Raw genomic sequence first — 134,111 nt, forward strand, 5'->3', positions numbered from 1 at the left:
CATAATTTTTAAAACTCAAAGGCTAGAATGGTAGAGCCTCAAGACTCTGCCTCAAATAAAATAAAATATTCAGAGTTAGTTTGAGACCCAAGTTTATTAAGCAGATGAGGCTGAAAGATACGTGATTAATTGAAATATGTTATAGGCACCCCTCACTTTGCACTGTTCCAACATGTATAAATTTCATTTACCATGCTTTAAACCATTCAACAAAACAGTTGAACACCATTCAACAAAACAGTTCAAATTTTAGTTAACACCGTATATTAATTGTGAGTAATCACATAAAGTGCAAACTTTGCTACTAACCTTCAGCCCACAAATCACTATATAACAGATGGGTATCATGATCAGTGACCGGTGACATCACTTCTTTCCAGGTCTGTCAGTGACCACTACACCTTTGTTATTCATTTCTTGCACAGACAGTAAAGAGTACAGTTGTGGTGCCTCCTTGTCTCCCTGTGATAAATTCACACAGTATTTTATAACAAGGATTAAAGTGCAACAAAGAGACAAAAAGTGATAATGCTAGAAGTGAAGGCTGGATGCAATTAGATCTGAAAAAATGGCAACAGAGAAGCAAAGATAAGATGAGATCTAGGCTTTCATGAAGCTATGATATAAACTATGTTGACAAAATTCAATGAATATAAAAAACAGCTTACAGTTGCTCCAACACATTTCAGTTTAAATGGTGGTAGAAGCAGAAAGCCAATCGCGGTTGAAATGGAGCATGTCTACTTTGGATTGCAGGCTGCAATCAAAGATAATCCAGATCGGTTCGGATCACATTCAAGCCAAAGTGTTAAAGTTAGCTGCCAGATTGAAAGAAAAATGTAATTACAGGGAGACCGAAAAAGAACCTTTTACTGCCAGTAAAGGTTTTTGTCATTGTTTCAGATGTTGGCATAAATTGATTAATGTTAAACTATCTGATGAAGCGGCTAGTACAGATAAGGATGCTGCTGTGAAATTTGGACCCAGATTGAAAGGATTAGTTAAGGCAGGTAGTTAAGATGCTCTCACATATGAAAGTGGCTGTGACAAAAGCATGAGGAGGTACCAGAGGAAGTGACATCAGCAAAAGACACCCTCAAGTTAAAGGAACTCTCAAAGATATTTCACAACATTGAAAACAAAAAGAATAAAATATTGAAAGCTGATTCAAACTTGGAAAGGATTATGACCATTTGCAGGCGTAATATACTGATACATGCTACAACATGAATATACCTTGAAACATTATGCTAAGTGAAAGAAGCCAGTCACAGAAGACTACATACTTTATGATTCCATTAATATGAAATGTCTAGAATAAACAAATCTATAGATACAAAAAGTAGGGGCACCTGGGTGACTCAATCAGTTGAACGCCCCACTTCAGCTCAGGTCAGCTCAGGGGTGGTGAGTTGGAGCCCACATCAGACTCTCTGCTGTGAGGTGGGAGCCCTTTTCAGCTTCAGATTCTCTGTCCCCCCCCCTTTCTCTGTTCCCCTGCCCCCTCTCTCGGCTCCCCCCCACCTCCCCTCCAGTGTACGTGCACTCTTTCTCTCAAAAATAAGTAAACATTTAAAGGGCCAAGTTCCAAAGAAAAGGAACCCTTAATAAAGTGAGTCTAGTATTCTGTTTATCTCTTTCCCCCTCAAGCAAACGATGATTCTTAGCATGGTAGGGGTTATAGTGGGTCGGGGAGTGGGAATGCTGAGAAGTCAGGCCAAGAACACATACTACAGGCAGAGAAGCCAGTACTCATGGAGATAGAGAGGAAACACAGGAGTCAGGGCCTGCAGAAGAAATCAGGCCTTAAATAGCCAAGACCCTTAAGTGGGGAGGCCTAGGAAAGAAAGCCTGAAATTCAGGAATTTCTCTTCAAGACTAATAAAACTGAAGATACTTTATATTTAGCAAGACTAATCAAGAAAAATGAGAAAAGGCACAGATTACCAATAACAAAAATTAAAATGGAGACCTCACCACAGAAGCTGCAGACCTCAAAGAGATACCAATGGAATATTAGAACAACTCTGTGCCATAAATTGGAAAGTTTAGATGAAATGGACGAATCCCTAAAAAAATAAGACTGACTACAACTGATGCAGGAAGAAACATAAAATCCAAATAAAGCTGTAGCTATTAAAGACACTAAATCAATCATTTAAAAATCTTTCCACAGAAAAATCTCCAGATACAGCTGGCTTCACTGATGAATTCTCCCATTTAAGGAAAAACAAACACCAGTACTAAGAAAACCTATCTCAGAGAAAACAATCTATAAATAAGAGAATGTGTCAAATTTACCAGTAAACAAGGTCAATATACAACAAAAATAAAATACCAAAATAAACTATTAGAAAATGAGAGTTGAAAAAGGATACAGTAGGAATTCCCACCTCTCCCTTCCCTAGTGGAGCTCAGACTTTATTTACTTATTTATACATACATAATAATCTGATGCTGAATTTAACACTTCGAAGGAAGTCATAAGAGAAATCTGTACGTAAATGGTTGGACTTTAGTTTATCCAACAAACACGAATATATACATGTTTTCCATTTACAGAGGCCTTCAGAACTACTCTCCAGGCCTTCAACTGCAAGGAAACACATCTCAGGTGCTACAATAGTTCCAGATATGTCTGCCTGAGCTCTAGGGGAGGAAAAAGGAAGTTAAATCATACAGCTAATACGATTCACAGGCTCATCCTCACTTTATTTTCAAGGGGAACCCTTGTTTTAAAGGGGCACTGATTCTGTAAGGAGACCTTTGTGAGGCCCAGGTGGACAACTCCCCAAAAATGTAGATGAAAGAGTAAAGGCCAGAGGCCAAGAAGCCAGGCTGGTAAGCCTCTGAATTTGGTGGAAAGCCTGTTTTAAAAACGGTTAACATTTTCCTCCCACCACTGCGTCAATGACTGGAAAAATGATTATTGACAAAAATAACAAAAGGTTATTAATGCCATTAATATATAAGGAATATACAAATATCAATTCAAGACCTCTAAGACCCAAAATACAAATGGACATCAATCCTTAACAAAATTTAATGAAAAAAAAATATTAACACACATGTCCAATAACCATCTCAAAAGTGTTTCCCTGGGGTAGAAATCAAAATTAAATTAAAACGAGTTACCTACCTATGTGGAATTTAAGATACAAAACAGATGAACATAAGGGAAAGGAAGCAAAAATAAGATAAAAACAGAGAGGGAGACAAACCATAAGAGACTCCTAAATACAGAGAACAAACTGAGGGGTGCTGGTGGGATGTTGGCAGGGGGAAGGGCTAATGGGAAGACGGGCATTAGCAAGGACACTGGTTGGGATGAGCACTGGGTGTTATATGTAAGTGATGAATCACTAAATTCTATTCCTAAAAAAAAAAAAATACTTTTCAAGTAAATCAAAAATTTGTAAAGTACATTACCCAAACTATTTACAATTCCATGTAGTGTAGGTTAGGGGAAAATCATGTGCATTTCTCTATTTCTTCTGTACATCTATACAAACTTGGAACTGAATAGCACAAGCCTACTCCTTATGTGCCTCTCTCATGATGTAAGAGCAATAATGACAAATTTCTCTTCCATGAATATAGAATTTCCATGGAATGTTCCAACAGTTGGGCTGCCTCACAATGTAAGTCACAGGACTCATTTTTATCAAACCTGACTGTAGCAAATTTCTGGCAGATTTAGCTGGTATATCATATTATTTAAAATGTATAGCATGTATTTATACATATACATATATTCCATGTCAGTCCCTGATTTGTCATCTTTTTACCACTTTAGTTTTGCAGTATAAGGATGTTGGTAACATTTCACATTTTCATCTTCATGTAAATCAAGTTTCTCTGGTATTATGTGAACCAATGTATTTACCACTTTTGTGTTTGTCTGTTACAAATATTTCATAAAATAGAATATAAATTATAAATATAAATATAAATTATAAATATAAATATAAATATAAATATAAATATAAATATATAAATAAATAAATTGGGGTGCCTGGATGGCTCAGTCCGTTAAATGTCCAGCTTCAGCTCATATCATGATCTCACAGTTAGTGAGTTCAAGCCCTGCATTGTGCTCTGTGCTGACAGCTCATAGCCTGGAGCCTGCTTCAGATTCTGTGTCTCCCTCTCTCTGCCACTCCCCTGCTCGTGCTCTCTCTAAGAATAAACATTAAAAAAAATTTAAATTAAATTAAATGAATAAATAAGTAAAACGAGTTACCTGTTTTGCCAAACATATTAGTAGAGATTTTTTTTAACAATGTCTTTTAAATTTTTTTTAAATAAGAGGAGCACTGTCATGTCTACTGGTGGGTGGACTGATGTAGCTTCAAAATCTGTAGAAACTTAACACAAAAGAGACAATTCTATAACAAGGCTAATTCTAATCTAAATGCTATAAAGAAATAAATGCTGTGGGGATGGGTGGTTAATATGTCCTAGCCAACCTCATGTCTAAATAAGTTAAAATACCTGTTTCTTGAAATAAGTACTGCCCTCCCGATAGCAAATACTATCTTCCTTATGTTGTTGACCTACCTGGCTTTTCTATCATGATTCAGGGATGACCTTAAGAGAGAGCTAAATCTGGCAAACTGCAGTTAATCCTTGAATAACACAGGTTTAAACTGCATGGGTCCAGAACTACTGGGACCTTATGAAGATAAAAAGCTTCTGCACAGCAAAGGAAACAACCAACAAAACTAAAAGGCAACCAATGGAATGGGAAAAGATATTTGCAAATGACATATCAGGCAAAGGGCTAGTATCCAAAATCTATAAAGAGCTCACCAAACTCCACACCCAAAAAACAAATAACCCAGTGAAGAAGTGGGCAGAAAACATGAATAGACACTTCTCTAAAGAAGACATCCGGATGGCCAACAGGCACATGAAAAGATGCTCAACGTCACTCCTCATCAGGGAAATACAAATCAAAACCACACTCAGATATCACCTCACGCCAGTCAGAGTGGCCAAAATGAACAAATCAGGAGACTATAGATGCTAGAGAGGATGTGGAGAAACGGGAACCCTCTTGCACTGTTGGTGGGAATGCAAATTGGTGTAGCCACTCTGGAAAACAGTGTGGAGGTTCCTCAAAAAATGAAAAATAGACCTACCCTATGACCCAGCAGTAGCACTGCTAGGAATTTACCCAAGGGATACAGGACTACTGATGCATAGGGGCACTTGTACCCCAATGTTTATAGCAGCACTCTCAACAATAGCCAAATTGTGGAAACAGCCTAAATGTCCATCAACTGATGAATGGATAAAGAAATTGTGGTTTATATACACAATGGAGTACTACGTGGCAATGAGAAAGAATGAAATATGGCCCTTTGTAGCAACGTGGATGGAACTGGAGAGTGTTATGCTAAGTGAAATAAGCCATACAGAGAAAGACAGATCCCATATGTTTTCACTCTTATGTGGATCCTGAGAAACTCAACAGAAACCCATGGGGGAGGGGAAGGAAAAAAAAAGGGGGGCGGTTAGAGTGGGAGAGAGCCAAAGCATAAGAGACTCTTAAAAACTGAGAACAAACTGAGGGTTGATGGGAGGTGGGAGGGAGGGGAAGGTGGGTGATGGGCATTGAGGAGGGCACCTTTTGGGATGAGCACTGGGTGTTGTATGGAAACCAATTTGACAATAAATTTCATATATTGAAAAGAATAAAAAATAAAAAAAATAAACTGCATGGGTCCACTTATTTATGGATTTTTTTTCAGTAAACACCATACAGTACTGTAAATGTATTTTCCTTATGGTTTTCTTTACAATTTCTTTTCTCTAGCTTATTTTTATTGTAAGAATACAGTATATAATATATATAACATATAAAATATGTGTTAATAGACTGTTCATGTTGTCATTAAGGCTTATAATCAACAGTAGGCTATTAGCAAAGTTTGGGGGGAGTCAAAATTTATATGCAGATTTTTCGGCTGCACAGAAGATTGGTGCCATTGTTCAAGAGTCAACTGTATATTAAAGAAGAGTTTTGGCAGAACATATTTCAGCATTTAGTCTGACAACATGGTCCCAAGATGCCCCTCCAACACACACACACACACACACACACACACACACACACACACACACACGTATACACATATACACATACTTCCTAAAACTCTTTCCTTTATTTTCAAAACTTTTCAAAACATACTTCCTGTGAATCCTCCAACTTCTTTTCAACTACTTTCTCTCTCTGCCAAATAGTTTTCCTCTGTCTGTCCTTTAAATACACCAAAAGGTTTGCATGCTTGGCTTTTTTCTATTTAAGGTTTGTATCTTCTTGATAAGTAGGCTCAGATTCTACTTTTGCTTTAAGAACTATCTCTACACTAACAACTTCCAAATCCATATCTCCAAAACTGCATGAGCTTTCTTCACCAATACTAGATCAGTACTTCTCGTATTAACTTCAAATATAACATCTAAAATGCAATTTTCGGGGTGCCTGGGTGGCTCAGTCAGTTAAGGGTCCAACTTCAGCTCAGGTCATGGTCTCGCAGTCCGTGAGTTCGAGCCCCGCATTGGGCTCTGTGCTGACAGCTCAGAGCCTGGAGCTTGTTTCCGATTCTGTGTCTCCCTCCCTCTCTGACCCTCCCCCGTTCACGCTCTGTCTCTGTCTCAAAAATAAATAAACGTTAAAAAAAATTTTTTTTAAATAAAATGCAATTTTCCTTTCTGACTCCATCTCACCTACTTTTCCCATATTTATTCACCCATTCATTCAACACATAGTTACCAAGTGCCAGCCATTATTGATGACACATTCTTCCAAGGTAGACACTTGGGAACCAACATTCATTCTTCTCAGCCCTTCTTCTGCTCAGGTCAACTGTGAATCGTAACTCAGAGAGGTCTCTTAGATTCAGCCCATTTCTTCATCCCTACTAACATTTTAGCCCCAGTCATCATAATCTCTCACCAGGATGCCGGCTGCTGCAACTTCCTATACATTTTTCCCTGCCAGTGAAGTCAGTCTGTTTTCCACACAGTTGGCAGAATTATCTTCCTAAAAATAAATCAGGTCATGTCACTCCCTTTTCTGAAAAGCTTTCACAGCACATAGTGGTGGTAGGGTCTTTGAACCAACTGCATTGGAATCAGCTGGGGAGCTCATTAAGCTGTCACTTCCTGAGCCCCAGACATACTGCATCCATCTCCTTAGAGAGAAGGCCTAGGAATCCCCATTTTTAACAAGTTCCCAGGTGATTCTTGTTTCTACTAAAGGTAGAGGAGACCTACTGGCCTGCAGGAGAGAACCCAAACTCCTTAGGCAGAAATACAAGGTACTGCACCCTCTGGGCCCAAATGGTCTCAGTTCCCTCCACTCAATACCATGCATCCTACACATCTCTCCTATCCAGACACCTCAGGCCCTCCCATACCTCCACACCATTCTCTATACACAACTCCTCTGCCTCCTTCTTCACCTAGCAAAACCCTGGTCAACCTTCTTCAGTGAATCTTTCCCTAACCACCAACTCTTTCTCCATTAGTATTGTCTCTTCCTCCTTTGTTCTTCTTTCTTCATACCTTCATTGTGGCCAGGCACTAGCCCCACTGAAACATAATTTACCTGTTCATGTGGTGGCCTCCCAAATAGACTGTGACCTAATGGTATTATCCGGCAAGTTAAAAAATCTTTATAAATGTTTAATGGGTTAATTAATTACTTGATTCACTGGGTCAACCAATTTATTTATCTAGTATTCATTTTGGGTCTATAAGAAAAAGCTAAAATTCTTGCACAATAAGGAAAAACAACCATTGCCATGCAAGCCAGGCCTGCCTCTGGAATTTACAGGTTCTAACCTTATAAAAAGTTAGATCATCAAGAAACTCCCTGTTTTAGCTGCACACACTCCTCATAGAATTATAATTTCATGTAATGCTCTATTGTAATGATTAATTTTATGTGTCAACTTACCTGGGCCATGGGGTACCCAGACCTTTGGACAAACATCATTTTCGGTATATCTTAGTGTTTCTGGATGAGATTAACATTTGAATTAGAAGACTGAGTAAAGTAGATTGCCCTCCTTGGGGTGGGTGGGTCTCACTCAATCTACTGAAGAACAGAGTAGAACAAGAAGACTGAATAAGAGGAAACTCCTCTTTATACCATCAGCTTCCCTGATTCTCAGGCCTTTAGACTCAGACTGGAACTACATACATATTGGCTCTCCTGGGTCTCCAGCTTGCCAAATTGCAGATTTTGGGACCCCTCAGCCTCCATAATCACTTGACCCAATTCCTTGTAATAAATCTTATTTGTTTATTTCTTTAAATACACATCCTATTCTGTTTCTCTGGAGAACCATGGCCAATATAGTCACGAACTGGCCATTTGAAAACTATTTCTATATCAATCCCCATTGAAAACCTTGTCTATTAATTTAAGTGCTCCATTGAAATAGTAATAGATACAACTTGAGTGTGCTGCTGATGCCCAAATGTATATCACATCCCTGAGTTCCATACTTACGGATTCAAGTGTCCACTTTACATCTCAACTGAATTATCTCATAAGTAACTCAATTTGACCATGTCCAAAATAAAACTCCTGATCTTGCTCTCCAAACCAGCTTATGCCCAGTCTTTGCTATCTTAAAAGATGGATCATCATTCATCCATTTGTTCAAACCAAAAACCTAGAACAATCTCAATTCTCTCTTGTTCTCTTCATGCAGCTAATCAGCAAGTCATATTGATTCTGCTTCAGTCCAAACACTTAATCCCACCTCCACCAACTTCATCCTGGACCAAGTCAGCATTTTCTGTCACTCAGACTATTGCAATAGTCCCAATAGGGACTCCAGTAGAAGACCCAATTGTTCTCCCTGCTTCCACTTTTGCCTCCTGCTGGCTGTTTTCTGTATAATAGCTAGTGGGAATCAGAATTAGACACTACAAAAGATAACAAAACTTTGCCTCTTCAAAATTTCCAAAAGCTCCCCAATCACACTTGGGGAAAACAATCCAAATCTCTACAAAGCCAAACATGGCTACCTTCTCTAGCTTCATCTCCTACCAGTCTCCTGCCACTCACACAACTGCTATATCCCTCTCCAAGTTTCCTCCAGTCTTACTGGTTGATTCTCAAATATATGAAGTTTTTTCCTATCCCTGGTCCTTGGAACTTGCTGTTTCCTTACCTGAAATACTCTTTGCATGGCTCTTCTTATCATTCATGGTAAGTGCTCATATGTCACCTCCCCAGAGAGACCTTCCCCCTGCCTCCCCAGTACTCTCTATCCCATTAATCCACTTTGCCTTCAGAGCACTCATCACTATCTAATGAGTTCTTGACTCTCTCTCTTCACCAAAAACCTCATGAAGAGAGAGAATCTGTTTTTCTTATACACTTCATATCCATGGTCTGGAACACAGCACTTGCACAATAAGTAACTGAATGGACAGATTCTTCTAGTATGTAATATCTTAAAAAATTCAATGTTTGCAAACTGATATGTATCCTATGATGAGACATGGAAATTATATAATTCATCATGTTTCTCTTTTTTCTTAACTTCTAGGAAGCCCAATTCCAAATTTTGTATTTAACAAAATTTTAATTAAGTAAAAAATTTTAATTTAAGTAAGAAAGCAAGAGTTATCTACATAAAAAAGAGAAATTGATTTGGTGAGCTGGACACGGAGGACCCACAGGCAGAGCTAAGCTTGACATAAAACTTAGTGGAGAGAAAATCTAGAAGGGATGAAATGTTGTCCAAGAAAATTCTCCTGGAAAAACTGGTAGAGAGAAAGTAACTCAAGAAGAAAATAATTTTAGGATGTCTGAGGAGGGCCTAGAAGAAAGGTTAAGGTATGGATTTAAATCTTGCTGGAGAAATAATGAAGAACCCTTGGCAAGGTGGATGGGATTGAGGGGAGGTGGGATAAACTTGGGATTAAAGGGATGGGTGCAATAGATGACTTTGTCATTAACAATGACTGAGGACTGGAGGTGGGGATGCTAAAGACATCCCTTCCATCTGCCTGTGGGCCCCAGACTGAGGGGAGAGACACAAGACAGGGGAAAAGACGGGGAGAGCTAAGTTCTGATAGAAACCTGGCAGGACTGCCCTTCTCTGTTAGTTCCTGACACTCAGCCTAATGTCCAGCAGACATGTTAAAGACCAGCACTAACTGTGAAGGCCAGGGGCAGGAGTAGATACTGGCATGGTGGATATAGCGGTTGTCCGCAGGGGCATCTTTCCAGCTGGCTGGGTACTTCACAAAACTCTTTGGCAGTGGCTACAGTACTAGACAAGTGCAAGGTTTTGGATTTCTGTAGGTATTTCCCCATCCCCACATGCCCCTTGATTCCACAATTTGCCTCCCTCACACCAAGAGAGGGCCTTGAGATCCTCCTTATTAAACAAAATGGACAAGCACAATCGAAGGAACACAGTAGACATCCCACATCCAGAGCCTGTTTCAGCACCCAGAGCCTTCTAATGGACACTTTACTCAGACATTACCGTCTATACAGGAGCCCAGAAATAGCAAGGACAAAATGTGAAGTTTCCCCTGAAAATTCTGCCAAATGACTGCATGTTAGTCAGAGTGACTCATATAATATGTTAGGGTCTTTGTAGGGGTTTTTTATGCTGAGTACAGTTTTCCATCACTGAGACATTTACCTATTCTAGAGCAGGGAATAGATAGATGGTAGAGCCAGTTTTTCAACATGCAAGGGAGAGCACTTTTGCTCAAATGACTTTTGTCCTATTTGGGGCCAGACCTAGAACCACTGACATGTCATTTAAAACCCCTCATAAGCATTCTTTAAGAGACACATTATTAACCCTACCAAGAAATCAGGCTACACTGATGCAAGACCTAAGAGGTCATTCATAAATCTAATTGGTATAGGCAAACCAAATGGAATACATTCATGGTAAATCTTGGAAAAAATGATCCACTAACAGCTTCCATTACCTTCCATATGGCACGGCCATATGCATGGATGGAGGATCCCCTCCATCCTCAACGCACGTGCTCATTCTATACTTACCACACATACATACATTACATTTCATACTTACTATCTTCCAAGCACCATGTTTACAGCACCATCTCAAAAAAGCCTCCCAACAACCCTGTGAGGCAAATACCACTATTACCCCATTTCACAGATGAGGTAACTCATCAAGGTTAAGCCCTCACCTGGTTGGTAGAGCCAGCATTCAGATCCAAGTGTTCGGACTCAGGAGTTCCCATTCTCAGTCTCTAGGCCATGCTGTCTCCCATCGGATGGCATAGGGCCATTAGTAGAAATGCCAACATGCAACTGCCTCTGAAGAGAAAGAAATGTTCCAACTGACCAGGATGGATTATGCGTCAGAGGCAGAGGAGATGGGTCATCTTGAAGCTCTGAGTATACTAACTCTGTATACAAGTGGTTTTGTTTGCTAAATTAAATCATATTGTCAGCTAAACTTACAGTAATGCAGCAATCACTTTCACTTTCTTCTAGTTTATAATATTTGAAGTTTCCTCCTAAAAAACAACCACTTAAGCTTAAGAAAACACCTTCTAAATGATTTCTGAAGAGATGAAACAATTGTAAAGACTTTGCTAACTGATCCCAATGCAGAGAGACTCTTAAACCAAAAACATTTTTTAATAATTTTTTATTTATTTTTGAGAGAGAGAGAGCCCATGAGCAGAGAAGGGAGGGGGCAGAGAGAGAGGAAGACAGAGAATTCAAAGCAGGGACCATGCTGTCAGCACAAAGCAGGGACCATGCTGTGGGAACTCAAACCCACAAACTGTGAGATCATGACCTGAGCCGAAGTTGGATACTCAACCAATTGAGCCACCCAGGTGCCCCTTAAACCAAAAAGCTTAAGCTCTGGGTCTCAAATCCCTGCAGAACACCACACACAGACACACACAGACATGCACACATACACACCCCACATATTCATCACACAAACATAAAACGCACATACTACACAAACAACACACACCACAAGCAAACACACCACACACATACCACACACTCCACTCACACACCACAGCACACATTTATTCGTCACAAAAAATATACCATAAATAGCACAATACACCAAACACATGTACATAACACATATATGCCCAACACACAAACCACACACCCATCATATATACACACATATACCACACACACAACACACACTCAGCATGTACACACGGCACACATACACGCTAACAGTAGAGTTGCACCTGCTGCCTATGCTTGTGATACTTAATTGTGGTGTAATATTTATGATGGAATTCATTTTCAATTTGAAGAGTACAGCTCCATAGGGGCAATTGTTTAAACTTGAGAATAAATTAAATGACAATTTTAGTTAATTTTTACAGTCAAAAATGCAGTTTATATTAAAAAAAAAAGTATGAGGCTTCAAAAATCATACTCTTAAGCCTACTGAATCACTGTAATTTTAAAATCTTGAATCTGCTATTAGTGGGGGGAAGGAAATCTATTTTGCAATCTGGCACATTCTTATGATGAGTTTCTTACTGTGACTCATGCCATAGATACCTTGTGCAAATGTATAAGAAAATAACCAGACTGGTATGTGAGGAGAATTTCAATGATGAGAGAAAAGCTGTTTGGGTGCATCAAGCCCTTCCCAGCCTTCCCAGCCTTCCCAGCCTTGGGGCTACTAAGGCTGCACACATCATGCCAAAAAAAAAAGTATTCTCACAGAGTGGGGAAGAACTTCATAGGACACCAGTAGGGAAAAAAAGGGGGAAGAATTTTTAAACTTGCCCTATGTCCACTAAAAACCACTCTTAAATCTAATAGCTTATATTCTAGCTCTTTTCTTCTCCTAATTCAAAATCTTTTAGCTAAATAGAGCCCCTCAACTGTCTTCAAGCTTAGAGCTAGGGAGAGTGAATGGAGGTGACGCAAAAGAAGGAAGTTGAGGAAGTTAATGGGAGATTAGGCTTAGTGGCTTCCTCCATGAGTGGGCTTCTCAAGAGGGAGAAAAGAAAGGTTGAAGCGCACAGGGCTGAGGAAAGTGCAAGATGCACATAACTCAGAAGTTCTTGCCTAATTCTTGACATAGTATGTGCCAAAGAAGTTTATTAAATCCATGATGTACATTCCTTAGTGATTTGGGGTTACACTGCAATTTGGGGCTATCCGTGACCATGTAACTATCTCACCCTATTACTTACTACATTGTGTTTAAGTTTCAGGGGGCAAACTGTCAAGAATTCTTTTATCTTTTTAAATCTACTATATTGAAGAAATCAGGTGTATTTTTTTTTTAGTTTTTTTAATGTTTATTTTTGAGAGAGAGAGAGACGGAGACAGAAGCAAGTGGCGAAAGGGCAGAGAGAGAGGGAGACACAGAAACCAAAGCAGGCTCCAGGCTCTGAGCTGTCAGCACAGAGCATAATGCAGGGCTCGAACCCATGAACTGCAAGATCACGACCTGAGCCGAAATCCAAAGCCTAACCGACTGAGCCACCCAGGCACCCCTCGGGTGCGTATTTTTATATAAATGTTGCTTACAACCAGTCTTTAAAGAAGATCCTAGAAGTTTACTGTGAATCATTTACAACAAACAACATTTGAGACATTCATTATTCTCTTTAATAAAAACCACTATTAAAATAATACAATTTGTTTAAATAATATTTCAGAAGTGTTAGAGACAGCAAATTAAACAATGGGTTTATTATGTGCTACAGGAAAGGAACAGATTTTTTAGTACTAGAAAAATTCTTATCTTCTCCTTGGGTGTCAGGAGCTTCAAAACAGTTACTTCAATGAAAGGAAATGCATTTGTCTTAGATACTTTTCTTGAACCTTCAAAATCCAACTAACAAGTACTTTACTGATAAGTTGATCTTCTGTTCTTAAAGTGAAAAATCATATTTCTGTTCGTATAATTTTCTTTCTTTCTAAAGAAGGATTTATGTGATTTTCTTCCATACCCCAGTTGACATAATTTGAAAACACATTTTCATGGTCCAGGTAATTTTCATGTTCTAATAATCCATTACAGAGCATTAAACTTAGGGAACAATTCCCTTCATTTAATAAATTATACATATGCCTCGGGCACCTGGCTGATTCAGTCAGTGGAGCTTTGTGACTCTTGATCTTGGGGTTGTGGGTTCAAGCCCATGTTGGGTGTAGAGATTACTTAAAAATAAAAATCTGTAAAGTATACACAGAGATACATATACATATACCTGAATCGAAAAACAGAAAATGAGAAACCAAGCCCCTTAAAACATAGACATAAGTTTTAGGATCAAAACTGAAATATCCAATATTACAGCTATATTTAAAAGTTCCTTGAATATTTTGGCAAATGGGGGTAGGGAGAAGGCAATAAAAAAAAAGTATAACTATCAGAAGAGAGAAAGAATTCTCACATGAGGGTCTATTTAAAAGCTTCAGGATATCAACTAATCATAACTCATCAGAATATTCACTGAGGGGCTAGTTATGAAACAAATTATCCAAATTACTAACTTTCCTATATATTAGCAAAACCCAAAAACGCGATGAAAAATTTAACTCCAAAAGCAAAACTCTTTACATGTAAAGAATAACCACTATCAATAAACTCAAGAAATGTGGAGGATATACTTTGAGAGAAAATTACAAAACTATGCCATAAGACATAAAGGACGATTTGCACCAGGTCCAGGAATGTTCAAGAGTTGTACAACTGAAGTCCTCCCAGGTCCACTGAGGCCCCACTGAAGGCCAAAATCAGTGACTCTGTGATGCCCAAACCCAGAGAAATGGGCTTCCTTCAGGACCCTTCAGGTCATCCATCAGTGGACAACAGGTAAGAGACCATGCCAAAAGGCATGACCTGGGCCATTTGCCCATGTTAGTTCACACACACACACACACACACACACACACACGTGGAGTTGAACTATTTCCACAGGCTGCCAGGTTTCCTGGGGTGGGACTATGCTACTTTATATTAGTGAAAGCAATGCTTGCCACTGTGAAGATCAACCCCATTTTCTTTTCTTTTTTTTTTTTTTTCTTTTTTAGAGAGAGAGAGAGAGCACAAGCGGAAGAGAAGGGAGAGGGTGAGAGTAAGAGACAGAGAGAGGGAGAAAGACAGAGAGAGAGAGAGAGAGAGAGAGAGAGAGAGAGAGGGAATCTTAAGTAGGCCCCATGATCAGCATGGAGCCCGCTGTGGGGCTCAACCCCAGAACCCTGGGATCATGAGCTAAGCCAAAATCAAGAGTCAGACACTCAGCTAAGCCACCCAGGCACCCCCAAACCCCATTTTCTCAATAGCTGAAGAAATGGAAATTACTTTTTTGCATATTTATAAGTCCAATCAGCCTGGGATAAGGAGAAAGGACAGGAACCAGGTTGATGGGGACCCTGCCATCAACAATACAAATAAGAAGACTCTTATTTAATAAGAGTTAATAAAATAAAAACTGATTTTTTTATAGACAAAAAAAAAAAAAAAACAACTAGAGTTTTGAACTCAATCTCATAAACAGAACAACTTCCAGGAATATGTTGATGACTTTCTCCTTGGAAGACTTCTGCCTAGAAATCTGCTGGATACCATTTTTTTTTCTTTTTGGATACCATATTAAACAGAGTTTCAAGAGCCATCAAAGTTCTGGCAAGTTTATAATAACCAGAGCCACAGTCTAACCTATACTAGAACTATGAAGAAAATGCACTTAGCTGGGAAAGAATTCTGGATAACTATACTGTGTTATAAAGGCTTTTCAGAATCCACTTCACTTTTCTAACAAAAACAGTGATCATTAAGTGTGTGAAACCAATATTTATTTAGTAGGTTTTTTCCTCCTGGTATATACTAAGGGGATTCCACAAGACAGCTTCTGCCTAGCATTTTCTCCCTATCATGCATGAATCTCTATAAACATGCAAATGGATTAAGGCATGAACTCCACAATACTCTTGTTTAAATGAATACATTCACTGGAAGAGTAATGTATCAGTTAAATACTACCACAAAAAAATGCTGCTTAGCAGATTACCCCAAAACCAAGGAACATGCTACAAGTATTTACTCTCATGTTCGTAAATCTGCAGGTCTGCTGAGACAGCTCAGCCTCACACTGTGGGTATGTGAGTCGGTTGGGGCAGCTCTGCTCCACGTCATCATTCTTCTGGGTCTAGGGGAGAACTTAGGATATGTTTATGGCAACACAGAAGCACAGGAGGGCAAGCCAAAACACATCAACATATTTGAAGCCTTTGTTGTCATCATGTTCACTAATATCTCATTGGCCAAAAGAAATCACATGGCCCATCCCAACATCAGTAGGACAGAAAAATATACTACACCTCTGGTAAGAAGAACCACAAAGTCACCTGGCAAAGGGTGGCTTAGTCAGTTAAGCATCTGACTTCGGCTCAGGTCATGATCTCATGGTTCATGAGTCTAGCCCCTAAGCCTGCACTGTCAGTGTAGAGCCTGCTTAGGACTCTCTCTGCAGCCCTCTCAAAATAAAGAAATAAACTTAAAAAAAAAAAATAATAATCTCTCTGCAATGCCATCAGCAAGAGCCAAATTATGGAAAGAGCCCAAATGTCTATTGACTGATGAATGGGCAAAGAAGAATTCCACACACAATGGAATACTAGTTGGCAATCAAAAAGAATGAAATCTTGTCATTTGCAAAAATGTGGATGGAACTAGAGTGTATTATGCTAGGCAAACTAAGTCAGGCAGAGAAAGATTTCACTCATATGTGGAATATAAGAAACACAACAGATGAACATAGGGGAAGGGAAGAAAAATACGATAAAAACAGGGAGGCAAACCATAACAGATTCTTTAATACAGAGAACAAACTGGGGGTTGCTAGAGGGGAGTCAGTGGGAAGATGGGCTAAATGGGTGATGGGCATTAAGAAGGGCACTCATTGGATGAGCACTGGGTGTTATATGTAAGTGATGAGTCACTGGGTTGTATTCCTGAAACCAATACCACACTGTATGTTAACTAACCTGAATTTAAATAAATTAAAAAAGAAGAATCATCTCTCTGCAACAATCCTCTCTATAAAAATGTGTGTGTATGTGCACGCGCACACGTGTGTGTGTACAAAATTTTTCTTTCAAACCAGGTAGATCAGAAACTTCCTAGAATTTAAACCTTGAACATAGTGACACAAAACTGAAAATGGTAAGAGTTCACTCATTCTTCTGGTTGCCCTGAAGATGCCATTTTGTGATTACTGCTTTCCAGATTCTCAGAGTTGCTCTATACTTCTGACCCCTCTGAGTCCCCCTCTTCACATTTCCTTCGACTCTGTGAACCACCCTTTCATCCTACCAATAAATATATTTTTGGGTAAATATATTTACCCAATGAGTAAAATTTATTTCTGTTGCTTTCAAAGAATTCTATCAGGTGCAGATCCCTTTCCATTTTCTAACCTCCAAGGAGATGAGAGAGAGAGAGAGAGAGAGAGAGAGAGAAAGCAAGTGCAGTAAAGATGTCTTAAAGCAAATAATAAGGCATGCCTTCACTCAAGAATCTAGTATCTAAAATCATTTCATGAAAATGACTGTTGCCGTGGCAACCTTTCAGTGTGCATTCAGTGACTTTATGTGCATTGATTAACATTTTAATGTAAACCAAACTGTATTGGCTTATTTGGCCTTGATTCCTTTTTAAATATAGATTGTTCTGTCTCATAAAAGTAATCAGAGCTTCTATTCAAGATGGCTGACTAAACAAGTAAATTCACTTTCCCCCTACAGTTCCTATTGGAATGACACTGTAAAGGAAAGCCCTCCATGTTTATCTCCCACCCACCATTCTATACACCTACATACGCACGTACACACACATACACACACACTCATGAAAACCACTAAAGTCCCAAGTCCTGTCATCAGAATCTGTTCTGATGATCCAACATGGTCAATAAGGTTAATATCCCTCCCATTAGTTGGTAAATTAAATACAGTCAAAGTCAAAATTCTGAGACTTTTTTATTAGATTCTGACAAGTTGAATAGGAAATTCATCTGGAAAAGAAACTGTAGACAAGACAATAAAATGTTAAAGAAGAACACTGATCAGACAGGCCATGACCATAGAGAAAGTCAAAGTGGATAGCAGAAAAGTGGCCCAAAGAGTCTAGAGAGATAAAGCTCTAGGGAGAGGTGTGCCTATTTCTCATCCTACTGAACCACCCACAAGCACTCCCTTATTATCTGCATCCAGGACAAGTTCAGCCAGAACTTTAGGTAGCAAATTGTTTCCAAGGCCGTATAAACCACTGAGCACCATGTAACATTCATGTGCTACCTGATTCTGAGATTCAGCAGCTCATTGACTCAGAAAACAATTTCATCCTTCCTGAAGAAACAAGTCAGGCAGTCAAAAAAGATAAATAAAAGGAAATAAAGAGGTGGATTCACATGTATTGATGTCAACAATTGATTTTACATCTTCAGAGAACTTAGGGAAAATGTTTAAATATAGTCATAAAAAGAAATAGATTTTATACACACACAAAGGATCAAAAGGATGAAGCACAAAGAACAAGTCAACTATAAGCAGCAATCCATCCAATGGCAGCATCTCACACAATGCAAGACCCAGAAAGGTGACATTAGGCAGCAAAGAAACGCAAAGGTGCTGAGTACGAGAGGCACAAAGATTCTACAGTGAAGAAAACAGAGATGGAAGCTTGTGCCAGTTTGTCTCACCCTCATAGGAGTGTCCTACAAGCTCAGCTAGGTGAAATGAAAGTAAGAGTAGAGAAAGGAGGAGGAGTGGGGAGGAAAAGAAGAAAAAGAGTGAAGAATAAAGAAATTCTACAAAACCATGGTAACAAAAATTGAGAGTTTAGTAATAGCTCAATATAACTGAAATAGGGAGCCCATAACAGACTTGTGTATGTATTAAAATTTAGTTCACCATAAATGTGGCATTTCAAATGAATGAGAATGAAGGCTAGTTTAAAACGAGTTGGAGTTAGATAAAAATTGAAAAAATAAAGATGGATCCCTATGTCACACTACCAAAATTTAAATGCCACATATAATGAAGATCTAAAGTAAAAAAAAACAAAAGTATAAAAGTACCAAAAGAAAATATGAGAACATATGGATAAGGAAGGCCTACTTGAGCAAAATATAAAATCCAGAAACAAGAAATTAGTTTTATAAAATGGAATGCCTGGGGTACCTGGGTGGCTCAGTCGGTTGAGCGTCCCACTCTTGATTTTGGCTTGGGTCATGGTCCCAGGGTCATGGGATCAAGTTCCGCATCAAGCCCACATTGGGCTCTGTGCTGAGCATGGAGCCTGCTGGGGATTCCCTCTCTATGCCTCTGCCCTTCTCCCCCCTTCATGTTCCCTCCTCTGTATGATGAGAGCATAAAAAAATTAAAGATTATAAAATTAAAAGGTAATATTTGTAAAATATTTGCAATATAAGTAAAAAATTTACTTTCCCCCTACAGTTCCTATTGGAATGACACTGTAAAGGAAAGCCCTCCATGTTAAAAGAGGGAACTCAAATTTTTTTTCATGTGCAAAGGAATACTGGTAGACACTGTTCAATGTCTCTAATTTACATTCTATGCTGCTTCTGTAATAATAAAAATTTTAGCTGAGCATGGATTTACCAAAAATAAAGGTTATATTTCACAGCTGCCCTTAAAGCTTGGTCACCTTTGGCTTGTGGCTGAATTCTGGCCATGGTAATACAAAAAGTAGAATCATGGAGGAGATTCCAGGAAACTTCCTCAAAGAGTATGTGTGAATCCTTGATCCCCTTCTTCATCTTTTCTTCCATCCTCCTGCCCAGAACACAAATGCTTCCATCTTGGACTTGTGGTCAAGGTGAGGAGTTGGATTTGTATAGGAAGGAGTTCCCCTTATCCTGTGGAAGACAGTCAAGAATGGTATGCATGTAGATGAGTGGCAGCAAAGGGATGGAAAGTTGAGCAAGATAATACTTACTGGCCTCAATGTGCTTCATGAAGCAAGAGAAAACCTAGCTAAGAGTAAGGGAAGTGACAACTTAAGGACAATGGTACCGACATGGCACTGTTCTTGAAAACAATGAAGAAAGAACCTGAAAACAGCAATGCCACAGAATGAAAGGAGAACCTAGCAAGAATTTAAGGCCATAAATGTGTAGTGGTACCAATCTGCAAGGTTTATTACAAGATCTACTGATACTTGTCTCTAACATCGACTGGCTTATCTGAAGATAGAAGCAAAGGAAGCAAATTGAGGCATCAATCCATGGTTGGGATATAATAGAGTGGGTTTAGCAATAGAATAGAAGTAAAAGGAGTATTTATGGGAGAACATTTTTTTAAGATTTTATTTTTAAATAATCTCTACACCCAACATGGGGCTAGAACTCACAACCCCGAGATCAAGAGTCACACACTCTGGGGCACCTGGGTGACTCAGTCAGTTGGGCGTCCAACTCTTGATTTCGGCTCAGGTCATGATCTCACAATCGCGAGATTGAGCCCCACATCAGGCTCCATGTTCAGCACGGAGAGATTCTCTCTCTCCCTCTGCGCCTCTCCCCACTCACATGCTCTCTCTTTCTCTAAAATAAATAAATAAATAAATAAATAAATAAATAAATAAATAAATAAATAAATAATAAAAAGAGTCACATACTCTACCAACTAAGCCAGTGAGGCCTCCTTATGGGAGAATATTTTAGATGATCAAACATGAGGCTCATAGAGAAGAAAGAAAGCCTAAGATGGGTTTACTAAACTGGGAGGAAGTGGCAGGACCAAGAAATTGAAGATTTTGACAATGGTGAAAAACAGAGTGGAAATGAAGCTATAGAAAAGCTAAGGGCTGGACCCAAGGATCAGGATACTTGAATTTTACTCAAAAAAATGTAATGAAAATTTTCTTCTAAACATTTCTTCTGAGGTGCCTGGGGGGCTCAGTTGGTTAAGCATCCGACTTCAGCTCAGGTCAGGATCTCGTGGTTCACGAGTTTGAGCCCCACGTTGGGCTCTGTGCTGACAGCTCAGAGACTGGAACCTGCTTCAGATTCTGTGTCTCCCTCTCTCTCTGCCCCTCTCCCACTCACACTCTGTCTCTTTCTCTCAAAAATAATTAAAAACATTTTTTAAAATGTTTAAATATTTCTTCTAAAAGGAAGATGTTCTAGAAGAAGGCCAGTTCCAGAATATGACCATGGAAGAGACAGGAAAAGTGTAGCACAGTGGTTAAAAGCACAGACTTTGAGCCAGGAAGAATTTCTGTTACTAGTTTTGTTATTTATCTTCACCATGCCTGTTTATAAGATTGTTGTGAGGAATAAAAGAAATAAGTTGCTTAAAGAGCTTTGTTCAGTGTCCAGCACATAATAAGCTTTCAATAATTGATAGATTTAAAAAAACAAAAAGGAGAAAAAACATAGACATGCCCTATTATTCTGTCTACTATTAATTAAGATACACAACACATTATGAAGTGGGAAAATGTAATACCTTTAACACTGATGGTAATTTTGCCTATGGGCAGCAAACATTTCCAAATTGTAATCAAATATCTAATAAGAAACAAGTGAAAAGCCTAATCCAATCATGAGCTCTTCTTTTACTCTGATTGAAAAATGTCTAAGAAAATGAATATGCACTATAGTTCAGAAGGAATGCCTATTACAATGAACAAAGTCAGCAATTACAGCAAAAACTCAACCCCCTCAACTGAGCCAACATTTTGAAAAGAGGAAAGAAGTATTTTTAAATGAAAGATATTTTTAATGAAAAATATTTTAAATGAAAAAGAACCGATTTCCAGATAACAAGTAAAAAATAATCGTAAGTAAACAACCATGGAGCCAGTAGGCTTAGAGATAGCAGAATTATTCTTGGTAAAGCTGGAAAGGATGTCAGAGTTACCTAGTGCAGTCAGCATGATCGGTGTCAGAAAGCTTTCCCTAGTCCATATGCCCTTATCACTCCTCCTTCACTCTTTAAATTATCACCTGAAGTATGGGAAATGTGTACTGCACAACAAAAGTATTAAATAAACCAATTCAGCAGAAGCCCTTACAATGCAGCTGGAGAAAAGGTATGGCCCCTGTTATGGGCTAAAAGAATGACTGCACACTTGTTATCTGCTAGTTAGGTTTTAGGGCACATGGTTTGTTTGTTCTGTGATATACCAAAATCCATTTAACTCAAGTGGCTTTAGACCACACGACTATTAGGCAATACCTGCTGTTCAGTGCCTGGCACATAGCAGGTACTCAACAAAAGTTATTAAAATCCATTTGTTTACTTATGTACCCAACATTTAGTGAGTGCCTAATATGTGCCAAACATTATTCTAAACATTAGAAATACAGCAAACCCATTTTTAAATTTTGTCTTTATTTTGGTGCTATTTGCATTATGAAAGTAATCCATGATTATTGCTCAAAGTGAAATACAAAGACATATCAAAATTTTCTTTGTGGTCAAACATGGGATCAGCTGTTTTAAATGTTCCATGAACATATGGGGAGAAAAGTGTTTCTTCTCTATTCAAAGGATGAAAGGTCTTTTTCCTATATTTATGAGTGCATGTGCACATGTGGGTGCTTGCATACACATGCAAAAAGTTTACTTATTCTACTGTTCAAGTCCTACATGTCCTTATTTTTTTACCCCCTGGAGATGTCCAGTTTTGATATGCACACACCAAAATCTCTTACGATAATTATTTTATCTCACCAGTCAATGAAAATGGAGATTGAAGAATCATACAACAATGAATTGAGATGCAAGAGCTAAAGTAATCCCTTTGTTAAGCACCAAATGAATCAGAAAAACATTAAATGAGTTGTTAATAGAACTGTCTATAGCCAGACTTCAAGCTGTATTACAAAGCTAATATCAGCAAGACAGTATGGTACTGGCACAAAAACAGACACTCAGATCAATGGAACAGAATAAAGAACCCAGAAATGGACCCACAAATGTATGGCCAACTAATCTTTGACAAAGCAGGAAAGAATATCCAATGGAATAAAGACAGTCTCTTCAGCAAGTGGTGCTGGGAAAACTGGACAGCGACATGCAGGAGAATGAACCTGGACCACTTTCTTACATCACACACAAAATTAAATTAAAAATGGATGAAAGACTTAAATACAAGACAGGAAGCCATCAAAATCCTCGAGAAGAAAGCAGGCAAAAACCTCTTTGATCCTGGCCGCAGCAACTTCTTACTCAACACATCTCTGGAGACAAAGGAAACAAAAGCAAAAATGAACTATTGGGACCTCATCAAAATAAAAAGCTTCTGCACAGTGAAGGAAACAATCAACAAAACTAAAAGGCAACTGACAGAATGGGAGAAGATATTTGCAAACAACATATCAGATAAATGGTTCGTATCTAAAATCTATAAAGAAGTTATCAAACTCAACACCCAAAAAACAAATAATCCAGTGAAGAAATGAGCAAAAGACATGAACAGACACTTCTCCAAAGAAGACATCCAGATGACCGACACATGAAAAAATGCTCAACATCACTCATCATCAGGGAAATACAAATCAAAACCACAATGAGATACCACTTCACGCCTGTCAGAATGGCTAACATTAACAACTCAGGCAACAACAGATGTTGACAAGGATACAGAGAAAGAGGATCTCTTTTGCACTGCTGGTGGGAATGCAAACTGGTGCAGCCACTCTGGAAAACAGTGTGGAGGTTCCTCAAAAAATTAAAAATAGAACTACTCTATGACCCAGCAATTGCACTACTAGGTATTTATCCAAGGGATACAGGTATGCTGTTTTGAAGGGGCACATGCACCGCAATGTTTATAGCAGCACTATCAACAATAGCCAAAGTATGGCAAGAGCCCAAATGCCCACCGATGGATTAATGGATAAAGATGTTGTATATACATATACAATGGAGTATTACTCGGCAATCAAAAAGAAGGAAATCTCACCATTTGCAACTACATGGATGGAACTAGAAGGTATTATGCTAAGTGAAATTAGTCAGAGAAAGACAAGTATCATATGACTTCACTCATATGAGGACTTAAAGACACAGAAGAGATAACCCAAGGGTAGGGAAGCAAAAATAATATAAAAACAGGGAAGGGGACAAAACATAAGAGACCCTTAAATGTGGAGAACAGAGGGTTACTGGAGGGGTTGTAGGAGGAAGGATGGGCTAAATGGGTAAGGGGCATTAAGGAATCTAACCCTGAAATCATTGTTGCACTATATGCTAACTAACTTGGATGTAAATTTAAAAAATAAAAATAAAATTGTATACTGTAAAAAAAAAAGAACTGTCTATAGCTAAATACATTGTGGATTAAATGATAAAATGTTTTTTTCTTCAGAAAAATCCTTTTTCTGTTGATGTCAAATTAAATCCCTCAAAACACAACAACTACATATCAGATCATTTACTTCTTCTATGAGTCATAATTATTCCTGTTGGCTCATTTTTAATGTGGGCTTTTGTATGGTTGAAAATGACTGTGCAATTAGGTAATTCTGTTAAAAAGACAAAAATTAGGTTTTTCTCTCCAGAAACAGAAGCCATATGAATACAGTGATGAGAAACTAAAAAGCAGTTCAGAAACACTTTTAACTATAATACAAAGTCCTGTTTGGCTAGCCTACAAACATGATTGTGAGCAAATAATCTGCCTGCATTGTTCATCTTTAAAGGTCCTTCGCTTTCCTTTTAGACAACTCCCCTTCAGGTTTCAAATAAGGAGCAAATAATGTGCAAAACACAATTATGTTACGTGTATACAGTAGCCCAATCCAGAAAGAAATGAGCCACAGAAGGAGATGCCCTGCTGATCATCTTTGCTATTAGTCACATTGTTTAAAGCTTCATAGGTTTTGTATGGATAGAACACAGAGAAAACCTTTCCATAACAAAGGGCCCAGAGGATGGATACTATGGTAAGGACAGGTGTTTATAGTTCTACAAAATGTTTACTTTTCATACAGTACAACAAATGAGTTCATCCACACCTGGCCAAATGACAGGGAGTTTAATCTTGAAGTTGACCACAGCTCCAAACACTTGTGAAGTAAATTCGCTTAAAATCTTCACTCATCAGATTATTTTCCCACTTCGAAAACTTAATACTTTATTAAGTAATGTAGAAACTAGTGCTGCAAGCCCTTATCTTTAGAGGAGGGACTAAAGATTATTTAGTTTTTCCTGAAATTCTTTTACATTAAAATGACTTGTTTTGTCAAGAACACTTTATTTGGTCTGAGGGTATATTTGGCACCTACCAAAATGAATCTAAAAACTATTCATTTCTGCATCATTCCTTATGTGAGCAAAAAAAAAAAAAAAAAACAAAAACAAAAACAAAACAAATAAGAATTCCTATGAATAGATTGAACCAATTCTACCATTAAGTTTCCTCTGAAAACAATTCTTTGCCATAATCATCATAGTTATTTAGTGACCATCTACCCAGTGCTTTACCCTCATTATTTCATTTAATACTCTCAATCATCCCACAAGGAGTGCCTGGGAGGCTCAGTAGGTTAAGCATATGACTCTTAATTTCGGCTCAGGTCATGATCTCATGGTTTGTGAGTTCGAGACCGACATCAGGCTCTGTGCTGACAGTGCAGAGCCTGCTTAGGATTCTCTCTCTCCCTCTCTCACTGCCTCTCTCTCTCTCTCTCAAAAATAAATAAACATTTTTTTAAAATATTCTCAGTAATCCTTAAGGGTAGACAATATTACAGGTGACCTTATGAAGAGGACTAAGGAAAGTATAACATAACAAGGCCATCCAAGTTACTGCCTTCTCCTCAGCCAGGTTTAGTCATTCTCAACTTGTCTGCTAACATACCGTGACATAAATTCAAGGCTCAGTAATCAGTTTAAGGGAGATGTTATGTGTGGATGCAGAAGGGGGCACCTAGACGTAAGGAAAGAGTTCTAACTTCGGATTATCCAATCCACCACTCCCTACCTTAGACTGGGTCATTACCACACTGGGCTGTAAATTCCTCAAGCAAAGTGAAACTAAAGCCATCTTCCCCGTGGCATTGCTACCAAGGCTGGTGACTGGCACAAATGGAGCCTCAGTACTGTTTATCTAGTGCCTCTATTCCCAGCAGACCGTATTACCTAGTTCTTAGCAGGAGAGGGAAGAAATCTCATCTTGAAGGGACCAATTTCTATTTCTCATGGCAAACATAGCATGGCAATTCCTTTTGTCCCCAAAGACCTCCCTGTCCTCACTGCCCACCTCCATGCCTGGGCAGCCTAACGCTCTCTGTGCCCATCTTGCTCTTATGAATGAGTTCCCATCTCTTTCTCAAAAAGTAATGCCACTCTGGTGTCCCTGCCACCACCAGTAACTAAAAAACAAACTCTGCCTTTATAGAACACTGTGCTCAGCAGGTCAGTCAGGCTCCTGGAAATGCAAACTGGAGTTTCAAAAGGATGAAAAGATTCCTGGAGGATTTTGTGGTGTTTTGGAGAGTGCCTCTGGGCAGATCACACACTGTGACAAGTTCTTTCCAAATTGTAACAATTCAGTCACACCTTCTACAAAGAACTGATTTTTTCACAGTTACCATGGTGGTAGCTGCCCTTGCTCATTTTCCCCCAAATCTTGAAGTGACTTGGGATTATGATACTGACGCAAACGCATGGTTTTCTAAACACTGCTCCCATTCCAAGGTGCCTATGAACTGGCAAATAAGAACAGGCAGGAGGTGAGGGAACCGTACTGATGGCCACAATGGAGTTGGAAACAGTTTGGCACATCAGGCCCAGGGAAGGCGTCCCACTCCCTACTCCCACTGTTGTCAGAGGAAGAAAAACCAGCTGGACGGGAAGTGGAGGCCTCACACTCTAGTCTAAGTTGCATGGCCTTCTGCTGGCAGTTTTACGTTTCTCCCTTGAAATTCTTCTCTTTAATCACAGATTCTCATTACAGGGAAGAAAACATTGGGAGGGAAGGAAGAAACAGACACTTCATATAAAAAATTTTCCCCATTAGATAATGCTTAAAAATTCTTTAACTAGACATTCACAGGCAAAGAAATAAATGAATCTAGACACAGACTTTATACCTTTCACAAAAAATTAACTCAAAAAGATCACAGACCAAAATGTAAAATACGAAACTATAAAACTCCTAGAAGACTACATGAGATAAAATCCAGGTGACCCTGGGTTTAGTGATAACTTTACAATACCAAAAGCACAATCCATAAAAAATAATAATAATAATAAGTTGTAAAATAAATAAATAAATACATACATAGTACTTCATTAAAATTAAAATCCCTCAACCGGGACAAAATTTTTTCTTGTACAAAAAAAGCTGAAATGCGAACTCCAATCTTGAAAAGATAATGTTGAGGTTTAAAATCATACTAAATATAAAAGACTAACATCAGATCCTTGTCCAGGCCATACTGTTTCATTGTTGTGGTGAAGGTAAGGAGAAAAGAGATGAGACTACCCTAACACAATTATTTATAAGAAAACAGGAAAGAAAAATATTTGTGAAACACACAAGGAACAAAACCTTATCCTAGGGAGGGATAACATGATATTTTCATTTTACCACCTTGAACATATGACTTCTCTGACAGACACGAGGAAACCTGATGGCTCAGGTGCTGAAATCAGATTAAACATTTCCTTGCTATCAACAGCCAAGGCCATCTCCGTAAGTCTCAGTCCAACCCAGCATTCAATTCACAGTCTTAAATATTTTCACTATTTTAAAAATTCTGATAAAAAGAGATGTCTTAATACTAATGTATATGAACCCGGTATTTGACTCAAAAAATATAGACAAAATAATAAAGACTAAAGAATTAGGGCAAAATCAAATTATAAAGACAGTCATGAAAGTAACAAATCCAAGAGTTACTTTTCTGAAAAGTGACACTTTAATTTTTTTTTTTAATGTTTATTTATTTTTGAGAGACAGAGTGTGAGCACGGCAGGGGCAGAGAGAGAAAGACACAGAATCTGAAGAGGCTCCAGGCTCTGAGCTGTCAGCACAGAGCCTGACACGAGGCTTGAACTCACAAGCCATGAGATCATGACCTGAGCCGAAGTCAGACGCTTAACCGACTGAGCCACCCAGGCGCCCCTGAAAAGTGACACTTTATAATAAAGTGTCAAGAAACACATAATAAAGATACGAGAAATAAGAACAACAGAGACCAAAATTTCAAAAAAAAAAAAAAAAGAATATATAATCTTTGCTAACATCTATCAAAAACCATTGAAGAGATCCAATTTCTACCCAGGGGGAAAAAACCTCCAAATTCCCCTCCTATATTCTGTAGTTTTCTAGACCTCTCCAAAGTTCCCACTTCCCAAAGGCCTCAAAGTCTTCCCCAAATGTTCACCTCATGTATCTCTTTTCATCCTTCTCCTCCCTCCCTCTTTATCATGTAGGGTTGGTTATCATGTAGAAGTCAGATCTCCATCTCTCCCATTACTGGAATTCTCTACCACAAAGGATACCCTAGAACTAATCCAGCAAGCCAAACTCCTAACCATTCTCCTCCTGATTTTCAGGTCCCATTTGCTCCTCCTCTTCTCCTCATGCTTTACATCAGAAGTCTGGGTTCCAGGCCACAAAGCTCTCACACATGAACTAATATATAGAATTCACCCCCCCATCCCCATCCATCAAAAATACATCCTCACGTCCAAGCAACATTGAAAGAGTAGCCCTCAGGAACCAAGAGGGTCATCCCCAGAACTCAACGATGGTCCAAAATTGGAACTTAATATAGCATGCCACATCAACATAATACTCAAGATAAATTATGGGACCTTAATGGCTGCTGAAAGACATTTATAAATACAAATAGGAAGTTGCTAGGACAAGAATTTTGAACAAAATATAGTTGATATCTCTGTGAAAGAGACAGAGATTAAGGTTGGGGGCAGACAAATCTACTTTTCTAGATCTAGTAACAAGGAAATCGGATCCCAAACTTGAATTTACCTTCACTTGTGTCCTCCTCAGGCCCAACTGAATCTGTTATAGCCTGAAATTTGGCCTTGCAGGATGTCTTTCTGCCTCTAGAGGTCTGGAGAACTTATCTTATTAAAATTATTAGCCATTTTTTGTTTTATTGGCTATTAATATAAGTAACTGAACGTGGATTACATTCTGTGATCTATTTTTTAAAAAATAAAATCTAGGGGCGCCTGGGTGGCTCAGTCGGTTGGGCGGCCGACTTCAGCTCAGGTCATGATCTCGTGGTCCGTGAGTTCGAGCCCCGCGTCGGGCTCTGTGCTGACAGCTCAGAGCCTGGAGCCTGTTTCGGATTCTGTGTCTCCCTCTCTCTGACCCTCCCCCATTCATGCTCTGTCTCTCTCTATCTCAAAAATAAATAAACGCTAAAAAAAAATTTAAAAAAATAAATAAATAAAATAAAATAAAATAAAATCTAGGTTTTCTCACATTCACAAATACATATTCATTGTACCTGATTAGAAATCTGTGTAATAGGGGAGCCTGGGTGGCTCAGTCAGTTAAGTGTCTGACTACTGATTTCAGCTCAGGTCACAATCTCAGTCACAGACTCACAGTAGTGAGATTGAGCCTCTCTTTCTCTCTCTCTCTCTCTCTCTCTCTCTCTAAAAAAAAAAAAAAAAAAAAAAAAGAAAGAAAGAAAGAAAGAAAGAAAAAGAAATCTGTACAATATAACAAAATTTAAATTACCTACATTCTCACCATCCAAAAATGACTACTAATTAACATTTTAGTGTATTTTCTCCCAGCATGAATTTGGGAATATAAGCACTCTTAGTGTTTAATAAGGACATAAGTTTGTCACTGGAGTTATAACAATCATTCTGTCTCAAACCATTCAATGGGACATCAGAGGCTACTAGATTAAAGAGTTTTAACAGAGTCTCAAGGCAAGAGATTAAACATTTGTCTACCCAAAGCACCAAGGGCATTAGATGCCCTTCCATGGTATTCACAGAGTGAATTTCTGTGTGTGGTTTGGAAAAAAAGCCCTACCAGATGGTTCAAAATAATTAGGGCCTACCTATGTGACTTACACATCTCCACATACACACAGGGACACACATACCAGTTGAGGAACTTTGCCCTAGGAATTCATCGATGACTGATTTGTTTGAAAATGTATGGAGAGGGTCCATAGCTTTCACCAAATTCCCTGAACCCGTGACTACTTCAAAATGTCAGGAGTCCTAGTTTGTAGAATTCTTTCCAGCTCTAATATTCTGACACTGTTTCAGGCTGGGGCATTTTTCTGCCTGCTTAGATGACAAAACTCTTAGAAAAGCTGGAGGATATAAATGAAGCTGAGCTCTTATATCAGAAGGAGATTTTGCGGGAAGCTAACCCATGGAAAATGCACACATACCCCTTTACCTTCCCTGTATATCATTTGTCTCACTTTGACAGTGCTTCTTCTAATATCAAAACACCAGAGACTTAACAACAATTACGTCAATGTAAAAATAACCCCACTTTTCAAGGATATGCCCAGAAGTGTCTGCTCCCAGCACTACTGCTCCCAGTTATACTTTGTGATGAGAATAAGAGTTACTAATCCTGGGGTCAAATTAAGAAATGGGAGGAAATAAGCTATCATATTTTCAAGGCCTACCATGCATTTGACATGCCTTAAAACCTTCATCTGATAAATTCCAGAATCAGGCCTCAGCCGTGGCTCTAGTTAATGTTAGAGTCTAACCTCCAAGCCAAACCTTCTCCCCTCATCATCAATCATGCATGTTTTACATTCTTACCAACACCTTGGTTGTCTCTCAAACTTCTATCTTAATTAGGAGATCAGTTAAACACACACAAGCCTTATTAAAAAAAAAAAAAAACTTACATATTTTACTTTGAAGCATTGATTCTGAAACATAAAAGAATTTTGTAAAACCATTTTGAATTATAAAGCAGATTAAGAATTTATTGTTCAAATACTGCCATCTGGTGGCCAAAGATAGTAACCCAAAAAACAGATTTCTCCTAGAAAAGATATGGAAAACCCCAATAGCCCTGATCACCTGGTTTGTTAGCAAAGATTGAAATCTGGAACGTTACATAGGAAAATATTATCTGGAACATTATATGAGAAAATCTTAACATGTTTATGTTCCACTAATTCTGATCCATAAGAGATACGCTGTCCATAAACAATGGCAACAGGATGTTTATCAAAATGTTTCTGAAAGTCAAAGATACAGCCTCACAACACATTTGACAGTTAAATTAGCTGTAACAGAAAGAGTTCTGTTTTCTTTTTGCTTTCAAAGCATGACATGAGGTTTCATTCACTCAACAAAATTTTATTGGGATATCGTTGTGTTCTACGTTCACTGAATTTCATTGGTACTTGATGGAACATCAGTAACATGTTGTAGAGAACATCATGGCCTGGTGAAGAATAACATTCCCACCCTATACGATTGGGCATTTGTGCCATACCTGGGCCTCTGCTTCAGGGGTGAGTGTGGGCTAAAAGCTCCCGCCTGCAGGGGCCACCTTCTTGTCATTCACATTAAGGGGACATATGGTCTATCAGTTTCTCAGGTAGGTAATTCAGATAGGTGTGCCTAATGGGGACTCTCCAAAACCTTGGGTCTCCTACCTAATGCCTGACCAGCCAGATGGATCACATTTTAGTATTTGACCTACTTCCTACCCTTGCTCTGTCATGAACATTTTCCCTTTTCTGGGTTCTTGAAAGCAAAAATAAGTTTCTGTTCCCTAGTCACTGGGCAATTCTCTAGGTACTTAGTAACCTAGAGAATATTTATGATAATGGAAATGCTGTCCATAGTGGATAAGAATCCAGCTGCTCAACTGGCTTTTTAAGCACCGCTGAAAGCCTCCTTCTCTGCCCTGGCCCTAGGCTCCTATCTCCAGAATGCAGCCAATGAAAGAGCAGCAAAGGCTGATGGTCTGCTGGTGAACCAGGACATAGAGATGCCCAAGGACCCTGGCAACTCCAACCAGCGTTGTAAGAGTACACCCTATAGTTTCTGGAGAAATTTCTGCAAAAGGTCCTTGGCCAGTAGCTAGTCATTAAATCTGAAAATATGATATAGTTTTTCTTCCAATCAAAGCAAACAATACAGGACAATAGTGGGGGCAGTGGATTGTGTCAACTTTTCAACTTGGAGCTGCCAGAAGTCCAGAACTGTTTGCCTCCTTTTCAGTCTTAGATTCCATGGCAACAGTGCAGAACCAAAGAGCTACCAGCACATGGGGATGATGTGTGCAGTCCACATGAGTGGTAAACAACTATTGTTTTTGCAAACTGCTTCTCCCTCGTCCATGAAATTCTAGTGGGGCCAACAGTCTTGTGGCCCTCCACCCCTCACCTCAAGATAGTCCTGTTACTTGAGATGGCCAGAGTATGCCACCCACCTAAGAGACACAGTAATTAGTCTAGAGATGAGTATGTGACCTAAGCAAAGAAGTCAGGGTCCTTTCTGTGCTTTGGCAGAAATGTGGAGGGGTAAGGGATGGAGAGGATTGAGCTCTCTCACTCTGAGGCCCACAACTGTTCTTACTGCTCCCTAGACAGTCAACCCAAAAAAGCAGAACTAAGAAATGAAAAGGGAGCCTAATGATGTCATTTAAACCCCTAGAGATTCAGCCATGCTCTTTGCCTCCCTGATAGGTCCAGAACCAGCACAAAGTGGGACAAATGAAGACTTCTTTAAAAACTTACTTTATAGATTAAGGCAGGAGTGCAAAGAATTTCTTGTGCTTTAGAAAGCTCATTGGCTAATTTCAGTCTTAGAAAAAAAAGAAAAAAGACCCAGAGGACAGAGCAATGGGAGCTAACAGGCTGAAAGCTGAGGACTTGTATCTTACAGGGAGGGACTTTAAGTATAATCTAATCCAAGGCCCTGGTTTTAAATATGAGAAACCAAGGGGCACCTGGGTTGTTCAGACGGTTAAGCATGACTTGTGATTTCAACTCAGGTCTTGATCTCAGGGTTGTGAGTTGAAGCCCCGCATTGAGCTCCGTGATGGGCATGAAGCCTACTTAAAATACATACATATATACATACATACATACATACATATGAGAAGTTGGAAGGTTCGAAGTGCAAAAGAGCTTGCTTGAGAGAATATTCACTGAGGGTTCACAGATCAGATGGGTTTAGTTTGGGAGAGGTGTTGCGACCGGCGCAACAAACACCGAGATCAGGGTCCTGAGGGTAGGGGAATGTAAGAAAAAAAAAGAGAAGAGAAGCCAGTTTGGGAACAGGAGGGTCCCCTGGGCTGATGGCCCAAGTGACGGCTTTATTGTTGCTGTACACAATCTTTTATATCAAGACTCTTATGGATCAGGTCATTCTAAGAATAAACAGGTTTCACATGATCGCTGCCAGCCAAAACATTTAATTCTGTGTACCTTATGAACTTTCTAAACGGTCACAAGACCTTGTTGATAGATTGCTAGCAAAACACAGTTCCCCTGTTTGTTTCTCTTTGACCCAGGGTAGAAAAGGGGGGTAACATTACTGCCAACACCCACAGACCACAGGCTTCAGGAATTAGCTTTCTCAGCCTTGACAAGGCTTTCGTATCCCTTTGCAAGTGGGGGAATGGGAGGGGGAACCACCGGGTTGGCTGAGTCAACAGGGAGCCATTGCTCGACCCGGTCTCAGCCTGGCACCGGGGTCCGGCCTCCCAGAGAGGAGACTAGGACTGAATGCTGGACCATCCCACTACCAGGTCCTTTCCACGTTCATGCTTGTTTAATCCTCAGTCAACATGAGAGGTACATATTTTAGTTCCATTTCACAGATGGTGAAATTGATGCCAGAGAGGTTAAATGACTAACCCAGTGCCACACAGCCAACATAGAACAGAGCTGAGCCTCGAATACAAGCTTAAGGTGATTTTTTTTTTCTACTCTGCATTTACATGAAAAAAATATTATGAGGCAGGACAGAAGTGAGTGGGACTTAGGAGAGTAGCTGATCCTTATTCTCAAATAAGATATCAGTGTCTATGCTGCCTGGCTGGCTCAGTCAGTACAGCATGCAACTCTTGATCTTGGGGTCGTGAGTTCAAGCCCCACATTGGGGGCAGAGTTTACTTAAAAAAAAAAAAAAAAAATCTCAGTGTCTGAGAGGATCCGGGAACAAAGAGATGAGTACAATAAAGGCCAAGATCTGGTTTAAATTGTTAAATGAGCCCCTTAAATCTCCAAGTCCCAGCTGCCTTCTAAAAATTGAGGAAGTTGAAATAGATGGTCTCAAAATAAATTTGCAAAATGGAACAGGCAAAGAGTTGAACAGTGAGTGGCCCAGAATCCTAGAGGTCTAAACTCCTTTCCCACTGCCCCACATCCTGGCCACTCCCTTCCCTAAAGTTTGGGTAGACAGCAGCTGCTGACAAAGGAACACTCAGGCACTTGAGTGTATCTCTGATTTGATGAGTCATTCAACAATGGCCTAAATAATGCTAATAACACATGAGAACACTAATCATTAGTAGACTCTAAAACTCAAAACCCATTCCTTTATGGTAGAGTTTGTTTGTTAAAAATTTTTAAAAAGAAAGGAAGAAGAAAAGACAAAGTTAAGAAATTAAGATATTAAGAGTAGATTACTCCCATTCAGAGATTCTAATGGAATTTGAGAGCCCTTTTCCCCAGCTCTGACTTAAGATTTGTCATAAACTATTTAAGGTCTACTCTTCATGTTCTCATATAAAGCATTCACTTGTTCAGTTTCAGGTTTCCAGTTCAGCTCTGTCATCATATCTACCTTCTCTTTAAGCAACAAAGGAACTCCATTTTAAATCTGGTTTCTTGGCTAGAGTTGAAGTAACCATATTCAACCATTTTATTTTAATAAAACAGCTGCCTTGCCTAGGTATGACGGGGCTAAGGTAAGAGGATAGTCCCTAATGGAGGAAATACAACTTAGAGTCACAAATGTGAGTCATGTGCATTTGTCCTATTTTTTCATGCCACTATTCCCTGTTCCTTGAGAAGACTCCACCCAACTACAACACAGTAATAAGTCTGGGATAAATAGGCAAAGTAAGACCATTTTTTCTAGTGATCATGTAACAATAGCCCACTTGGGAGAGGGGGTGGCATGGGACCTATATACCTCAATATTTCATGTCCTTTTTCTGACTCCTCATTTTCTCATTTGTTCTTCTAAAACTTCTGTTGTTCAAGGTCATAGGGTAGCCTGGCTAAACAAAGAATGTAAAGGTGGTCACCTCACTCTTCAACATTTCCCTCATTATATCTCACATGTATCACATATATCATCATATATCACATACACTGTGATATAGTCTCTCCTTGGTTGCAGTTTCTTACCATTCTCATTGTGATTTTAATATCAACATGCTAAACTATATAACATTGTTGATTAGGTAGAAAATTAACTGTTTTGGCAATACCTATTTTTAAAAAGTTCACTGGGCACCTTATCTGAAGTTCAGTTAAATGTTCTGCAATTCCCAAGTACATTGGCTGAGGCCTCATCGAAATCTCTGCCTTAGTCAGAGATTACTTACTGAATCCAGCACAGTCTGTACTGTTAACATACTGTACCCAAGAGATACTGCCATTCCCACTATCCTGGGATACATTCATGATATAGCTGATCTATTTATGCAGATGACTGGTTTTAGTAATGTAGATTCACTGCCTTTTAGATAGCTCATGATAAGTCGGCCAGTCAGGGTTCCTGAACCCCTCAGACCTGCTGAAGATTTCTCCATTTCCCAAGATTCCTGCCTGAATGTGGTGGCTAAACTAGAGCGAGCAGCTCCTGGGCCTGAATTCCATCTCTAGTCAGAAGACCCCAGGATGTGCATGCACCAAAGGGCTGAGGAAGGAGCAATGACACCAAAGGAGAGCATCTCAGGGATATCCTGGAGATAAGGTCTCTCCCCCTAGTCCTCCATAGGAGGTGTCTGGGATCTCCAGACACCTCCATAGGAGGGGATCCCAGATACCTCCTAAGCTCCCATGCAAAGTGGTGACTTTTTCCTTCAGAGCAGAGGTTAAGTTGGGGTTCACAGACCCCTTAGGGAGTCCATGGAAGCACTTTAAGGGTACATAAAATGTGTACACATTATTCTAGGGAGTGAGCTTCATGGCCTTCATCATATTTTTTTTTTTTAATCTAGTCTATGGAAGAATCTTCAGAGCTCTGTGGAGATCTCCAAGTTGTAGCTACTGGGACAGAGAGAGGCAGTTAGGCCAATTCTGACAGAGATCAATGCTGAATCTCTGACATCCAGCCATATCCAGTGTATGTGACTGATTACCAGATGCCAGACTCCAGGAAGCATCCCTGAACCTGCAAGGACTCTTAGTGGACCATCTCAAGTATGGTCCGGTCCTGGAAAGGACCATTTGTACCTAGATATCTCAGACAGACCCAGAAGAGGAAAAATATATAGGCTCTGAGCCTAAGGTTAGCTGAGTTCATCACAGGTCCCAGACCAAGCCTTTGTGACTGATGTCTGAGCAGGAAGGGATGGGAGCCATTGAAAAGAAACAGTTGGGGTGCATAGGTGGCTTAGTTGGTTAAGCACCCAACTCTTGATTTTGGGTCAGGTCATGATCTCATGATTGGGTCTCATGATCTCATGCATGGGCTTCTCTCTCTCCTTCTCTCTCTGCCCTTCCCCCCTCATGTGAGCACATGATCTTTCCCTCTCTCTCTCAAAATAAATAAATATTTTAAAAAAGAAAAAAGAAAAGGAAGTCATCAGCACCAGGCCTGGTCCCAAAAAGCTTGGAGCCAGGGGCGCCTGAGTGGCTTGATTTCACTTCAGGTCATGAACTCAGGTTCATGAGTTTGAGCCTCAAATCGAGCTCCACACTGTCAGTGCAGCCCTGCTTGGGATTCTTTCTCTCTCCCTCTCCCTCTATACCTGCCCTGCTCTCTCTCTAAATAAATTTTAAAAATTAAAAAAAAAAAACAAACAAAAACAAAACATGGGGCCAGGGGGCCTCCCCCAAATCCTGCAGAAACAAAGGGCTGGTCCCTATAAGTAGTCATTCTCCCTTATCTAATGCCCAAAGTCTCCCTAGGTCCTGAAATAAAATTGACCATGCAGAGGGAAGGAAGGCCTGCAACTAGCCCAGAAAACCAACCAGGAAACTGTGTGTGTATCCTGGCAGGGGACAGTCTAATCTGGAACTTTCAGAAATGCAAAGTGCTTTGAAGCCCAGACTTCATTTATATTGTGGTTCTCAGACTTTAGTATGAAAACGGTCATCCTGAATGTTTTATAATACAGATTCCTAGGCCCAAAGGATTGTGATTCAGTGGTTTTGAGATAAAGCCCAAGTGTTTACATGTTGTAGAAGGACACTAGCAATTCTGATCTCAGGTATCCATGGAGTGTACCTTTAGAAACAGTTTCTAGGGGCTTTAAGGCATCAGATGTGGAAAAGGGGCTTTAGAGGAACTGACTGTCCTCAGAGAAATCAATGATAAAATGCCACGAAGAGCTTTTGGTCAGCACAGACCCAATGCCCCTATGAGTCTATGGTCCCTACTGGTTAGTAATACATTTATATTCTTCAACTAATAGGGAAAATGAGTTTGATGCCCCAGAACCAAAACCAACTTTGAAGCCCAGGGTCCTTTACAGATTATTAAATTCTTCCCCTTTAAAGGGTCATAACAAGAATACCTACCCCACAGAATTACATACAGTGAGAAATGGGATAATCTGAAAAAAGTATTAGAATAATGCCTAGATGCACAGGAGTTGAACAAATGTTAGCTGCTATAATCATTAATTACTACTATTTAGGACTATATGACTATACCCATGCTCAACCAAAAAACCACTGTAGCATTCTGTTTGTTTATGAAAGATTGAGGTCAGATACGGTCTCCACAAATTGGTTTTCTCCAGAGAGAAGTTATTATTAAGGGTATTCTTTTATTTTTTTAACAAACTCAAGAGCAAAAAGAGCCACATCCTCAAACGGATCACAAATGCAATCAAAAGCAACATTTTAGATTTCCTTTTACCTTTAGTTCTGACATTATCCAAAAACAGATTTGCTCCAACAGTGACATCCAAATTTGTTCTGAGTAAAAAATGAAGCTATGGGGTTCTATGCAACTTTTCAGTTAACGATGATCTCTACATGCATCAGAACGGAGTTTGTGACTATTACCTGAACTCCCAATAATTTTCAACTACCTAAGAGAGCTGCCCCAAACAAATAACTTTATTTTCAGACAAAAGATCCAAGCAGGCCAGCAAGAAGGCTTGACAGCTGAACCCTGATGAACAAACATTTGGCCGAGTATTTCCTCATCAGCCAGGAACCCCTGATATTAGGGGAAAAAACCCATCTCTCCACCCCCTCACCAAGCCTATTTGCTCAGAGTGAATAAGTACTGGTGAGACACTTTCTGAGAAGGAAGCATGGATGGTTTTGGATAGAAAGGAATGAAAGGAACAGAAGAAACTAATTTCTCCATGAAGAAAGGAAAGAGTCAGAGAAAGACAAATATCATAGGACTTCACTCATATGAGGACTTTAAGACACAGATGAACATAAGGGAAAGAAAGCAAAAATAACATAAAAACAGGGAGGGGGACAAAACATAAGAGACTCTTAAATATGGAGAACAGAGGGTTACTGGAGGAGTTGTGGGAGGGAGGATGAGCTAAATGTGTAAGGGGCACTAAGGGGCACTACTCCTGAAATCATTGTTGCACTATATGCTAACTAATTTGGATGAAAATTTAAAAAAAAAAAGAAAAAACCCTGAAGATTTAAAACCAAATAAATAAGCAAATAAATAAGTAAATTAAATTAAGTTAAAAAAGAAAGGTAAGAGAAAGAATATTACAGAACAGATTAAGATCAGAGAACAAGACCAATTAGTACCTTTAAGCTAAATACCAGACCTCTTGAGCTGCTCTTCCTCTGGGGAGGAAGGATTAAATGTACAGAACAGAAATATATAGCCTGCTCTCTGATTCCATATCTTGCATTAGGTCAGTGTGAACATGGCTTTGCTCCCCGTGAGTCAGACCTGACATGGATCCTGGAGATCAGGGCTCAGGCCTGTCCCAGCCACCATCACCAGAGAACACATCCAAAACAACCCCAAATTCCTAATTCTTGAACTATTTCAGGTCATCCCATATTGGAGCCACTCAGGAACAGAAGAAGCTTTGTTTGGGGGGGGGAAGCTGCATGTTTTAATTCAAGAAATAAAAGTTCACAAGCAATCCAGAACAGGTGCCAGAAATTTGCTCTAAACAATCAGCCACACCTGCTGCAAAAGTTCAGGCTCCACAGAATCACTTTGGCCAGTGTCTCCTGAGATGCTCTTTCAGCTGAGGAATGGAAGGCAGCAGCTGCTGGCACTCGTGACAACGGAGGGGCAGCTTCAAGAGCTCAGGCATCCCATCTCGGACACTCACTCTGCCAGCGGTCTGTACCATCTCTATCACAGCTGCAGGCAAAGGAAAAAAGTTCAGAGCCCAGCTACTCTAGAAATCCAATACAAGATACCCCCCCAGAAAAGAAACTCTGACTCCACATAAAAATATGCCAGGTATCCTAAAGCTAGTAAACTTGAGGTTAAACTCACTGCTGGGAATCAGATTCTAAATCTGAGCAATCTGTTTTTGAGGTAATTACATTCCTTCAGGACACACTGTAAGGAATCCATATTATTACATCAAAAGCTTGTATCATAGTGCTTTACCCTTGGTTAGCCCTTGGTCAGTGGTAGCTGCCATCATTAACATCCCAGCATACTGAAGTTCCACAGTACATACCCTGGGAAATGCTTCCTTCTATATATACACAGCCTTCCCCTGTTAATCAACCACTCCTCACATGAGGCAGCCCCCAAGCCCCTACCCAGCTGATGGCAGAAGAGACAACTGTTAAGAGCTTTCATGTCTATGAACTCCAATAATTCTCAGGACAACCTTTAAGGCCCCTGTTGTTAGAACAAAACGTACCTTTCTGACTCTGACATAACAGCTTTCTAGATCTCTACCCTCTAACCCCACCAAGAAGGCTGCTCACAGCAAAGTGGCAATCCTACTGAACCCAAATAATCCAGTTTATTTTAATGGGTGAATCTTTAGAGGGAACACAAAGCTGTACATGGGCTTTCGAGGCCAGGTTATTATCTAGGAAAACAACTAAAGCAAATATAAGAACAGGTGAGAAAATGAAACAAACGTGAAAACTAAACAACACTGTTTACCTTGCGATTCTATGAAGTATTCTGTATTGAAAGAATTCCAATGTTTTTTGTTTTTGAGGCAAGGAGAATCAAAATCCTGGCTGATCACATGAAGATGTACATGGCTAGGTGAGAGGGGGGGAAAAAAAAAGACCATTAAATCCATTAAAAACTATGGCTTAATCAAAATGACAAACAGTAAAAGTACAGGTATATAAAATATTGCTAGTGTTTCCATTTAATCCAATTCATTCACCCATTCACTGAAGAATATGTAATGCTTGTTAAAGGGCCAAGGATTATTCTAGCACTGGGAATTTATCAGTGAACAAAATGAGAAAGGCCTCTGCCCTTACAGAAATTATATTCTAATAATGAAGACAAATAAAAAATAAGTAAACACATAAACAAGGAAAATTCAAACCATTAACACTAAGAAAAAAATAAGCCAGGGAAATGGGACACAGAGTGCTCAGGGAGTAGAGGTTACCGCTTCATCTAGCCAAGAGTGTTCAGGGAAGGCCCCTCCCAGGCAGTGATTTGGTCTGAGAAAGCAATTAGGCAAGCAAAGATCTGGGGAAAGAGTGTTTCAGGGAGTGGGGAGGCCAAGTGCAGAGGCCCTGAGATGAGAAAGAACTTCGTGCAACTGAGGAACAGAAAGGTGATAAATACATCTGGAATGGCTGGAGCCAGGGAGGTAGGGGCCAGAACATAAAGAGTCTTATAGGTTGACAAGGGGTCTGCACTGTATTCTGCTTACATGGTCTCTGATTTGCACTTTTAAAAGATCACTCTGGCTGGCCTGCAGAGAAGGAACTATAAAGAGGATAACGATGGATACAGAGACAAGTTAGCAAGCTACTGCAGAAGTCGAAGCTAGAAATAAACACACCTTAGATTAGAGCTGTAGTATTAGGAATACATTTTGCACTCGAACCAGTAGGACTCCCTAATGTGGAAGGATTGGATATGGTTTGGGGGAGGTGCCACTTACAGAGATGGGAAAGCTTAAAAGAAAAGCAGGTTTGAGGAAGAAAATCAAGAGTTCTCTTTTGGACTTATTAAACCAAGTAAGATGCCTTTTTGTATAGCTTTGACTCTTAGAATCAGTAATATTCCTATCCCCGCAATAAATAATCAAAACCAACCAATACATGCAGGAATTCAAAATGGAATATAGGCAGTAACAAACCTAACAGTATTACAAACAAATAAGGGAACCACACTGAAGGGGGTCAGGAAAAAAATAACTTGCCAAGTGAACTTTGAACAACAGTAGTTTGGATACCGTAAAGATAAAAAAAAGCTGTATACAAATACTGTGCCCTAATGAGTAAATGTGTTTCTCACAGGGGTGTGGGTTAGCAATTCTGTAACTATTTTATGTGTACACTAAGATCGAACAGGTAAGCGAATTTATGATATCTAATGAGAGCCAGATTTTTCACTGTTGGACAAAGAAATTACAACAAAAGAAAGGGGGAGACAAGAATGAACCTTGCAGAGTTGAACTAGAGCGAGAGGTATTAGTATAAATTTTTGCTTTTCCATACACATACACAAGTAGAGAAAGAAAGAAAGAAAGAAAGAAAGAAAGAAAGAAAGAAAGAAAGAAAGAAAGAGAGGAAGGAAGAAAGAGAATGTCTGTGTGGGTTAGGATTCATGCATGTATTTCCAGGCTCTATCTGCTTAGAGGACCTAGGAGCAAAGGCACTCTGGAATCAACCACTTCTCTCAATATAGAAACTTAGTATGCATGTCTTGGTTTATAAATATCATTATCCAATAAAAGAACTAAATAAAATAAAAGGTTCCTTCCAGGGCTAGAACAGAAAAAAATATAAGATGAACCTGGAACATCTTGCTCCAGAAAATAAAGAAGTGCTCAAAAAATGTTAGGGCCATATCAAAATGATACAGGACCCAACGTAAAGGAGCTTCCAAGGACCAAAGCCAGAACAATTTGAGAAATAAAATGAGTGACAAATTAAAACCTATAGAATAAAATAAACATCCATGAGTCCTTACTGATAAATAACTGAATAGATACATAATGGGGGAGAAAGGACAGCTCTTCCATACAGAAGAATTCTAATAAATAAATTAAAGAGAATGACGGAAACATAAAAGCACCATTAGGTAATGTGGGAAATCAAATAGCTCTGTCCTGGTTAAGGAGATTATAGGGAATGCATTACACTGCTTTCTGGCTCTGCTGAAAACAGCTGACCAGTATCTAGTTAACGTGTATTTAGGGTTGCGTGTGCTCATGAATTCCTTAGACCATGTTATCTACGGAATATCTTATCTTGTTCACCACCCTGCTTTCCGGCATCTGCTCTTTTGCAGTCTGGGGAATACCTTGTTTTTTTGCACGCTTTTCTAGACATTCTTACTGGCACCTACGTGCCAATTTTCATATTGCACAGTGATTTCCCTATAATGTATGCCTAATAAATACGGGAGCTTGAGAGCAGCTTGGGGTGCCTTCCCTTAGCCTCCCTTTCACGTCTCTTGACTTTTGGAGTCTTAAGTAATCCTTTCTGCTGTCCTCAGCTTTGCTGGACAAAGCCAAAAGCCAAACCCACAACTGGTGACCCCGACATGATAAGCTAAATCAGCAAGATAAACACCACAGTAATAACTGTTGCAGGCAGGACCTACCAATAAATCCTAAAACCACTGGGTAAAAGTTTGAGGACAAACAGGATAGCAGCACAGTTCCAAACTATTCAGGATATTCATCAATTACAAAGGGAAAACAGTAACTCAAGAGAGAACCCTGGCAGACATCACCATAACAAAGTGATCAAGGTTAATATCATGAGTAAAAAGCCATCTCAGCATTATGCACTCCTTGATATGATACACTTAGAGGGACCCAACATCATCTCTGGTGTTTTGAAAGGAGGAGAAAAAAAAAGAAGAAAAAAAGTATAACCTCAACCTAAACAGGAAAAAGTAACAGACAAGCCCAAAATGAGAGACATGCTATAAAACCAACCAGTATTCATCAAAAGTGTCAGGGTCATGAAAACCAGGAAAGGAGGAGGAAGTGTCACAGATTAGGCGAAACTAAGGAAAGACAATAAATAAATAAATGCAACACAGGATCCTGGACTGCATCCTGGAGCAGAAAAACATAAAAAAAAAAAAGTGAAATTCAAGTAAGGTCTAGGGCTCAATTAGTGGTGATGTTATGGAAGATCTTTGTTCTGCTTCATACTTTATTTTTTATATTTTCTAAATTTTTTACAATAAAAAAATTTGTTACCTTTTCCTTTCCACAGTGTTTATTCAAAATTACAGGGATCTTAAAAGGATATGTAAGCAGCAACTTTACTTACTGCTCATTTTGCTTCCCACCCACACCTGCCATAGCTTTTTTTAGCATTCTTAGCACAACAGCATTTGTTATATGATGAAGGTATGGACACCATGATTACTATGTGAAAAGTGCTCTACAGTCAAGGGCTCTGTTAGCCACAGGCTGCACAGCACTGGAGAAACAGAATTATGATTATGGGTGACTTTTGTCCTAAATTTTTTAGTAAGGTTCTAACAATAAACCTTATTAAACATATACAGTTGATCCTTGAACTGACCCCCCACACTATCAAAAATCCAAAAGTGTAACATTTGGCTTCCCAAAAACTACTAATATCCTACTGTTGACCAGAAGCCTCACCAATAACATAAACAGTCCATTAACACATTATTTTGTATGTTGTATTATATACTGAAGTCTTACACTAAAGCAAGCCAGAGAAAAGAAGCTATTAAACTCACAACAAAAAGAAATACTTTTATAGTATTTTACTATACTAAAAAAAAAATCTGCATATAGGTAGACCTGCACAATTCGAATCTATGTTGTTCAAGGGTCAACTGCATTTTTAAAAACATTTTTTTAATGTTTATTTATTTTTGAGAGAGAGAGAGAGAGAGAGAGAGTATAAGCAGGGGAGGAGCAGAGAGGGAGAGGGAGACACAGAACCTGAAGCAGGCTCCAGGCTCAGCACAGAGCCTGTCATGGGGCTCGAACTCACTGACCGCAAGATCATGACCTGAGCCAAAGTCCGACACTTAACTGACTGAGCCACCCAGGCGCCTCAAGGGTCAACTGCATTTTTTTAACTGAGTACAACATACATCTACCCTTAGACCTAGCAACTTCACTTGTAGGTATTTACCCAAGAGCAAAAACATGAAGTATGTCCATGATATACAAGACAATATACATGAATCTCAAAATCACAATGCTGACTAAAAAAGGTCAGACACATTATATGATTCCATTTATATGAAGTTCTAGAACAAGCAAAACTAACCTATGTGGAAAGAAATCAGAACAACACGAGGGTTGAGGAAAGGACTAACTGGAAAGGAGCACAAGGGAACTTTCTGGGATATGACAGAAATGTTCTGTATCTTAATCAGAGTGATAGTTACAGGACGTATATGTTTGTCAAAACTGACCAAACTATAAATCTGATGCAGTTTGTTGCATGTAAGCTAAGCCTCAACTTTAAAGAAAGAGTACTGGGACGCCTGGGTGGCTCAGTTGGTTGAGTGTCTAACTCTTGGTTTTGACTCAGGCCATGATATTGTGGTTCATGTCCTGGCAGTGCAGAGCCTGCTTGGGCTGCTTAGGATTCTCTCTCTCTGTCTATCTCTCTCTACCCCTCCTTCGCTCATGTGCTCTCTCACCGTCTCTCAAAATAAATGAATAAACTTAAAAAAAAAAAAAAAAAAAAAAAGGAAGAGTACTGATGGGGAAAAAATATGGCACAAAAATTTCATTTGGTTAAAGTCACCCATAATTTAAGTCATAATTATCTAAATAAAATGTGAAGAATGTTGTTGGGTAGTTAAAAAAAAAAAAAATAACCAAAACAAATTCTGATACACGCTACCACATACATGAACTTTGAAGACATTATTCTAAGTGAAATAAGCTAATCACAAAAAGAGTTTCTGTAGGATTCCACTTCCATGAATCACCTAGAGCAGTCAAATTATTAGAAACCGAAAGCAGAATGGTAACTACCAGGGACTGTAGAGGGGAATGGGAGGTAGTTTGGGAAGATGAAAAAGGTCCTAGAAAAATGATGGTGATGACTGCACAACAATGTAAATATACTTAATGCCAATAAACTGTACACTTAAAAATGGTTAAAATCCTACTCCTGAAGTCATTATTACACTGTGCTAACTTGGATTTAAATAAAGTTTTTTATTTTTTTTATTTTTATTTTTTTAACGTTTATTTATTTTTGAGAGAGAGAGAGACAGAGCATGAACGGGGGAGGGTCAGAGAGAGAGGGAGACACAGAATCCGAAACAGGCTCCAGGCTCTGCGCGGTCAGCACAGAGCCCGACGCGGGGCTCGAACTCATGGACAGCGAGATCATGACCTGAGCTGAAGTCGGCCGCCCAACCGACTGAGCCACCCAGGCACCCCTAAATAAAGTTTTTTAAAAAAATGGTTAAAGTGGTAAACTTTGTTACGTGTATTTTATCACGAAAAAACAAATGAACAAATACAAGATAAAAACTGCGAAATCCAATTAATCTGCTTATCTTGTTGCTTAGCTCAGAAGAACTGGAGGGGTGCCTGGGTGGCTCAGGTTGGTTAAGTCCGACTTCAACTCAGATCACGATCTTTGAATTCATGAGTTTGAGCTCCATGTTGGGCTCTGTGCTTACAGCTCAGAGCCTAGAGCCTGATTCAGATTCTGTATCTCCCTCTCTCTCTGCCCCTCCCTGCTCACACTCAGTCTCTCTCAAAAATAAATATTTAAAAAAAAACAACAACAACAACAACAACTATGGAGATCTGCCTTGGTTGAGTTCTTTGAACAGGTTCTGCATTTTTCTCTCATTTTATTTTAAATCTTAGATCTACTGAGCTATCATGACAAAAGTCAGTGATGTTTGTCTCCTCCAGAGCAATGGTCCTTAATCACTAAGGAGTTATAGATGCTTCTGAAAAATCTAATAAAAGTCACAGGCAAATCAGGGAGAAGGGTGGAAGTTTCAGCCCACCTTCCTTGGAAACATCCCACCCTACTCCCCTTGGCCTTGAGACTATCAGCACACCCAAGCTGAATCCATCTGTCCACTTAGAACCAGAATACACTAGCACTACCCACAACACTTACCTCATGCTGGGAATGGCATGGTAACCCAATCGGAAGCGGAGTTTGCTGGACCCAGCAAAATCTGTAATCATCTTTTCCCCCACAGTGTGCATGTGTTTAAGGAGCTCAAGATGTTCCCTGGTCACAGCCTTCAGACTGGAAATGGAAGCCCATGGTAAGACCAGCCAGTGGTGACGAGCCTTGGGGTATTTATCCTTAATCACCACCACCTGCTCATCTTTGTAAACCTAGGATGGGGCACAAGAGAAGGAAACAGATATCTACCACACATGTTCTGTGTGTCAGGTACTGTCATATTCACTAACTCACTTCATTCCCAACACAATCTTACGCAAAAGGTGTCAGTATCCCAATTTTGTCAGATGACAGCAGAGACTCAGATGAGTGTCTTGCACAAAGTCACATCATTACTAAGTGGGAAGTCTAGGATTTCAAACCAGATCTAGTTGACTCCAGAGCCTGTGTTTTCAAGCACTACACTACAGAGAATACGCAGGAAATTCACAGTACAAAATAGTTCCTATGGATTGGATGTAAAATCCCTGCAGGCATAAATTCAAAGGCACCCTTCTCCACTCTAACACAGCAGACCATGTGACACAATCATGTGTTCCAAGACGCCCTATCAGATCTGGCCCCTTGTCACCCCAGAATGTAACTTAAGAACTCACAGACTCCTCCCAGGATGACACCTGACTATTAATCCCGGGGCAGCCCAGCAACTGCAGTCACAATACATTACCTGACACTCCCGTGAAAAAAACCCCACAAAGGTTAACTCAACTTCCCTTAATAGCACCCAGAAGTTTAGGAGGAATAAGGAAGAGGAGATCTTCAGTTGAAGAACTTAGCTTCTCTCCAAAGAATTCCAGTTGCTAACTTACTGACGATGGGAAAAGCCACTTGTTCTCACCAAGTAGACCAATAAAACAAACCTCATTCAGAAGGATTGATCTCCTTTGCTTTCATTTATCCTCACTCTGTGGAGTAGTCACTTAAAAGACATGTAATACATTTCAATGCCAAAATTTTATTCTGACCTGCATTTTGGGATCCTGCATAGAAATTTTTAAGCCTTGACTCCAGTGGCCCAATGATTCCTGAAACAAAAAGGGGCAATGTAAATTGCAAATGTCAGTAGCTGTATTTGGCATTAGTTAATATTGTATGTGTCAGCAAAGTGCAACCAAACTTAGTAATGATTCATTTTTTTTAACCCTCTCTCAAAAGGTTACTGAATTTATTTATTTAATGTTTATTTATTTTTGAGACAGAGCACGAGTGGGGGAGGGGCAGAGAGAGAGGGAGACACAGAACCAAAACAGGCTCCAGGCTCTGAGCCTGACTGACTGAGCCACTCAGGCATCCCAAGTAATAAAATTCATTTTTAAGATTTAAACTATATCTGGGGCACCTAGGTAGCTCAGTCGGTCAAGTGTCCAACTTCAGCTCAGGTCATAATCTCGTGGTTCGTGAATTCAAGCCCCACATCGGGCTCTCTGCTATCAGCACAGAGCCCATTTTGGATCCTCTGTCCTCTCTCTGCCCCTCCCCTGCCCGCGCCTGCTCACTCTTACTCTCTCTCAAAAATAAACATTCAAAAAAAAAAAAAAAAAAAAAAAGAACTCAACTATATCCCCTTTACTCAATCTTTTCCCTTTATAACCATAAACCATTTCCATTTCTTCCTATACAGTAGTGAGAGCTGTGTGTCTAGATGAAAGCTGGAAATGCCAGAGTGTGAACTGCATCTTCTTTGCCCTCTCGCACCCCATCTACAGCCTAACTACATTTCCACTTTGACATCAGGATGTGAATCAGATGATCTATGAACAGCGTTCCAATGCTAACCCTCTGCAGATACACATATGACTGACCCACTTTAGCAGTACACCGCCATTACCTCCCTACCTTCGGGTGGCTTACCTCAGGACTTCAAGAAAAATGTACATAAAGGGACATTCACCCAAGTGATTGGTGACACAAACAAGTGACTCTTTCATCATGGTTAATAACCCTTGTCATGGTTAATAACCCCTTACGAGTATTTGAGCTTTACAGTGTACAAAACAATCAAGCAGTCATTATATCTCATTTAATCTCCATGTCATCTATCAGGCACACCACCCTCACCTTTTTGGTAGATGCATCTTTCTCCTTCTTTGAGGGCACAGAGCATTGGCCAGGGTCACTCCCAGGTTCCAGTCCTGTATGGGAGTCAGCTTCCTGGGCAGCACCCCTTTCTATAGAATCATTGTTGCCTGACCTCTTTCTCTTCCTGTGTGTTTCCAGGCCAGGGCTCTCTGCCTCTTCCTCAAATTCTACAATATATGGATAAAGTTCATTCACCATGTGGAGAACCTGGCCAGGCTGCAGCTTCACCTCTTGGTCCTTCCCAATTATGACTGAATCAATGCTGGTGGGATTGACCCCTACCTATAGAAAAATCAGAAAATAATTACAATGCTAGCAATAATACCATAGCCACTGCTATGCTAACCACTTACTGTGTGCCAGATACCATGCTTAAGGTTCACTTCTATTACCCCATCACTTCCACACATGACAGAGAAGCTTTCACAGGTTGGTACAGACAGCATAAGAAAATCATCAAGTATAAAATGGAAATCCAAATTAGAAACACACATACCTGCTTTACCTTGACATATCCTTTGTTACACTCTGCTTTCAACTGTACTGAAAGAGATTGAAAAAAGTTCAATCTAAAGGCCACCAAGAAGCAAGCACATGCTCCTGTTCTTCCTACAGGACAATGAAGCCTCATTCCAGGAGGCAACTTGACAGGGGTTTCCTCAAAGGCCCATGAGCAAAATCACCTATTATGGAAGTGGCTGGGCTCCAAATCCTTCCATAAAATTTCCAACAGCATACATACTCCTTTAGCTACTGCTAACATTCCTATGAGGCAGGTTTACAGAATCCCCACAATCCCTATTCCAGAGTCCTTGGCCCACTCAGGATCACAGACTCTGCAGTCAGGGAAGGGACCCAGTTGTTTCATAAGCTCTTGGATCATTGTTAAATCAGGCTTCCATTATTTAATAAAACTATCAGATGCCTTCAATAAAGAAAGGTAAAAGATACATTATTGGAAAACAGAAGTTCAGCTGGCCTTGGGTAGGCAGAGTGCAGAGAATATTCTAGAAAGAGGACTGCAGGGACAGAACAGTCTGAGCATATGTGGGAAGAAGTAACATCAAACACTTGTGAGTGAGACAAGGTGCAGAGACACCACAGCTGCTCTTCAGGGAGGACAGGCAGTAGACAGGCTAACATATACATTGCTCCAGTTGCTGTTGTAAGAAGGGGACAGAGAGTGAGAAGCAGTGTCTCCTTCTGTCTTGGACCCAGCCAGCTCAAGCATGGCTTTCCCCCCACCCCTCACTTAGATTAACTCTTGTGGGAAAAACCAAAATCACTATTGCAGACTCCAAGCACTGAGAAACCCTGTTCTGAGGAACACACTGCAGGCGGAAGGCCTGGTTGCAGTGAACAGATCAAGAGTTTACATGGAACAAATAAGTACACGGTACAGCTTTTTCCTAAGGACCTTCATTTCATTAAATCCTAGGAAAGACATCTCAAGAGCTGGATGCCATAGTCTTATAAAGACGACACCCTCCGTGTGAGGCATTATATAAAGGATGGAAGTATCCCATCACTTCTCAGACATGGTTTCAGGCTGGAGATCCCAGAATGCAACTGTCTCACTGCCCAATGGGAATCTCCCCAGGCAAAGTAGGGTGCGGGATTCAGTTCCACCATACTAACAGGATGGAACCTGCCTGCTCCCAACACTGAATATTAACCGCTTCCAGAGGGTGGAATCAGGGGTGAATGGGGCCCTGATGTTGGCTAAGAGAGCTCAGTTCCTGAGTTTTGTTTATGGCAGACAAAAGGTTTCTATCAATAGCTTCCAGGAAATGTGCATCCTTGGTTATCATTATCCTAAGGAACAAAACACAGTACTGCACATTGCTATGACCAATTACCTTGCTGTCGAGAACATTTCTTGTCAATGATCTTGGTCTCTGGGCCACGCCCAACCACCACTGCCTCCAAATGTGGAAGTCTGATTCGCTGGTGCCGGCTATCCTGTCTCACCAACCAGCACACCCGCATCATTACTCTGAGAAACAAAACAGAAGAGAATCACTGGAAAAATTAGCACACCCCAGCACCACCACACATGCCAGCTACCAGCTATTCATCTTGAGGCCAGTGACTTCACCTAGGTCTCAATTTTCTCACTTGTAAAACGTGATAATGACAGGACTCATGAGGCTGTCGTGAGAATTAAATAAGATAATGTATGTACTTCCCTCTGTGCCTAAATCATGCGAAGCAATCAAATATTTATGTTTACTGATATACTCTATGTGCTGGCCATTAGGCTACATGGTGAGGATAAAAGAATAATTAAACATTGTCTCTATCCTTGAGAGGCCTGGAGTATAGTGGGGTAGATAGACTCATATGTCAATTATTACAATATGATGTGATAAGCATTATAAGGGAGTAACCAAATATGGCATTTGCCCAGGGAAAGAAACAACCAACTCTTGTGGAGAGTATCAAAAATGGCTTAACGAGGAAAGGATATTTATGCTGAGTTTTCAAGGCATGAGAAGGAGTTTGCCTGGCAGAGAATTAAGGACATCAGAACAGAGGATGTTCTTCAGTCCAGAGGCATCTTTATGCGGATTAGAAGGTTTCCTTTCCTTGGGGTACCTGGGTGGCTCCGTCAGTTAAGCATCTGACTTTGGCCTGAGCCCTTGTGGGTTCATAAGTTCGAGCCCTACATCTGGATCTCCACTATCAGCACACACACCCAGAGAGCCTGCTTTGGAGCCCCTCTGCCCTCTCTCTCTGCCCTCTCTCAAAAATAAATAAAACATTTAAAAAAATTTTTTTCCTTTCCTTAATCGTCGTAACATACCAATATTAGAACAATACATTTTACTGCCATCTACCAGAAGATTGTCATAATAAATACACAAACCTACGTCTAAAGAGTGAATGTGGCACCTTTGTGCTATACACAACCTGCACAATAGAGAAGGTGCCGGTTTTCTTTTGAAAACAACCTGTATGGCCATGGAGAGTATCAGTAGAAGGGAAAGAGCCAAGAAATTTGGGAGAGAGATGAGGCCTGAACAAAGGCCTGAACAAAGACAATGGAGAGGAAGAAGATCCAGAAGAAACTGTGAAGGTAGATTTAACTACTGAGTGTATTTGGGGAATGACAAAGGAGTAGAGGGAGACACAAACCAAGACTTTGAATTTGGAAATAGCCATTGACTAAAATGAGCAATACACAAGGAGACATAATTTGAAGTTAAATGGCAGACGAAGAAGGGATGCTTTCAGACTGAAACACAATTAGATTACATTGCCTGTGAAAGATCCACAGGTCAAGGTAGGATATATGGGTAGAAAGCTCAGGGAAGGAATGGACTGACTGTATGTATTTGAGAAGCATCAACATGTCAGAGAAGGTGAGGCAAAGAGAGCATGAGATCACCCAGAGAGGTAGAGCAGGGAACTATGGATAGGGACAGGACTAGGATCTTTGGGATACCTCCCCCGACTCCAGAAGCTTACTGCTCAAGCCTCTAATACCCTCTCTTTGAGAAATGTGCCCTGCAGGCAAGGCAGCACTTATCAGGCACTCTGCACAAGCTTTGTGTCCGAAGGGAAGAGAAAAGAAACAAGATTTTTGAAAGTCAAAGTTTCATTACCATCTGCAAAGGATAATGCAAAGCAGGGCGAACAAATGATTGCTGAGGAGGTGCAAAGTCACAGATATTGGATCAGTCAAAAAAGGTTTTGGAAACCACCCAAATGAAAAGGCCAAGAAGACTGATAAGGAAAATAAGTGAGAGGGTATATTCCATTTTTAAAGGCACAAGTGACAAGGCAAATTTCAGCAATAAGCCATGGGTGAGGGGTGGAAAGCAGACCCTGTTGGCTGACCCAGGGGAGCTGCTCCAGAGTCATCAAAAATGGCAAAGGTATTGAACACTATGCTGAAAAGTTTAGATCTGACAATCAAGAAGAGACAACTGCCAGGTTAATGAGCTGCATGGCAAAGTGAAACGACAGCTGGGCGTGGGCAGGCTGGAGTGGAGAAGTCGAGAGTCTGAGATTAGTCAGGAGGCAGTCAACATAATGTGGACAAAAGTGAAGTCCAAAAGTTCAGCAGGTCTTCGTGAAGGGGTGGATGCAAGGCATGAAGAGTCAGTTGTAAACCTAAAATCCTCAACCTGGAGCCTCAAGTGATGATGGTGCTATAGGCACGTTCCATTTTTAAATGATATGTATTCAGAGGCACATCTGTTTGCACTTACTGGAAACTGATGAATGAGCAGGAAGTGGACTGAGAAATGAAGTATGTCTTCATCAGGCTTTGAGAAAGTAGTCACGTGGTGACTGACAACTCACAGTAATAACAAAAGAAATGTGAAGAGAGCACAGTTTGAGAGCAGGGACAGGAAAGAATCTGATGGGCAGCTGAGAGCATGGCTGGCTGTTGCAGGATAATAGAAACTACCCCTCCTGCCCTCCACACACACTCATTCTTGTCAAAGTTCTCAAGTTATGATGTTTCTATTTACAAATTCTTGAGAAGCTAAAGCAGTGACTCCACAATGCTTATGCAACTAACCTTGACCAACTTTTTAGCCCATTTTAGTCTTAGGATCCATTTTCTAGGAATGAAGCATTTTAGAATATGGGGAATGCATGATAGGCGCTCCTGAATCTCAATATAGTCCATACATTAAAACTCCATAAAGTGCAAGCTCTAAAACAGCAGAAGTCCATTTTTTGCTTACCAATATGTCCCCAGCACTTAATACTTGACATACAAGAACACAGTACATACTTGCAAGTAAATGACCAGACAATAATCCTATCCAGGTTCTCTCGCCTTCCTTCTCTTTCCTCTGCTCTGGCTCCTCTTAAGCCATCCTTTGCTCCTCTCCTTGGGCAATCCCATCCTCACATCTATGTGGATAAATCCTAATTCTCTATTTTCCAACTCCCTACTTTTCATTCCAGAGTTGTCGGGACTAGTCAGGAAAAAAAAAATCTAGTTATATCTTAAGGAACCAAGTGATCTGATAGGCCATGCAAGCCCAGCAATCTGAGAGTGTAGAACAGTGATGTCCAGTAGAATTTTTTACAATGATGGAAGGGTTGTACACCTATGTTGTCCAATAATGTAGCCACCATGTGACAATCAAGCATCCAAAATGTAGCTAGTGTGACAGAAAACCTCAATTTCTTAGATTCTTTTTTAACTTACATTTAAATAGCTACATGTGGCTGAGGGCTATCATGATATTCAACCCAACTTGCCCAACCCTGATCAGTCCCAAATTCCTCAAGCCTGAGGTTAAGACCCTCGTACTCTAACCCCACAAAGGTTACTTATGTCACCTCCTACTTCCTTTCATAGAACTAGCCCCACCTTTCCTTTCCCCCAGACTCACATACATTCATTCTTACACACAAATACATCCCTCAGGTATGATATACTGAATCATGTCTCCCGAATAAGTCATTCTCAATATGATCTCCAGGCATTCGATCATACTCTTTCCTCCCCTCCAGAATCCCAAATCCTTCTCAACTTCCAAGCCCCACCTCCCCCCAGAGGTCTTCTCTGATTATCTTCTCTTCCCTACCCCTACATCTTGCTATTGGGTGTGGTTAATTTACCTTCACAGTTCTCTGAAAATTAAATGTGGATGTAATTCCACTCTCCAAATGAGATTATAATCTCCTTGTAAACAGACTGCATCACTGCCCATCCATACAAAAACTCAGAGGAAGGGTCTCTTAAAGATCACTGCCCTGGGCTAGGCCTGGCCTTATACTTCTGGATCCCCTGGAGTTCAGCATGCCTTTATCAAGTGCATACTAAGTGCTAGGCACTTGTTAAATGTCTTGCTTATATCATCTCATTTAATTTTCACAACTCTCATCCTAAGAAAGAAAAATTTAAGGCTTAAGAAAAAATAGGCAACATGTACAAGCCACATAGCTAATACGTGCCAGAGTTAGGATTTGAATCAATTCTAAAGAATGGATTCTTGGGGTGCCTGGGTGGCTCAGTCGGTTAAGCATCTGACTCTTGCTTTCAGCTCAGGTCATGATCTCACGGTTCTTGAGTTCAAGAATTCTGTGCTGAACTTGAATTCGGGCTCTGTGCTGGACCCTGCTTGGGATTCTCTCTCTCCCTCTCTCTCTCTCTCTCTCTCTCCTCCTCCTCCTCCTCCTCCTCCCCCTTCCTCTGCTCCTGCTCTTGTGCACTCTGTCTCTCAAAATAAATAAATAGACTTAAAAAGGGGGGAGGAGGCAGAGGCGCCTGGGTGGCTCAGTTAAATGTCCGACTTCAGCTCAGGTCATGATCTCATAGTTCACTTCAGGCTCTGTGCTGACAGCTCAGCGCCTGGAGCCTGCTTCGGGTTCTGTGTCTCCCTCTCTCTCTGCCCCTCCCTCGCTCACACTATGTCTCTCTCTCTCTCTCTCTCTCTCTCAAAAACAAATAAACATTAAAAAAATTAAAAAAAAAAAAGAATGGTTTCTTAATCACTACACCACATACCTTTTGTCTTCACTCTTTTGATCAATCAAAATTACTGCATGCCTACTATGTGCCTTGTGGTATTCTAGTACTGTGAATAAAGAAATAATGTATCTCACTCCTATGATGCAAGTATATCATTCCTGTCTTCAAAAGGCTCAGAGTCTTGTGAGGGAGAGAAACACAAAAACACTTACAACAATTGTAGTAAGTATAATGATTGGTCTGTGCAGAGTATTATGGGAGCAAAAGGTTGGAATACCCAACACAGACTTGGAGAAAGGAGACGTCAAGGAAGATTTCCTATAGGAGGCAGACCTAAAATGAGTCCTATATATAAACGAAGTTAACTGGTGAAAGGGTCATTCTAATTAGGGGAGAAGGAAGTGGATAGAGAAATGGAGAAGATTCAAGTCAAAGGGAACAGCAAGGGTAATGCATTAAGAAACAGCATAGTGCACATGAAAAGGAGTTCAGTGTTGCTGCAATCTAAAGCATGAAGCAGAAAAGAGGCTAGAGACACAGGCAGGTCCAGAATAAGCAGAGCCCTGGGTGACTGGTGAGTTAAAACTTTAGAACTTCCACTGGATTTTGCAATTCAGTAAACAATAAATATTTGCTAAATGAATGAGAAAAAAGATCAGATGAATGAACAGACAGATCTTTAAAGATTATGAAGCAGGGCTTTGTCACAGATTTGTTTTCAAGGACTGGAGGTGGGGAAATCAGTCAGAAGGCCATCATATTTCAGGTGAAAGATAATGGTACCTAAAGTAGTACAATAATAGGGATGAAGAAGAGAGCACAGATTTGAGAAATACTTAGGGAATAAAATCCTCAGGACTTAGGGATGGATGTGATAAGAGCAAGTTCAGGGAAGACACTGAGTTCAGTTTCAGGCCTGTGAATTTGAACTGTCTGTGGAACTGGTAGGCAGAGCTGTCCAGCAGTGCGGTGAGAAGTGAGCAGTGTGGTAAGAAGTGAGAGGGAAAGTTAGAAAAGAGGTTTAAGCTGACAACTTTGATTTGGGAGCATGTAGAAGGCAGTTAAAACCAACCTAGTTGATGTGCTCACTCAAACAGTGTGTACAGAATGAAAAGAGAAGTGGGCCAAAGTCACAAGCCTTGGAAGCACCTAAAATTTTAGGGAAGGAATTAAAAAGACTAGCCCACAGGAGAAATGGCTCATGAGAGAAGCATATGGAGAAATAGCTAGAATGAAAGCTCCTAATGGGGAGGCACTTTGTCTTCCTCATCTCTGCATCATAATAAATCTGTTGAATAAGTCAGGTCATAATCTCACAGTGAGTTCGAGCCCTGCGTCCAGTTCTGTGCTGGACAGCTCAAAGCCTGGAGCTTGCTTCGGATTCTGTGTCTCCCTCTCTCTCCCCGCCCCTCCTCCGCTCATGCTCTGTCTCTCTCAAAACTAAAACACATTAAAAAAAAAAAAAAAAAAAAGGCAACAAAGGGATCCAGTAGTGACTGAAAAATATCTATCTGATTTGATAATCACTGTGACCTTAAGGTTAAAATTTCAGGAGAATGATAGGTCTGAAAGCTAGACTGGAGAAAGGAGTGAAAGGTAAGAAAATGGAGGCAGAATTTAGAACACTCTTTAAAAAAGAAGGGGAATAGACTTACTGGATGAGAGCTAAAGGAAGACGGATCACTAAGAACTTTTCCTTCTTTCTAGTTTTGGAGGGTAGAAGCCAGGTGACCAGGGATCTCAGAAACCTATGTTCACATATGACTAGGACATAGTCAGGGGCAGAAAAGACAAATAAAAACAAGGTCTCATAGATGAAAACATAAACGAAAGGTGAGAAGCAAAGATGATGGGATTCACTTTGATCAGAAGAGACAGCTTATCCTCTGAGAGTAAAAGAAAGGTAAGAATGGGTGTTAAATGAGATGACTTTTCAAGAAGGGAAAGCAGGGGCAGAAATTTGAGGGAAAGCATATCCGATGACCTCAATTTTCTCCATAAAATAGCAGACAACAGAGTGAGGTGTTCGGGAGCTTAATGAACAGTTAAAAAAAAATCAATATAACATAGTGGAGAACATCCAGCCTCTTATGTGCAACTGCCTGAGTTGCAGCATCTAGTCACTGTGTGACTTGACGCCAATTATTTAACCTAAGCCTTTATTTCTCCAGCTGTAAAACATTAAGACTTGCTGTACAACAGAGAGGTAGCATTAAGACTGAACGAGGAAGTACGTAAAGCTCAGTGTCTGGAGTTCAACACTCCTGTCACTGGTGAACACTGAAGACAGGATAAAAGCAGAGGCTAAGGACGTATACAAAGATCGGCCGACAGCAGTGACTGTGCAACTAAGGTGGAAGGGCACAAATCCGTATTGTCTCTCCGTAAAGTACAGTCCTGTCTCAAGTATTCTAACGATTCCCAATGTAAGTTAGATTCTCTAAAGGCTCTAAACCTGGACCACATTGATTCCATGTAGAAATTATACCCCTGCTTTGTTGAACCACTACCACTGTCCCTCCTATTGGATCTGTTGAGGACGCTGTGAAGGCCCCTCAAGTTCCTTTCACGGAGAGTTTCTGGAGAAAACCATGTCCTTCCTAACAAGCCGAGCCGCCTCCGTGGGCTAGACAGTACCCACTCTCTAATCTTTTCTCTGCTTGTGTAGTGACCAAGCCAGTACAGGTGTCCGGGGTACAGGTTGGTGGGGGGACGACCAACGACGGGGTCGCCGAAAAACGGCCCAAGGGAGTTTGAGCAAAGTGAGAAGCCTAGAGCCCGAGGATGTAGCAAAGCCTGCCGGGAAAGAAGCCATAAAAGCGTTATTCAAAGAACATCATTCAAGGGTAGTAATGGCCCCGACCCAGGGCCCACACCCACGAATTTCAACCGGGTCAGTAGAGGAGGTAGGCCGACGACTGCCTTACCTCGAAACAGCGGACACAGACAACCTCACGTTTCTCTTCCGGGACGCGCCACTTCCGGCGCCGTGGGATGACGTCACGAGACAAGCCTAAGAGCAACGAGTGACGTCACCAGTGCCTGTACAAAGATTGGCTGAAAGGGTCTTGCCCAAAACGCAGATCCGGAAGCGTCCGCTCCGATCGGCCCCTCTGGGACCGAGGCCACAGTGCGGTTCCTAGCAATAATCCGTCTGCGGACGACCACCGCCAGCCTCTCTCCATCCGGGAATCTCTTCCCTGTCACCATCTCTCAGTCTCTGAGTCCGGGGAGACTTTAAGCAACTATTCCCTCTGTGGCCGTTTCTAGCCAGCTGATGCAGTATCTTGACACTCCCTTCGTTAGCAGAAGCTCACTACCCTTAAGGCCATCTTTCCTGCTGTAGACAGTACCTGCTGTGACATTGTTTTTCTGCCCCCTTTCAAAACTGCAACCGGCTTTCTCCCTTTTCTGGAGAGAAAGGGCTGGAGGAACTAGCGGTGCGGAAACCTGATTGTTTTAACGCTGGCTTCACTAAATGAACTAGCTGACAGCCAATTAGGAGACAAGAAGCAGGATGCTGGGATGAGATGGGTTTACTGATTTTGATAGCAATTCCAGGATGTTCCCTAAGAGTCATGTATTGCAATTATTCGAAGTCATTTTGGCAGATGGAAAAATTCCTATCTTATGAGTGAAGGCATAGTTTATAATTTTTCTCAACCTCAATAAAAACCGAGGCTTAAGGAGTCACATTTCTTGATCAAGATTGTTTCCTTCCATAGAAAAGCAGAGTCAATAGTATGATAAAGATACCAAAACTATCAAAACAGGATGGGAGAGTCTTCCAGGAAACACAGAAAAGAGACTTCCTCTTTTTTAGCAGAGAAGATGCAGGTTTATATTAAGGTCACACCAGGAAGTGGGCGAGCACAAGAAGCATCTTGGCCACACAGCCCCCATGGTGGTGGAATGTGATTCACACTGCTCCAGGTAAAATGAGGTGGCTCTTGTCACCCGACCAGTTCCCTCAGAATTAAGCTTCTCTTAGCTTCAGCTTCTACCTGACCTGCCTTAGTGTGTCTTGCATTCAAAATGGGATTGGATTATTCTAATTGGATTATATACCATATATTGTGCAAAACGGGGCAGTTTCCATGCCCAGTATATTAGGTCTAGCCCTTCATCTATAGCATATTACTGGCCAGAGAAGCAGGGTCACATGGCACAAGGACATGGCAAACAGAACTTTCACAGACCCCAGAACCAAAGATGTATCACAAACTGATACATAGAAATTAACAGAGAGTTGTAGTCTGTGGCACTATCTATCTAATGTAGTGGCCATCAAAGTGTAATCCTTGGATCAGTAGCAGTAGCCTCACAACACCAGGGAACTTGTTAGAAATGCAAATTCTCAGGCTTTCACCCCAGGCTTACTGATTCAGAAACTTTAGGGGTGTGGCCCAGCAATCTGTTTTAACAAGCCCACCAGGTTATCCTGATGCATGATCAAGTTAGAGATTCACTGTCAGAAGGCAAACACTTCAAAGTGCATATCATGATAAATTTTGTGAGCCTGCTTAGGGCTTTGCTTTTTTTTTTTTTTTTTTTTTTTTCTTTTTCAAATTCAAAAAAAAAAATTCTTAATTGTGGCAAAATACACATAACATAAAACTTACCATCTAAGCCATTTTTAAGTATACAGCTCAGTAGTGTTAACTATATTCACATTGTACTAAATGTATCTCCAGAACTTTTTAATCTTGCAAAACCAAAACTACATGTTAAACAACTATTTCCCCTCTTCCAGTCCTTGCCAACCACCAATTTACTTTTGGTTTCCATGAGTGTGACCATTCTAGATACTGCACATAAGTGAAATCATGTGGTATTTGTCTTTCTGTGACAGACTTATTTCACTTAGCATAATGTCCTCAAATTTCATTACTTGTAATGTGTCAAAATTTCCATTTTAAGGCTAAATAACACTCTGTTACATGTATACACCACACTTTGTTTACAATCTATTTGTCTATCATTGGGTGTTTGGATTGTTCCCATCTTATGGCCATTATGAATAATGTTGCTATGAACATGATTGTATAAATATTTCCCCAAGATCCTCCCTTCATTTCTTTTGGATATACACCCTAAAGTGGGATTGCTGTGTTGTAAGATAATTCTGTTTTTGATTTGAGGAACAAAATACTGTTTTCCACAACAGTTGCATCATTTTACATTGGACACAGGGTTCCAAATTCTCTACATCCTTTACAACACTTGTTATTTTCTGGTTTGTTTTGTTTTTTTAATAGCAGTCATCCTAATGGGTGGGAGGGGCTATCTCATTGTGGCTTTGATTTGTATTTCTCTAATGATTAATAACGTTGAGCACCTTTTTGGTTTGTTGGTCATTTATGTATCTTCTTTGGAGAAATGTCTATTCAAGTCAATTTGCCCATTTTTTTCTTCTTTTTTGGGCCCCCATTTTTAAATCAAGTTATTTTGTTGTTGTTGCATGGTAGGAGTTCTTTTTATAGTCTAGATATTAATCCATTGTCAGATATATTATTTGCAGATATTTTCCCCATTTCATAGACTGCCTTTTCACTCCATTGATTATGTCCTTTGATGCACGGAAATATTGTATTTTGATGTTGTCCAAGTTATCTATTTTTACTTTTGCTGCCTGTGCTTTTGGTATCATATCCAGAATCATTCAAAGATTTTCCCCTGTTTTATAGTTTTAGGTCTTATATTTGGATCTTTGATCCATTTTGAGATCACTTTTTACATGGTGTAAGGTAAGGCTCCAACTTCATCCTTTTGCATGTGGATAACCAGTTTTCCTAACACCATCTGTTGAAAAAACTGTCTTTTCCCCATTGCACGGTCTTGAAACCTTTACTGAAAATCATTTGACCATATATGTAAGAGTTTACTTCTGGCTTCTCTATGCTATTCCATTATGCTATATGTCTGTCTTTATACCAGTACCACCTGTTTTGATTACTGTGGCTTCATAATAACTTCTGAAATCAGGAGTGTGAGACTTCCAACTTTGTTCTTCTTCAAGATCATTTTGGCTATTCTGCTCAGGGGTTTTAATTATTTTTTAATTCCAACAGTTAGAAATTGAAAGATCTTGCATGAAAATCAGGATTCTTGGTCTTTTGGGGAAAAAAATTTTTTTTAATCCAGCAAATTACAGTAAAAAGTAGCCAGAACTGTTAGTGACCACCATGTGCTCCCCAGTTTGCCACTGTCTCCACCCACACATTTATATAACCTGTCTGGTCCCTGAGGGCCCTTCTTTCTTTGAGAATCCTAGTCTCACGGAAAGGCAGTTGGAGCCAGAGGACCAACCTGGGGAGATTGCAGTGGTCTGCTCCAGAGATCTGCTCAGAAGGAAAAGTACAGAATCCTGGGAGAGGATATAGCTAGGAAACTTCATTCTGTTTTTAGGGGTTTTTTTGGGGGGGGTGGGTAGTGTAGGAGGAGATTGGGAGGGGTGTCAGAAAAGACCAATCTGAGGAAAGGAAAATAAACCAAGCTCAGAAAGATGAAAAGAAAACAGACAAGTGAAGACCTGATAGAAGAATATTCCAAGTCTATGATCTAGACTGAAAAAAAGAGCAATATACAAAAGCCCTATAGCAGTCCTTAAGCACATTCTTTCAGACATGACAGAAGTCCAGTGGAGCTGAAGAGTAGACAGTGAAAGGAAATGGTGAGATCTGAGCCAGGGTCAGATAGTAAACCATTTAGGAACTGTATGTGGATTCGTCCTATATTCAATGAAAAACCCCTGAAGAGTTGGCCTGGGGAATAATATTATTTGATTTTTGTTTTATTGGATGTTGTGGCTGCTGTGAGGAAGAATGGATGGGGTGGGGGTAGGGCAAGAACAGAAAGGCTGACAGCAGTTAGGAATATAGTGATGTAGTGCAAAGGATGTTCACAGCCTGGACATGAGGAAAAAGGTATACTGATTCAAGAGATATTTTGGAGGCAGCATCATCTGGACAAGACATTTTCTTCTCTGGGGGCAGGCCTAGGTCAGATGCCAAATAAGAAGACACTTAGTGGGGGATAGGAACAAGACCTAGTGAGCTACAGAAACTTAGCTGCATGTTTCATATATCCAAAAACTTCTCACTACAAGCATCCACAACTCTGCCTGCAGGATTCCTCTAGCCCCAAGAGCCTTTCCTAACTGCAGATAGGCCAGAAATGAGGGGATCTATGCCCCTGCGAGCACTTGTGAATAATGTAAGGAAGTGGGTGGGTAAACTTGTTTCCTCACCTCAGGATGAAACAACTTTGAAGTATGTACAGCACTGTCTCCCAGAGGCTCTCCAGCAAGACTAAACCCCAGATGCCCTGAGGCGCAGCCTGCACACTGGCTTACTTCCCACCCCAGCCTTGCTTCTCCACTCCCCTACTGGTACTTCTTGGGATCAAATCCTAAATGACATACTCAAATCCTTGCCTTAATGCCTGTTTCTCGGGGAATCCAACCTAACAAACTCCTCCTATTTTCTAAGATAACATTTTATTTCCCTTTTTATTTAAAAAAAAATGTTTAATGTTTATTATTTATTTTTGAGAAAGAAACAAGAGCGTGAGCGGGGGAGGGTTAGAGAGAGAGACACAGAACCTGAAGCAGGCTTTAGGCTCTGAGCTAACAGCACAGAACCCATGAACCATGAGATCATGACCTGACCCAAAGTCAGATGCTTAACCAACTGAGCCACCCAGGCACCCCTTATTTCCTTTTTTAGATAAGCTAGTAATTCCCACTGGTTCCCAACTTTTTTTTTTTTTAACATTTATTTAGTTTTGAGACAGAGAGAGACAGAGCATGAAAGGGGGAGGGTCAGAGAGAGGGAGATACAGAATCCGAAACAGGCTCCAGGCTCTGAGCTGTCAGCACAGAGCCCGACACGGGGCTCGAACCCACGGACCGCGAGATCATGACCTGAGCCGAAGTCGGCCGCTTAACCGACTGAGCCACCCAAGTGCCCCGGTTCCCAACTTTTTAATATCACAGCACAAAGATTAAGTCACATTCACAGAATACACTAGGGTAAACTTATGAGAAACTAGGTAAAAATAAATGACTACATTTTATTTATAATTAACTATGATAAAAAAAATTAAAAATTTCCAAATACTACTTGGAAAAGTAGTATTTATTTTGACTAAATATTCAAATAAAATATTTTTAATGTTTTTTTTAATGTTTATTTTTGAGAGAGAGAGAGAGAGACAGAGCTCTAGTGGGGGAGGGGAGGGGGAGGGGGGGCGGGGAGACACAGAATCCAAAGCAGGCTCCAGGCTCTGAGCTGTCAGCACAGAGCCCAACACAGGGCTCAAACCCACGAACCATGAGATCATGACCTGAGTTGAAGTCAGACACTTAACTGACTGAGCCACCCAGGAGCCCCAAAAATGTTTATTTATTTTTGAGAGAGAGAGACAGAGACAGAGCATGAGCGGGGGAGGGGCAGAGAGAGAGGGAGACACAGAACTCCAGAGACACAGGCTCCAGGCTCTGAGCTGTCAGCATGGAGCCCGATACAAGGCTTGAACTCACGAACTGCGAGATCATGACCTGAGCTGAAGTTGGACACTTACCCGACTGAGCCATCCAGGCGCCCCTCAAATAAAATATTTTTAAATTTTTCATAAGAAACTTTAGCATGTTTCTGAAAATAGCATTTTTTTTGACATTGGGTTTCATGATGAAATAAAATACATATTTTCTGATTAAAATTTTTAATGATAATTTTTTCAAATTCTTTGTAGTCACACCTATAATTGACACACTAGTAGAGAGGTTCTGTCCCATACATTGCAGTGTAAATGTGCTAATGTATCCATAAACTATACCCTACAATTTAAATTTTTTTTAATGTTTATTTTTGAGAGAGACAGAGACAGGATGCGAGTGGGTTAGGGGCAGAGAGAGAAAGGGAGACACAGAATCTGAGAGATTCTGAGAGAAAGGGAGACACAGAGCCTGACACAGAGCTTGAACTCACGAGCTGTGAGATCATGACCTGAGCTAAAGTTGGATGCTCAACTGACTGAGCCACCCAGGCACACTTATACCCTACAATTTATTTTAAGATCTTCCACCTACAATTTATGCCTTATTGTTTTCAACTCCTGCTTTTGGGACTAGGTTAACATCCTACTATGGGTTGATTTCATAGCTTAACTCCCCCAAGGTTCTAAATTTCCGAGAGTTCAGGAAATAGTCACCATAATCCCAAGTAGTGACATTCATACCATTGATGGTTCATGTTGGAACTTTTATTTCAATTCAGCAATTCTTATTTGTATAAATCACAGATGTTGTGCTGGTCTCTCCTTAAATTTCTTACAAGCATACTAAGAAGAAAGTCACAAGAAGTTTTTCTAACTTATCCTGCCTTACCTCCCACCATTTCTTCATTGCCAGCCTTGTACCAGTAATACTGAACTTCTTACCGTTCAACCCCTTTCTCCCCAATACTCTGAGATATATAAGCTGTCTCTCCTTTTTTTCCCACCTAAATAAACAAATATTTATTGAGTATCTGCTACAAGCACAGTTTCAGGCATGAGGAATACAGAAATGGACAAAATAAAGTCCCCCCTTCAGTCTAGTGGAGAAAGAGCTGACAATAACACACAAACGTATGTCACAAGGTGATTTAAGTGTTATAAAGAGAAATAATACATATTATACCATGATGATTAAAAGAACCCTACTCAAGGGACCCCTGGTGACTCAGTCAGTTAAGCGTCCAACTTCAGCTCAGGTCATGATCTCAGGGTTCATGGGTTCAAGCCCCACATCAGGCTTTGCACTGACAGCTCAGAGCCTGGAGCCTGCTTCAGATTCTGTGTCTTCTTCTGTTTCTAACCCTCCTCCACTATGCTTTCTCTCTCTCTCAAAAATAAATAGGGGTGCCTGGGTGGCTCACTTGGTTAAGCATCTGACTTCGGCTCAGGTCATGATCTTACTGCTCATTAGTTTGAGCCCTGAGTCAGGCTCTGTGCTGACAGCTCAGAGTTTAGAGCCTGTTGCAGATTCTGTGTCTCCCTCCCGTCTCTGCCCCTTCTTATGTTCTGTCTCTGTCTCTCAAAAATAAATAAATTAAAAAAAATTTTTAATAATAAATAATCATTTAAAAAAAAAGAACCCTACTTAAAAGCATTCATACTGATGCCATTTATATTAGGATCTAGAACAGGGAAAACTAATCTAAAATTATAGTAGAAAAAAAATCAGAACAGCTATTGCCTCTCTAAAAGTAGGGACGGGGATTGACCGAAAAAGGCACTTGAGAGAACTTTCTTGGTGATGGTGATATTCTGTATCTTGATAAGGGTTTGGCTTAACCCATATGTACATTTGTTGAAACTCATCAAAACGATACAGTTAAGACTTGTGCATTTCTTTCTATGTAAACTTTACCTTAAAAAACCTTAAACAAATATCTAACTCTAGTTAATGATATGCAAGCTGAAGTGTTGAAAAGCAAAATATACTGATATCTTCAATTTATTGAATTGTATTTAAAAAGCAGATGAATAGAGAGAGATGAAGAGAAATGAGATAGAGCATGCACAGTAAAATACCAATTATAGAATCTAATGGTGGTTATATGAGATGAGCTAAGCTCTGGCCCAACTGCAATGCCCAAATGTATTCCTTGATGTTGATGCTATTTTCTGGAATGTTCTTTTCTCCCTAACTCACCCTTGCCCCCTCTAATCCATTCACACTGCAGCTATAGAAAATATTTCAAAACACAATCTGACCATGTCACTCCCTTACTTAAATCCTTTCTGTGGCCCTCCGCTGCCCATCCAATTAAGACTAAACTCATTGTTCATTCTTACTTTTACAGAAGGCCAAAACCCATCTACCACTCTCCCCTTGCCTGTCCTCATACCCAAACACAGGGCCTTTCTTTCAGTTTCTTGAACCCATACAGTCAAGGTTCTTGAAAACTACTCTAGCTAACTTAAAGATGATGGGGCTGCCATTGGTACAATTCCCAAACCATGAGTCCTCTACTATCCAGACCCTCAACCTCATAATTACAGATGGTTAACAATAACTCCCAGAACAGAACGGCCTAAGATCTTAGAATTGTCAAGATCAGCTCTTCCCACTAGTAAAGGGACGTGACTGTAGGAACCCACATGGACACCTGCATCCCACATTCTCCAGTGTCTTACCTCTAGCCGGATGAAATCAGAGAGTTCTAGTTCTCCATTGGCTGGTACACTTGTTTACTCATTCAACAAATATTTCTGAGCACCTTCTACTTGTCAGGCATTGTTTTAGATATATGGCTACCACCATGAACAAAACGTTCCTGCCTTCAAAGAGCTTACAATCTATTGGAGATGGACAGACCATAAACAAAGAAATATACATGTCATGTGGGGATAAATGCTATAAAGAAAAAGCAGGACAGAAAATTATGAGGATATTCTGTGTATTATGAAAGGGCTTTTTTGAGTACAGACCTAAAAGAAGCCATGTGGATATCTAGATGAGATGGCAAATCATCAAAGGATTTTAATCAGAGGAGTGACCTTTTTTTTGAGCTCCACCACCACCAACCACCCCACAGTGACATATTTTTAAAGGATTATTCTAATTTTTTCATGGCACGAGGATCTTAAAATGAGAGAATGGTTTGCAACTCTGTAGTTTCTTCAACCCCTAATGTCTACATGCATTCGCCACTTAGAGTGCCTCCTCTGTATTAGGCAGGGAGCTAAGTGTTGAAGATGGAGAAGTCAAGTGAGACACAGCTCCTCCCTTTAAGGGACTTTCAGTCTGGTGAGCACAGGGCCAGCATATACCCACCATTCACAGACTTACCTCTGAGCTATTCTACTCTCCTGAGCCTGTTGGTATCCTTCCTTCCTTCCAATCCTTCAGACACTGATCTAGCTGCTCTTATACTTCAGATTGGATGCCCAGTGGCATTTTGCTGACCATGGTTTGGCTCCTCTTGGCAACAGATTTGTATGTCTACACTTTTACACTATTCAGACAACCCCAGGACACTCCTGCCTTGTCATTCTTTTCACCAGCAAAGCTCCATCTCTGCATGTCAAAACAACATAGTTTAATGAAATTTAATCTTTCTTTCTATACACATAGAATAACATAACTCTAAATTATATCATTTGTAACAAAAGTTTTTAACCACTCTCCAGATGGCTTTTGATACAGAAGAGACCTCACCTCCCACCTATGTGACTTCTTCCTGATGTCTTAGAGATAGCGAATATGGCAAACTGATTGAAGAGAAAAAAGAACAAAAACATTTTTTGGAAAATGTAGATTTACCCTGTCTGTGGTAATCTATTACTTTATTAGACCCCATTGATTCTCATCGTGCAGAATTTTTTCCCTTATACAGTCCCTCCCCACACTGACTCTGTACTTGGCCAAAGGACTGGCTTTAGCCAGTGGGACGTTAACAAGTACAAACCTTGATAAGTGCTTGCACATTATGGCCTATCCTCTTGGGGTACTCCTCTTCAGAACCTAGCTGCCATGCTGTGAAAAGCTCAACTTAGCATGCGAAGAGATCATGTGAAGGAAAACTGGGGTCCTAGCCAACAATCCCAGCTGAGCTCCTGGCTAACAGACAGCCTGTGAATAATCCAGCGTGGAAGGCCCCTCCAGCCCTAGTTAACCCTTCCCAGCAGTCACCACACAGAACAAAGATGAGCTATCCCTGCTAAGCCTTGCTCTGATTACAGAATTTTGAGAAAATAAATGACTGTTGTTACATTTTGAGGGCAGTTTGTCCCATGGTATTAGATAACCAGAACACCCTTTTCTTAAAAAAATAAAAACAAAAGGGCACCGTTTCTACTGTATGCTGGAATTCTTAAGACTGAAATGTATGAATTTCAGGTCAAGGTTCAACTTCCTTAATAAGAGAACTGCCTTATATACTTGCGTAGCTGTTAGCTTAATGTCTGTGCCCCCATTCATCTGTAACCTCCACTAGGGAAGGGATTTGTGTGCCATGGTGAACATTGACTCCTTGACCTAGAAAAGACCCTAGCACATAGTAGGCACTTAATGAATAATTTAGTAAATCAATATCACGTTGACTCACTTACCTATATTAGTTCCTATGTTTAAATAAAATAGTAATTCTTTGACCATTATTATTATTAGCCAAACATTTGTTCACTACCTGTAGACACTGTTCTAAGCATTTTATATTACCTCATTATCTATTTAGTCTTCACAATAACCCTATGAACTAGGTACTCTTATCATCCCCTTTTACAGATGAGGAAACTGAGGCACAGAAAGGATAAATAACTTGCTTGTTGCAGGGCCAGGGTTCTAACCCAGGGAGTCAGTTTCCGGAATCCATATTGTTAGCCACTACATCACCTCCCCCAGTTTCTTGTCCTAAGTCTGGCAGTGCCATTGCTGTAAAAGCAAGAATAAGGTAAGGTTACACACTAGAAGATAAGAGCGTCATTGTGATGAAGATATCACTGTAGTGAGTCTGTAGACAAAAACCTACACATAGAGACTCAGTTCTTCTCTGAAACACTTCACAATGTCAATGACATTAGGAATGAGAGATGGTGACATCCTCCAGGAAGACCCTTATGCCAGGCCCTACCCCCAAGCCTCCAATTCTGCCAGCTAAAATGACCTGGAGTGCCTGGGTGGCTCAGTCAGTTAAGCATCCTACTTAAGCTCAGGTCATGATCTCACAGTTTGTGAGTTCAAGCCCTGCATTGGGCTCTCTGCTGTCAGCATCAGCAAAGGGTCTGCTTCAGATCCTCTCTCTCCCTCTCTCTATGCTCCCCCCCTGGCCTGCCTCTCGCTCTCTCAAAAAGAAACATTTAAAAAATTAATAATAAAATAAAATGACCTGTGAACTCAGCTCAACCCCATTCTCCCTACAGGGCTGTGAAGAGCCCTGAAACAGTGTCTGCTTGTTCAGCACTCTTTTTTTTTTTTTAAGTAAGCTCCACACCCAGAGTAGGGCTTGAACTCTTGATGAGATCAAGAGTCGGATGCTCTACCTACTGAGCCACCCAGGTGTCCCAGCACTGGGTCTCTTTTCATGCCCTACTGAACCTGCAACTGGGTCCTCCTGGTGCTCAGCACAGAAACCAATGACAAAGGTGCACCCTGGCATCATCGCAGGCCCTACCTCTACTCTAAAGGAAAGCCTGGACTTGGGAGTCTGGATTTAAGCCAGTAGCACTCGCAAGGTCACCTGCAAACTGAGTTCCAAGCTTGATGCGTACAGTACTTTCTAAACCTAACACCACCACTAGCACCACCAGCAGGCATACATATACACAGATGCCTCTGGCTTCACTCCTATATTTGGGGAAAACATAAGAAATTTAACATGAAAATACTGAAATGGCAGTTTAACCCAAGAGTAGAAGGATTCTTTCATAACTGTATTGCTAGATAGCTACAAAAGGGGTGCAGAGTTGGGGAGCAGGATGTTAGGTCTTAGAAATTAGAGGGGCCTTTCTAGAGAGAGTCTTCAACCTGGGCCTTCTCCATTTGACATTCACTCAACAAATACTTTTTGACACCTGCTATATGCCAGAAACTGGGGTAGGTGCAGGACATAAAAATGTTGCGGAGCCATGATCACTGAGATAGCCCTCCACCTCAATTTAACCCATTGAATCTCTTTTTGGTGTGTTGCCATACGGCTGTAATAGGCATCCTTGTGAATTGGCCACCCTGTCAGGGATGCTGTCAAGGACACTGCTCCTGATATAACACAATGTTCTCTTTATGAGCATCCCTGGGAGACAGTCCAACCTGATCTCAGTTCAAGGAAAAGTGTTACTTCTCCAGAGTAATGGGTTTGTTCATTATCAATGGACATCATGAACTGTGGGACCAATGAGGCTTGAGAGTTTAGAGATAAATTCATGTGCCAGCTGTAGCAAATGTGAAGGTCATTCCTACTCCCATTTTTAGCTTTGTCCCTGACTCTGTTTTGTCTCTACCCGTGTTTTTATTTCTTCATTCTTTGCACTTTTAATTTATGGCATCTTGGTGTGTGGGGGCGTGTGTGTGTGTGTGTGTGTGTGTGTGTGTGTGATTTTTTGTTTGTTTGGTTTTTTGGCTTCTTCTTGTATCCCTAGAAATGGCTATGAACTCTTCTGGAAGTAGACATCACCATCAATGTTTATAATATACTATACACATTTACATTTATACTATGTTAGAGGTATGTCCACAGCATGATGTGGCAACACAAGAGGGCTTATAAATCTGTCAAGAGCATTACAGAAGACTTTGCATAAGGATCATTACTTGAGTTGAGTCTTTTGTTTGTTCTGTCAAAGATGTTATAGAGTTTATTCACAATGTGACAAGTGTTAAACAAAATTAAGTTGCTGCCAAGTGCAAAATACTGAAAAAAAAATCTTGCAGACTAGATTTTTATGTCATTTCAGAGGTTCATGGGACACCACAGAAATTGTTTACAACAAATTGAGGCTACTTCCACAAGTTTCCTCTCACCAAATTTTTTTCTGACGAAAAGATCATGAGGACAAACAATTCATATCTACATCAGAATTTATGTGCAGACAAGGAAATTCAGATGGAACATCAAAATTAAATTGGAAAATGCTTGATAGCAAAGTGAGATGAAGAATTAAAATATTTACCTACAAGATATATATATATATATATACACATGTATATATATATATGTGTGTGTGTGTGTATATACATATATATATACATACACACATATATATATACAAAATGTTATCAACTAGATTATTCAAATAAAGGAGGACAAACAAAATTTAGGAATTCGAATTATGTAGATCAAGAGTCTCAGTTTGGAAAGGATATTAAGAATCATTTAGGGGCACCTGGGTGGCTCAGTGAGTTGAGTGTCTGACTTTGGCTCAGGTCATGATCTCACAGTTCATGGGTTCAAGCCCCACATCAGGCTCTGTGCTGACAGCTCAGAGCCTGGAACCTGCTTCAGATTCTGTGTCTCCCTCTCTCTCTGCTCCTCTCCTGCTCATGCTCTCTCAAAAACAAATAAATGTTTAAAAAAATTTTTTAATCATTTAGTTCAGTTGCATACCTGTACAGCAGTATTCTTCCTTAATTCTTCATTCCATCTTGCAGGTAGACCCCAGCCTTGGACTTTCCCTGGATTGTGTGGCTGCCTGTGTGAGAACAGGATGAGAAAAAGAATAGTTGCTGACACATTGTTTTAAGTGTGCTGGATCAGCAGATTATCTTTAAATACATGCAATTTGAGCTCCTTTTTTTTTCTTTTCTTAAAAAAGAGGTCTAGCAATATAAAAATTCATATTGACCAACTGCATAGAGAGGACCTCAAAAAAGAAATGTCAGGATCTCATGTTTTCTACAATTTACAAAAAGACAGCAAAAAACATGTTTACATCCTCTCATTCTCCAACAGTATGAAAAATTGCAACCATCTTCATTCACATTAGAAAAAGAAAAAGAAAAAGAAAAAGAAAAAGTAAGCCAGCTATACTTCATGATGCCTTTCGGTTATCAACCAGGCCTGGCACTTTAAAGGGGATACTATTCTGTCTTTGCATTGGGAAAAATTGTTGACTTTTAACTTAGAGAGACTAAGAGAATGCATTATTCTTTTTGCCCTGCTTCCTTTCTATTAGAATAAAAAAAAAAAACTTAAAACTATCAGAAAACTGCTCACTGCTAAGAGGAAAGGCTACTCTGAACCCAGCAATTAGTCATGCTGACGTTTCCTGGAAGAGGGCAGCCCAGGCCCACAGGAAAGCCACTCTTGTGCTAAACTAGACACTTCACAAGGGCAGGAACCAACTCTGCTTCTGCACGACTATAGATACTCAGCACCTAGCTTAAAGTCTGGCACAATTCATATTCATTTATTCATTCAATGAACATTTATTGAGTACCTACTCTGTACCAGGCAATGTTCTAGATGCCTGGGATGCATCATAAAACAAAACAAAGATGCCTGCCCAAGTGAAATTTTAGTTCTATTGGGAAAGGGGTATAGAGAGAAGAGACAACAGGTAAATAATGTGCTATGTCATGAGTGCAATGGAAAAAAAAAAAGTAGAGCAGGCTAAGGAGGATTTGGAGAGCTGAGGAGGAATAGGAGATCACAACTTTGATTAGGGTAGACATTGTAGGTCTCATTGAGGTGACATTTAAACAAAGCCTTGAGGGAGGTAAGGTGCTCAGTAAATGTTGATGAAATAAATGAATTAGAGAAAAATTAAGAAAGCAGAAAAGTGTTAAGGCATGTTCAGGGGATGATGAGGAAGCCACTTTGGGAAAGGTAGGTTACTGGAGATGAATCTGGGAAGGAGGTGGAGCCTGATTTCAAGAAGTGCCCTGGGTACAAAGCTAAAGGGTATGGATTTACGAAATTTAAAGCTTACAAAGATCTTTCACTTATAGTTATATCTCCAGCAAAGTAAATTTCATCTCCATTTTGCCAATAAGCAAACTATGTTCAGATAAGTTTAGTAATTTTCCTGAGATCACGTAGCCAATAAGATGCAAAGCCAGAACTTAAACCTGACTTCCAACTTCAGACTGTCCCTACTGCCCTGTAACCTCCCCCCAGAAAATGTACACAAGTAATAGAAAGAAAAGAGAGTTATAAAATATACTATGAAAATATAAAAATGATTACATGTCAGTTATCAAAAACAGAGATATGTAAAAATAAAAATTTAATGTAAGCCTTAATTTAAATTTTTTTTAATTTAAGCTTTTAAAATTATACATTCTATAGAGCAACAGATAGATTGTGGGAGCTCAACAAAAAATCAAAAGACAGTAAACTATGAGCCTATTTTGAATAATGTACTATGGTATTGGCAACAGAAAATATGTGGCTACAAATCTATTTCTACCATAAATGCCTTTCTTTTACTACAAACTTTTGCAAACTTTTACTTTCAGATTGAATATATGTCTCTTATAAACACAGTAATACTTTGTAACTTGTTTTTCATCAATACAAATATTATTTCTCAATTATACAGAAAATACATGAATACTTTCTTTAAACGGTTAAAGTCTTCAGTACTATCAGATTGGAACACTCTAATTCTCCAGCTCTTTTTCTCTGTATATTTGTAGATCCAAGTGTTCCTGACTACTTGTGGATACTAATGTGTTTAAAACTGAACTTACGGGGCACCTGGTTGGCTCAGTTGGTTAAGCATGCTACTCTTGATTTCAGCTTAGGTCATGATCTCATGGTTTGTGGGATCGAGCCCCAAGTTGGGCCCTACACCAACAGCACAGTCTGCTTGGGATTCTCTCTCCCTCTTTCTGCCTCTCTCACTCTCCAAATAAATAAATCAATAAACATTTTTTAAAAAAAAAACAATGCACTTACCACTTTCCCCTCAGAGCTAACCAGGTCCTCTGATTTCCAGTGTCAGTAAAAGGCATCACCATCAGAAACCTTACATTCCATATTTTATCTGCCCACTCATCTATCATATCTGATCATCAACCCAGTCCTGTAAGTTTATCTCTGTAATATCTTGTGTTACCACCCTCTCTTCTCCATTCTCACTTCCACTTCTTTCATACTGACTCTCTTTACCTACTAGTTCTACTACTACAGGGCTAGGTTCATGGGTGTGTGTCCTATGGAGTCACACAGGGTCTCACACTTAGAAGGGCCCCATGTTTGGTTTAATGCTCTGCTGTCACTGTCTTGAATTTATTAATAATTTTTTTAATAAGGAAGGGTCCTGCATTTTCATTTTGCACTGAGCCTCACAAATTATGTAGCCAGTCTTATACTATTGTAATAGTATCCTAACTGGTACCCATTTTCCCATTAAGGCCCTGATACAACCCACTCTCCACAACTCTGCAGGGAATTAAAAAGAAGATTTTCCATTGGAATTAGATCAAGCAATACATGGCACAGAAGTCTGCCAAATTTGAGGCGGAGAGGTTTGAAGTATAACTTTAAATTGAAAAGATGAATTATTGAAGAATTAAGTTTCCATGTAACCAAAGAACTAACCGCATAATCTATGGACACTTTTGTATTACAAGTACTTAGGGAAAATGGCCAACGTAAACACAACCCTCTATGAAGCCAGAGCGGTATGGGGAAAGAACACAGGCTTTGCATTCAGAGAGACTGAGTTCAAATTCCAAACTTGACCACTTACTGTCTGACTTTGGGTAAGTTACTCAAATTTTCAAATTTTTACTTTCCTATTGATAAAATAGAGAACACTATCTGGCAGGACTTTTGTGAGACTCACAAAATAATAGAGACCCAGTTCAGTTCAACAAACACTTACTGAATGCCTACTTTATGCCAGACCATGTTTTTACACTAATGGCATCAAGATAAATAAGACTTCCTTCTAAAGGGTACATTATGGAAAGGGGGAGAGGACTGAGGCAAGGAATAAGTTTATAATGGAAAAACCTACCAAGTGCTACCTCACCAGGTGGGATCAGGCAAACATTGATAGTGATAGATCATGTTCATAGTATAGGCTTTGATATGATACGATGAAACTAAGCACTTTAACTCTGTGGTGTTACTCTCCCAAAGTTGTTGTAGAACCAAACTAAAATGGAGTCACTTATGTCAGGGGCAAAATGGAGATGGTTAATTCGGGCATATAAAGGAAACTTAACCCAATCTTACAGGAATTTCCAGTTCTCCTCAGAAATCAGAAAGCACACCAGCCAATCCCCAAATGCCAAGTTTGTTCATGCCATCTCTGGACTTCCTCATTCCCCTGACTCAGCTACCCTGACCCAAATAAGAAAAGACTGCTAAGAAACCAATCATCTGAAAAAACCAAACAACTTCCACATTTACTCCATGAAAAATCACTTAGACTGTGGCAACTTGAAACTCATTCCTCCAGTTGCCCTGAGTTCCCCAGCTTGTAGGTAGAAAGCCTTGCAATAAACTCATCTTTCTGGTTTATTTTCTCAGTGTGCAGAGTTTGAGTTTTGACACTATAAATCCAATCTCACCATGAGAAAAACATTAGACAAACCCAAATTGAAAGGCCTTCCACAAAATACCTAGTGAGTGCTCCTTAAAACTGCTAAGGTTGGGGAGCCTGGGTGGCTCAGTTGGTTGACAGCCAACTTCAGCTCAGGTCATGACCTCACAGTTCGTGAGTTAGAGCCTCACATCGGGCTCTATGCTGACAGCTCAGGGCCTGAAGCCTGCTTTGGATTCTGTGTCTCCCTCTCTCTCTGCCCCTCCCCCACTCATGCTCTGTCTCTCTTTCTCTCTCTCTCTCTCTCTCTGAAAAATAAACATTAAAAATAAACTGTCAAGGTCATCAAAAATAAGAAAAATAAATTTTAAAAATCTGAGAACTGGGGCACCTGGGTAGCTCAATTGGTTAGACGTCCGACTTCGGCTCAGGTCATGATCTCTCGGTTTGTGGGTTCGAGCCCTGCGTCAGGCTCTGTGCCGACAGCTTGGAGCCTGGAGCCTGTTCCGGATTCTGTCTCCCTTTCTCTCTGTCCCTCCCCTGCTCACACTCTGTATCTGTCTCTCTCAAAAATAAACATTAAAAAAAAAATCTGAGAAAGTAACAATTAAGAGGGATTTAAGGAGAGGCACCTGGGTGGCTCAGTCAGTTAAGGGTCTGACTTCAGCTCAGGTCATGATCTCAACGATTTGTGAGTTCAAGTCTCCCGTCGGTCTCTGTGCTGACAGCTTGGAGCCTAGAGCCTGCTTTGATTCTCTGTCTCCCTCTCTCTCTGCCGCTCCCCTACTTGTGCTCTCTCTCTCAAAAATAAATACTAAAAAACAAAAACAGTGACCTAAGGAGACATGATGACTAAAAGCAATGTGGTATCCTGGATGGGGTCCTGGAACAGGAAAGGGACATTTAGTAACAACTAAGGAAATTCAAAAAACAAACAAACAAATAATGAGCTTTAGTTACTAATAACGTATCAGTATTGGTTATTAGTTGTGACTACCATTTTAACATGTTGACAATAGGGAAAACTGCATGCCAGGTATAAAGGAATTCTCTGTACTATCCCTGCAACTTTTCTGAAAATCCTCAACTATTCTAAAATAAAAAGTGTATTTAAAAAATAACACATGGGGGTGGGGGTAGGGAGCACCTGGGTGGTTCAGTCAGTTCACGCATGGGTTTGAGTCCACATCAGGCTCTGTGCTGACAGCTCAGAGCCTGGAGCCTGCTTCAGATTCTGTGTCTCCCTCTCTCTCTGCCCCTCCCTGTTCGCACTCATATCTCTCTCTCTCAAAAATAAATAAACATTAAAAAAATTTTCTTAACACCTGGGGGGGCAGGTGAGGGGTTAGAAAGAAGAAGAGTTCATAAAGAAAACTAAAACTAAACCATGTATAGTCACAGAGGTAAGAGGAGAACAAGAACAAATTGGTGATCCTCAAAAAAAAAAAAAAAAATGTTTCCAGCCCCACTAGGCCCCACAGTCAATTAAAAACTAAATGTTTCTGGGCACCTGGGTGGCTCGGTTGGTTGAGTGTCCGACTTCGGCTCAGGTCATGATCTGGTGGTTAGTGACTTTCAGCCCCGTATCAGGCGCACTGCTGTCAGCCTGTCAGCACAGAGACTGCTTCAGACCCTCTGCCCCCCTCTCTCTGCCCCTCCCTGCTTGCACTCTCCCCAAAAATAAACAAAAACAAAAACTAAATGTTTCATGAAATTTTTTTTAAAGACAGTTTTTTTAACGTTTATTTTTGAGAGAGAGAGCTTGCACACAAGCACACATGTGTGCAGGGGTGGGGCTGGAAGGAAGAGCAGAGAGAGGGAGAGAATCCCAAGCAGGTTCCACACCATCAACTCAATTCAGGGCTTGAACCCATGAACCTCGAGATTCATGACCTGAACAGATATCAAGAGTGAGATGCTTAACTGACAGAGCCACCCAGGGACCCCATCAAGAAATTTAACTCTTGATTTCAGCTCAGGTCATGATCTCACAATTCTTTGTAAGATCTAGCCCTGTGTTGAGCTCCATGCAGATTTGCTCTCTCTCTGTCTCCCTCTTCCCCTCTCCCGCTCACACACACTCACTCTCTCTCTCTCTCCAAAAAAAAAAAAAAAAAAAATTTAATTTATACAAGCATAAGAAACAGCATTTTAGCTGAGATTTACTTTCTATTGTATGTTTCCAATAAAAATTTTCTTTTTTTAATCTAAAGAAAAAAGTACAGCAAGGGCACCTGCGTGGCTGAATCATTAAGCATCCAACGCTTGATTTTGGCTCAGGTCATGATCACACAGTGCACTGGCAGCATGGCGCCTGTTTGGGACTCTCTCTCTCTCTCTCTCTCTCTGCCCCTTCCCCGCTCTTGCTCTCTCCCTCTCTTAAAATAAATAAATAAACATTAAAAAAAAAAAGAGTATAGCAGTAATTCTACACATCCAAAATTGGACTCATCTTCACCCTCCCCAATTCTGACCCACCACAGCCTTCTCCTCCTCCTCTTTCTGGGCTCCCCATCACAGGAAGGGCACCCCCAACCATCCTGTTGCTCAGGCCAGAAAGTTGGAAGTCAGCCATGATTCCTTCTCCCTCATCTCTGCTTCTAGTTACCATGACCTGCAGATTCCACCTCTATGTTTCTGTTTCTAGTTGTCTCTCTCTCCATTTCTATCACTTAGGCCTCAACACTTCTCATCTTCTCTCTCACCATAAAAGTTTTCTAAGAATCCTTCTTTCACATTAGCACCCAAATGATTGTTCTAAAATGTAAATATGATCAAGTCATCTATAAAAATGGGGTTGCTGTAAGGATTAAAATATGACAACATTCGTGGAAAGTTTAGCACAGTGCCTGACAGGCACTCAGATAGATAAAAGTCAGATCTTAGACGTTATATCACCATCCTCCCTAGGATCCTCCAGTATTTTTTCAAGATGAATTTCAAACTACTAGCATAGTGCTCAAGCCCTAATGACTTGGCTTCTGCCATGCCTCTAGCTATCGCCAGCTACCTCCTTGGATACCTGTATCCTGGTCACATGGTTATGGAAAGTTATGAAGCATCCCACTGAAATAAATCATAATGGTAAAACAAGAGACCATTCATGATAACAACAAAAAGACAATGTTTAGTAACAACTTCAAGAAGAAATGATCAAGGGGTGCCTGGGTGGCTCAAGTGGTTAAGTGTCTGACTCTTGATTTTGGCTCAGGTCATGATCTCATGGTTTGTAAGATCAAGCCCCACATCGACCTCTGCACCAAAAGTGCAGAGACTACTTGGGATTGTCTCTGCCCCTCCCCCAACTTGTGCCTGCAAAAATAAACATTAAGGAAAAAAAAAAAACAGAAAAACTAGCTCACCATTTGAAGAAAAATAAAATTCAGTTACTTACAAATAAGTAATCCCCAGAATTTACACCAAAATCAATTCCAGATAGAATGAAGACTTAAGTGTAAAAACCGGAACCATGAAAGAACTAGAAGAAAACCTGGGAGAATACATTTATAATGTTGGATTGGTGAAAGCTTCCTAAACATAACAAATGAAGGAGTGGGGAGAGGGAGGGAGAAAGAAAAGAAAAGAAAGGCAAAAACCAAAAGAGGAAAAGCGTACTTACTTATTACAATTTTAAACCTGCATTTACATTGACCCACCAATTTCCATTCTAGATGTCCATCTCACAGCAATACTGGCATGAGTGTCCAAAGCTATATTTGAGAATTTCTCAGCAGCACTGTTTATAAAACACTGGAAATTGCCAAAATGTTTATCAGTAGGGGAATAGTTAAATTATAGTGCCTGCATACTATATACTAAGAAGTCATGGAAAATAACAAGGGGCGCCTGGGTGGCTCAGTCAGTTAAGCGTCCAACTTCGGCCCAGGTCACGATCTCATGATTCGTGAGTTCGAGCCCCGCATCGGGCTCTGTGCTGATAGCTCGGAGCCTGAAGCCTGCTTCGGATTCTGTGTCTCCCTCTCTCGCTGCCCCTCCCCTGTTCATGCTTGCACTCTGTCTCTGTCAAAAATAAATAAACTTAAAAAAATAAATAAACAAATAAAATAAAATAAAAATAACAAGGTAAGGGACTCCTGGGTGGCTCAGTCAGTTAGCGTCTGACTCCATTACTGCTCAGGTCATGGTCTGATGGTTGTGAGATGGAGCCCTGCATTGGGCTCCTCACTCAGCATGGAGCCTGCTTAAGACTGTCTCCCTCCTTCTCCTTCTGTCCCTCCCCCCGATTGCATGCGAATGTGTGCACACATGTTCTCTCAAAAAACAAATACATTTTAAAAAATTAATTATTTATTCTGACACGATGACAATAAATTAAGTGAAAAGTACAAGTTGCAAATAGCATGTATGATATACCATATCTTTACCAAAAAAACTCACATACTAACTTACTGCTAATCTTTTCATATTATTTTATGTAAATAAGAATGCTTAAAAGTGCTGAGTTCTTTTACTGAAAAGCTAGATTTTTCATGAAGACATATTTTTATTTTTTTATTAATTTTTTAAAGTTTATTTATTTTGAGAGAGAAAGAGAAACAGAGCACATGAGCAGGGGAGGAGCAGCGAGAGGAGACAGAGAGAACCACAAGCGGACTCCGCACTGTCAGCTCAGAACCCAATGAGGGGCTCAAACTCACAAACCTCGAGATCATGATCTGAACTGAAACCAAGAGTCAAACACTTAACCGAATGAGACACCAGATGCCGCAGGACATATTTTTAGCATCATTAAGTTTCTATGAAGGAAAAATATTAGAACACATGTGACTACAGTTTTAAGGCTACCAAGAATTACCCAACTTTGCTACTGGGGTGACAAATTACTAGTTCAAAGCTTCAGTTGACAGAAGAGAATTTTACACTTTTTAAATTTTTTTAAGTTTATTTATTTATTTTGAGAGACAAAACTCAAGCAGTGGAGGGGCAGAGAGAGAGAAAAAAAAAATAGAAAATCCCAAGCAGGCTCTGCATGGACATGGGGCTCAAACTCACAAAACTATGAGATCATGGCCTGAGCCAAAATCAAGAGTTGGATACTTAACCGACTAAGCCACCCAGGCACTCCTTAAGTTTAATTTTTTAAATAAATACTACAAATAAACATTCCAAAGTTACAAAATGATAGATTGTGAAATATCTCCCTCCCATTCTTCTCTCCCCAAAGGCAACCATATTACAAGTTTTGGGATATCCTTGAGAAATATTCTATACACATACAAGCAAACAAGCACATAGTTTTCCTTTTCTTAAAACCAACTTTTATACCCCCTTTTTTTTTTTAATTTAAATGTTTTTATTTATTTTTGAAGGAAAGAGAGACAGAGCATGAGGGGGGGGAAGAGCAGAACAGGGGCAGAGAGAGAGGGAGACACAGAATCTGAAGCAGGCTCCAGGCTCTGAGCTGTCAGCACAGAGCCTGACGTGGGGCTCAAACTCATGAACTGTGAGATCATGACCTGAGCCGAAGTCAGATGCTCAACCGACTGAGCCACCCAGGGCCCCCTATTTTATTCTTAATAAAGAATTTAGCTCACTTCGCTTGCAGGTTTTAGAAGAATTTTCAATATCATATTTTATAGCCTTACGTTGACTTCCATCTTTCTCAAAGTTGTGGGAATTTCAACCGAATTCCTGAGGCTAAAGGAAACACTAAATACAGTAATATTTAAGAAACACTAGACTTAGTACTATTTATTGGGGAAACTCAAAGTGATTTAACATATATACTCTACTTATATGCTTAACCAATGTTAGATTGACAAACGCATAGTTTATGCCATGGTAAAGTCAGAATTTTAGAACGAAAACACCTCAAAACATATGAACAAAATTTATTGTTACTGTTCTCTATTAATTGTTCATATTTTTACACTTGCTGGTCTCTTGATCTGGGATACCCATCTGCATGGTGCAAAGTTCAGCACCTCAATACTCCTTTACTGGCATTTAGAACACAATTCGTCCTTTTTTGTGTGATGAGGTTCTTGAAGGCAGGGAACAGAATTTAAATGATCTTTATATTACCAAACCCTAGTACTCTGCCTGGCAGTATTAGACTTTTAATAAGTGTTGGTTAAAATAAAAAAGTTTATACCAGAGCTGATAAGTCAAGAAGGTAATGACAAGACCTAAAGATTAGGTCTTGTCAGGGGCACCTGGGTGGCTCAGTTAAGCATCTGACATGGGCTCAGGTCATGATCTCATGGTTCGTGGGTTTGTGCCCTGCGTGGGGCTCTGTGCTGACAGCTCAGAGCCTAGAGCCTGCTTCAGATTCGGTGTCTCCCCCCCCCCCCGCCCCTCCCCCACTCATGCTCTGGGTCTCTCTCTCAAAGAGAAACATTAAAAAAAAAAAAAAAAAAAAAAAAAGATTAGGTCTTGTCAGCCAGAGCAAAAGCACAGAGAAGTAAAGCGTTTTTGGAAAACAGCAGATAGTTTGGTGTGACTGGGTGCCCAGTTTAAACAAAAGAGTTATTAAGTCTGAAAAGGTGCTTATCAGGAGGCCTCCAGAGTCAAGTTCAAAATCCTCAGCTTAGCAAGATACATCAAAAGGGTGTTCCCCCAAATAGCTCTGAAGACTAGCCTCCGGCCACCAGCAACCTTAGCTCTGGCAGTATCCAATTACTTGCAATTTCCAAGAAGCATCACATTCTTTCACCCCTTAGCCTTCCCTTGTGCTTTGTCCTTTGCTGGGAAAGCTCTTCTCCCTTCTTTAAAACTCAGCTCAACTGCTACTTTCCCATGGACGCTTTCCCTGTTCCATCAGATTTGATATAGGAGTCTCTCCCCTGCTGACCTCTATTTTGTGGTTCCCTTAAGTCCATTGACATGTCCGGTTCCCCACTAAAGTCTACGCAACATGAACCAGGTTTCATCTTTGCATCTCCATCTTCTTTGGTTGTAGATACTCCGATGTTTGGGATTACTGAATATAACAGACTCCGTTTTCCATTATGCCCCCGGACTCATTTGAAAGCGCATATACTCACTCTACAGACTGTAAACGCAAGTTTACAGACTGGTAGGGCTTAAAATTTAGGTCAATTAAAACGACTTGTTAGCCACGCTTGCTGCCCCTCTCTAGCCAACAGGGTGAATGCCAGGCCAGGAGTCCAAGGCCCTAAGTTTGCACCAAGGCATTTCCAACATTTCCCTTTGTCCAACGTGTAGGACACAGCCAGGGCCAAGGCAAATAACATGTGTACAGGAGACAGGACTTTCACAAAGAACTCCTCCCACTTGCAACTTGATGGATTACAAGGCCACGGGCTACGCGTAAAAAGGAGCAAGATCCAAGGCCTGTGAGGTTGCCCAGAACAAGCCCAAACCCCTTTGCTCGGCATTTCTTCCCCAGCGGGCTTCCAGAATCTCAAGGCTGAGGAACAAAGCCAGTTAGAGACGCCCAAAGAGGCAAAAGAGGGGCCGGCGGAGAGGAGGAAGGGAGGGCTTTGTTCCGAGAGGTTCTCGTTCCGAACTCCGCTCCCTCACGGGGCTCTGTTCCCAAGCCCTCCACGCCATCACAGGCCGCAGCCACGGCCCCGCGCATTTGGGATTCCGGAATTGGCCGGGTACTGCACCGCTCCTAAGCAATCCCCGCTCCCGCCCAAGACTTCCGCGCTCCCCGGCCCACTGGGTGGAGGAAGGAACTCCAGAAAGTTCCACGAGCGCCAGGAACCAAGGCTTGCGCCCACCCCCACAAGGCCCTTCGGCACAGCTCCTCCCAGTCCGAGCGCCCCCGCGCCGTTGCCTAGGTAACCGCGGGGCGGTGGCAGCGGCGAAAGGGGCGGGACTTCCGTCGAGTGACGCGCCAGGACTCGGCTACAAAAGACGACGGCTGCGGCGCGCCGGGCGGAACTTTCCAGAACGCTCGCTGAAAAGCGGAGGAGCGGCGGCTGCCCGAGCTGCGCCCAGCAACGCGCTCCTTCCCGCTCCCCCACACCGGCCTCGGCCCCCTCACCGGTGAGTTTCAGCTCTCGCGCTTCCTCTCGTCCCAAGGCCGGCGCCATTGTCGGCACGGGGAAGCCGGATGGAGCCGCGGTCGGAGGCGGTTGACTCCGCGTGGGCGGGAGGGTTGTCGGTTCCTGTATTCACGATTTTCTTTTTGGGAGGGCTGGTGTGTTGCCGCAGCAGTCCTCCGCACGCGGTGAGTGGGCTCGAGATGTTTCCTGAAGCATTTTCCACTCTATTTAGCCCGAGGTCCCCAAGGACTTGGAGCCCTCAGCTTTCCAATCGACCCCCCTTCCGTGCGCGCCCCCGCGTCCCCTCTGCTCCGGCTTGCTGGGGGTGGGCGACCATTCGCGCACGCGCGGAAGGAGCCAGGGGGCGAGGGGCTGCGGAGGGAGCGGGGCGGAGGCTGCGGTGGCTTCTCCGAGCTCCTCTTTGTTGAGGGCTGGCTGGGGTTCTCCCACCCCTTCGGTCCCAGGTGGGAGGAAGAAAACCGTAACGGTCTGCACCTAACGTAGGGGGCAACCTAACACCATGGAAACTACGCTGACTCGTGGGGGCGAGAGGTGTTCGGTAGTGAAAGTAGAGATGCTATAAGTTCTTTGATTGAGAAACACCCTTAAGGTTGCCGGGGGGAGAGCTTGCTTTGTGGTGGCTTAAAATCAGTTTCATAAACCACTCCTTTCCCTCCTCCCCCGTGTCCAAATGTTTTTTTATCTAGGGAGTGTAGGGCTTATCCGATTTACCGGAAGATAAGGATAACGTAAGAACTGAGCCTATTGGTGCTCTTTTTGATTACTGCTGTCATACTGGGAAAGAGAAACAGGAAGAATCCGGATAATAGTGGCGTTAAGTATGGAGCTTTCCTGTGGGAGAGTGGGGACCAGCTGCTACAGAGAAAGGCCTGTGAATTATTCCCTGATAATTACTAGCCGACATTTAGTAAGAATTTATCGCTGAATTACCAAAGGATTTGTTACCTTCTCTGAAGTTTAGGGAAGGTAGTGTTCTATCAGATTTGGGAAAGGGAAGATTTCTCTGCCTTAATTCTGACTTTTCCTAATTAAAATTAATAGTTGAAAGTTAAAATCGCATTTTATTTCAGGCTGTAGAAAATGGTGAAAGAAACTACTTACTATGATGTTTTGGGGGTCAAACCCAATGCCACCCAGGAAGAATTGAAAAAGGCTTACAGGAAATTGGCTTTGAAGTACCACCCTGACAAGAATCCAAATGAAGGAGAGAAGGCAAGTGATGTACTCCTACTTTTTTTTTTCTTACGTGTTCAGTCTTAAATGTAGCTGTGTAATTCTTTGCCAGGTATATACTATTTCCATTGCAGTCTGACAATGAGTATGTGTAATACAGTGATTGTTTTTGCAACACTTTTTTTCTGAAGGGAAATTTTCTTTCTCAAACAGTTTAAACAGATTTCTCAAGCTTATGAAGTGCTCTCTGATGCGAAGAAAAGGGAATTATATGACAAAGGAGGAGAACAGGCAATTAAAGAAGGTGGAGCAGGTGGTGGTTTTGGCTCCCCCATGGACATCTTTGATATGTTTTTTGGAGGAGGAGGAAGGATGCAGAGAGAGAGGAGAGGTAAGAATAACCTAGTCCACATGCAGCAAATTAAAGTAGCCCTTTGTGAAAGTAAATTGTTGAGAAATCACCTGTTTGAAATGCTTGTTTACATGTTGGTATAAAGTTGCAAACTGACAAAGTGCCACTTTGATGTAATTTTTTAAAGTGAGATGTAACCAAAAACAGCTAAGTCAATCAAGTTCTAACAAGTGCTTGTAAAGTTCTCCAATATGTATGACATTTGGGAGGTTATCAACCCTTAGGTAAAGGAATAGAGTATAGGAACATAGTATTCAAAACCCTTTTTAGAGATATTTGACCCCTCCCCCACCCTCCAGCCCAGTTGGAGGTGGTGGCCTTGTTCAAAGTGAGTTAAAATTCAGAAATTTAAAATTTCCTCAGGGTCATATGTAGCAAGGCATCAGAGTCAGGATTAGCTTTTATTATCTCCCAGTAGCTTACAGTCTGTTTAATCTCGCTTCAATTTAAAATATTTTAAAATATGTACCCCTAACATTTAACAAAAATGTAGTTAAGGAACTTAAAACAATTTGTAATCAAAGTTAATTACTTAGGATGATTTGTCCCACAGAAAAACAGCTGGGTTTTTTTTGTTTTGTTTTGATTTTTTAATTTTTTTAAGGAATGGACTAGCAAAGTCTGACTCCCATTAAAAGGTTTTTTGGTCATGAAACTGGAGGATAAGTCACACTTCAGGAATTGTTTGCTCTCCCTTCTCTGTAGTCTCAAATCTATAAAGGTAAAGAAGGGCAGTTTTTAGCATGCCAGAATCAACTACATGGACCTGTATTTGATACAGAACCAAAGGTGGAGCTAGGAGTTAAAGGATGCAGTTAATGGTGCTTCATTGGAAACTAATAATACTCTTTAGGCATGCTCTGCAGATAAGAGTGAGGGAGGTTTTTCACTGAGGCTTAAGGCAGTACTCATTCCTGGTGGATAAAAGTCATTGTGGAAGAATCATTAGCTAGGAACTTATTAACTATTGGCAAGTGACTTCTTTGTAGCCTTTGTATCCTTATGCAATCTCTATTTTCCGTTTCACATTTTGAGGTGAGATATGGCACTGCTTTATAGCCACTGGCCACATTTAAATAAATTGCTGTATAGTAGCCATTCTTAGGTGCTAAATAGCTACATGTGATTAGTGGCTACTGTATTAGATATCATGGATATAAAACGTTTCTATTGTTGTAGGTGTATTGAATAGGACTGTATGAGAAATACAGTCTTTACTGTTGCCCCAAAAGTAAATATGCCACGCTTCAGAAAGAAGTGGAAATTAATAGCCTTCTGTAGAGACTGAATAAATATGTCTGCTTTCCTGGCGAATTTTGTTTAGTTGGAACTCTGTGCTGAAGCATTTTTGGATGAAGAAATGGTTGGCCATGTTCAATACAATACTAAGTGAAAGGTTTAGAGTATATTAGGACAGAAATGCAGTTTGGATTAATTTATTGTGAAACCTATTTAAATAACATCGATTTCCCAAGTTATTTTGCAGTTGAGGTTTTTGATTAGCATGGTTTATAAGATGGCCACATATATGTCCTCGGGCAGATTATTCAATGTCACCCAGTTTTCCTCAACTGAAATTACATCATAGTTCGTGGATCACGTGTGATAATGTGGCCAACTTCTATGTATGTGATAGGTGCTCAACAGATGTGTCCTGTGAGACTAGTCTTTCATTATTCTTTACTATTTTTAAAGTGCAATTAACACAAACATAAGAAATGTCTTTGATTTTTAACGAGCTGTCATTCATTCTAGGTAAAAATGTTGTGCATCAGCTCTCTGTAACCTTAGAAGATTTATATAATGGTGCAACAAGAAAACTAGCTCTGCAAAAGAATGTGATTTGCGACAAATGTGAAGGTATGGTCTTTTCACACCTTTACTATAAGTGAAAATGAGACCAAAGCTCTTCTAGATAAATAAAACTGATAGTACTCTACCTAAATCTTGGAGAGTACGAGTATGAAGAAAACCTCCTGAATCCACCACCTTTTTCCATGTGTGTGTTTTATTCCATTTTTTTTTTTTTAACGTTTGTTTATTATGGATGGGAGGGGTGCAAGGAGAAAGGGAGACAGGATCTGAAGCAGGCTCTGCTGTGACAGCACAGAGCCTGATGTGGGGCTTGAACTCATGAAACATGAGATCATGACCTGAGCTGAAGTTGGACCTTAACCAGCTAAGCCACTCAGGGGCCCCTTGTATGTTTTAAATACAGTTGGGATCAATCTAATTTGTGGGGTCTTTTTTTTCCTCAACATTATTCAGAGTTGAACACTTCTGTTCTCTTTAAAACTCTCATGTCATTCTAATGGCTTCCCTGATTTGTAATAATGGTTTAAACAGTGTCTTCTTTTTTGGACACTTAACTGTTTAGACCAGTTTCTGGGTGAGAACATGTAATCTTAAGTTACTTGTTTGAAATAAAGGTATTTTCTAAAGAGAATACATGCTTTAAAATGTTCTCATCTCACAGATAAAGTATTCCTAAAAATTGTGCTTTGGGAGCACATGTTTAAAACAAAAATCTGGGGGCGCCTGGGTGGCTCAGTGGGTTAAGCGTCCGACTTCGGCTCAGGTCATGATCTCACGGTCTGTGAGTTCGAGCCCCACATTGGACTCTGTGCTGACAGCTCAGAGCCTGGAGCCTGCTTCACATTCTGTGTCTCCCTCTCTCTCTGACCCTTCCCCATTCATGTTCTGTCTCTATCTCAAAAATAAATAAACATTAAAAAAAATTTAAAAATCTGAAATGGTTCTTTGGAAAGACAATAAAAATGTTATCTATTAACTGAAGCTGGTGGTGGCTATATTTTGTGAAATATAAAAAGGCTGAATCGTAGATTTTTAGGACAGCATTCCATCAAACCTTGGAAACTGAATGTAGTGTTTAAGAACTTTGATTAATATTAAAACATTCATCATATCTAATACTAAATTCCAACATTTCTTTTTAAACTGTTTAGGCCGAGGTGGTAAGAAAGGAGCGGTAGAATGTTGTCCCAATTGCCGAGGTACTGGAATGCAAATAAGAATTCATCAGATAGGACCTGGAATGGTTCAGCAAATTCAATCTGTGTGCATGGAGTGCCAGGGCCATGGGGAACGGATCAGTCCTAAAGATAGATGTAAAAGCTGCAATGGAAGGAAGATAGTTCGAGAAAAGAAGATTCTAGAAGTTCATATTGACAAAGGTGAGTTCTGAGTCACTTTCTTATTTTGATAGAACACTGATATCAGCAAATGATTGAATAATGTTCTAAACTTAATTTTCTTCTATTAAATCATTAGATCTTCCACTTGTAACTGAAATAACTATTTCTTTGGGAACTGCTAGATTAAAGGATATGCCTTTTTTTTTTTCTTTTTTTGTAAAGATTTTAAGTATTCTCTACACTTAACCAGTGGGGCTCAAACTTGACAACCCTAAGTTTGAGTCATGGGTTCCACTGACTGAACCAGCCAGGCACTCCAGGATGTGCCTTCTTTTAAGGATGGGGGGGTTTAGGTGAAGAATTCAGGGGGTCTCCTATTTTCTTGAAATTGTTCTAAACTAATGAACATGTTTTAACTGGTAAACAAGAACTTATGAACATGTAGCAATGTCTTTCAGACATGGCTAATTTAAAATGAAACTATTACATAATGTGCATACTAATACGGAATTGTCGATATGAACCTCATTGCATATTACTACGTAAATCTGCATTAACTTAAGCCTCTGTAATGTTCTTTTGTGTGATTTATGGTACTGCCCTCCTTTCACTTTTTTTTCCCTCTCTCAGTTGGTCCATGTGTAGTCAGGTTTGGATTTTTTTGCTTTGATAGAACATCCCTTTTGCTACCAACAGTGTTTTTAGGAGAGCATTAGTTGTAAGTGAAGCCATATTTGCTGCTTTTATCCATGCTTTTTACAGTAGTGGAACATCGAGCAAAACCAAGTACAGTTGAATTGCTTCACTGCTGTAACAAGACAGCAACTTGGCCTCAAGAATAAAGACAAACTGTTCGTTTTCTCCTACGTAATACTGGTATTGTGGTTTAAGTTCTTAGTTTTTTAGAGATACATCCTCACGCATTTAGATTTTGCTTCAAAAAGGGATTGGGGGAAGGGTGTCTGAGTGGCTCAGTCAGTTAAGCATCCATTTTCCTTCAGGTCATGATCTCTTACGGTTCGAGTCGTGAGTTCAAGCCCCATTTCCCCGCATCTGGCTCTGCTGACAGCTCAGAGCCAGGAGCCTGCTTCAGATTCTGTGTCTCCCTCTCTCTCTGCCCCCTCCCCTGCTCATGTTCTGTCTCAAAAATAAGCACTGAAAAGAATTTTTTTTAAATGGAGGGGGGAACATGGGTGAAGGTACTATAATACATGAAGGATTAGTCATGAAATGATCTGCTGGATCTAGTTTGATGGATATTCATTACAGTTTTGGCTACATAATAGAGGTTTCATATCTTTCATAATATGTAAAACAGTGGCTCTTGTTTGGGTCCCCTCAGTGATTGGTTCAGGAGACAAGCTGGATATAAGTAATGTTTATTGTTAATTATTATGGTTATGTTTGCCAGTTAACTGATTTGGTGGCAGCATGGGCTTTTTTATTTAATCCTCGAAACAGTCCTGATGAGGTAGGTGTCTGGGAAAGTTGGTATTTTGGAATGTTATGCAACTTGCTTCCCCAGGGTAATCCAGCTAGCAGTAAATAGCAGCTCTGAGATTTGGAGCCTCACGTGGGTTTGCGTCTATGGTTTGTGTTCTCCCCTATGATCACTTTCTTCAGTAAGAAATTGGCCTGATTGAATCATGTGGGCATTCTTAGTCATTTCGGTAAATTTAGCATCCACAAAGACTTTGAGCATTTTTTTCCAGGCATACACAAACATGCACCAATTTCTTAATAAAGATTCTGACATTGGTTGGATGTTAAATAAGAGTGTAAAACTAATCTTTTGTTTTTAGGCATGAAAGATGGCCAGAAGATAACATTCCATGGTGAAGGAGACCAAGAACCTGGACTGGAACCAGGAGATATTATCATTGTTTTAGATCAGAAGGACCATGCTGTTTTTACTAGGTAAAAACTTACCAATTACTCAAACTGACAAATGGCATTTTTTTTAAATGTGCTTTTCATTACTCTAAAAACTTACTGGAAATACTGTAGAAAAGTGTAGTAGAGTTAGGTTATATGTGATACCTTTTCTAAAAGGCTGTTAGCCATTGTTTCAGTAGGCTACAAACAAAAAAAGATCAGATTTTGGTTTTTGGGTAAATTTAGGTAAATCGTTACCTAAAGGATATGCTTTTTTTAAAGAAGTGTTTTGTATGAATATAAATAGTCTTTGTGTAAGCAGTTAATTTGAAATGACCTAAACCTTTTGCCCCTTTTAGTCCAGAGTTTGTGATAAGTTGAGTTGCTTTTAATTGTAAATAAATGTATAGAAACTTCTCTGTAGAAAACTAAATTAGTATATAAATTGAGGTCTGTTGCTGTGAAATGATACTGTTTATGATCTTACAGTTAAGAACAAGGATTTGTTAACCCATGTGTTAAATATATAGCTATTGCTAATTTAAAGCTTTGGACGAGAGTAGGGATCCTGTAAATCTGTTGGGAATGACATCTGAAGGAACTGGTTTTGAGTTAGTGAAAAAGAACATTCCTATAAGTGTCTTAAATAATGGGAAATGCTATCAAAGTCAGGATTTTGATAGGGTCATTTGAGGTGAATCTACTAGTTTTGTTTTTGTTTGTTTAATGCTTGCTTTTGAGAGAGAGGGGGAAACAATCCTAAGCAGGGTCTGTGCTGTCCCCACAGAGCCCGATGTGGGGCTCGAACTCAGGAACTGTTGACCTGAGCTGAAATCAAGAGTCAGATGCTTAACCAACGGAGCCACCCAGGCACCCCTGAATCTACAAGTTTTATTTGGAGAGTACTCTGTGGATAAGTTATTTTACTAATATGAACTGGAAAAGAAAGTCTAAGCCCAAGGAGGAAGTGGGCTATACAAAATACAAAAGGTATTTCATAATATGCAAAGCACTATATTAGTAATTCATGTAGGTCAGTAAAAAATTCTTTTATCATTTGGAATTGGTCATCCCCATTATTTAATTTAACAGAACCTAAATCCAGGACCCAGTTGGGAGTCTGTTCTGCCTCACACTATGTCCTTTCCTTCTTAATATCAGCACTTTTTTTTTTTTTAGCTGCAGTTGTGGGAAAATTTTTTCCCCCTTGTTAAGAAACCAGATTTAAAATTAGGTAATGGGGATGGTAAGTAGTAGAGGCTACCTAGAATGAGTGGAAAGATTCTAAAGTCTTATCCAGGAAATGGTTGGCAGGGTTCATATATTTGCTGTTTCTAGATCACAGCCGTTTTGAGAATTGGGAGAGAGGACTTTTTTGTGAAAGATACCCTTGCTTGCTGTTAAGAAAACGGATTTGCCTGTTGTGGTACTTCTAATCACTGGTGATTTGAGAGAATTGAGTGTATGTCATATTTATGTTGATAACAGGCGAGGAGAGGATCTTTTCATGTGTATGGACATACAGCTGGTTGAAGCACTGTGCGGCTTTCAAAAGCCAATATCTACTCTAGACAACAGAACCATTGTCATTACCTCTCATCCAGGTATGCTAACTTAGATGAGCTTGTCTGTTACAGTATTTTCGCGGTCTGCTGCTAGCTAGTATATAGGCACTGAGAAAACTAGTATAATTACTTGTTCAATTAAGTCTCTCCCGTGAGCTGAGCTGAAATTGTATGGTAATTGGGTTTCTTAAGGAAGCCCCTAAAAACTGAAACGTAATTGGATTGCTTCACATATATTTATTCCTGTCAGTGAGCTAGGACATTCCTCTTTATTTTCCCCACCTCATAAAAATGTGACTGTATTTAATAAAACTTGGCTTCTATGTTTTTAGGTCAGATTGTCAAGCATGGAGATATCAAGTGTGTGCTGAATGAAGGCATGCCAATTTATCGTAGACCATACGAAAAGGGTCGCCTAATCATCGAATTTAAGGTAAGCTATAAAGTAGCCTGGGAATACTTGACAATGATTAGCTTATTAAAATATAACAATTACATTTCTGGATGGTAAAGCACATTATAGTCTCTTGTTCGGGAAGAAATGAGCTAACACAAGGCTATAATTAGGATCTTATATTTAGTTCAGCAGAAGTACTTAGCTATTGTGAGTTTTTGGCAAAATACTACAGTACTTGGTTAATAGGATGGTTCATAAAGCAACCCCCAACCATTTTTTTTTCAATCTTAAATTGGCCCTTGACCAACAAATACAGCTTTTATTAAAAACATTTTTGGGGTTGCCTGGGTGGCTTGGTCGGTTAAGTGTCCGACTTCAGCTCAGGTCATGATGTCGCGGTTCATTGGTTGAGCCCCATATTGGGCTCTGCTGACAGCTCAGCCTGAAGCCTGCTTCGGATTCTGTCTCCCTGTCTCTCTGCCCCTCCCCTACTCATGTTCTGTCTCAAAAGTATACTTTTTAAGAAATTTAAAAAACATTTTTGGGAAAAGAAGGACTGCTTTTGTGAAGATGAATAGCTTTGTTTAAATTCTGTTACAAGGAATTAGTATGTTTTAGTGTGGGTTCTTACATTGGCTGAATAGAACCATAATCATCACAGTGCAGTTTTACTCCAATGAGGGTTTTTTTTGTTTTTTTTTAATGCCTTAAATTCTAGTTAAGGCTATACTAGCTAGATGTTTTTGTGCCTTTTAGAACATGTGTTCTAACTTGGGATTGGCAGATTCACCAAAAGATAATGTTCTCAAGTGTTTTTCTGGGGAAAATGGGTCAATGGTAATATGTCTAAGGAGCTACTTGGTTAAGTAAATCAAATGGAACTTACAGTGGAGATTTCTTTTTATAGGTAAACTTCCCTGAGAATGGCTTTCTCTCTCCTGATAAACTGTCTTTGCTGGAAAAGCTCCTACCTGAGAGGAAGGAAGTAGAAGAGACTGATGAAATGGACCAGGTAGAACTGGTGGACTTTGATCCAAATCAGGAAAGAAGGCGCCATTACAATGGAGAAGCGTATGAGGATGATGAACATCACCCTAGGGGAGGTGTTCAGTGTCAGACCTCTTAATGGGGCCAGTGAAGAACACTGCTGGCATTTTATATGCAGTAGTGAACGAATGAAGGACTATAATCATAGCTCACTACTTGCTATTATTGTTTTTGTTTTAATATTCAACTATAGTAGTGTTTTAAAAGTTAAATGAAGAATAAAAAATATAAAAGCTCTGACTTTGCCCTGTATGTATGATGAATTCAGTGTGCAAGATAAGTTTAATACTTGTAAAAACTACTTTTAAAAAATCTCCCCTAGCATTTGTTAGAGGCCCGACCTTGTAATTGATTTCAGCTCTATGTACATGAACTAGTTTAGACTGAAAATGCTAGGTAAATGTACTGACTTCAGTGTATGACCCTTAATTGTTAAGCTATGAAGTTAAAACTTGTTTAATTGGCAATCAGAAAAAGAATTTGTAGACAAGTGTTGGTCTGTAGTTCTATTAAGTGGGATTCATTGTGATGCTTCTGCATTTATTCTGTTGCCTCAACTGTTACTTAAAGATGGCATGCTGTGTAATTTGGCCTGTGGTATCAGTGGTGGAAAGGATACCTTTCTAAAGAAGGGGTTTATCATAATCTGCTGTTTGAGGACTTGCACTTGTAGAATTGCATTCCCTTCTGCTGTGCCATCTTTTTTTTTTTAATATATATATATTTAACATATATATATATATATACACACACACACCAGTCCTGGTTACACTTTTTTTCCTTCTCTTTGGACCATGATAAGCTTCAGAGTAGTGACTTCGGGAGCAGGGTAACTTAGAGTGAAGAGATATTTACACAGAAAAGTAAATTTGCATGTATGAGCTAGGAAGGTGTTTTAGGTATGTTACAGGCTTACTTTAAACAATTTAACTTACGCTCCGAAGTAACTGTAATTTAATGTTGGTAGTATAGCAAATTATGATGAATAGCTTTAATTGTATGTTTAAAAGTCATGTTCACAAGCTTAAATCTGGGTATCAGAATTAAGCAATTCTTGAAATGTATGAATGTCTCCTTAATACACTGATTACAAAGCATTTCCAGTGTGTCACTACAGGCTTTTTTTTCCCCTAGATTAAAAGCATTGGCTTTTCACTAATTAAGATAGGTAATTTGTCATTTAACTAGTTAAATGGGTAATTGAAAATGGTACTTAACTATAGTTGAATGTTAAACAAGGGTGGGGAGTGAAAGTGGGTGAGGGGTAAGTAATGAGCCAAAAGGGTTTTTAAAAACTTTGCAAACACTAGTGTGAAAATGTGAAAGTTTTTACCCATTTATCCTGATTGTGCTGCATCTCCTGTAATCAGTAAGGTTAAACATTTCTCCAGAAGTGGCCCACATCGAAGTTTCCCTCATAGAGCACATTTGAGTTAAAAAGGAGAAACTAAAACATAGTTTTCACACTTCCAGTGTTTGTCATAGTGAAATAATTAATAACCTGTTATTTTTAGATTGTCATTTTTAGTCAGTACCATACAGCTACCCTTCTGTTTGGGTATGATGCCAGGTACGCAGGAAAACACAACAAAGTATGACCAGAAATCTTAAATTTCTCCAAAGAACCCTGAGTTGTAATACATATAACATCTTAAAAAATTGAAATCCTCATGTTTAACATCAGTCATTGAGGGCAACTATAAATTACAACCACAGTGAAATACTACTTCACACCTACTAATCCAAAATGAAAATAGGTGAAAAGGTGGAGAAATTGGGACCCAGTACCTCACTGGTAGGAATGTAAAATGGTGCATCTCTTATAGAAAAGTTGAGCAGTTTCTCAAAAAGCCTACAGTTAGTAATTGACTCCTTGGCTAAGTGAGATACTTGTTGCCAGTGTTGTTTGTAAAATTCACAGTAGCCAAAGGGGGAGCAAACCCATACCCAACTAATGGACAAAATGTGATGGTACGTGTGTGAGAGGACAAATTATTGTATGTGTATGTGTACTTAAATGACCTATCAAGGCAAATTCATAGACCAGTTACCAAGGGCTAGGGGGAAGAGGAATGAATGGTTAATGCTTAATTGGTTGTGATAAAGTTTTAGATAAACAGTGATGGTTCTACAAGGTTGTGAATGTTACTAATGTAATGCTACTGAATTATACAGTATAAAAATAAAAGAAAAATAGAAATCTGAAAAGGAAATAGTTAACCAGGAAAGGCAGAAACAGTTTGTAGTCTAAAAGCTGCCCCTGAGAACTTGGACCAAGGTCATCTCTTACAACTCTGACCAAGTCTGCTACAGGAATGCATGTGCATCCACACGAGTTCCTGGCCCTAGCACTAATGCTTGCTCTGATGCCTTCCCCATCCACTCATACTTGTAGGGAATAAGAATGTCCCATGAGGGTGCTAATGGAACATGGTGGCAGATCTTCCTGTATGTGAAATTAGCATCAGGTCTTTTTCTGCATATGGTACTGCTTCTCAACCTTGGCTACACTTAGTTACCTGGGAAACTTAAAAACATGTGAGCCCCACCCCCACCCCACGCCAGGATTTTAACATCATGGAGCTGGGTGTAGTAGCTTAAGCACCAAGATGTTTATCAACAGCCAAAGTTCAACACTACCAACATAGGGACATAGTCCTATTAACCATCTAGGGTAATGCATTGGTAAGAGAAAGTCCAATAATGGCAGCCTTTGACACTGCAGTTAGAAGTTTGAGAATCAGACCAGGGAGCTTCCCAGCTTAGATGTACACTTCATCACAATATCTTTTTTGAAATAATATAGGAAAAATGTGTAGGTTGTAAAAATACAGTGAATGAAACCTAACAAGCTACAGCAAAATAAAGATGCTCTTTCAAGGGCTTCTTAAGTCCTGAACAGTTATCACTTAACTGGATTATATCTACAACCTTGTGAGGCAGAACAAGAATCAAAACATCCGTTTTAGGAGTGGAGAAACTGCCCTCTAGTGTTCTGGATCTCAAAACAGCAAGGTTGATGAGCCCCAGTGCCACGACTGCAGATTTCATAGGTCAGGGACAGGACCTGAAAATTTACCTTTGATTTATTTACTGGATGACAGAACCACTGCTCTGGCCCAAGTAAGTTAACGGTAAAAACTGCAGTCCCAGTTGTCAGTCAGTGCTCTTTTACTCATCTCACTTCCTGTGGCTGGGTTAGGTAAATAAATAAATTGTAATGGATTGTGGAGACACAATTCACGCATTCTTTGCCTGTTCCCAGACCTAAAGAGAAGCAGCTAACAGCCAGATTCAAAGAATAAAGAAATTGAGCTTTGGAATTGCACCTGGCTTTCAGTGTGTGCTCCATGAACAAGGTATGGGAACCTCTGGAAGTCCCTTTCTTCATGTGTATTATGGAAACCATAATAGGCTGTACTTCATAAGAGTAATTCAGAGAATTAAACAAGGCTGCTTACATAGGAAGGAAGGGCTCTTAGTACAAGTTGAAAAGCAACTGAAGAAGATAATTGTACCTGAGATTTAAAAAAAGGTTGCCTTGAAATCCCATCCTCAGATTTCAATGTATCCAGAGTCACAAATTTATTTTTTTATTTTGAGAGAAGCCAATGGGGAAAGGGCAGAGAGAGCCAAACAGGCTCTGTGCTGATAGCCCAGTTGCTGACGGGCTCAAACCCACGAAACTCATGACCTGAGTGGAAATCAAGGGTTGGACACTTAACTGAGCCACCCAGGTGCCCCCAGAAATACAAATTTAACAACTGAATGGGGAATAGGGCAAATATCCTTACCCTACTGAAGGAAACTTTACTGCCGTGTATTTTAAGTTGTAAGTGCTGGAGACAAATACCAGTTGTATCTGTAGGCTGCTGCAGAGTACCTACTTTCCTAGCTACCTGATGGAACATGTTTTCGGAAGAATGCGGGTGTCCACCTCTGCCCCCACCCTGCCACACAGTTTGGATATGTTCCAGGACCCCCAGTGGAGGTCTGAAACCTAGAAGAGTCCTGAGCGCTATGCACTGTTTCTCCCTATACATACATACCTACCTATAATGCTTATAAATTTAGCACAGTAAGATTAATAGCAAAAACAAAATAGAACAATTATAAGAACATACTGTAATAAAAGGTGAATGTGGTCTCAAAATAGTACTGTACTCACCGTTGTGATGATGTGAGATGAAATGCCCACATGAGATGAAGAGAGGTGAATGATTAAAGCATTATGACATGCTGTTAGGCTCCATTTGATTTTCTGATGCTAAGTCAGGAGGAGGATCATCTGCTTTCGGGCCGCAGTTGCCTGCATGTAACTGAAACCAGATGAGGGACTGCCGTATGCCATTGGTTACTGCCATCAAACTCCCATTTGCTTATCCTCTCCCGTTGATACTGGTTAAGAGGCCAACAAACATGATCTCTGCCATCTCTTTGTAAAGTGAAAAAGCAGTCCAGTGGTACCATCAGACAGACACCTCCAGCCTCTGACAGTTGGCTCCAGCCAGTGCACAGCACCCACAGCTCATCAGAGACTCCCTAGCCCAAGGATGCAGGCCAGCCAGGTTCCAGCACTGCTCTGCTTTACCCAGACCTGGAACAAGGGCACAGAGACCCCACTGTGTGCCTAGAGGGTCTAAGGCCCTCAAGCAGCTCACAGAGAGCTGGACAGTGGTACGGGCTGGCATGGGAGTCCAGAAGCCAGGGTGGCCCTTCTCTCACCTCAGCCTCAGTCCCTGGGGCCCCTCCCATAAGAAAAGCTATGTGCAGAGTAAGTGCAAATACCTTTTAGGTTTGTACAAAAGGAAGTTACAGACAGTTGCACAAGGGTTTCCTGGGAAAGGTGGAAGACTTAATTTTTTTTTACTTTTGTTATGTTAATTCATTTAAGAAAAAAGGTACATTTAATGACTCTCAATCCAGGCTTCTCTTCACCTGGTCTCCCAAGACACTGCATGCATTGCAAGAATCCCACACTGCAGTGCCTGGAAGTCTCCTTCAGCTAACTTTGACCACCAAACCCCTTTACCCACAGCTCCTGCTGGTCCTTTTATGGTCAACTTCAGGAAGCCTTTCCTAACTCAGTGGGGCTTATTATCAGGTGCCCTTCTCCTATCCCACCATTTCAATTACACCTTTTAGCTGGCATTTCTTCCCTGTTCTGACAGGAACTGGTCTTACTAAGCCATCTTCAGCACTAGGTACAAGAACAGATGTCTGATAAAATTCCAAGAAGGAATAAGTGAACATGTGCTGACCAACTAGATTCTTGTTCTTCGTGAGCACAAAGTTACTGTTAAAAAAACAAAATTCAACTGAGTAAATTTTGAGATCCAATTGACTTCAGCAGTTAATGAATCCAGCAGCATCCCATCTAACAGGAGCTCTGAAGAACTGCACAGAACAAAAGGCTTTTATACACAGAAGGGGGTGGGGAAAGGAGATCTCTAACAAGAGTGGATTGTTTCAGGCAAGGTTACCTTCCTATGGGGGCCAGAGGGGGTCTATCAGGTAGATTACCTCATAAATACTGAATTCCAGATTCACTGGTTAATGATTACAGTCCTGGGACAGGCCGAAACTGCAGTTTGGGTAGGTATTAAATCTTGGCCAGTGTGGAGCTTAGCACAAGGCCAGCACAAGGGACTCCACTTTAGGCCTGTTGTTTCTCATTCTTAACAGTACTGCTCAACCATTCACAAGGTCATGGGCTAAATATAAAATCCCAATTTCTTGAAGATATTTCTAAAGGATTCTTAGCACAAGCTGTTTCCTCTTTCCACCTTAAACTTCTTACATGAAAACTTTTCACTGGGCTGTGAAACTACATTCACTTGAATTCATGGATTTATGGCTAATGTTTAACTCAAAATGGCACACACTGTCAAAAAGCTGCAGGTTTAATGGCAAAAGGAAAAAAAAGTTTTGGGAATATGACTGAGGAAGAGGGATTTCTTAGTGCTGCCAAGGATTAATTCAGCCAATATTGAGCATTACTGTGCCAGGCAAAAGATCAGGCTATATTTCACTCAAAGGCAAATTAGAACACTATAAAACTTTGTTTTTTTAAGTTTGTTTATTTTGAGAAAGAGAGCGAGCAGGGGAGGGGCAGAGAGGGAGAGAATCCCAAGCAGGCTCTGCACTGCCAACCCAGAGCCTGATGTGGGGCTCGCACTCACAAACCGCAAGATCATGACCTGAGCTGAAACCACGAGTCGGACACTTAACCGACTGAGCCACCAAGGTGCCCCAACAATGTAAATCATTTAAAAAACTTTCCCCACTCATTTGTACCTAATGAGTGCTAAACTTAAAAGGAGGCATAAAAGGTCTACACAAATAAGGTCTCACTTTCTTGAAATGACACCTGGCACAGCCCCTCCAACATCAACATAAGCGCACTCAATACATCTTTGGTTCAAACATAAAAGACACCCCATTTGCAAAGTGTTTTCAAGAGTTTTACTGGCTTTTAACTGGTAAGGATGCACATACCTAAAAAGACTTCTCTAAATCTCAGGTCCTTTTCTAATTTTCTTCAGAACAACAGCACATTTTCAATGCCAAACCCTCAGAGATGCCAAAGCGGAATTCTCATAGTGGATCCTACAACTAAGTTCTATCCAGAAGATGAAGATGATGTTCCCTGGAGTTGGCCAGAACGCATGAGAAGGCACAGCTAAGAAGAATGAGTGGACAGTGAGGGCAATGAAATGAGATCCTATCAATACCTGGCCTTTTTACATTCAGTCTATCCTTCTAAACAGGAACTGACTTCCTGCTAGACTAGAATGTTATGTCCCACCCTCCATACTTAACTAGTAAATATGTTAACTAGATGAGCACTTATTTACATTTAAAAACAAAACCTCCAAAAAAGGTGTAAAGTTTATTAACATCTAAAAAGAATGGACCAGCAAAGAGCTACTGAATATGGGATAGTTACTTATTTACAATTTTACTGTAGGAGATACGTCTTAATCACCATTTCAAATAATCAAAGAGTATAACTCTCTTCTAGAAACAGCAGTATTTCACTCTCCAGGTAGAAGACTACTGAAAACATCAAATGACCGCCCCAATTAGAAACAGATAAATGAATACCTTAAAAAAATATAAAAAGGGTAGCTGCTACTTGAACATGAATTTTCACAAAATTATTCTTGTGCCTAATTCAGACAACTGCTTAGAAAAGGTAGCCTAGAAAGAAAAAAGCAATACATGAATATTTCTTCACTTAAGTACATGCTCTCAAGCGAGTTGAAGAAAAGTGGAATTAGGGTTTCCAGAGCTTTAGAAGTCCGTCTTCACTGTAGGTTGCAATCAGATTCTGATGAGGGTGATGTGCAATACCGATCACATCCTTCTCGTGAACCTGGGAAAAGTAAAGCACTGATTTAGGGGATATAGGTCTATAAAAAAGTGACTCTGAAGAGGTTTCCAGAGCTGAATGGAAAGGAGGAAGAGTGAAGCTTCACTTCTCACCAAAGCAATCAAACCTAAGGCAGCCTTGAGGATGGCTAAAACACACATACCAAAAACTCAAATGAGGTTATCACACTGCTGGTTCGCCAATTTTTGTACTGTTTTTCATAATGTGTGAATAATGCTTTGTCCCACGTCACTTTTGCATGACAGCTGATCCTACTCCCAATCCCTATTTTGTAAATTCTAGGCCAAGACAGTAGCTAAGACCAAATGATTCCTTCAACTCCATGAACTTGTATTTTCCAGGCCCCTCAGCTGGAGAACACTCTCCACCTCATATTATTTTGCTCACACCTGAGATCTGTACTGGAGGCTTCATAGGGCAAGTGTGCCAAGAATCATGTGATGCAAGAGATTATATTCTAATATGGTATGTATATCATTTTTTGTATGTTCACCATACTATACTTCCAGGACCACAGAAAACTACATTTTCCCTGTCCCCCTTGCATTTGGGTTGTGGCCATGTGAGTGAATTCTAACCAAAAAAGAATGAGGAACAAAGTAATATAAACTACTTCCAGATGGGAGTCTTAAAAACATCTGGCATAGCCCTCCAGCTAGTTTTTCTCCTCCTGAGACCTTGGAGTCCACATGTTCCAAATGACACAGCTAAACAATGGAGGAAAACTACCCAACTATCACATTGAAACAAGAAATAAACTCACATTGTGTTAAACTACTAAAATGTGGGGATTGTTTGTTACAGCAACTGGCATTATTTACTCCTTATAGTGGCTTGTACAACACAGAACTGCTAAATACACCATAAATCAATTTGACAGGATAGTGTAAAAGTAATTTGCCTTTGAAAGGACATGGAGAGAACTAGCTATACCTGTCACTGTCTGATCCCCTTGGGGAAGATATGACTACTATAACCAGCCCTTCCTTATTCTCTGCTTTATGTACACCCATCCTATCCACTTGCTGAGGGCTCACTGAAGGATAACTTCTGAGAGGAGGTAATTCCATACCATTACTTATGGGCCCTTTATTTTATTTAGTGATAGAATTTTTACATTTTTTATACCAAAGTTCACACTTACAGCAGTCTGGAAAAGGTTTACTTCAGAGTTCAGAAAGATACCAGTATTAATGAAATTTCTTTAGATGGCCTTAAGTCAGTAATACTCACTGTCAAAGTTCTCTCCAGTTTCCCAGTGACTGTGCTGAAACAATAGAGCACAAAGTCCTCCCCTACGCAGTAGATCCATTCACCACGGGGAGATAGGGCACAGCAAACAAAATCACCACCTTCTCTCTTACCAGAGCTGAAGCTTCTGACAATCTAGATCATACCATACCCCAAGACAAAAACAAAACATCTGGATTAGCAGCAGTTCTAAAGCAGCAGTTTTAACTGACATCCTTATACTGTTATTTTGCATTCTGGTTTTACGGTCATTGATAATTAGATCACCAATACCACTCATTGTGTGCTAAATCCTCTGGCCTGGGAAACGGTCCATGGATAAACTATCTCAAGTTAATCATGTGTCCCAAGTTACCAATCCCTGCTCTTTAGTCTATGGAGTCATTTTACCCTGAAGCAAATTCATTGCCACCCAATTTCTAAATCTATACCACGATTCTCAATGCTCTGTGGACTTACACTCTGTCATTTCCTCTATCTAAAAGAATGAGGTGCTCTCCTCATGCAAGATGGAACTCTGTCTCCAAGACCTTGCTTGCTCTATTTTACACACATCACCATAAATCAAGCTGAGAAAAACCAATCTCAAAAGATTAGAAGGTTGGGGCGCCTGGGTGGCTGAGTCAGTTAATTGTCTGACTTCGACTCAGGTTATGATCTCACAGTTCATGAGTTCCAGCCCCATGTCAGGCTCTGTGCTGACAGCTCAGAGCCTGGAGCCTGCTTCAGATTCTGTGTCGCCCTCTCTCTGCCCCTCCCCCGCTCACATTCTGTCACTCTCTCCCTCAGAAATAAACATTTAAAAAATTATAAAAAAGAAAAGTTATAAGGTTACATACATATGATTCCATTTTTATACCATTTTCAAAGTGACAAAATCATAATAATGGAAAGCAGATCAATAGTTACCAGGGCTAGGGTTATGGGGGGGAAGGTTTGACTGTAAAGGTATATAGCATGTAGAAGTTCCTTTGGGGGTAGAGAAACAGTTCTGTATTCTGATTGTGGTGGTAGTTACATAAATCTACACATCTGACAAAATTTCATAGAGCTATTAACTTGTCACCTCAAAATGAATGCATTTAAAACTAGCGAAATCCAAGTAAGGTTTGTATTTCAGTTCATTATATTGTATCAATGTCAACTTCCTGGTTTTGATAATTGTACTATGATTATCAAAGATGTTATCACAGGGGAAAGGGTGGGTACACAGGCACTCTTCGTCCTATACAAACAGGAACGTAGGAAGTGGGCAACTATAGCTATTATGCGGGGGCCCAGTAGATACTGCAGACCAGCCATCTCAACCATGGGCTCTTTGTGTTAGTTAGTTAAGTCAGTCAATTTATTTATTTATTTAATCTCTTCACCAAACATGGGGCTTGAACTCATGACCCGGAGATCAAGAGCTGTATGCTCTTCTGACGGAGCCAGACAGGTGCCCCTCAACCATGGTTTCTAAACTACAAATGTATCAGTGACAGGGACTAATGGAATGGAGAGCGAGTTGTAGACACCAGCCCCTAGTTCTTCTCCATGCTCAGCAAGATCCCCAAGGGCCCAAGTCAACATTTCAGTAGCACAACACATTCCTAGGGCCTGAGACCTCAATCTGGACACTCCTCATGTCGTTGGCACTGCAAAAGTGAGGTTCCTTGGGAAACACTCAGGTGCCCTGATTACAAATACTTATCATGAAAGCACTGTTGCCCTTCTCCTATGAGAGTTCCACCTTAGATCATGTGGTAACTAGGAGATATCCCAAATTAGTAACCCACATACTGTATCTCCCTTAGTCAGACCGGCATTGATATCTACAACAAAGGTTTGAATGGGCGGGTCCACTTACAAACACAGATTTTTTAAATTTTTTAATGTTTATTTATTTTGAGAGAGAGGGAGAGAGAGAGCACATGCACCAGTGGGGGAAGAGGCAGAGAGAGAGGGAGACACAGAATCCGAAGCAGGCTCCAGGCTCTGAGCTGTCAGCACACTGAGCCACAGGCGCCCCAGATTTTTTTAATTTAATATTTTTTTAGTAATCTCTACAGCCGATGTGTAGCTCAAACTCAAACCCAAAATTAAGAGTCACATGCTCTTCTGACTAAGCCAGCCAGGCACCCCATGGATTTTTTTAAAAAAATAAATACAGGGGCGCCTGGGTGGCTCAGTCGGTTGGGCGTCCGACTTCAGCTCGGGTCACGATCTCGCGGTCCGTGAGTTCAAGCCCCACATCGGGCTCTGTGCTGACAGCTCAGAGCCTGGAGCCTGTTTCGGATTCTGTGTCTCCCTATCTCTCTGACCCTCCCCCGTTCATGCTCTGTCTCTCTCTGTCTCAAAAATAAATAAAGGTTAAAAACAAAATTTTTTTTTAAAAAAATAAAAAAATGAATACAGTATAGTACTATAAATGTATTTTCCCTTATGATTTTCTTAACATTTTTTCCCTAAGCATATGTTATTGTAAGAATACATTGTAAGATTACAGTATATAATATTAAAACATGCAAAATATGTGTTAGTCAATTGTTATTGGTACAGCTTCCAGTCAACAGTAGGCTAGTAGTGAAGTTTTGGGGGGAGACAAAAGTAATATGCGGATTACTGTGCAGCGGGTCAGTGCTCTAACCCCTGTGTTGTTCACAGGTCGACTATATAAGGTTTTTGGAGTGATGAACCCATATTTGGTTACTGGAAGGGCCAGGACCAAGACTTAATGATTTGCAAATGACCCACAGGATCTGTGCAAGGGCACTTTCGGAGCACTCACCTGCCCCTGCATGTTCATGATGACCACTGTATTCGATCTGTTGCACACCACGAAGTGCTCTGGATTTTTAGGAAGCAGGATCACACTGTTGACAGTGATATCTGTCCCTGCAGTGCTGCCCAAAGACTTAAAGGTATTTGAACATTCTGTGGTCTTCATATTCCAGATCTATGACACAAAAATTCAAGGCATAAACATTTTTTGGGTATAAGAATGTCTAAAGTTTTGGGGTTTAAAAAAATGAAAATTTGATTACTAAAATCAAATAAAACTGACTCAAAAAGCTTCTTGATTTTTAGTCCTATCAAATACCTAGCTTTGCCATATACATAGTAAGTAAGCTGTTACCATCTGTTTGCTGATTAATGGGTATCAACAAAAGTCACAAAGCTATTTAATAAAACCTTTTAAAACCTATCTTTTCTTACAAAATTCTAATTGAACTACATATCTTTAAAATTAGCTATGTGTCAACCCTGCTACTGTCAACCGGAAAGCTAGCCTCCTCTGGACATCAAATCAAATGTGGGCTTTTAGAATTAGATGCTTGGGACCCTATCCTGCGACTGTAATTTGACAGCTCTAGGGCTGTCTAGGACATAGCCATGTCCATTTTTAAACAGCTCCACAAATGATTCCAACGTACAGCTGGAACTGCTGAACAGAAGCCACAATGTTGACACTCACACACGAGGATCCACAAAGTGGAAGCCACTCTTGGCCACGCGTATTATCTCTCCCAGCCCAGCATCTCTTTTGGTAATAGTTCCCCACCCTAATGCTTTTTTTCACCTTGCCCTTCTGGGCTATTATAAACTGAAGGGGTTAAATCAGACATCACAGTTATTGAAATCTGAGATGTGCTCAGAGAAGGAATGGACCAAATATTGCATGGCACTGTCTGGACACCACTCACTCAATGAGGTGTATGTATGTATGTATGTGTATACATTTAAAGTCTCAAAGGCATGGACTATGTTGTGTTTCCTTTGTACTTTCAACAGAGCTTAGCAAAAAATGGATGTTGAATACCTATCAACAGGAGGAAATTACTGCCCCATTAACTGCCACAGTGTTTATTTTCATAATAAACATTGTTATCATCTGCCCTAATCTCCTCTCTAAAGCCTGGCTGCCTAGAAGAAAAATGAACATTTCAGGGATCAAGAGTTCTAAGGCTTCCAGTGTTTTCTGTCCAAAAAGTCAGTGAGATGCTTACCCAACTCACTGAAGGACTAAAGGAAAAGACCACAAAACAAAGCTAAATAGGCCACCTCCCACTGGCATTTTACAGACTGTAAGGCCCATATTCAAAGCATAAAGAGGGCAAATCCCATGACTAAAGTACTAAGAGCTCTGTATGTTTCCCCATCCGTCCTGAGAAAGACTTCTCCAATCCTCAGGTTTCTGGTTCAATTCCCAAGCCAGAACAAGCAATTTCAGAGGGTGGTGTTTTAGGTATTTGTGTTAAAATGTTTCCGTCTTCTGCCAAACTACACACTTACATAAGGCAATTTAAAAGCAGGTCCAGAATGTAAATGGAGTGTCTCAAAGATCTCCAGCAATTTTCTATTTGGATTTCTCATCGTTTCTAGGAATTGAGGCCTGCTATTAAAATAACTAAATCTCTTAAGGTACTAAAGATGCATTACTTTCAGCTGAGCACTGAGGACAATAACTATTTGAGAGAGGGCTTAGTTCCACTCCACACCTCTCCTGCCCCTCTGTAAGTGCTGTCAGGAAGGCCCCTAAATGTGGGGGCCCAGGCTGGGGCAGGGAGGCTGTGCAACAAAAAAGAGATTTATTCATCTGGTCACTAAGCACTTTATAAACTTGACTATTGTGGGTGAACCATACCTTTAACAAGACAATTTAACCACTATACATGGGGGATGACTTACATCCAGGCCTCCGTACCCTTCCTCTTTTCCTACAAATGATAAATGTTTTGATTATGTAGATTTGAAACTCCGGGTCCTTCAATAGGGATTCCCCAGAGAATATTACTATTGTCTCAGACTCACCTCATTTATGGCTAAACAGCTAGTAAAGAAGTTTACTCCATCACAGTCATCACCATTATCACCACTGAAAACTCTTCAAAGGACAAAAGCAGAAACCCCAAAATAAACCAGGAGCAAATACTTAACCTTTACAGTGCCATCAGAGGATGCACTAATAATATAATGTCCATCTTGTGTAAAAGTTGCTTCATTAACAAAGGAGGAATGGCCACGAAATTCCTTCAGGGTTTTCCCAGATTTTAAACCATGAATTCTATCACAAACAAAAGGATATGAAAAGAACAATTAATATTCTATACATTACAACTGGGACCGAATGTTGAATATACTTTCAAAGAATTATAAAAGCTCAACTTATAATATCATGGGGAGAAAGAGGATTATGCAATTAGGTATGCAATATAATTTTCATTATGTCACACAAAACCAAAACAAAAGCTAGGCACAGAGACTGCAAGAAAACATGCCAATAATACCATAGGCTTCTGTTCAGAGACAGATTTGGCTATATTTGTAATATGCCCTCTATGGTGATTCTGATGCAGGTGAGCCCAAAATCACACTTCAAGAAACACGAAACACAGCTATAATCCCTTTCTAATCTCTCTTCTGGGTAGACTCAAATGGAGAAAATAATAATGAGGTCTCACATATCCTCACACTCTTCATATAACACCATGCTAGTGAAAACATAAGGAATCACTAGTACCTCCCTCCAGCACTTCATCATAGCAAACTCAAGTAAGGGCAGTGTAGGGACTTTTACTTACCTAATTGTCTGGTCAAAAGAGGCACTAAGGATCTGGCTGCTATCCTTAGAAAAGCTTAGACAGGTGACACCTTTACTGTGTGCTCTTTCAAATCTCCTTAAACACTGTCCACTCTGAATCTTCCATACCTTTATTAAAAAAAAAAAAAAGTAAAAACTTGTAAATAGAGTGACCTACTCTAGCCTGCAGAGTCAAGCAACATGCAATGCTCAATAATGTACTAAAAAAGCATTAAAAATGCATGCTAATAGCTGAATATGTCTGCTTCACAATGTGCAATAAGTGAATCCTCTGAAATTTAAGCCTCTTTCCTTGTAAATTATTAACAAAAATTTAGACTCAAAGTTCACTTAAGCAGAGACCATTTCTGTATTTTATCTAGCCCTGGGTGTCTCACCAGCAATTAAATACAAACTACGTCTAATCAAATACAGAGCATCCTATTCCCTAAAAAAACCCAAAGTACAATACATCATATAAGGTGAGCCAGGGTGATACAGCAGAAAAGGTGTGATGAGCAGACCTGGACTGAAGTCCTAATCTATCGCTTACCAAATGTGTGACCTTAAACTGATTACTGAACCTCCCTAGGTAGAGTTTTTATTAGAATTAAACAAGAAAAAAGTAATTAGCATAAATTTCATGTTCAACAAACAATACCTATTATTAAGCTATCACATGTAAAACACTACCTCATTGCAGAGGTTTCAAAATGTCTATATGTGAAAGTTTCTGCCACTAATAAATACCTTGATTTTTCCATCTTGGGCCCCAGTTGCTAACATTTCTGTATCTCTGCTAAAACACATGCAGAGGACAGCATCATCCATCATCATAAAGTTATCCTGGGCCTGGTACTTAAGATCCTAAAGGAAACAAAGATAAGCAGTTACTAAAATAACACAAAACCCCCAGTCATTCCAGATCTCTAAACTTACTAAAAGCAGAGTAATGGATTGTGCCTACTCTAAATTTCCAAAGCAAATACTAGTGCCATGCACACAGGTTTCTAATGAACTGACAGTGCTGGGAATAAATAATTTTACACAACCTAAAGTAATACTGTAAAAAAAATTCCAACATAATACCCTACATCTTTTTGCTTACTGATCTTTTTTCTATGCAAAATCCCCCTACAATTTCATAGTGTACATTTTTTTAAGTTTATTTATTTATTTTGAGAGAGACAGAGAGCATGAGTGGGGGAAGGCGAAGAGAGGGAGGGAGAGAATCTCAAGCAGGCTCCACACTGTCCATACAGGTTGATGTGGGGCTTGAACTCATGAACTGTGAGATCATGACCCAAGCCAAAGTTGGATGCTTAAGCCATCCAAGCGCCCCCATATTGTACACTTTTAATATATGTGAATTTATTTGAGACACGATGTGAAAAAGCAATGTCTTTTCCAAATTGCCAGCTACTTTTCCTAAAACCATGTATTGACTAAAATCTGCTTATTTGTGATGTTTCCTTTTCATCCTTATTGTTCAAAATAAAGTAACTTTATTTTTTCCTAATTAAAAAGTAAGACTGTGTCATGGTTTAAAAAAAAAAAGCAGCAAACTATAAGGAAACATATCAAGTAGAAAGTGAAAATCACTCATGAATTCACTATCCATGGAGTGGAAGTTAGTACTCTATGGTAAAGATTACATTTTAAACCAGTAGATATAGTCAATAAATACCTATTTAGGAAAAAAATTAAGTTGAATCTACAGCAACTTCATCCCCCTAAACAAATTCCAGATGGATCAAAAATTAATATAAAATACGAAACATGAAAAGCACTGCAAGTTGCAGAAGAAAAAGATGGATAAATGTGATGACACAAAAAAATTTCAAGTCTATAAAATAAAATGATGGGCAAAGTCAAAAGACAAAAAGTCACAATTGAAAAATATTTGCCATACATATTACAGAGACTGATTTCTTCCAACTATAAAGAGTTCCTAAAAATCAGTAAGAATCCAAAAGAAAAATGGGCAAAGGATGTGAAGACTTCACAGAACAGGAAATACTCCTGGCTTCTCACATATAAAAAGATATTTAACTTCATTCATAGTAAGAGAACACACAATTAGTACAATTACTTAGACACTACTTATATAGCTAAGGTATTGCTACATACCTTATATGTAAGGTATTGCTTACATATACCTAGAAATTCCAGGAAGGTTACATAAGAAACTGATAACCCTGGCTGGTCCAAGGAAGGGAACTGACCAGCTGAGGGACAAGGGTTGGAGCAAGACTCTTTACTGAGTAACTTTTCTATTTTATAAAATGTTGTATCAGATGTATATATTATCATTTAAAAAATAAATTTATACTATAAAAATAACAGAATTAAACAAAACTAGATAATTCTCCCACTAGAAAAGTTAATATATTTTAAATACTTCACCTTTCTGATTTTTCCAGTCGTAAAGTTCCAGACTTCAATGAATCCATCAACAGACCCAGTGACCAAATACTGACCATCTGGAGAAAATCGAGCACACTCCACATGTGATTTCTGACCAAACTGTTTCAAATGAAACAATGAAACAGATGTATTTTTATCTAGTTGACCTTAAAACAATTTTCATTTTAACCTTTTGCGAAATCCTGCCCTAGCAAAAAGTCATGGCTGGCCTATGTTACAGAGTATTGGAGGAGCATTTCTGTATCTGGACACAGAGAATGGATATATTTTCTCTGACCAGTTTTAGGTCTAGTTCTCAGTTGAATCTAGTTTTTTTAATGTGAAGTTGGTATTTCCAAAGCGATGTAAAAAACTATTTTAGCACAGGACTTGGAACAAATAATCCTATTAACTTAGTAAGTTTTTACCTGAAGCAGCTACTATTAGCATAACTTTCACACTCAACTTAATGAGATAATGTTGTACAAATATGGGAAAAAATCCATTTTCTTCAAAATAAATGTCTGTTTTCCTATACTACTTTGTAAACAAATTTTCCATCCTAGTTCTTTTCATGACCTTTATTTAATTGATAATGTGCGGCTGACGAACACTAGAACTAATTAAGGTGACAGAACATTTGCCTAGGTGATGTATCCTGAGCATTTACAGCAATGATGTTCCCAACAGACGAAAACTACAGAACATTAGATGACAACAGAGAAAAGCTCTATTATGGATTTCATTTTAAATGGCAAAAAAGGAAAATGTATATGAAAGAAAATCTTAGCCCAGCAGCATAATTTTAATGGATTTCTTTTTGTCTCAAGGCTTCAGGCAGGTAAATATGGTACTGCTCAAAGATATCTTTACTGCTCAAAGATATCAAAGATATTATATATTCAGAATATATATTATATATTCTGAATATATAATCCAGGAAAGATAAATTCAAAGCTAAATTCAATCCAGGAAAGATAAATTCAATATATATTCTGAATATATATTATATATTCAGAATATATAATCCAGGAAAGATAAATTCAAAGCACTAAGCCAAAGTCCCAGATTTGAGGAACATGAAATATTTTAAAATCCATGAATTCAGTAAGAGCACAAACCAAGAGAAAATGTAATATAAAGGAGATGCAAAAGTAGCAAATATGCTTGTAATTCTGGGAACTGCAGCAACTACTTGATTGTGCCTTTTCCTAGAAAAGTCTCAAATTAAAAAATTTAAAAAAACAAGAACGAGCCCTGAGATGATAAAATTATTTTCCTCAAATGCCGCACTTGCCTACTTTACAATCCACGCCTGGTACTTTGCCTGACACGTAGCAGGCAAAAACACCAATGTTGAACAGGACAAATGCACAGAAAGTTCATTGTTAGTTCCAAGCTTAACCAAAGAGCTAACCATTTTTCTAAATGAAGGCTTCCTGGGAGGAAGTGCAGGGCAGATGATGGGCCAGCTGCCAAATTTATGTCCACTTGGTTATACATCTGAGGTGTGTCACTGCCAGACCCCAGCAGGACCCCAGTGGTCACCAGCAGCAACCCTGAATGTTGTCAGAGCTGGAGAATGAGTTCTGCTCCCAAACCCAAGCTCCTGGCACAGGGCTTGGCTGAGCAAACACATGGAGTCCCCAACAAATGATTACAAAAAGGCTGAGTATCTAAGATCCTACCTTAATGTGCCTGCTCAGTTGGGTAGGAAATTTTTCTTCTTCCACATCTTTGACAGCTGCTTTGCCTCGGAACAAATCTATTGTCATGCCAGGAGGAAGCAACCCCTGGTGCTGCTGCCACTTCAGTGCCTATAGAAAAAAAAGTACAGCAATCTAACCTACAGATCTTTTAAGATCTAGTCCTGATTGCTCAAAGCCAAGCCTGAAAGGATCAGGTTAACATCCAGACCCAAATATCTTTGGCCATTCAAATATAACATAAGCTATGTGACTCTGCGTGTCGCAGGAAGACAGGCTGATCTCAGTGGGGAAGGGAATTCTGAGAGCCAACAGGTCCATATTTCCGTATCTATTTTCTTATAGGTTTGACTCTTCTGTTATAAATTTCTAAGCTTATTTATTTTGAGAGAGAGAGAGCAGGAGAAGGGCAGAGAGGGAGAGAGAGAGAGAGAGAGAGAGAGAGAGAGAGAGAGAGAGAGAGAGAGAGAGGGAGAATCCCAAGCAGGCTCCATGCCATCCGCTAGGAGCCCAACATGGGGCTAGAACCATAAACCACGAGATCAGGACCTGAGCCAAAACCAAGAGTTGGATGCCTTAACCAACTGAGCCACCCAGGTGCCCCAACTCAACATAAAATTTGGAAAACAAAAATCTCCCATAGTTCCAACATCCAAATACAGCCACCATTACTTAGCATTTTATGTATACCTTCTAGTGTTTCCCACTTTACATGTGTTTAATTAACATAATTATACTGTAATTATACCCTATATAAAATGTTATTTTCTTCTATTTTTACCTATCAGATCACGCAATGACATACCTATCATTTATGGCTGTCAAATATACCCTTTCTGGTGAATGTTTAACAGTTTAATTAATATATTAATGGACAGTCAACTGCTACTAGTTTTTCACACAGCTAAATAATACTGCCATAAGGGAGCCTGGGTGGCTCAGTCGGTTAAACACCTGACTTCAGCTCAGGTCATGATCTCACAGTCCATGAGTTTGAGCCCCACATCGGGCTTTGTGCTGACAGTGAGCAACCTGCTTGGGATTCTCTCTCTCACCCTCTCTCTGTCCCTCCCCCACGTGTGTTTTCTCTCTCTCTTTCTCAAAATAAATAAACTTAAAAAAAAATAATAATGCCACAACAACACTTTTGAACAATAAGGCCTTTTCTATTTGGGGGATAATACTCACTTAGAATAGATTCCTCGAAGAGGAATTATTGAATCGAAAAAAGAATATGAATGGTTAAGCCTCTTGCTACACACTGACAAACTGTTTTCCCAAAAAGTTGCAACTTCAACAGTGTTTATGACTGAATATGGGAAGTGGGAAAATCATGGATTTTGGAGACAGTCCTAGGCTGTATCATTTGCCAACTCTCATTTTGACTCCCAATTTCCTCTTTGTGTTTACTATTTACTCATGTTCTCTTCCCTCTTACCTGTTGTATTTATACTACTTTTCCTATCAATTTGTGAGCTTTTGATGTGATCCAGGTATCTGTTTACAGTTGCCAAAAAGAATGTTCTCCCAATCTAGTTTTGATTATAGCTTTAGAGATTTCTATCTTAAGTTAAACTCTTAAGTCATTAAATTTGTTTATCTTTCCCTTGGTGCCTACTCCCTAAATATAGGAAGTCCTTCCCTATCAAAAAGTTTGATACATTATTTTCTGGTTTTTCTATTTTCTTTTTCTTTTTTTCAATTTTTTAATGTTTATTTTATTTTTGAGAGAGAGACAGAGAGTGCGAGCAGGGGAAGGGCAGAGAGAGAGGGAGACACAGAATCTGAAGCAGGCTCCAGGCTCTGAGCTGTCAGCACAGAGCCCGATGCGGGGCTCAAACTCATGAACCGTGAGATCATGACCTGAGCTGAAGTCGGATGCTTAAGTGACTGAGCCACCCAGGCGCCCCTGGTTTTTCTATCTTCTGATATAACTTTCAATCTATCTGAAATTATACTGTATAAAACAGGAGAAGAATCTGATCTGACCTTTTCCCCTCATTCAAACGTGCCCCAGATTTATTGCAAAGAGGCTATTTATATCATTATTAATCACTTGCATCTTGTGCTATTTATAAACATCTCTTACTCTAGGTAGCTTTCAGTAACAACAATGCTAGTAATATTACTACTAAAAAAAAAAAAAAAAAAATCACCAGCAGCAGCTCCCATTCACTGATTGTAAAACAAGGTGCCAGGCAGGGGTACCTTTGTGGCTTAGTTCGGTTAAGTGTCCAACTTCAGATCAGGTCATGATCTCACAGTTTGTGAGTTCAGGCACCGCATCGGGCTCTCCACTGACGGTGTAGAGCCTGCTTGGGATTCTCTCTCCCTCTCTCTCTGCCCCTTCCATATGCACGCTCTCCCTCCCTCTTTCTTTTCAAAATAAACAAAGTTAAAGGGGTGCTTGGGTGGCTCAGTTGGTTAAGCATCCGATTTCGGCTCAGGTCATGATCTCGCGGTCCGTGAGTTCAAGCCCCACATCGGGCTCTGTGCTGACAGCTCAGAGCCTGGAGCCTGTTTCAGATTCTGTGTCTCCCTCTCTCTCTGACCCTCCCCCATTCATGCTCTGTCTCTCTCTGTCTCAAAAATAAATAAACATTAAAAAAAAATGTTTTGAAAATAAAGTTTAAAAAAAAAGTTTACAAGGTGCCAGACAATACAGGAAATGCTTTAAATGCATCATCTCATTTAATCCTTACTACAATACCATGATGAGTAAATGGAATCAGAAAAGTTAGAGAGGCATCTGGCTGGCTCAGTCAGTGGAGCACGCAATTCTTGATCTCGGGAGTTGTATGTTTGAGCCCCCCACGGTGGGTGCAGAGATCACTTAAAAAAAAAAAAAAAAAAAAAAGTCCTGAAAAGTTAGGTAATGTGCCAAAAACCACATTAGCTGGTAAGTGAGAAAGCTCAGATTCTAACCAGAATAAACATTTGTTCCAATTTGCCTTTGACAGTGTCCTGGCACGATGATCAGTGACTATCCCAAATGGAATGATAAATTCTATGGTCACCCTAATTCTAACTGACGTTAGAGTTTATGCTCCAAAGTAATCTCTACTGCTTCTCCCAGAAAAGAGGAGGCTGGCATGATGGCATAGCTGTTGGTACAAGCAGCTCTACCGCTAGTCCCCAGTTCTTAGGATGTCCGACTTCTTTAGCTTGCACATACACTTTATATGAAGAAACAGTACCAGGAGTTCAGGGTAATTTCAGTTCCATAGACTCTGAATTACCTGTCCCAGCAATGCCATGAGACGAGATGGAGGCACCACACTGACCTCCCCAGCTAAGGCCTGGGCAATTGCTGCTCTTCTCTTCTCTTTGCTACTTCCATCTGGGTATGCCTGAAAAAGGAGAGGGAGTAGTATTATTTCTAAGAAGCGGCCACAGGATATGAGTGTGCTTATTTAAAGACAAACACTAAAAAAAAAAAAAAAAAAAAAAAAAAAAAAAAAGGTAAGAACAACCTAGTTTAAGAAGGGATTAATTATATTAATTAGTTAAGATGACTTCCCAGTTCTCTCCACTTGCATTTCAAAAGTATGAGCTGAGAGAGAATTGAGGTCAGCCAATCCACACCATTATTTCCAAGAAGAGTCCAAGTAAACCACATCAAACCCAGCATTGTTTTTCCACTTTTTTGAAAAATCTGCAGAGCTGAGGATTCTTTTAGTAATTCTTTGGTAATTTACGACTCCCAGCCCAGAAGTCCTTCACCACCTCTAAGCTGAATCCTGTGATGGTAATCTAAATTTCTTTCCTTTATCCTCATGGTTTCTGTGTGTTTACCCTAACTCCCCATTATCCAGTACCTATTAAATTTTTTTTCCTCCTAGACTAGTATAAGGCTGAGTGAGAAACAATGAAACTATACATATAATGAAGTTTGGGAAAAAGAAAAGAATATGAGTCACCATGCTCTACAAGTAAGCATAACTGGCTAAGACAAAAGCACGAGCTTTCTAAGAACTACAAGAGTTGAGAGAAAATTGCCCTTGTTGGGCCAAGGGACACAAACACATAGTGAATATACTAGCAGTCAGGCAGCACTTCAGAGTCAAATAAGTACTTGGGCTAATGTGGAAATTATATAGGAATAAATCTTCTGCTTCTTTACTTATCAACATAAAACCGTCTAAAATGGGGTGTGTAGGGGAGGGAAGACCTTCAAATACTCAGAAAACTGAACAAGATTATTCTCTTTAATACATGTAAATTTCAACCAACATATATAAACAGAAAAGTATCATTTTCAAAAACTGAATCAAAATCACAAACAGCACCCAATAAAATGATAAAAAACATTACATTGTTTCTAATGTTAAAAAGAGTTTCTAGTCATACCTCACGAGGATCAAAATAAGACCTGGCCAAGAGGTTCTCCAAATGAATATACCGCTCTGGCTGTGTTTGTTTTAACATGATCATGGGATCAGTCTGTCTCAGGAGTGACCTTGCAGCCCCCAATTCACGCAACTCTATCAATTCCAGAACAACCTGGACAAAATTAAAAGAAAATGTCTGTTTTATCGCATTCTCTTAGTACTGTTTCTTTTTCAGTACAATTTCTGGTTCAGAAATGGCCTCCTAACATGATTTCCAGTATTAGGAAATGTTCCTTCCTCTTTCACTAGCATTTTCAGATGGACAACTGAAGCAATTATAAGTAGTAACTTCAGGGGACCTGTATTGCTCTGTTAAGCCTCTGACTTACAGTTCGTGAGTTCAAGTCCCGTGTCAGCTGTGCTGACAGCTCAGAGCCTAGAGCCTGCTTCAGATTCTGTCTCCCTCTCTCTCTGTCCCTCCCCCACTTCCACTTGATCTCTACAGAAAAATTTAACATACATACAAACATAAATAGTAACTTCAATCTTTCAACTTCCATCCTTCATTTTTATCCACCCATTTCCACTCCTCTCAGGCTTCTTGTTCCGAATATAGAAGCTGAAGAAAGCTAAAGGTAAGAATATATCCATGGGCTCCAGAGAAACCTTTCTCCAGTTAGCTAAATTTTCTTTGAGGAATTACTGAACTCATGTGGACTATAAATAAACACAAACCAACTATCCTATTTTTATTTCAAACAACACTATATTCTTATTTCCAGAAAGCCCATTCTGTTATCATACAAATGTATAATAACTAATTTGTATGATCTTTGTCCTGATTTTCTGGCATGGAGCTTCTAAAAACCTGGGAATTTCCCCAGTGATAGGAATATCTTCATTATTAACGAACTCCTTGCATCACACCTGAGTTTATGCTAAGATGACAGCTCATGGAAAGGGCTGGTTGCCCAAAAGACCAACCTGGTGATCAGAAGATTGAGGCTTTGAGCCAGCCCAACCTCCAAGGAATGCTGGGGAGCTAAAGGTTGAAAGAAATTTCAATAAAAACCCCAAAAGAGCTTCCTGGTTGGTGAATACATTAATAAACCAGGTGAGAGAAACACTCTGATTCCACAGGGAGAGAGCATTAGAAGGCATAGAGAGCATTCAGGACCCTTCCAGATCTCTTTTATGTGTCTTCATTTGGCTGGTCCTGATCTGTATCCTTTATAATAAAACTATAATCATAAATGTAGCACTTCCCTGAGTTCTGGGACTCATTCTAGTGAATTATTAATTCTGAAGGGGTCACAGGGACCCCCAGATATGCAGCCAGCTGGTCAAGAGTGTGGGTGGCCTGAGACCCCAAAAAAGTACAGCTTGTGTCTAAAGTAAGGGCAATCTTGCAGAAGACTGAGCCTTTAACTTGCAGGGTGTATGCTAACTCTGGGTGGTTAGTGCCAGAACTAAATTGTAATATACACTAGTTGGTGTCAAAACAGTTCACTTAATGATCACTTAAAAAATAAATTTAGGAACACTTGGGTGGTTCAGTTGGTTAAGCACGACTCTTGATCTCAGCTCAGGTCATGATCTCGTAGTTCCTGAGATTAAACCCTGCATCCAGCTTTGCATTGACAGCATGGAGCCTGCTTGGGATTCTCTCTCTCCCTCTGCTCCTACCCCACTCGCACATGCACACACATACACGCACAGTCTGTCTCTCTCTCAAAATAAATAAACATAAAAAAAATAATTTTAATTTAGTATAATCTTGGCTTTTAAAAAAAAGAGGAAAAAAATACAAAGTAGCACTCAAGCCTTGACAGTGTTAGTTTTAAGGGCTGTTACAGTCCTACAGTGCTTCATAATGCTTCCAGTGAGGGGGCCCACAAAAAACCAATTCAAGGGGACTGGCATCACCTCCCCTCTTACCTGTTCATAGAGGTCAATGAGGGTTTTGTCTGGCAATTTCAGAGATTGTATGGCCTGTAAAACAGTATCCCAATGGCCACTATTAATGTCAGCCACAAAACTCTCAATGCTGTCCACGGTATTCAGAGACACCGTAGTCTCTTCCTGTAACGTGGCTAATGCCCGATGTAAACTGTTCTCCTTCAGGTACTGCATGATAAGACGGATCACACTGGAAAAAGAAAGCAAGTCACCTAGCTCAGGAATCCTCACTCACCAAAGAGGCCACACAGTAAAGACCACCCCAGCTTATGTCTTCTATTCAACCATCCTCCTTTTACTAGTTACTTCCCACTTCTTTATCATGTAAATATAACTTTCCCAAAATCACAGAATCTAAGTTACAAGAGACCTTGAGGATCACCCAGTCCCACCTTCACCCCAGAAACCCAAGAACTAGGTTTTGGAAAGGGGAAATAATTTGTCCAGGGTCTCACAGTCAGCTAGAAAGGTACCAAGGTGACGCTTCCTTCCAAGACCCAAGATCTTTTTATTATGCCAAGTTTCTTATTAATTTGTATGATTATATTGTACACTTTTGTGAACTATTTAAACCCAGTCCAGTCATTGACACAACATACTCTAAATGCTTGTAGGATGATTTGGTCTACTTTTTTTTAATGACAACCAAAAAATATGAATTGGAGATTTTCTCACTAGGGATTTGAACACAAATGAGAAGAACTATATACTGTATGTAAAAGCAAAACAAAGTAACACCTACCCACCACCTTTATTACCAAATTTTTAAGACATGTAAAAAAAAAAAAAAAAAAAAAAAAAAAAAACATTGTGGATTCACTTTCACAAGTAAAAGAGGAGCCAGGCAATTTCCAAATATTGGGAGAATAAGCAACCACTTTCAACATGTGACAGAAAACTTAGAAGTCATTTATAGTTAAATATAGTTATTTATAGTTAAAACTTCTTGCTCTTGGACTTAATAATAAGGAATCTGGTGAAAGATCTGTTCATACAGAGTATAAAACTTCACTGTACAATGCTGTGATACACTGTTTCCCTTCTTTCTTTAAAAGCACATGTACCTCACACTGTATTTCTACTGGACAGTGAGAATACAGTAGGTCAGACTGTCCCAGTTGGAAGGGATTTCAGACTGGAATTTAGTCAATTCCCTCTATCAGGTAGAAATAATAAACATAAAACAATGACCAATGCTTATTATGTATTTTGTCCCAAGCATTTTAGACATTGATTCATTTACTCCTCAAAACAGGCCTATGAGGTAGGTATTACCAGTATATCCATTTTATAGATGAGGATTTGACCAAGTAAAGAGATAAATGGAAAAATGAAGGTTCAATCTGACAGTGTGGCTCTTGAGCACATATCCCTGACAGGAAAGCAAACACTCTCTTCTTAAAAATTCCTCCAGAAGGAAACTGATTACTGCTACTTGTAGTAGTCTTTTCTCTCATGACCCCTTAAGAGATACTGAGGTTTAGATCACTGCTATTCTAGTACCTACTATCCTCCTTAGCACACTTCCATTTGCACTCCCAAATAAGACATGCTCCCTGTAAAGATCTACTGTGTGACATACCTCAAATCAAATTTACTTTCTTCAGACACAATGTACAACTGACTCTTGGACAACATAGGGGTTAGGGGCACTGACCCCTGTACGGTCAAAAATCTGTGTTTAACTTTCAATTCCCCCAAAACTTAACTGTTAATAGCCTGCTGTTGACCAGCCTTATTGATTGAAAATGTTACAAAGAAAATCCTAAGGAAGAGAAAATACACTTACAGTACCGTACTATAAAAAATCCTCAGATAAGTAGACCTGTGCAGTTGAAACCCACGTTATTTAAGGGCCAACTGTAATACATAAAGACCTAAAACCTTTGGCAATAGGCTGGGATTTGAATCAGAGTTCTGTCAGTTACTGTGACCTTGAGCAAGTCAGTTAACATCTCTGTGCCTGTTTCCTCATCTGTTAATAAATATACCTACCCTGTAGGGCTAGTGAAAGGGTTGACTATACTGTTTACAGTGCAACTAGCACAGAAAATACTGAATAGTAGCTATCATTGATAATAAAAACATGGTAGGGGCATCTGGCTGGCTCAGTCAGTAGAGTGTACGACTCTTGATCTCAGGGTTGTGGGTTCTAACCACACACTGGGTGTAGAGGTTACCTAAAACTAAAATCTTAATTAAAAGAGGGGGGGGGCACCTGGGTGGCTCAAGCGGTTAAGGGTCTGACTTCGGCTCAGGTCACCATCTTGCAGTTCACAGGTTAGAGCCCCACATCCAGCTCATTGCTGAAAACTCAGAGCCTGGATCTTGATTCGGATTCTGTTTCCCTCCCTCTCTACCCCTGCCCCACTCACGCTCTTTCTCAAAAATAAACATTAAAAAAAATTTTTAATTAAGAAAATAATAATAATAATAAAACATGCAGCAACCCAAGGATGGGAGAATGGTCAGTGTATACTATTTACTTAGACCCCAAAGCAGGGAACCCTTTCCAACTCCTGCCCTGACTTAGTAGTTGTCTTAGTTACCAGCACTATCACTATTCTTTGCTTTGTCTCCACAACACTTATTACTATCTGTTAAGTCTCATATTTTACTTATTGTTTTTGTCTGTTGTCTGCCTTCCCTATCACTATGTACATTCTTTAAAGGCAAGGATGTTTGTGTTTTGTTCAGTGTATTCCCAGGGTCTAGAATAGTACATAGTAGACTTCAGTATTTGTTGAATGAATAAACCTCCCTTCCTCCCGTGGCAGATCTTCAGAACAAGCCCTCTCCCTTTCTTAGGCTAAGGACACAAATGTTATGTCTGCTGGTTTAATTAGTAAGTGTCGGCAAGGGCAAAGTAGAAGGTGGAGTCCTGAAGAAGTTCACTGAAGACCTTCTTCAGTCACTCATTAGCTCCCTTCCCCTCCAAGTCGATCATTCTTCTGCCCCAATCTTCAGATTCTCTCTCTTGGTCGCTACAGAGAACTCACCGACTAACCAAAACTCAGCGCCTGATAGCGTCTGATAAAACAGTTAATAGCTCCTTCATTCCAAAGGCAGTAATTGAGCCTCTACGGTGTGTTAAGCTGTGTGACTAAAAGGGAAAGGAGCTCCTAGGCGCCTACACAGGTTAGTAGGGTGGCTAGAGAAACAGTGACAATACTGGGTAAGTGCTGGGCGGAGCAAAGCTGAGGGGACATGTAAGCACAGAGGAAACGAATCATACTGTTTAAGGAGGTGCGGGAGAGAAGGAAGGCTTAGAATCCAAGCTCCCTTGTGCAGGTAGTTAGACTGGAGTCCAGAACGGACGGGCAATTTGATCAGCCACAGCGCGCGCCAAGAGTCGGCGAAGGCTAGAACTCAGATCTTCAAGGCCTATCCTTCCTCCTAGCCCCGTGCAGTATCCCATGGGGCTTTAGACTTCTCATCCGCCACTTTCTTGTGGGCCCGCCTCCGAGGTAGCCAGATCCAAGAAGCATCTTTGTGGGCCAGGAAATGTCCCTCCACTCCCTAGGCTCTCAGAAGCCTCTCCCTGAGCATCTTACACCCCACACCCTTCACCTCCCGGCCCCCGCCACTTCGCCAACTTCCGCCACCGCAGGACTCACTCCGAGGACTCGATTTCGATCGACATAGCGTTATCTTCACGGGCGCACAGGCCACTCCACTCTTAGACCCAGTCGCGCAAAACACCAACGAAACCTCCGGCGGCCGCCTTACACCACTTCCGCTCGACGTCCGACGTCCGCTCCGGGGACGGCATGCGCGACAGAGGGGCGTTGAGTGCGTGAGGGGCGGAGCTTCAAGCGAGTGTTAGGCGTGTGTGTCTGCACGCTTGCTAAGAAAAGATTTAGCCCGGGGCGCCTGGGTGGCTCAGTCGATTAAGCGTCCGACTTCAGCTCAGATCGCGGTCCGCGAGTTCAAGCCCCGCGTCGGGCTCTGGGCTGATGGCTCAGAGCCTGGAGCCTGCTTCCGATTCTGTGTCTCCCTCTCTCTCTGATCCTCCCCCGTTCATGCTGTGTCTCTCTCTGTCTCAAAAATAAATAAAAACGTTAAGAAAAAAAAAAGATTTATCCCCTCTCCTCCCTGGGGGATAGCTACTTAGAAGCACCGGTTTGGAAATTTTCTTTCTTTTGAGGGAAATTAGTTGACTAGGTTTCAAAATAGAATTTGCAATACCTGACTGGGAGGTGTTTTAGAATACAATCGAAACTAGCCAACATTTGCAGGAAGAGTTAATTGAGAAGAAATAAACATAGATTTAAAAGAATAATAAGACTTTGAAGCTAAAACAGTTTAATCAGTCTAATTATGGAAAGTTTGGGAGACGGTTGGGATTTGTATACCCACTTCTTGGGAAGAGCTAAACTATTTACAGTATTTCCAACTAAGTATTTAGTTGAAAAGAGTTTCACTGCAGTGGTAGGTTACTGGAAAAACAATGAAACCAAATGCAAATGTTTAAGGAGATTTGAGACTCCTTTTTACAGACTTCAGACGATATACATTATTAAATTAATAGAGGCAAATGAAATGTATGGATATCAATGAAATTCATAAGGGCTGGTTTTTTTTTAATATTTTGTTGCCATTTATGTAAATTAAAAAATATTTGCAGGAAAATGATAAGTCTATGTTGTGAAAATTACACATTGAAGTGATTTATTTGGAGATTTCCTGTTGACTTTCAGTCTTATACCTTCCCCAAAGGTCTGCACACAGTTTCTCTCTAGCCTCTTAAATACTGCCTTTCCCCACCCCCCCCCCCCCAAATCTTTCTCTGTTTCCCATCAACTCTTCGAGGACCTGGTCTTCAAGATCCCAAACGTCTTACAATCTAAATATTTGCCCCAACATGGGGTGAGATAGCTAGAGAGGTGTGCATGATTTCTGAGATTCTTTCACTATTCCATCCCATGACACAACATAGATTATTACAAAATCTTCCTTGAAAAGAGCCAGCTTGGGGCGCCTGGGTGGCTCAGTCGGTTGGGCGTCCGACTTCGGCTCAGGTCATGATCTCACGGTTCCTGAGTTCGAGCCCCGCGTGGGGCTCTGTGCTAACAGCTCAGAGCCTGGAGCCTGTTTCAGATTCTGTGTCTTCCTCTCTCTCTCTGCCCCTTCCCTGATCATGCTGTGTCTCTCTCTGTCTCAAAAATAAATAAACATTAAAAAATAAAAAAAATAAAAAAAAAAAAAAGAAGAGAGCCAGCTCATTTTCAACAATAGAATACTCATTTTCTTCACCTAATACTTGCCATGTCGTTTTTAATTCAACTAAGGTTACTTCCCTATTTCAATTATACAAATAAGTCTTCTCTATAATTACTTAACCACATGTTTTAATCTAGTGTCCACCACACTTCTGCTTTCATTTTATTTTATTTTATTTTTTACGTTTATTTATTTTTGGGACAGAGAGAGACAGAGCATGAACGGGGGAGGGGCAGAGAGAGAGGGAGACACAGAATCGGAAGCAGGCTCCAGGCTCTGAGCCATCAGCCCAGAGCCCGACGCGGGGCTCGAACTCACAAACTGCGAGATCGTGACCTGAGCTGAAGTCGGACGCTTAACGGACTAAGCCACCCAGGCGCCCCTGCTTTCATTTTAAATGGTATGGCTTCTCTTCTTGTGACTCCTATTAAATCCAAACTTGTTCATTAAATACACATGCAAGCATCTCATTGCTTCATTATGTCTTTAGTAGTAATGGCCAACGATTTAAATATTGAAATACGTACCACTATATTTTATAACAAAATTTTCCTGTGTATGAGGCATTATATTTTTTCATTATCTATATGAGTAGATGATATTATCTATGAATTTCAGGATACCAAAGGGAATGTTACCAAATATGTGGAGGGCCTTGAGCCTAATAGTACTTAAGAAGATGTAGGGAAGATCTCCATCACAAATAATTCCAACATGACTCCAATCTCTTATTATTTTTCTTACTCCTTTTTTAACCTTAGAAAGATATTCTAGAAAATAATACTTATTTTGAAAAAGAAACATTTATGTAAAGTGAGGCAATTCCTTTGGTTTCACTTCTGTTTCTTTTTATTCAGTCAATTACAGGTACAATTAAGTTAGTTCTTTTTCCTCTAGAAAAATAGCATGTATTATAATGATCCCATTTTTATGACAACACAGGTCCACAATTCCTTCCTAAAATTCTGAAATCTAAAAAGTTGTGAAAATTAAAGGTGTTTTATAAGTCACTTGGCAGCACAGTATGTCCTGAATTTAAATAAGGCTACTTGCAGTTTTTTAAACGTCTCTTAGTGTGAATATTCATATGCAGAAATGTTAACATTTAATTATGGAGTACTGCCTAGATCCTGCTGAGAGATATTATAAGATATACAGCATATAAACCATATTATCTTTCCAAAATATAAAAAATTCTAAATTCCAAAATATGTCTAGCCTCAGTATTTTCAGAAAAAGTGTTGTGAACCTGTCCTACCTATCTATGTATCTGTCTAATCTCCTATTATATATATATATATGTAAAGGCTCTTTGAAGTGAGAGTTAACATCATCCATCATCTAGGTGATAGGATTTGGACTAATATTTTATTCTCTTCATTCTTCTGCATCATTAAAATTTTTCATAAGCATGAAAAAAATTTTTTTGAATTTCAAGATGAAAACTTACAGTAGTTAAAAGTGCAAATATCAGTTATCTGAAAAATTGACTTATATGGAAAAATTCAATCTCTGATAATTCTAATTTCAGAGAAATAAAAATTGCTTCAAAACCAAAGAAAAAAGAGACGTGTGGGGCAGCGAGGGGTGAGAGGGTGCACATAAACTGTATTCTTTCTGTACCGCTTACTGCTTAAATCCCTGGCGCCAAGAGGCCTGTTTCAAGTCAGAACTTATTTGTGGCTGTGTGTGGTTTATGCACCCACAACATCAGGTCACCAGACACGTTTCTTAAGAAATGAAATTTTATTACAGTTAGCAGCCTCATCCTTTACACCTTTTACATCCTTTACACTAAGAAGTGTGTTGGATTTTTAATCTCTGATTAACAGTCAACATCCCTCGCATCACACATGCTCTTCATCCACGTCTCCTCTATAATAACAGATTTGAAATTGGCATTTTCATTACTGTATCATAAAACTGTAATCTGTACCAGCTAGGAAGGTTTTTCCTCCCAAACTAGCTGTTTACGTAAGTCTCCTATAACCCAAGTGTATAACCCATCAATTTCCATATTCTTTTCACCCCCAAAGCATAAGATTTAAAATCTTGCTGATCTCTTATTAGCAAAATTATAAACTTTAACAGTTACTAAAGATCAATTTGTCCAGGAAATTTTCACAACACAGACAACTTCTAACCTCTAAACCAGGCAGCTGGGCAGTTGTATTCAACAGAAAGCTTCCCATATTCCCCTCAAGGCCTAGTTTACAGCCTCCTAGACCTGATTTCTGGTGAACATATGGCCTAGGGTACCACCAAGGGAAATCCCAGTCTACTGATCATGTCCCCTTTCCAGAAAGCTAGCTCTTCCCAAAAGTCCTTGTCTCCAAAGTCAATCCCCGTAATCCAGCAGAGGGCAGGCTGACCACAGAATAGCTGCCATTGAACTGATCTCGAGATGTTCAACTTGTTTTTAAGGAGGAGAGGTATAGGGGAGAGAGATCCTCATTCCAATGGGCAAATGAAATAGAAAACAAGATCAATATTTGAGTGCCAAAATGGGGTGAAAGATTTGTTCTTCCTATTAAACTAGATCAATTTGATCTGACATGGTAATAAGGCAAAGTCTAGAGAAAAATTATACAATTCTACCTGTGTGAGGTAGGACATGACTTACAAGTCTTCTAACTCAACCTTCACCTTTTTAATTCCCACCTCCTCCAGAGCAGCAATTCTCCACATCATCCATAATGAAGAACCACCTCCTTCCTCCTCCTCCTCCTCCTCCTCCTCCTCCTCCTCCTCCTCCTCCCCTTCTTCTTCTTCTTCTTCTTCTTCTTCTTCTTCTTCTTGTATACCTACTTGATTGAAGGTATTGAAGCCACCTGTTCCAACTTGGAGTAAAATGTGCTTTCCTGTAACTCCCAAAAAGCAAGCCTGTTCCCTTCAGAGATTGCAATGTGGCCCTGGCCCTAGAGTGAAAAGGGCAGTTCCTCAGGGGTGCATGGGTGGCTCAGTTGGTTGAGCCTCTGGCTCTTGATTTCAGCTCAAGTCATGATCCTAGGGTAGTGGGATCGAACCTTGCATTGGGCTCTGCCTTGAACATGGATCCTGCTTAAGATTCTCTCTCTTCCCCTGTCCCCCTCCCCTGCTCTGCATTCTCTCTCTCTCTCTCTCAAATAAAAAATAAAAGGGCAGTTTTTCTGCATGGATTCATTTTTATCAGGGACAAAAATCTTTTCCAGAAACCCTTCCCCCTTCAGCTGATACATTGGCCAAGGTGGCAACATATGTCCGTTCTCAAACTGAGCATTTCCTGAGCATCCAAATACAATCACAGATCATCCAGCAAGAAAGAAGAGATGGAGCTAGTGGTATGACAGCCAACCATATCTGCAGGGTCTGGTCTGTGAGTCTGGTAAGAGGCACTGAAGAGTCCCATCACACAGACAAGGAAGTGGAGAGGAGGAACTGAAGGGATCTACCCAGATCTCACAGTGAGTGAGTCTCAGCTTGTAAGAACTCATGCTGATTTCTGCCCCTTCCCTCCCTTCTCTGACCAACGTCCAAATCAGTGGCTGCAGATGCTGTCCTCAGTGGGCCAGCCAAGTCCAGGCTTATAGGACTAGAGAGAAGCATAAGGGGAAAGGTGCCTTCCTAGGCAGGCAAGGAAATGGGACTGACTTGGGGCAAAGAGAGTAGTTCTAGCCTGATGACATGATGCTTGGACAGGACCCGAGCCACGCATGCCTATCATGGAGGCACGTTCTAAGGAAACAGCCTCACCCACAGCACCACCTAAAAGGGCAAACATAGGCAACCAGATTTTATAGCACGTGACTCCAATCTCCACCTCCGTCTGAAATGATAGGACTAGAAGTAGATACCATACCCAAGAGCAGATTTACCATAGCCTGACTGGCATCCTATGACTTAAACTGGCTCAAAAAAGATGAGTTGAGCCAGGCAGTTTTTCTCTCTGTCTCAGCATTATGACCTTGAAAATATAGAGAGATCTGTTGAAAGGTTCTAAGGGAGGGGGAACCATGAGATGAGGAAGAAAGAAGTGTGAGGCAGCTTTAGCTGAGAGAGAAAAAAGATATTTAGCTGAGGGAAGGAACACCAGTGAGTATATACGGTGAGCCTGGAGCACACACCTGAAATACGTTGAGCGGTGTTAATGAAGGAACTCTGGAGCAGTGAGCCTTGAACCCCACCTTGCTGCTGAGGATGCTGAAGTGACCTCTGAGCCCTAGAGAAACTCCATTTCCAGATTCTAAAAGGCCTGCACCATAGTGCCTGTATTTAGATGGCTAAGCTTCCATCTCTTTCTTTTAGCCAACTTCTATCCTTGAATAACTCCACCTTTGCTTGAGGTAGCTTGTGGGAGGCTTCTTGCTTGCAGAGCCTAAGCAATACACACCATTAGAATGAGAGCAGCAGTGTTGAGAGTAGTTAAGAGCCCAGACTGCCTGGGCTGGAATCCCAGCTTTGCCACTTACCAGCTATGTGACTTTAGGCAAGTTACTTAACTTCTCTGTGCCTTGTCTCTTCATCTGTAAAATAAGGATAAAGATAGTACCTACCTCAAAGGTTATGAGAATTAGGGGCACCTGGGTGGCTCAGTCAGTTAAGTGTCTGACTTCAGCTCATGTCATGGTCGTGAGTTTGAGCCCCGCATGTGGCTCTATGGTGACAGCTCAGAGCCTGGAGCCTGCTTCAGATTCTGTGTCTCCCTCTCTCTCTGCCCCTCCCACACTCATGCTCTGTCTCTCTCTGTCTCAAAAATAAACATTAAAACAAAGGTTACAAGAACTAAATAAGTTAATATTTATAAAACACTTAGAGAGGATTGCCTGGCATATACTAAACACTGAATAAGAGTCTGCAGTTACTATTATATACTATGAAGTAAAAGCCCTTCTTTGTGTTTCTTAACGCAGTAAGAAAAGTAATGCTGAAGGTCAAAATGAGGTCTAAAACTTGTTGGGGGCATCTGGGCGGCTCAGTCGGTTGAGCCTCCAGCTCTTGATTTCAGCACAGGTCGTGATCCCAGGGTCGTGGGATTGAGCCCCACATTGAGCCCCCAATGGGGCTCCACACTGGGTGTAGAGACCCTCTCTTTCTCTGTCAGCCCACTTACCCTCCCCCTTTCTAAAGTACAAAAAAGTTAAAAATTAAAAAATATAACCTTAAAATTTTAATTAATTAATTAAAAAAACTGATTTGTTTTGGAGGGAGGGATTCTTTCCCTCTTTCATGAGATGGTGCTGTCACAGATCGGTTTGTTCCCACTCATGTGCCACCAGGTGGTGAATAGCTGGTTGCCCATAATATTCCACTTTGTCTTTTTAAAAAAATTTTTTAGTTTATTTATTTAATGTTTATTTATTTTTGAGAGAGAGAGAGAGAGAGAGTGCACACACCAGCGGGGGAGGGGCAGAGAGCTCGGGAAACACAGAATCCGAGGCTCTGAGCTGTCAGCATGGAACTGCACGTGGGGCTCGAACCCCCAAACTCCTGAACCGTGAGATTATGACCTGAGCCGAAGTCGGACGCCCAACCAACTGAGCCACCCAGTCGCCCCTAAAGTTTATTTCTTTAGAGAGAGAGCTTGCATGCATGCAAGGGGCACAGAGAGAGGGAGAGAGAGAGAATCCCAGGCATGCTCAGCACTGTCAGCACAGAGCCCAGTGTGGGGCCCCACACAGGACCAACTCAGGCCCAACGCAAGCCCTGAACCCATGAACCTCGAGATCATGACCGGAACCAAAACCAAGAGTCCGGCTGCTTAACCGGATGAGTCACTCAGGGGGCCCTTCCACTTTGTCTTGATGCTTGGAATCCCTGTCTGTGTCACTGCTGGCCAAGTCAGCTTCTGTGACCCAATGCCACAAGAGAGTGTGTGGCCAGCACCTCTTCTATTTATACAGAAAGGGTTCTTCCCACAAGCCTGGGGGCTTGGATGGGAGGCCAGGGTTGGAGAGCCCAGTTCCCTACACCAAAGACTTGTTAGCACTTGTGGTTTCCAGAGGCTTCCTTTAGCATGTCTTTGATCTAGTATCTGTGCAAATAGAATCAACAGGGCCAAGCCAGGATGAGCCCCAGCAGCTTCATGTACTTCCCCACATGGACTTCCCACTGTTGTCCTTTTTTGTAAGTAACATCGCTGATCTCCTCACCCAGGCTACTTTCCTCCAACCTCCAGGGACTCCTGGGCATTATACACCTGGAATACTTGGCCTTTCTTTACATCGAGGGGAAGGTTCTAGCTCCATTCCCCATATTATTCCTGCTCATAAAGTAGATCAGGATTCCCCACCATTCTCCAAATGCAATGGACACCTTTTGGGTCGTCTGGCCAACTCACAATTCTCCTTTCTTTCTGAGGTGCTCCAGCGACCCTCAGCAGCGGGCCTGCTGCAGTCACATTTCACAAGGTATTTCTCTTCCCACCGTACCTAAGTGGCCCCCCTGGTGGACACCGACCCAAGCTAAGCTGATAGGATTTTCTCTCCCAAGTATTAAGGGTTGATCAAAATATTCTAGTTCCAACTGGCTGATATGCTGAGGAGTTGCAGGTGGCCACTTTCTCTGCATGAGTGGGAAGCAAAGAAAGTCAGACTGCAGAGAAAAAATGAAACCAGCTGCATAGAGAAAAAGATGAGAGCCACAAAGAGTGGTCTCTGGGTTTCTGATGGCTTTTTTTCCTCACCAAACTCTGTGGTAAGGACTATTAATATCCCATTTTACAGATGAGGGAACTGAGGCACAGAATCATGACATTATCCAGGTGTTATGACATGAGCTCCTGGATCTAGGTGTTCCTAAAAATAATACAATGTGGGGCATCCTAGTTGTGTGAGCTGGAAAAGGATCCTTTTTTGCCTCCTTAGGCTGGTTGAGTTGGGATTCTGTCACACTTGATTAAAGAGTACTGACAAAAGAGAATAGAGATGGATTCTTTATTCTCTATGTGAGATATCTCTAACTGAGATCCTTTTGGGTGGATCTAGACTTGGATGTGAGGAAGGATACCCAAGGTACAGAAAAAGAGGATGAGAATGGGTGCAGCTGCAGACAAGTTGTGGGGGGGAGCTGGAAAGGGGGGAAGCTTAACCTCAGGGTTTTTTGTGGTTTTCTTTTTTTTTTTTTCTGTGAGGAGATCAACTGAAGCACTTGCAATGGGGCAAAGATTTCAACTGAACAAAGGAATCGCTTGTAAATAGGAGAAGAAAGGCCATTTGTATCAGGTAGAGGAATCCCCAGCTGTGGTTACAGGTGGTAAACTTTATTTAGGTAAACTCATCCACCCAACTGTATATGATTTTTCTCCAGTAAGACTCAACTACAGTCCTGAGGATTAGCTGGGTGGGGTAAAAGTGGGAGATTAGGACACTAACCTGAGGCACTGAGGAGAGAGTAGTGGAAGCGATACACCTGGAGGCCAAGGCTGAAGGGGAAAGAGAGCCATGAAAGGCTGGTAGCCCCAATAATGTGGAAGACACATGCGGTGAGGGTCAGAGCATGGAAGAACTGAAGACAGGGCATGTCAGAACCTGGAACATTGGATCTTGAGACTTCTGAGGTGGAGCCCTTCTCACTAATGACAGGATTCAGGATAGGACTACAAGAGGGAGTGGATAAAGTAGAGTCAAGAAGAAAAGTTCAAAGGGAAGAAGTCATGGAATGAGGGGGCTAAATATATATAAACATATAGACTTAGAACACATGCAAATATATATCAGATACACCCAGAAACATGATACAAATATGCATGCAGATATGCACGGGCACACAGCACAGGCAGGCACACACTAATTCACGGATACAGGACACAAAACAGACCTTCCCCTCACGCCTCTCAGCATACCACACTGACAGGCACACACCCAGGAATGCAGGGACACACACACACACACACACACACACACACAGATGTGAAATGCATATACAGAGGCACATATAATCATGTGACAAACACGGAAACTTTGACACATATGCACACCACGGCACTGTGACTTAAGGGAGTAGGTTTTTCCCCTGGGTATTGTTTTTCCTGTTGAATTTGGCCCCTGTAATACCCACGTGGCTCAGCCCCCTTTCTTAGAAAAAAGAAACCTGAAGCCTCGCCCAAGTTAGAAACAAAGGCCCTGGCACAGCTCAGCCCTGGCTCACCAACCAGGATGTCTGCCCCTACCTTTGTCTCCCTGGAACTGGAGTCCTGGCTCAAATGCTGCCCCCAGAGACTCTCAGCCAATGGAAACAGAGCCTCCCCAGCCACAGGGTAGCCCTGGGACAATTGGCTCAGGCTGGGCAGACAAGCTCTGACATCCACTGCCTCTGCCTTCCCCAACCCAAGCATCTCTTTCTCAGTCAGGCCAACTTGATCCCACACAGTGGCCTACTGAGGAAAAGGATCAAAGGTGAAGAGGGGTGAGGCTGGGAAGACAGATAGGAATTAAGGCTTCACCCAGAGGAAAATGGGGAGCCGAGGAATATTATTACTAAGTGAGACATTGGCGTGTTTACATTTGCACTTTAGAGCTCTCAACACTTATATTCATACTTGGCACATAATATATATGAAAGGCCTGTAGGAGGGGTTGGGAACTGGTGACCCTAATGGTAGGGACCTCAGGAGAATCAGATCAGGTAAAAGTGAATGGAGGCTTAATCTAGGGCCAAGCATGGTACTGGAATGAGTAAAAGAAGAAATGAAAGTGACTAAGAGATGTGATAAGAAAGACTAGCTAGAGCTGGACCATGGGACTGGCAGGGCTCATGGGCTTTGACTGAGGCTAATTAAAACACCACTATGAGGCAGACATAGAAAACCACCTTGTTAATTTCACTGTCATATGGGTATAAAATATACCTATCATGAGGATAGCAAATATATATATCATCATACATTCCCAGCAGCTTACAAACATGCTCTAGTATCTCTTACTCTTAAAATGCTTGTTTGACCAACATCATTCCTCTTCACCTCCTACCTCATTTTTCTTCTTTCCTGCATAGCCACATTTCTAGAAAGATTGTCCCCAAATGCTGTTTCTACCTCCTCACCCCATTCACTCTTAACTTATTCCAATCTGACTTTCATTTCTACCATTCCACAAAGTGTGCTTATGTCAAGGTCACTGGTGACTCCCATGTTGCTAAATCCAACAAGCACATCTAGGTCCTCGTCTTGAGAATTAAAGTTCAGAAGGTTAAGTAGCTTTCACTTCTTGTAATTTGGCCCATCCGCCCCCCTACTGAGGAGAACTGGAAAATATAAAACAAATCTGCCAGAAGGTATAGAAGAGATAATAAATTAGTGTTGGGCCCACTTTTCCCCTGAGGGATATTTGTCAATGCCAAAGAGGATGACCAAAAGACAAATGGCTTTTTTGAACACAGGGCAGGGATTAGAGTTTACGAGTGGCCAGAATGGGGAGCCCTGATGAACCTCTCTTGGTTAATATACTGAAAGGCTGAACCTTAAAAATAAGGCTGAATTAGAAGTAGATAGGCCCTCCTCACAGGGCTCAGTTTCAAATAATCTCAATCCTTAAAATTGGAAAATATTAATTCTAGAATGTCAGTAACCAAGAGCCTGGCAGAAGCAAGTTTCGGTAATCCTTCCTGAAAGAAGACAACTTAGGCCTCAAATTATTGCTATAAACAATTTTTTGCATTGTGTTTTGCAAATAAAATGGCCCATGTACAGGCAATAGAGCATAAATGAAACTCAACAAAAACAAGAGACAATAGAAACAACTCCACGGGGTATCCAAATATTGGAATTATAAGACACAGACTTTAAAGTAACTATATTTACCGTATTACCATGTTCAAAGGGAAGATTGAGAGTTTCAATGGAGGACTGGGAACAATAAAAAAGAGCTGAATGGAAATTTCAGAACTAAAGATCTAATAAGAAGAAGAAATCATGGATAGATTTACCAATTCATTTGACAAGCTAAAGAGAAAACTCATGAAGCGGAAAATAAGTCCTTAAAAATTAGTTAGAAAAAAGTACAGGAAAATAAAAGTTTTGAAAGTACAAAAGAGAGGAATAATTCATAAAGAGGGTAATGAAAAGATCTAACAACGAGTAATTCAAATTCAAGAAAGAAGAGACAGGGGCGCCTGAGTGGCTCAGCCAGTGAAGCATCCGACTTCAGCTCTGGTAGTGATCTGTTTGTGAGTTCGAATCTCACATAGGGCTCTGTGCTGACAGCTCAGAGCCTGGAGCCTGCTTTGGATTCTGTGTCTCCCGCTTTCTCTGCCTCTTCCCTGCTCGTGCTCTGTCTCTCTCAAAACTAACTAAACATTAAAAATAAAAATAAAAAAGAAGAAGAGACAGCAAAACTTGAAGGGTTAATGGCTGAAAACTTTCCAAAAAGGAAGGAGGCACCAAGCCAGGTATGCAAGAAGTCCTGGAAACCCAAATAGGTTAAATAAAAAGAAAACCCATGCCTAGTCACATCACAGAAAAGCCAATCAAAACCAGTGACAAAGAGAAAATCTTAAAAGCATCCAGAGGGAAAAAAGATACATAACCTTAAAAAAGAAGAAAAAAAAATTATTCTCATAAGAAACAATGAAACCAGTAGACAATGGAATTATATCTTAAAGGCACTGAAGGAATATAACTGACAAATTCAATTCTATATCCAGTGAAAATATCCTTCAAGAATAAAGGTGAGATTCTGATTCAGAAAATTATAAATAAAAACATATGAAACAATTGGAGGAATTTGAACACTGACTGAATAATTGATATTAAGGAATTTTATTATTATTTGGTTTTTTAAAAAGAGTATTATCCTTCAGTGATAGATAGTAAATATTTACAGATGAAAAGTTTACAGATGAAACATTAGGATATCAGATATATGCTTTGAAATAATCTGAGACTGGGTGGGGATAGGTGGAGTGAAACAAATGGAGTACATGTGGATAATTACTGAAGTTTAATTATGGGCACAGAAGTTCATTACACCGGCCTCTCTATTTTTGCACTTGTTTGGAATTTTGCATTCTAAAAGTATTATCCAGAAAGAATGAAGGTGAAATAAAGACATTTTCAGACAAATAGAAAAAGAAAATCTGCTACCAAGTGAGCCACACTGAAAATGTTATTCAGGCAAAAGGAAAATGATTCCAGATGGAAGCTTGAAAATGCAGAAAAGAATGTAAGGCAATGAAAATGGTAAATATGTGGATAAACTCAGATTGATACTGACTGTAAAACAATACCAATAATAATTTCTTGTGAGGCTTTAAAAAAAATTTAATGTTTACTTTTGAGAGAGAGACAGAGCATGTGGGGGGGAAGGGCAGAGAGAGGAGACATAGAATCTGAAGCAGGTTCCAGGCTCTGAGCTATCAGCACAGAACCCAACATGGGGCTCGAACTCACAAACCATGAGATCATGACCTGAGCCAAAGTTGGACACTTAACCATCTGAGACACCCAGGTGCCCCTGTCAGGAGGTTTTAAATATAGTGAAATTGAAATGCATGACAACAACAACATAGAAGTCAAGAAGGCATAAAAGGAGTTGAAGTGTTCCAAGGTTCTTGCGTTGTTCTGGAAAAAGGTAAATTCCTATTAGTCTTCAAAAAATCAAGGATTGATTTGGTAATCCCTCTAAATAACTACTAAAAAAATAGTAAAAGAATGCATAATTTCCAAGCCAACAGAGGGGAAACAT

At 40.3% G+C, this 134,111-nt stretch overlaps 3 protein-coding genes across 14 annotated transcripts; 1 reads left to right on the forward strand and 2 right to left on the reverse strand.

Annotated features, from left to right (window-relative positions):
- Nucleotides 1-8,043: 8,043 nt before the first annotated feature.
- APTX (aprataxin) lies at nucleotides 8,044-83,276 on the reverse strand. 11 transcript variants are annotated; one of them, XR_006210821.1, is made up of 11 exons: nucleotides 57,943-57,999; nucleotides 50,430-50,566; nucleotides 49,067-49,113; nucleotides 48,550-48,852; nucleotides 47,457-47,516; nucleotides 46,417-46,643; nucleotides 40,274-40,377; nucleotides 39,323-39,505; nucleotides 19,713-19,923; nucleotides 11,215-11,344; nucleotides 8,044-8,110 (listed from the first exon to the last, which is right to left on the reverse strand). XR_006210821.1 is itself a non-coding variant. In XM_042965193.1 (10 exons), the coding sequence occupies exons 4-10, from the start codon at nucleotides 50,560-50,562 to the stop codon at nucleotides 39,351-39,353; spliced, it is 1,029 nt and encodes a 342-aa protein (XP_042821127.1). In that variant the 5' UTR covers nucleotides 50,563-50,566; nucleotides 66,855-67,082; nucleotides 71,107-71,191; nucleotides 82,974-83,276; the 3' UTR covers nucleotides 38,817-39,350. The 11 variants fall into 11 exon arrangements, 9 of the variants coding, with proteins under 9 accessions (XP_007076647.1, XP_042821131.1, XP_042821127.1 ...); XR_006210822.1 differs by lacking the exon at nucleotides 19,713-19,923 and having other exon boundaries at nucleotides 8,051-8,110; XM_042965193.1 differs by lacking the exons at nucleotides 8,044-8,110; nucleotides 11,215-11,344; nucleotides 19,713-19,923; nucleotides 57,943-57,999 and adding exons at nucleotides 66,855-67,082; nucleotides 71,107-71,191; nucleotides 82,974-83,276 and having other exon boundaries at nucleotides 38,817-39,505.
- On the forward strand, nucleotides 82,832-95,947 carry DNAJA1 (DnaJ heat shock protein family (Hsp40) member A1). Of its 2 annotated transcripts, none has more exons than XM_042965191.1 (9): nucleotides 82,832-82,975; nucleotides 84,066-84,207; nucleotides 84,382-84,559; nucleotides 86,336-86,440; nucleotides 87,547-87,774; nucleotides 89,538-89,652; nucleotides 91,099-91,214; nucleotides 91,508-91,608; nucleotides 92,480-95,947. In XM_042965191.1, exons 2-9 carry the CDS (start codon nucleotides 84,076-84,078, stop codon nucleotides 92,696-92,698), a joined length of 1,194 nt encoding a protein of 397 aa, XP_042821125.1. In that variant the 5' UTR covers nucleotides 82,832-82,975; nucleotides 84,066-84,075; the 3' UTR covers nucleotides 92,699-95,947. The 2 variants fall into 2 exon arrangements, with proteins under 2 accessions (XP_042821125.1, XP_042821126.1); XM_042965192.1 differs by lacking the exon at nucleotides 82,832-82,975 and adding an exon at nucleotides 83,081-83,159.
- Nucleotides 95,948-99,492: 3,545 nt separating this feature from the next.
- SMU1 (SMU1 DNA replication regulator and spliceosomal factor) lies at nucleotides 99,493-121,104 on the reverse strand. Its single transcript, XM_007076582.3, has 12 exons — nucleotides 120,849-121,104; nucleotides 117,211-117,421; nucleotides 115,292-115,444; nucleotides 114,181-114,291; nucleotides 110,924-111,052; nucleotides 109,236-109,355; nucleotides 107,580-107,696; nucleotides 106,831-106,958; nucleotides 106,187-106,313; nucleotides 104,037-104,204; nucleotides 101,249-101,401; nucleotides 99,493-99,997 (listed from the first exon to the last, which is right to left on the reverse strand). The coding sequence occupies exons 1-12, from the start codon at nucleotides 120,872-120,874 to the stop codon at nucleotides 99,899-99,901; spliced, it is 1,542 nt and encodes a 513-aa protein (XP_007076644.1). The 5' UTR covers nucleotides 120,875-121,104; the 3' UTR covers nucleotides 99,493-99,898.
- Nucleotides 121,105-134,111: the final 13,007 nt, after the last annotated feature.

The sequence above is a fragment of the Panthera tigris genome, chromosome D4, assembly GCF_018350195.1.
Source record: "Panthera tigris isolate Pti1 chromosome D4, P.tigris_Pti1_mat1.1, whole genome shotgun sequence".
NCBI classification, from domain to species: domain Eukaryota; kingdom Metazoa; phylum Chordata; class Mammalia; order Carnivora; family Felidae; genus Panthera; species Panthera tigris.

Coding starts and splice junctions, on each gene's coding strand:
- APTX (XM_007076585.2), bottom strand. CDS start 50,562: ATGATGCGGGTGTGCTGGTTGGTGAGACAGGATAGCCGGCACCAGCGA. Junction 49,114..50,429: donor GAAATGTTCTCGACAGCAAG/GTAATTGGTCAT, acceptor AATCTCTTTCAG/TACAGTTGAAAGCAGAGTGT. Junction 48,853..49,066: donor GATATGTCAAGGTAAAGCAG/GTATGTGTGTTT, acceptor ATTTTTCTATAG/GTAGGGGTCAATCCCACCAG.
- SMU1 (XM_007076582.3), bottom strand. CDS start 120,874: ATGTCGATCGAAATCGAGTCCTCGGA. Junction 106,959..107,579: donor CCCAAGATGGAAAAATCAAG/GTATTTATTAGT, acceptor TTTTTAATAAAG/GTATGGAAGATTCAGAGTGG. Junction 104,205..106,186: donor CCTCTGATGGCACTGTAAAG/GTTAAGTATTTG, acceptor TTTGTGTCATAG/ATCTGGAATATGAAGACCAC.
- DNAJA1 (XM_042965191.1), top strand. CDS start 84,076: ATGGTGAAAGAAACTACTTACTATGATGTTTTGGGGGTCAAACCCAAT. Junction 84,208..84,381: donor ATCCAAATGAAGGAGAGAAG/GCAAGTGATGTA, acceptor TTTCTCAAACAG/TTTAAACAGATTTCTCAAGC. Junction 89,653..91,098: donor GACCATGCTGTTTTTACTAG/GTAAAAACTTAC, acceptor TGTTGATAACAG/GCGAGGAGAGGATCTTTTCA.